The sequence below is a fragment of the Sorex fumeus genome, unplaced genomic scaffold, assembly GCF_029834395.1.
Source record: "Sorex fumeus unplaced genomic scaffold, SorFum_2.1 ptg000037l, whole genome shotgun sequence".
Classification (NCBI taxonomy): domain Eukaryota; kingdom Metazoa; phylum Chordata; class Mammalia; order Eulipotyphla; family Soricidae; genus Sorex; species Sorex fumeus.
The window spans coordinates 216,946-360,538 of NW_026606094.1; the positions used below are offsets into that span (position 1 = coordinate 216,946).

Sequence of the window (143,593 nt, forward strand, 5' to 3'; positions counted from 1 at the left end):
CTGGGTTGAGGCCACATCTTTCAGAAGGCAAAGTTTTCAGTGTCCTTGGGTTACTTTATGGCATGGAATTAAATGACACCAGTCCCACATTGAACAGTTCCATGCCACAACACCCTCAAAATAAAGATTTTTAAACTGGGGTCCATGAATCCCTATTAGGAGGACTTGGTGATTCAAGAAGCTTCTGTAAAATGTGAGACATTTTTGTGTCTCTACAAGCCTAGGAGGTTTATGCATTTCCGGTTCTGAGAGATATCTTATTGTTGCTTTTATTTCTTCCTCTATCTCTACATTCCAACTCCTTCCTTGAAAAATGGAATTCCAAGCATATCCCCTATGAACTTTGATTTAGCTGCTTTTCTCTTTCCTTCTGTTGCTGTAGAATAAAACTGATGTCTTCTCTGCTGAAATATATCTATATACATATATATTTTTTTCAGTTGCATACCTAGGCTAGGGAGATGACCCAAAGGACTGGAACACCTGGTTTGCATGTGGGAGTTCTGAGTTTGATCCTGGCACTGCATAGTCATCTGAGCACCAGCAGGAGAGACCACCCCCATCCCAAGCAATGAGCCAGGTGGGTTGCAGGAAGGGCACATCACGCTCACTCAGCTGCAGTGCTCCAGCGTGGATCTGCTGTGGTGCTCACACATCTTTGGTTGTGGTGCTCACAGAGGACAGTGGGGGATGCACACACATCCTGGCTATGTGCTGGCAATCTTTGAGAAGACTCTGAAGCCCCTGTTTGGCACATGTGGGCAGCTGCAGGGATCAAATTTGCAACTGCACACCTGTCTGGCAGCCACTTTCAGCCACAAAGACACCTCTGGAGCCCCCACTTTGTTCATTGGTTCATTGTTGGTTTGGGGGCCACATGTGGCTCAAGTGCATGGAGTTGGCTCCCAGGGGGTCCTGGGGGTATCCTACTGGGCCTTTGGACTATCTCCCTGGCTCCCATTTTATTCTTAGCCAAGATATGGACATTTTAGGCAGACTTTTCTATGTGTGCTATAATTCACAATGTAGCACTGTAGCACTGTCCTCCAGTTGTTCATTGATTTGCTCGAGCGGGCACCAGTAACATCTCCACTGTGAGACTTGTTGTTACTGTGTTTGGCATATTGAATACACCATGGGAAGCTTGCCAGGCTCTACCATATGTGTGGGATACTCTTACTCTCCGTATCTTGCCGGGCTCTCCGAGAGGGATGAAAGAATCGAACCCAGGTCAACCATGTGGAAGGCAAATGCCCTACCCGCTGTGCTATTGCTCCATCCCTATATTTCACAATAAAACCTAATTTAAAGGAAATATGAGGACCTGGCCATAGCTTGGAGATTGAACACCAGCCTTGCAAATATGGGTTCGGTGAGGCCATGAGCACGATCCCTGCACTATCCCTGCATGGTGGAGGGTGCTCCCAGAAACTCCCAGGGTCCCTAACCAAGCCATTCATCTCCAGCAAGCACCGCCATGGAGTGTGCACAGACCCCAATGATCACTGATCCCACAACGAAGGGATAGGAAGAGGGAACCTTCAAAAAGAGACACAGTGGGGCCCAAGTGATAATGCAGCAGGAGGGCACTTGCCTTTCATGCCTCTGACCTGGGTTCAGTCTCCAGCATCCCCTATGATCCTCTGAGTACAGCCAGGAGTGATTCCTGACTGCAGAGCCAGTGGTAACCGAGGCAGGGGAGTCCATTCTTTCCAGGCTCCGGCTTTCAGTTGAGGACACTGGCAAAATTTTCCATCTTCCACTGTGCATGGTAAGTGCAGAGTGATGAGAACACAGTGACCCTGGCTTTAAAGTGCTTAAAGAGGGACATTTCCTGTTCTATTTCACACAAGCACTAAGGCGACAAAGAAGTATGGCCCCAGGGCTGAGGCAAGAAGCTGCTGACTCTGGCGCCCACTCTAGTCCCTTCTTCGAAAAAAGGTTTTCGTTCCCAGTTTCAATACCAGACCACCCTGAGGGTCTCCAGAGATTGCCTGGGGGTGCTTCGATGTTGGCGAATAAAACTCCCAACTAAATTGCAAATAAAAATCCCACACTTGCCAAAAGTCCCCTTTGGGGGAGGGTTAATGAAGATAAATAGATCATGTGTAATGTTTAAAACAACTACAACAGAAAAAGAAAAAACTAGAGTTTTGGGGTAATGTATTGTATTGTCATTTACATTACAAAAGGATTCTTAGATCAACAAGAGGATTAACCAGTCTCTCAGAGCACCCGGCTTCCCCAGGCTCTCAAAATGTGATTTAATCAACAGCAGCAAAACCAGGCTTAGCTGTCTTCCAGAATTACCCCAAACAGGTGTTTGCAGAGGAAACTGAGCCCTGGAAATCCAAGAAAATAATGAACCCCTGAAAGGTGTCTTAAGCTGCCCTAGATTAGACTGTCTAAACCCAGTTCATCATTTAAAAGCCCACCATGTGCACGCACGCGCGCACACACACACACACACACACACACACACACACACACACACACACACACTCTCCTGGCAGAAACAAGCGCAGACTGCCCACCTTGCTCCAGTTTAGCTCATCCCAGCTTGTGTTTCCAAGTCTAGTTCATGCCTCTGTTCAGCACAAAACCAATCGCATGTGCCAAGTTGTGTCCACCCGCCCCTGGCCCACACTGCACATCCACACTGACCAGGACCATTGATTGACCTCATTCATCTCTTCCTGGATTCACTCATCCATGTGGTCACTAACCTAGCCACAGTTTTCCCCAAAGTGAAGGGGGGTGGACGTGGAGATGACTGAAAGGTGGGGGTGGGGGTGGGGGTGGGGGTGGGGATGGGGTCAGCCTCAGGTGCAATTGAGAACGTGCTTTCTATCCCCATAAAATGGTCAGTTTCCAAGGAGGTGCTGAATGATTTTTTTTTTTTTTCAGAAAAGGAGATGTTAGGCCAAATCAATTTGGAAACCATGTATCCAGAACTAAGAGAGATAAACCCTTTCTTCCAAGCTCTCCGCCCTTGCGGATCCCACCAGCTCAGTTCTGCTCGCCATGTTCAGTGGGGACCTCACTCCCAGCAACCTCCTCCAGAGACTTTATCTGGTGTTCTTGGGGGGCTGGGGTGAGCATGGAGCTACACCTAGCAATGCCAGGGTGAACGTGTCTCTCTCCCTTCACATGTGGAGGACCCATATCCAAGTTCCAGGGGACCATGTGGGGCTGGCAATGGAACCTGGGGCCCCCACATGTGAACTCCAGCCTGCCAAGCATCTTCCGGTCTACCCGGCCCCACCTCCATCCCAGGATCTCGTCTCCCCCTCGCCTCGCTCTCCAAGCCTCCCCATGCAGAGCTGGCTTATCCCAATGGCTCCGTTTTCCTCCCCTGCCCCACCAGTCCTACCACAGTCCTACCACCCTCCCAGGGAACCCAGTGTCAGTTCCCCTCCACCCGTCCCTGCAAGGTAAAGGAGAGTGACACGCCTGGCCCTCAACCATAGCTGACCACACTCTATGGCCAAGAGTCTGGCCAGCCAGATTCTGCTAATGTCCACCAAGGGGTGCTCATGAACCTGCTTCAGGGTCCAGTGATGCTGATGCTGCCACCCATGCAGCCGGTTCCTACTCTTTGGAGGATGCACCCTAAAACCCAAGCAGTGGCTCCAGCCAGGGCTAATCCTTAGCCAAGTCCCCTCTGTGATCCTATAAGGACCAACTTGAAGGTATTACTACTCATCAGCAAGACAGCAGAGACACGGACACTGACCCTGTCCTGCGGCCTCCAAAAAAGGCCACAAAGAGACGAGCGCTTCCTTGAATAGTCACTTGTTCCTAAAATATATATAGTTTTAATTCTGTTTTGTTTGCTTGTTTGGGGGTGGAGGGTCACACCCAGTGGTGCTCTGGACCACTCCAGCTCAGTGCTCCTGGCTGTGCTCGGGGAGCCATGCAGTGCCCAGGATTGAACCCGGGTCTCCTTCATTCACAGCATGCACTCCAGTCCAGCGAGCTCTCTCGCTGGTCCCAGCTAAAAACAAAACCAAAAACACCTTCTGGAGCCAGAGAGATCGTACAGCAGCAGGTCAGGTGCCTGCCTTGCATGCAGCTGACCCAGATTCAATCCCTGGCACACAATGTGGTCCCCTTAGCCCTGCTCGGCGTGATCCCTGAACACAGATCTAGGAGTAAGCCCTGAGTACTGCCAGGTGTCACCAAAATCATTTGAACAACATTCTGAGGGTCGGGGAGATTGCTCAAAGGATTGGAGCACAAGATTGGAATGTGCAAGGTCCTGCACATTCCCCATCCACAACACAATATGATCCCCCACAAGTTCACCCATCCAGCTCCAGCACCACCAGGCAGAGCCCTGGGGACGCCCAGCACCCAGGATCAGTGCGTAATTGCATCCTCACATGTGAGCCGCACCAGGCCCGAACAACCAGGCTAAGTATCACCAGGAGTGACCCTGGAGTCCTCGCTGGGGTGGTTCCCCCAAATAAAGTAAATGTGCTTTTTTTTGAAAAAAAAAAAAAAAAGCCAAACAGGGATCTGGAGTGATAGCACAGTGGGTAGGGCATTTGCCTTGCATGTGGCTGACTCGGGTTCAATTCCCAGCATCCCATATGGTCCCCGGAGCACCGCCAGAAGTAATTCCTGAGTGCAGAGCCAGGAGTAACCCCTGTGCAGCGCCATGTGTGACCCAAAAAACAAAACAAAAAATAATAATAATAACAATGAAAGCCAAACATTCTGAGCATTCAAGCTGGACACACAACACACTTAGACAGAGAAGTGATTTGGTACCAGGGTGGAGTTTGCCCATCCCTGGACTTGTTGAAATAGGAGGATCCCTTCCTGAGATCCTTCAGGGGCTATTTGGAGCTCAAGGGAAATCAGAGCCTGGAGCTGGATGCATTTGTCAATCAAACCCAGAGGTCTCCACAGTGAGACCTTTCCTCATACGGGGTGAAGGAAGAAATTAGGACAACATCTACTGCATATTTTCATCTCATTTGTTCTTATTTTGATTTCATAGCCTGTGTACAGTGGCATTTGCAGAGAATGGATAAAATCTATAATTGCATATGTTGGGAGTGGGGCAAACAGGTGATGTTTTGTTTTTTTGATTTCAAGGTTGCAGGATGGAAAACATCCAAAGAACACTAGCCTCGTGCTTTGGCACCAATTTATTTTGAAAACCCTCCTGCAGCTATCATGGCTTTGCTTCTATAATAGCCTCTTCTCACATGTGGTGTTGGATGGCAAAAATCTGATCTGTTTAATTAAAATGTACTTAAATCACTGTTGACAGAGAGTCAAGACTGTCCCATGCCTAAGTTCCTGTGAGGATAGGAATTGTTCTTGATTGAACTCTTGCTGGCCAGCTCTGCTTGGAACTTGAGGTCAGGCCGGGAGTCCAAATCTCGGCTGCGCCTTCTAAGAGTTAGACATATCGCCGCCCACACACACTAAACCTTTGGAATCAAGAATTTTAAGACTATTTTGGCGGGGGAGGAAGGGTCCATGTCAATTCCAAGCCCTTCAACTGTGCATCTGTGACACAGCAAACCTCCTCCATACTACAGCCTTGTTCCAGTCCACTGCAATGGAAAGAGCCCAGGGATTATTCTTTTTAGTTTTGTGGAGCCTCTCGAGGCTCTTCTGACACTCTCCCTGGTCTAATAAGAATGTAATTACGTCCAGGAGAGATAGTACCAGGGGATTTGGGGACTGTCTTGCATGCATTGACCCAGGTTCCGTCCTCAGTACTGCGGATGGTGCTCTCCTGAGCACTGCCAGGAGTGGCCCCTGAGGACAGCTGGGTGTGCCCATAACTAATAATAATAATAATAATAATAATAATAATAATAATAATGAGTACAATACTATCATGTCTTTTGAAAAAATAGGGCTGGAGCAATGATACAGCAGGTAAAGGGTACTTGCCTTGCACACGGCCAACTGAGTTTAGATATGTGATACCCCAGATTATCGCCCCCCCCCAGGAATGATTTCTGAATACAGAGCTGGAAGCAACCCCTACACAAAGCTGGGTATGGCCCCAAAACAAAACAAAAGAATAAAAATAAAGTAAAAACAGGTTCTGGGCTATTGCTCAGCAGTAGAGCTCATGCCTTGCATGCATGAGGCCCTGAGTTCAATCCCAGATACCAGAGACACAGCAGGGGAAAAAGAGCACCTACCTTGAGTTAAAAAATACTTCATTGATAAAAAGGATGACTCAGACACAGAGTCAGAGCACTTGAGATTGGGGGGGAGGGGCGGAGGGAAAGTGGCACTGATAGAATTGCTAAAGCAAGTGGGTGCCTGAACCTCCCAGATGTAAAAACACAGAGAAAGTTCAGTGTGGCTTCCAACGGAGAAGGCTGGGGGTGGGCTTAGAGGGTCTGCAGCTGACAAACTCCCTGACGCACCCGAATGTTGTCTCTGACTTTGAGTAAAAAGACATTGGTCAAAAAAAAAAAAGACATTGGCCCACTGAAAAGAAACTTCGCCTAATAATCCATGTAATCCACATGTGTCAATGTATGCTGTGTACAATGCCTTCGAGCTGGTCTCCAGCTTTGCTTTCATGTATCCGGCTTTCTGCATGGATGTGATCATGAGTTTATGATGTCTGACTCCACAAGATTGTTTTTGCAATGAGAGAGGCCTCCCCGATCCCAGGGCCTCAAAAATACTCTGCATATTGACACTGTAAGAAACTGAGGCCTGGGAAGATGATAGTACAGCAGGCAGCTAGAGTGCTTGCCTTGCGTATAGCTGACCCAGGTTTGATCCCCGTCACCTCATATGGACCCCCCCCCCCCCGAACCCTTGTCAGGAGTGATCCCTGAATACAGAGCCAGGAGTAAGCCCTGAGCACTGCTGGGTTTGGCCCCCAAATCAAAGAAAGAACAAAGAAACTAAAGACATTTCAAGGTGTTACCAGAGATTTAGAGTCCAGGGTCACGAACTCCTCACAACTTTACTCCGAAGCTTACATTGCTCAAATATGATGACGGTGGCAGCTGGCAAGAGAGCCAACACATTTGAATCCAAGTGTCAGAGAAATAAAAAGTAAAATGCTGATGCTGCTGGAGCAAAACCTGCCTCGAGTTTAAGCAACTCTGAGGAACATCCATCAACAGATATTTTTTTCCTTGAGTGGGAGAAATCTTCCCTAGCTGCCTCCTCCCGGTCTTCTGGTTCTCACTCCCAAAGGTCCAGGCAGCAGGGCAACCCAGCCTGTCCACCCCTCTGGAGCCTGTCTAGGTGGGGGAAACCCTGCTCCCAGGGCTGTCTGCTCACTCCTGAACCTTTCCCAGTGCTGTGATTTGTCTGCCTCGAACAACCACCCCCCCCCCTTTTTTTTGGCTAACCAAGTCCTCTATTTTGTTTTCTAGAAGACTCAGAGGCCTCCTGCCTGGCATCTGGGAGCCCAGAGGAGCCAAAGAGATAAGGCCTGCTCGGTACTGATCCCTTCGATTGCCGTGGTAAAGGTGGGAAGGAGCAAAATGGGCCGTGGCTGTCTGTGACAGGCCTCCTTAACAAACCCCGGGCACTGGGGCCGCCTCTGCCAGAGGCTTCGACATACCGCCTCACGCTGATGAGACAGGTCATCCTTCCTTTCCCACTGGGCCCGATTGCTCTGAGTCTTTTAATACAGCTTTGCCGAAGTGGGAACAGAAGGCGATTGCTTTCTCTGACCTCTGCGTTCCTCATCTCCATCAAAGAAGACGGATGTCAGGCCAAGGTAGTGAGAGCCGAGAAAAGGAGCCGGTTCAGCCAGTCAGCTCAGCGGAAAGGAGACACGAGGGGCCTCTCTGGGCTGCCTGGTGAAGCTGCTTGCGCTGCCGATATTGGTTGTACACGGACGCTATAGGCGCGTGATGGTTAGGGGGCTCCCAAAGCAAGCCAGGCCTGGCTTTGCTCTGGAGAGACCCCTCGGTCCCCAGTCTGGGTGTTCTAAGACTAGGCCAAGTTATTGAAATTACGCAGAGGCTTGTGGAGAGAGGGGGCATGTTGGCAGGCAGCCTCAGAGCTGCAGAGAGGGGGGATGTTTCTCTGGGTTGTCCAGGGTTCAATCCTGGACACCCCATATGGTCCCCTGAGCCCTACCAGAAGTGATTCCTGAAAAAGTGAAAGAGGACCAAGTCCCTAAAGAATGAAAAATAGTGTCTTCGATACATTTTGAAACTGGTGGGGTGGGTGGGGTGGGTGGGGTGGGTGGGGACACATTCTGTGGTGCTCAGGGGTTATTTACTCCTGTGCTCAATAGTGAGCCCTGGTGGTGCCTGGGGGATCATAGTGGTGAGAGATACTTGAGGCATGGTTCAAATATTCCTCGGCCACGAGGTCCAGAACTATAGTATAATGAGTAGTGCCCTTGCCTTGTATTCACTGACCAGGGTTCAATCCTGGACACCCCATACGGTCCCCTGAGCCCTACCAGAAGTGATTCCTGAACACACACACAGAGCACCACTGGAGGTGCCTCCCCAAAACACACACACACACACACACACACACACACACACACACACACACACAGAATCCAAATATCTGCCGGTGCATTACAACTGGTACCATCTCTCTAGTTCCACTCTGGATATTTTATGAGAATCAAAATGTAATGCCCAGATTCTCCCTGAATGACCATCTCTGGAGCTGGCAGAGAGGGGCGAACCCATCAGAACCACACATCATTTCCCTCGCACTGGTGAATGCCAGGGCTGGAGACCAAGCTCTGAGCCCTCCTGAATCTCCCTCCCATCCCTGCAAAACTGGAAGCTGAAAAGTTTCAGAATCAAGTAAAGAGCACAGGACTGGGGGACCAGATCCCCCTGAAGTGAGGCAAACTCTGAACTCTGCATTTCAGAAGCATTGACAGTCGGAGGCTGGAGACTCAATACAGAGGGTAGGGGCTTGCTTTGCACATGGCCAACCTGGAATTGATCCCTGGCTACCCATATGGTCCCCTGAGCTTCACCTGGAGTGGTGATCTTTGAGGACAGAGCCAGGAATAAGCCCTGAGTACTGCTGGGTGTGTCCTCAAAACAAAAATAAATAAAAGCACTTACAGTCAAAAGCAAAGTCAGTGAAAAGGGGCCTCGTGATCTTTCAACAAGCTTTAGAGTGAGTTGGTGCAGAGATTCTGCCACTGGGTCTGCTGGGCAGTGAGGGCATATTCCTTCTCTTCTCTATGTCTCTGAGTCCTCGTCACTAAATCAGGATAACCCTACCCCTTCCGCGCATATCACCAGGTGGCTGTGATCAACTAATTCTCCACTCTCAATAAAAAGCATCTTAAAACTATAAATCAAGACAAAAATGCAAACAATTTCACCCATATCTAATGCTGCCTTATCTCTGAAGGTTTAATTTATGTCTCGCTTCCCTTAGAACTCAAGGACATGCATTCCAATCTATTTTCCAGAATTCCACCGATAATATTTGTTGGGAAAGGGGCTCTTTTCCTGCCGCCCTAACTTGTTGAGGCAACAGATTGTGCAACGGCTACCTGGCTGCCCTGCAGCAAATCAACAAATATTGACTCGCTCAGCTCGGCCTGGTGGGAGATACAACCAACTGGAAGATTCTCTGTCTGCGTTAAAGGAGCAAACGGCCAGCTGTACCACAGTTCCCGACTATTCTAGAGGCAAAAACTGCTGGTTCTTTCTGGATGGCCCCCCCATGCACCTGGAGCGTTACTTCAAATACAAGACACACCTGGTGTTTGTGATTTAAGGCATGATTTAAATAGTCGAGTGAATTTGGTTTACAAGCTGGCTGGGTTGGCGCAACTCCAGAATTCATCAAACAGAAAGATAAGGATGATGACGACGATGATAAGATTGATGCTCCATCATTGGTCTTGATGTAGAGACATAAAAGGAGCATGATCTACATGGGACATTCCAGGGCTCGAACATACCTCCAAAGTCCTCCCAAACAGACCTAGCGCAAGGTCTTCCCCACACCTGTAAAAATCAAAGGTGACCCCGTTTTCTTGACCTGGCTCCGCTTGGAAGCCGGACATTAGGAGCTCTCCGACAACAGTTCTTTGTAGTAAGTCAGTAAAGGGGCCTCACTGTTTACTCAACAGGGACAGTGACCAGAGAAAGAATCAATGGTTCCCAAACTCAAACACTAAGCATGACAAAACCCAACTAGGGGTTTTCTGTGATCCGCCGAGGTCTCTGCCATGAACTCCGTGAAAAAGTTCAAGACAGCCGAAAGTTTCCAATGAGCGCTAATGCCAATGAGTTGACCCAGACCAACTCCCCCCACCCCCCAGCACTGGCAAAACTCAAAATCCTTTTTTTCGTTATCAATGGGTGGTCCCTCTGCCATCCTCACTACCACCCTTGCGAGTGGAAAATTCCACGGAGAAGGATTGCATTAGACTGTGTTCAGCAGGGAGAGGTCCATGGTAGAGTGCCTGCCTCAAGTTCGATGCCCAGAGCCACCCTCATGCCCAGTGCAATTGTTTGGGATTCCAGGTGCCAACACAAAATGTGTGATCTCCAGCGCACCACAAGTGAAAAGGAGGCGAGTGCCACAACTATGTTTGCCAGTGACCCTGCCATCAGAACAACAACAAAGGCAAGGAGAAAAGGGGGGGGGGGGGGGGCAATAAAAGTGTATCTGAAATTTAAGTTATGACATGGCTTTAGGTTTTTGTGCTGTCTACACCCGGAGTGCAAAACATATTATTTGTCTTAAACAAACATGGTGCTCTTGAGGTTTCTATTCATAAAATGTGCAGACTATCTAGCCCACCTTTTTTTTTCCCAAGTAATTTTTTGAGAGAATAAAAAAAAAATACCAGGGGTCAGAGTGATAGTACAGTGGGAAGGGCACTTGCCTTGCACATGGCCAACCCAGGTTCCCAGATGGTCCTCTAAGCCCACCAGGAGTGATCCCTGAGTGCAGAGTCAGGAGTAAACCATGAGTGCCACCAGGTATGACCCAAACCCTGTAAATAAATATACGCAAAGAGGACCGGGAGATAGTATCGTGGTAGCTATGTGACCACCCAGGGTTTCAGTTCCTGGTATCACGTTGACCCCCAGAAGCATCACCAGGTGCAACTCCAGAGACCACCAGCACGGTTGAGGTGACCTGAGCATCCCCAGCCCTGCAGACCCTGGCAGCATCAAATCCTCAGGGCCTCATGCTGAGCCAATGGCCCAGTTGGTCAATGTGGTCCCCAAAACTTCTGAGCACCTTGGGATTCACACACACACACACACACACACACACACACACACACACACACACTACAAAAGAAGGAAGTTAAGAATAAACTTGTGAGCCAGAGAAATGGCTTAATAGGTTGTTGTATGTGTTTGCATGCAGAAGGCCCAGGTTTGATCTCTGGTACCACATGGTCCCCGATCCCCAGCTTTGCAGGGGGCAACCCTGAGCACTGACTGAGCCAGGAGTTGGCCCTGACTATAGCTGGGTGTTGTGCAAACATCAAAAAAGAAAAAAGGAGTAATCTTATACTCCAAGTGCAAGTGCCATCTTCTCTACCACCCCCTGTCACTCTCCTTGCAACTTTATTTTATTTAGAGCCCCTATCATTACCCAAATTAAATTCTTTCATTTAATTGCTAACTTGAGTACTTCCTGCCTCTCCAACTTTAATACAATTCTGCCGAAGAAAGGATTTTTTTCCCCTTCTTGTTTGCAGTTGCATTGTCAGCATCTAAAACCATCCCTGGCACACACCCGACACTCAATAAATACAGATCGAACAGTAAAACCTTTTTTTGTGTTAAACCCTGTAACTCTATAAACATTTTACAAATTGAATTTCAGGCCCACTGAAAAAGATTAATCATAATCCTTGCTTAATGGCATCATCATCGTTGATGCATTCATAGCCTTCTTTTATTATTTATTTTGACCCTTAATGAGCTTATTAATTTTTTTAATCATGTAATAAGTGCCTGAAAAAAAAGTAGATGCTAAAACGATCGAGGGCTCTTCATCTAAGCCAGGACCCTGGGCCCTTCTCTCTGCCCCTCTCCCTATCTGAGGTAATGAATCCCTGCTGCTTCATTTACTGTTATCTCAAGTTCCTTTCCCTCGGAGCAGAGCCTGAAATGGAATTCTTGGATGATTTATTGAGGAAGTGCTGGGAAGGAGGGCAGGCGGGGAGCACAGGCAGGCAGGGTTGGGGGATCAGCTAGACACTCAAACAGAAACGCATGCACCCACGTGGCTGTGTGTCTGCCCCAGAGTGGAAACTTCCCCCGGAGGTAAAGTCTGTACACCCACATTGGCTGGCAGGAAGGGTAGTGATACAGAGGTATGTGACCTACCAAATGAGGGAGCCCCCATTCAGGTAAAGGGCATTAGAGCCTTCCTTGGCAGTCAACACTCCAAATGCTGGATCCTACAGTGAATGAGGAAATGGACTTCTGGGCATTTCTGCTCTGTTTTGTTTCCCTTGCCTCTCTCTCTCTCTCTCTCTCTCTCTCTCTCTCTCTCTCTCTCTCTCTCTTTTCTTGATGGAGGGCGGAGGTGGTGGGTGCACACCAGGCAGTGCTCAAGGACTATTTCTGGCTCTGTGCTCCATAGTAACCTCTGCTGGTGCTTGGGGACTATATTCAGTGCGAAGGACTCCTACCAGGTCAGTGGGGTGCATATATTATGCTGCACCCTTTTTAATCAAAACTTTTATGCTGTCCTAAAAGTCTGATGAGATTTCTTCCTGCATCTACTTTCTAGAAAGGAACTCATCCTGATTTTTGACTGCTGTACAATATTTTAGTATTTGAAAACAACATGCTTTACTCACCTATTCTATCTACCACTGGTGGAATGGGGTTGTGGTAGTGTTGTTTTTGGTTTTGGTTTTTAGGGGGTTTTTTGGGTTTTTTTTTTTTTTTTTTTTTTTTTTGCTTTTTGGGTCACACCTGGCCATGCACAGGAGTTACTCCTGGTTCATGCACTCAGGAATCATTCCTGGCGGTGCTCGGGGGACCATATGGGATGCTGGGAATTGAACCTGGGTCGGCCACGTGCAAGGCAAATGCCCTACCCGCTGTGCTATTGCTCCAGCACCTGGTTTTTAGGTTTTTGCAATTTGTTTATAATTTGTGTCGCTAAGAACATTCTCACTCATGTCTTCTCTTAAATATGTGTAAGAATTTCTTGGGTTTATGCCCAGAGTGGAATAGGTCAATAGGTGTGAAGACAACGCTAAACTATTTTCCAGAAAGAAGGGTTTAATCAGTCGCTAGGGCAATAGTTGAGGTTGCCATTCACCTGCTCTCTCTCCAATGATCTGTTTTCTCTACGTTGAACATCTCACTGCGGTCTTGATTTGCAAATGCTCCATCATGCAGCACCACCTTGTTTAAGTAAAGCATCTCTTTTTTTTTTAAGAGATCTTTCAATTGGGCTGGAGAGATAGTACAGCAGGTAGGAAGTTTGCCAGGAGTGATCCCTGAGTACAGAGCCAGGATAAGCCCTGACTGAACACCCCTGAGTGTGGCTGCAACACCAAAAAGGAAAAAAGAAACTGTTCTATGAAGGAATCTAAAGTTTTTAGTTTAGACCCCAGTCTTGGGGGCCTGGGTTTCTACCCAAGGGACCAGGTTACAGATGGGTCATGGAGGCAAGTGATAATGCCTCCTCTATGTAATCCCAGGCAGCCCAACCAACCAGCACAAGCGACCAGCTGGCTGGTTGGCAGGTGTGTTCTGGTTATAGAATTGGATATATCATGCTATTAGAGCTGGATACCATTAAAAATTCTAATCATAAACTGTAATTAACTTTCCTTGCTCTGACGCCCCGCTCACTAAACAACCTTCTGATTATAATTTGGTTTCTCATGTATCGTGCCTACAGGGAGAGAATGTACTGTTCGGGCCGACGTGAGAATCCAATCCACTCAACAGTTACATGCCACGATGTAAATTAATCAATTCGTATTCTGATTTTATCATCTGTCTCATCTGAGTTCTGTCGGCGTGAGTCAGCATCCCCCAGTCTAATCAACTGGGACACTGAGAATATCAGGTTTCCAGGCTAAAAACAACTGAACAAGGAGACCCAGGAGCAGTGCCACAGCGCCAAGGGAACAGCATCCGGGGTCCCCTCCGGAGGCCTGAGGGAACCGGGCTTCCCACACGTCAGGCAATACAGACAGGGATTAAAATGGACTTTTGACATTCTAACGAGCTGCATATTCAAAACCATGGCTTGATTCCATTCAGGTGAAGGCAAAGAATAGCAGACGATCAGGAGACTCATATTGAATATTTATTGGCTTATGAACACACACCAGATGTGCACAAATCCTAGGCAGAAGGGTAAGATTTACAGACCTGTTTGAAGAGAGAGAGAGAGAGAGAGAGCGAGAGAGAGAGAGAGAGAGAGAGAGAGAGAGAGAGAGAAAGGTGGAGGGCAGATGGTCTGTGCTGAGGAGAAATGGAACAAGAGATGCCCAATGTCTAAATTCTTACTCCACCTTGGTGCTTCCAGGCGCAGATGCAGAAGAAAAGAAAGCAACTTTCGGGGCCACTGAAAAAGAAAAAGAGAGTGAGAGAGAGAGAGAGAGAGAGAGAGAGAGAGAGAGAGAGAGAGCGCGCGCCAGGAGAATAAAAGCCAGGGTAAGGAAGAGCACACGGCGGCAAGTGCCGGACTGGAGATTATCCAGGCCACGGTGGTGATTTAGGGCCTGGATGCTGAGGGCGACATCTTTGAAGTGAGTTCAAAAGGCAGAGTGGAGGTGAATACATCGGGACATGTGGGGGTAATTTAGCAGCCTCGCTCTTCACATCACACTTTTGTGAGCGTTTCGGGGTGCACGAGCCTTAGAGGGGCAGAGTTCTTTCTGGGGTCCTGGTTACACTCCTTCTGGGGTCCTGGTTAAATAATAACAGGAAGCAAGTGACCAAAATGGGGGCTCCCGGGGTCTCTTGGTCCCGAGATGGGAAGCGGTTCTCCATTCTGCAGTGAGACCCAAAAGCAAAAAGAAAAAAAAAACCACAAAACTAACCAAGGACATGACACTCCCCGGCCCTTGCCGCTGTGGACTCTCCAGGATTGATTTTTTTTTTCCACCCTGAGGGAAAATGTGTTTGAGAAAGAATGGGAGGAAATTCTGAGTCTCCTCTGAGAAGAGGCTAAGACAGGAGGGCCAGGATGCCGAGGCTCTTGTGGAGTCTCCCCTGGAAGATACGGATGAGGGGACCATCTCAGTTGTCCTTTGGTTCTAAACAGGAAGTAGAAACACAACACCTAAGAACAGGGCTTAGTACAGCCTATCCAAGCAGCAGGACCTACAACCGGCTCCGCCAGACAGCAGAACCCAGCTGGGAAGGGGTAGCAGACGTGCTCCCACTGAAAGGGATGAGCTTCCGGGAGGGGGACCAGAGAAGGTCCGATCTGAGTTCATGCGAAGTCAGGGCGCTCTGATTCCACGGAAGGAGCATTCTAGAAGAGTGGTCTCCGTGAGCGAGCAGCTCAGGACATAGGGATACCCTCTAATAGAGGTTGTCCCGGACATGTTCCAGGATGACCTTCAGCCCCAGCCAGGTCTCCTCCGCCGTGGGGATGATCTGGTTGGCCGGCAGGAGGAAGCCGTAGTGCCCGGTATCTCGCAATTCAAAAGTGAAGGCATACTTGATGCCCTGATCGTATGCCCAGTCGATGCTGCTGCCGCTCGCAGGATCTGGAAGGCAGCAGAGAGAGTCCTCAGAAGCTTGCTGGCTTTGGGGGTCAGAGGGCCCCGGACTGGGAGCACAGCCTGCCTCTGGGTCTGTGGGAGTCTAGAGCTTGTCCAGTAGCCTCAGGCCAAGCATATAGAACCACAGGCCTGATCCACAGCCAGCATCTCTGCTGGTATCAAAGACTGGGGCTGGAGTGATAGCACAGCAGGTAGGGCGTTTGCCTTGCACGTGGCCAACCAGGGTTCGATTCCCAGCATTCCATATGGTCCCTTGAGCACCACCAGGAGTAATTCCTGAGTGCAGAACCAAAACCAGGAGTAACCCCTGAGCGTCCCCGGTCGTGACCCAAAAAGGAACAAAAAAAAGAGCCTGGAGCATTTGCCTCTCCCGCCCCACCAGCTCAGAACACACAGGTCTCTTACACCCAATCTTCAGAGAGGCTAATGGGAGCCTCCAAGAGAGACCCACTGTTCGCTGTCCCCTGACACCCACGTCCTGGTGTGGCTCCCCCTCCACACAGTACAAAGCGTTGATGTGGGGGTGCCCTCTGGGGCCAGCGGCGAGCAGAGAGGCAATATTGCCCCCTTGCATTTTCTTGCTCTCTCATTCCGGGGAGAGCCGGAGGGCCGGAAGCCAGTTCCAACCCCAGCCCTGCAGTCAGGCCTCTACCCTGGCCCTGGCTCGCTTAGGTCTCCCGGCCCTCGCTCAGAGTGAGCCCCATTAAAAGCAGATCCTCATGCAAGCAGCCTCCCCAGAGGGCTGCCGCCACCCCACTAAGCTGAATTCCTGCCCCACCGAAACAGTGTGAGGAAACAACTGTTTGCTGTTTTAAGCTGCTGGGCTTGAGGCTCCGTTTTGACATTGCAAGAGATAAACGGTTACACAGAGAGAACAAAGAAGCGCCCCTGGGACCTGCCTGTGCCAAAGGGCTGGGGCAAGGCAAGGGGTCTGTCCTGCTTCCCACACTCGCGGCCTGCGGTGGGCTCAGCATTCGAGGCTCAATGGTGCTGCAGAGGAAAAAGGGCGATGTCGGTCTTTATCCTGGAAACTTTACATTTATGATCTCATTTAATTTTTTTTTTAAAGAATCCAGTGAGGTAGAGGATATTGTCTTTGCTTTATGGATGAGAAACACCAGGCTTTGTGGGGGTAAGAGGGATGGGGGTGGAGTATCCAAAAAAAAGAGATGGAAAATGGTTAGGCTGGAAATCTTTTTGTTTTGTTTTGTTTTGTTTTTGAGCATACCCCAGAACAGTTCAGGACTTATTCCTGGTTCTGTGCTCATGGATCAGAATGAACCACATGTGGTGCCAGGGATGGAACCCCGGGCCAGCCGCATGCAAGGCAAGCACCTACCTACTCACTATGCTATCACTTCAATCTGCTTCTGAGTTTTTAATGACACCATTTGTGACTTTTCTTGTGGTCACACTCTCCCCAGGTGCTTGGAACAGGCTCTTCGGAGGTGCCCTGGTACCGAGAAGATGCTCAGGGACAGACACCTTTCTTAGAGGGTGTCTGTCCCTGCCAAGTTCATGTGTTTCAGAAGACATTTTATTTTATTTTATTTTATTTTATTTTTTCGGGTCACACCTGGCGATGCTCAGGGGCTACTCCTGGCTTTGCACTCAGGAATCACTCCTGGCAGTGCTCAGGGGACCATATGGGATGCTGGGAATCAAACCTGGGTCGGCCGCGTGCGAGGCAAATGCTCTACCCGCTGTGCTATCACTCTAGCCCCCTCAGAAGACATTTTAAGTGCAGGAAGGAAGCCAGAAGACCTCCACCGGAATGATCAAAATGAGCCAGTTCTTAAACTTCACCATCTCAGGGTCCCTGCAACAGAGTCAACCTACTCTTTTGAGGAGACCCTCCCCAGAGGTGCTCAGGAGGCCTTGTGGGGCCAGGATTCAAACCTGGGACCTGGTGTGTGGCAGGCACGTGCTCCGGTCCTTAGCACCAGCCCTCTTTCTATTTTAATTTTGCCACACACATGAAAACTACAATGAACACGGTGCTGCTCACTGTAGTGTCCAATTAACATTTGCAGATTGCTCCCAGTTAGCATACAGCTTTCCCTCACTTGAGGCAGGGCTGATGACCTACCGTTTCATGGTACAAATGCATGGGCCGTGTTTTGCACTAACACTCTGCGGATGGACATGGAGGAGTTTACCACACTCTCAGGATTTAAAAAAAAAAAATAGACGCCTTCACAAATACCCTCATGGCTCCTGCTCTAGCTACCCAAAGAACTGGCACACAAGCCCTTCGTAACTCAGCATCCGTGACGAGAAGGAGGAGAAGGGGGTCGCTGGGAGCAGGTGGGGCCGCAGGCCATCCATTCAGAGCGGAGAAACAGACACAGAAATGCTGAAGAGCGAAGCATTTGGGGGGGGGGGGGTGTGCAAACAGGCTGAGACATTGAGAGCGAGGTGGGAGGGTCCGGCACAGCACAGAAGGCCAGCGGGACAGGACAGCTGCCCTCACAAGGCCCGTCCGTCGTCGGGAAGAAAGGCTGTCCTCCATGCTCTGCTTACGAAAGCAGGGGAGTGTGAAATCCGTGTCGGAATCATTTCCATCCAAAAGGGCTAATCTCAGCAAAGGCCCTGCACTCCGAGAGCAGCAAACACAAGCTGTCTGCTGGGCACGTGGGACGAGCAGAGCCCAAGAGCTGATTGTGTTTTCCATAGGCCTGGAAGGCAGGCTCGGAAGACAGAGGATGGACTCTGAAACCAAGCGGGAAATGGATGGGGTTTGCGTGTGTGTGTGTGTGTGTGTGTGTGAAGTTTGGGATCACAGCTGGCAGTGCTGAAGAAGGGAACACGCTACTCCTAGTCCAGTGCTCGGGAGCCAGTTCCAGGAGTGCCGAGAGGACCCTGCAGTGCCAAGGACCCAGCCCAGGGCTCCTGCAATGCAAAGCCTGTGATCCACGGCCCCTAATGCAGGACTTTTTTTTTTTAATATCTCAGGGATACCACACAGGACCTCTCTCCACTTCTATCAGGAGAATAGGATGAGTTCCTCTAAATTCAGAAATGGTTCCCCTGGGGGAGAAAGATGCATTTGGTGTGGGAGGCTAAGGTCATTCTCTGTCGGTGTTTGACCCAAAAGCCAGCACTCTGGTGGCCCGCGAAGACCTTCTCTGAGCCTCCGGCTCCAGGGGCTCCTGGAAAGTCTCACGCGCTCCCTTTGGTCCTGCCTCAGTTCTGACTAATTAAGCAGAGGCGGAAACTCTCTGGGTGTGCGGGTTCTCCCAGGAGTTCCCGTTTAACACAACTAATAATAATAAAGCATGAATAATTAATGGGTTGTTGCTGCAATTAGCAACACAAACACCAACATCACAGCTAACTGCTCCGTGGGGGGAGGGAGGGTAGCTGGGAGAGCAGGCAGAGGGCTGAGATGGGAGAGAAGCCAGAGGCAGAGTCCCCGGAGGAGGACACCAGGGGAGAGTGGAGGCAGTGAAGCAGGAGCCGAGGAAAGAGACTGACAGACGATGGGAGAGGAAGGCGCGCGGGCAGCACATGTGCAGGGGCTCAGACGGACCCGCTGAAGGGAAACTACTCACAGAGGAAACACGTAACGGGGGGAGCAGAGCACTGACTCCAACGCAATTGGACTTATACATCCCCCCGACCCTGTATGTATTTCCCTGCTCTGACTAGACTCATGGAACATGAGCAAACTCTTCTCCATCATCTGGCAATGAAAGGGAATTGGAAGCTTCTCTGAGGGAAGAGAAGGGAGTGTTCAGAGGAGACATTCCCAGATGAGGTTCCCAGGGTCGGAGAGACGTCGCCCTCTCCCCAGTACTACCCGGTCCCTGAACACAGCCCCCCTGAGCCCTGAGTCAGAAAAAAATATCTCCTGTGTGCCATCGGGTATGTGACCCGAAAAACCAACCCAAACCATCTCTAGGTTTGGGATTCTGCCGGATTTGAGGCGGGAGCGCCTGATGAAGTACCCTACTGTGGAGAGGAGCCCCTGACCCAGCTCCCAGAATGCTCTGCACCAGTGCTTCTTCATTTCTGACAGGAAAGGTCGGGGAGTCTCCCCCCGCACCCCCCTTCCCATCCCAGCCCACCAATCCAAAGGCAGAATGATGGGCTTGAGGAATTTTTGATAAATGATGGCAGGATCATTTGGAAGATAAGGAACACAGACTGTACCAGGCCAACAGGGCTTAACTTGTCATGGGCATGTGATAAATAGCCCGATAGCAGCGGGATGTTGACTAAGACTCGGGCCTGCAACAGCCATTATCACGCAGGCGTGACATAAATTCAGCCCATTACTGACAGCAAAAACAATCAGACAACCAGGCCATGGAGGGAGCCCGGCTGCAGCCCCATGCCTCCTCCCTTTCATATCTCCCCTCCAAGTGGCGGCTAAAAGCCCGAGAATCTCGGGGCATACTCACAGACGGTGGTACTGGTGGGCCCCACTTGGTACTCGGTGCCCGACAGGGAAGCTAGGGCTTCAGCTGCATGCTTTGCCACCTTGTCCTGGAAGGGGGTTGGGAGGGGGAGAAAGGAAGATCAGCAGAGTAAGTGGGGGCATCCCGTCTGCCTTCTGTGCCCCCGGGGTTCCATACTGCACTGCACTGCACTGTTCTCCTGCTGTTCCTCGATTTGCTCGAGCGGGCCCAGTAATGTCTCCATGTGAGACTTGTTGTTACTGTGTTTGGCATATCGAATACGTCATGGGTAGCTTGCCGGGCTTTGTCGTGCAGGCAAGATACTCTCGATAGCTTGCCAGGCTCTCTGAGAGGAGCAGAAGAATTGAACCCAGGTCAGCCGCGAGCAAGGCAAACGCCCTACCGATGTGATATTGCTCCAGCCCCATACTGCAATGGTTTAAAATGCCCCCCCGCCCCGATAATGGGCACTGATGGAGGGATGGGTACTCGATCATTGTGTGACTGAAACGTAAGCACGAAAGTTTGTAAGTCTGTAACTGTACCTCACGGTGATTCAAAAAATAAATAAAATAAAATATTTCCGCCCCCTCCCCTGATGTGCATGGCTGAGGTCTTGGTCCTTCCCAGGCATCCTGAGCCGAGGCCAGGCCATCAGAGGGAGGCACACAGCTCGGCTCCCCCCAGAGTCTTCCCCTCAGCTCAGGGAAGGAGGGAAAGGGGTAGGAGAGGAAGCAGAAGAGGTACTGCCAGTTCAGGCTCAAACTGGAGCTGTGTGTTCAAGTCCTCCAAAGATCCGGGGGCTGCCCCAACCCCGTGAGCAATCTAGGAAAGACACCTCCTGAACTTGGCCAAGGTCAAGAGCATGAGAAGACCTTCCATAAGCTAGCTGGTGTGTCCAGGGCAGAAGTAAAGCCAGAGCTGCCCTTTAAGAATGCCCCCACCCCCTCCATGAAGAGCGCCACCGCCCCGACCGTCAGGCCAGACTCCAGGCATAGGAAGCCAGGAGTCCACATCCTCGGGAGGTGTGGGGAGTAACTGAGGCCCTGGGCAGAAGAAAAGACAGGGGTCAGCAGGGGTTCTGGGAAGTCCCCACCAACAATGAAGGAAGGGGGGCCATCAGGGCTGATGGCATAGCTCCAGGGCTGGGAAAGAAGACCTGGGCTTTAATGAGAGAATCCAGGCATCAAAGAATTCCCAGAAAGCCGAAGCACCCCAGGGGAGCGGGTGGGTCCCTCACCAGCTCGTCAGCATCCGAGGCCTTCTTGGCCGTGTAGCCGTATGGATACATCAGCAGCTGGGAGTAGCTATGCAGGTCGATGAAGCATTTGAAGTTCCCGTGCTTCTGGATCAGATCAACCACCGACTTCACTTCCACCTCTGAGTGGGCGTGGGGTCCGTGGTACACTTCCGAACAGGGGTTGTCACTGGCTCCCTTACCTGGGGGAGGCCCGAGCAGAAACATTCACCCACAAGCCAAGAAAACGGAAAAGCGGGATAGTCAACCAGACAAGGGGCAGAAGGAAGGGATCATGGCTAAGCCCACAGGCGAGGACTGCTCCCCACTCCCCAGATGCAATCCACTGTGTGTGTGTGTGTGTGTGTGTGTGTATGTGTGTGTGTGTGTGTGTAGGGGGTAGAGGGCGCCATCCCCAGCAAGACTTAGGGGCTACTCCCGGCTTTGTGCTCAGAGAAACATTAAGTGCCAAGGATCAAACCAGGGTCAGCTGCATGTAAGGCGGGTGCCCCAGCCCTGGACTATCTCTTCAACCAACATAGCACGTGGTGTTTCACGGGAAGGGAAGAGAAGCGGGAGGGCAGGGTTGCCAGGGAAGACACAACCATGCAGGAAAACTGGTGGGATGCCTAAAAGGAAGGCGTCGACCTTGCATTGTATCACTAAGAGTTGGCATAAACAATTAACATCACACTTGACAATGAGTTGTAATTCGTAAGTATTCTAGGTAATTAATATGAATGCCAATTAATAATGAAAATGGCTCCATTTATTCTGCCGTCAACTCATTCTCTTGGTTCAGATGTTAGTGGCCAACCACCTCCAAAAATAATCTATTGTTGTGGCTAAAAGTCGCTTGATTATTTGACAAGGATTTAGAAATATTGCCTCTGTATTCCTTCATAAGCTAGCTCCCTGAGGCCTGCGGAGGAGGGGAGTCATGCCCTCCCCCCATTTGTGAAGATTGCCGGCTTCACTTTGATGTCATCAGCTTCCACAATTGAATCATCTCCTTTCCCACAGTCCTATTATTCCTCCTCCTGCAACTTTTACACAAGTTTAATAAGTCGATTAAAAATGAAACAACAGCACAGCAACGGGGGGTGGGGGGGAGAGAAAGAGAGAGAGAGAGAGAGAGAGAGACATTTGGAACCAGAAGGTGAGTTTAGGCTGTAAGTCATTCACACTTGAGACTGCCTCTGAGCTCCAGGGTTCTTTTCTCAGATACTGAAACTCACCCTCTAGGTCAGACAAATAAATGAGATAATATTGGGGACCTGGCTTCCCATTGACACTCTATCGGGGCTGTTGCGGACTGAAGGTCTTTACTCAGGTCTCCTGATTCCCACTCTCTGCCATCACTTCAAAGGACTGAGTTTCCTAGATCAAAAGTTGGGGCTCATTGGCTAGAGTTTCAGCGTCCCAAGGAAGCAAGCTGCCACCCAGGGCCCCTTCACCCAGTCACTTGCCCGAGACAAGACAGGATCGCCAGTGTGTTCACTGTATAAAGAAGCCTTGTGGGTTAGATGTCTAAGACAAAACCATTTCTAAAAGATGAGCATTCTCTCAGAAGCCAGGGACCCACCGAGTCATTCTTATTCAGAATGACAGTCTCAGGGATCAGAGAAATAGCAGGGGGTAAAGCATTGCACGTGACAGACTCTCGTTCCTAGGTTCCATCCTTGGCACCTCCAGACTCCGAGCATGGAGCCAGGGGTTCACCCCTGAGCACTGCGGGCTATGGCCCCAAACAAAACAAAATAAAAACAGAATGATACCTCCCTCAAATGTATAAAATCCACAAAGGAGACCCAGAAAAGAACACACCCTCCATGGCTTAGAGAGATGAGCGACGGAAGCCCAGTTATGGCATAGAGCTCTGAGAACCCCAAGCTCTGTGACCCCACTCCCCAAGGGAACAGGACTGGAAAGCATTTCCCCACCTACCTGCAAAACTAGCATTCCAGTTCCTATTGGGGTCAACCCCAACACAGGAGCTGCCAGGATTCAGGGAGCGTGTTTTCCTCCACATCCGGTTCTGAAAAATTCAGTGTCGGGGCCGGGGTGGGGGCAGAGGGGAGAGAGAAAAACAATATCAAGAGATGGGTCAGGGTGCCCGAGCAGCAAAGGGCTTTTTTGTTTGTTGTGCTTTGTTTGGGGGCCACACCCAGCAGTGCTCAGGGGTTACTCCTGGCTCTGCACTCAGGAATCACTCCTGGCAGTGCTCAAGGGACCATATGGGACGTGAGCATCGAACCCTGGTAGACCGTGTGCAAAGCTAGTGCTGTCCCCACTGTACTGTCTCTCCAGTCCCACAAAGGTTTTTTTTTAGGTGTTGATAGAGATGAGCTCCTAGGACCAAGGATGGGGTGGGGATACAACCCCTGCTCTGGAGGTTCCTCATGCCTTCTCTTACTGCCCCCCACAAAAGCAACGTAGCCCTTCTAGTTCTAAAAGTGGGTGGGCCCCAAGTGCTCTGACCAGTGCGTAATAATCTAAGAACCAGTACTGACACATCCTAAACCCTGCCTCCTCCTTCAGTCTTTTTTTGCTTTCATGAAAGTGCAACAAGGTGGGCTAAGTGATAGTCCAGCAGGTAGGGAGTTTGCACTGCACACAGTTAACCCAGATTCGATCCCTGGCATCTCATGTGGCCCCTCAAACCTGCCAAGAGTGATCCCTGGGTTCAAGCATATGGGACATGTACCTGGGCACATGCCAGCTGGGTATAGCCTAAAAAACAAAACCTCCCAAAAGTGGGACAAACTGCCCATGGGTTCCACCGTGACTCCTGATGCCCAAGGAAGGGCACAGAAACTGCTGAATTCCTGCCAAAGGAAGCTAGTTGGGTGCTGACAAGTCTTTGCATCTGACCATCACGGAGCATGAAATACCATGGACAAAGGCACAAGGGCACCCGGCAAAGAATTCATCAGTCAACTCAGACTATGAGACATGCCAAAAAACACAAATTATTGGATTTCTCTGACAGATATAGATATAAACAAACACACATAGACACACATTTGTGTATTATATATACACAAGTAGGGCATTTGCCTTGCATGCTCCCAACCTGGGTTCAATCCCTGGCACCCCATGTGGTCCCTTGAGCTCCACTAGGAGTGATCTCTGAACACAGAGCCAGGAAGAAAACTTGAGCACTGCTTGGGTGTATCCCCAAAAATAGCAAAAAAAAATTTTAGGAGACTGGAAATGGAGCTCGGTGGTAGAGCACCTGCTTGGCATTCATGAGGCCTGGAGTTTGATTCCTGTCACTAATCCAAATTGCATTAGCTAATTAAAATATTTCTGAAGAAAAGATTGTGAGATGGAAAGTAATGAGATAAGGATGGGTTAAGTGTTGATAATTATTTGAGATCTATGATGAGGATTTCATCAGATTCTAACCAAACAAGACTCCTTGGTTGATTCTAAAGTTTGAGATAGCCTAGAAAAATGAGACCCACATACCACGCACTTTGGGGGACATTTCTCAGAAGGTCATACAACAATTAGTGGCAGAGCAAGAGCATTCACACACTTAACACCGTGCCCAACCTACAGGGTGCTACTCACTCGGTTCTGTGTATACACATATCCATCAGGATTAGCCACGGGCAACAAGAAAATATCCATTTTCTTCAAAATGGAGGTGATAACCGGGTCTTTGCCATAATCAGACGCAATCTAAGCAAAGACAATGAATTTGTCAGCCCTGCCATGCTGCAGGCCTAAGCCATGGATTTGCCTCAGAGGCCCCACATTCTAGAACCTTCTGTAACCTCCATGCCCCGCCCCCAGACTTGCTTCTCAGAACACTTAAAAAAATCTAGTGAACCTCAAAATTAGCTGCAATAGGTCCTGATTTTCCCATTCTTTCCATCCTAACAGGCATTAGAAATTGAATCACGCCTGCAGGGGGGACCCCTACAGATCTCCCAAGACACCTCCCACCTCTCCCAGAGCGGCTGATTTGTGGGGGGGGAGCATAGACATAGCCAAAGGGGCTATGCCTAGGGTGCTTGAAAGGGGTGAAAGCTTATGTTGAGGTTAGGGAGGAAGAAATAGTACAGCGGGTAGGGCGTTCGATTCCCACCACATCCCATATGGTTCCCCGAGCCAAGGGGTAATTTCTGAGTGCATGAGCCAGGAATAACCCCTGAGCATCACCGGGTGTGACCCAAAAGGCAAAAAAAAAAAAAAAAGAAAGCTTTTGTCGAGGTCACCTCTGCAGCTTACGGGTTTGTCCAGGGGAGCACTGACCATCTGCAGCTCCTCTCTGAAAAAGATCCCCAACCTAGAGTGGCTAGGAGACACCTTCCACCTCAGCCCAGCCTCCTGGGGGACGCTGCAGGGGCCCCAGAGCCCACCAGAAACCTTGGCTAAGAGCAGGCAATATGACCTTCCTTGCAGTCCAGATGGCAGTAGCCTGGGAGATCCACTCCCGGGAATGGATGCCTGCGTTCAGCCACACTGCAGCCCGGCGCCCGCCTCCTCCGGTGCTGAACTGTGGAACAGACGAGAAGCCGGAGATTGACTCTCCGCCCTCCTCCCCGCTGCCCGTCTCGCCCCTATTCATTTCCCCCACTTAAGATCATTCAGAGACCAAATGTTCCTGAGGGCACATCTATTACCGGGCTGCTCCGTGACCAGGACGCTAAATTGGCTGGCCGGTGGCGCCCACACGGCAGCGCCAGGCAGCATGAACCCACTCCAGGATTGCGAGCAAAAACACAGTCAGGCGAAACAACCGCTATTGTCACTGAAAATGCCAGTGAGATCAGAGGTAATATTAGGGCTCTCCAAAGACCTCAGAGGGTAGCCCCGAGAGGGACACCAGAGGGCATGAACTAGCCAGTTCTGGTGGATGCAAAATAGGGAAGGGAAAAAAAAATAAAAGCTTTAAAGTGAGGAAGGGGGGGGGGGGTTGGTTGGTGAGAGCCCTTTGAAGGTGACATAAAATGAATTCTGGCTCCTGCCTTTGAGTGTTGGGTCCCTTGGGTCAGAGTTTGGTGCTAATGAAGTCCGGGCTCCACCAGAGTTGGCAAATAATGTAAACCAGGTGCAACAAGGTTGCAAACTGCTCTTGGAAACAGACAGCCAAGCCGTGAGCCCAGTTCAGCGTTCGGCTCTTCCGGCTGGTCATGCAGCAGCCGTTGCTCTCAGCCTGGGTTCTTCAGGGACGCGGGAAGCTGAGGATCTCACAAATCCTTAACAGCATTCAATGTTCCTGGGTTTGTTTCTCCAAATTCCTTTTTATTTCATTCGGTTGGATTATTTGTGTAACACAGGTCAACTGCCATAAATTTTCTAGCTCCTTTGCCAATGTAGACCTGGGTCTGTTAGAAATTTCTGGAAATGAGGCTTTATACAACCAAGGAGCCTAGACTGGGCTTAAAATGACCTCAACCCTAAAAATGAGTTCTCTTAATCATTATCCCAATAAATACCCTTGAAAGTAGATTATAAATCAGAGGCCTATCCCAACTGGTCCTGCTAAGGACAGAGGGGGAAATAAAGGCAAAAACAAACAAACAAACAAACAAAAAAACGAACTGTGGGGCTGGAGCAATAGCACAGTAGGTAAGGTGTTTGCCTTGCACGTGGCCGACCCGGGTTCGATTCCCAGCATCCCATATGGTCCCCTGAGCACCGCCAGGAGTAATTCCTGAGTGCAGAACCAGGAATAACCCCTGTGCATGGCCAGGTGTGACCCAAAAAGCAAAAAACAAAAAAAAAAAACAAAAAAAACCCAAACTGTGCCCCACCTAAGAACTTTCTGGAATACTAACCACATATCCTCCCCCTCCCCCATACCCCATTATTTTCTGTCATCCAGCTGCTCAGTCAGGACTTATAGAGAGGGCTGGAGAGAGAGCATGTACGGGTAAAGCACCAACCAGGATTCCATCCCAGCGAAAGATACCATCCCATGAGCCCTCCCAGGAGTAATCTGTAAGTGCAGAGACAGGATTAAGTCCTGAGCACCGCCAGGAATGGTTTAAAAGGCAAAAACCAAACCCAAGCAAAAGACTCAGAGAGGGATGTGCTCCTTCTACCTCCTACCACGGCGAGGGAAAACAGGACACATGCTGAAACTCATATCCAGGAAGGTGATTCTCCAAGGGGGTCCGACCAAAGCTGCCTCTCCAGAGACTGAGGGCTGAGCTCTGCACATAAGAATCCAGGAACCTGAACCCCAGGGGGGTCCCTGGCCACGCGTGGCTCCTCACCTTTAGGATGTACATCGACCGGTTTTCAAACGAATGTCCGATTTTCTCCCGGCTAGCCAACTCTGGGAATTCCTCGGCAATGCTGTCCATCTCACGGTAAATCTGAAGCATGGAAAAAAGGGAAGTCAGGGTATGTAAAATGTTCTTGTTCAGGGGCCAGAGCAGGTAGGGCATTTATTTGCCTTGCGCATGGCTGACCCAGGTTTAATCCCTGGCATCCTGGATGGTCCTCTGAACAACACCAGAAATAATGTGTGAGTGCAGAGCCAGGAATAACCCCTGCGCATCACTATGTGTGACCCAAAACAATCAGTCAACCAATAAATCAATAAATACAGAAATAAAATGCTCTAGCCAGATGTCTGTGAACTTTATCTTGTTGATCTTAATGATTTCTTCTAGTCCCCAGCCTTGGGGCCGACATTATGTGGACCTGGAAAATTTAATCTCGAGAAACTGTCTACCTAGTGAGTTCACTACACATTTTGTTTGTCTACAAAATTACGTTCTTCTAACCTAGGAGAAAGGTGGCATACGGGTACTTCAATGGCCTTTTAGTGCCAGGCTGATATAGACCCAATCTCATTGAGAACGTTCTTAACAGCACTGATCTCCAAACTTTCTGATCACTTTCTCCATCCTTGTGTGTGTACATTGCAAGACCCCCGCCCCACCCACCCGCAAACAAAAGGAAATAACTGCAGCTGCATGAATAATAAGTGTCTACATATATTCACCGAAGTACAAATAAAAGGTGTAACCGCTTCTTCCTCCGTCCCATCTTGCTTATTACCCTCCCTACAGTTCAGGCACCTCACTTTGGAAATGATTATTCTAAAAGCTTTGCGAGAACAAGAGCTGAGAGTAGTGGTTACAAATTCTTCCATTTGCTTTCAACAACAACGACGGCCACAGTTTAAATAGCCTCCATCCATCCTAGGAGTTTGAACCTTTTGAGAATCAAAAGAAGGAAAAATATAAACAAATTTATATTTAGACCTGGAAACTGAAAGGAGCTTAGAGAGGAGGAGAAATGTGCAATCAATACAGAATAAAATCAAGCTTAAAGGGACTCATCAGACGTGCAGTTATTAAGGCAAACGGAGCAGAGCGAGGAACCAACCCTGAAGAGAGAGGCCAGCCCGATGGAATACAATAAAAATGATTCACAAGCAAATTGAAGAGTCAAAAAAAAAAGGTGGGGGGCAGGGGAAGCCAGGAATGAAGAGGAGAGGATGGCTAGAGAGAAAAGCCTAGTATCAGAGACTTGCTCTGGGTGCCCAGAAGGAAGGTGGGCAACTGGACTAGGAGGGCAGGCCTGGTACCCAACACTCAGTAAGGAACTGGCACTGGAGAGCTGGGAATTAGCAACTCTAACCACGGGGGGGAGGGCAAAAATATTAAAAGAACTTAGTAACTTTGCCCACTGGCCCTAAAAATAGACCTCTAACACCCAATGCCTTGCCCCCAGACATGGGGGGGAAAAACTACACCGCTGAGAAACGTTCAAATACCATGTGGTGTCCAGACAGACAAGACGGGGGCGGGGGTGGGGGTGGGGGTGGGGGTGGTGGTGTCCAAATTCACACTGCTAACCTCCAGGAGGGAAATTCACCCTCGGAACCAACAAAAATAACAGCCACCATAACCACATACACAAAAGATCTGACACGAGAAACCCTGGCATGAAATTCCCGCCAGACTGACGAGGCCCTAAGGAGTGGTTGGCTTTAAGTTCTTCAAAGCTGAGCTGGACTGAGGCGGGAGGGAGATAGGGCACCCGTCCACAGCACCAGCGGAAGGTCTCTCAGGGAACCGGAGAGAGGTGTCAAGCAGATGGCCATAACACCTCGGAGCCAGAGAACAAAAGCGAGTGGGTGAGAAAGCCAAGCTCCCCACAGCGGGCAGGTAAGGGGAGAGTTTCCGGAGCCTTCGGGTGACATTTGCAACTGGTTAGCTCGGCTTTGGAGGACCCCGTGTTAATGAGGCTCACACCACGGGTTTGATCCCTGTGTGGGCCTGGAGTTCTGCTTTTGTCCCTGGCCCCAGACTGAACTCCTAACTTTATCCAGCTGCTCTGCAGATGTAACTCGTTGGTCACAAGAGGGATCAAGGGGCAGTGCGGTTGGAAGTGCACGCAATAAACAGAGCTACTAACAATCCTGGGAAGAAAACGGAAATAGTTGGTGAACCTTTGAAAGAATCCCTCTTCTCTAAGAAAAACAACTCAAAGACTAGGTCTCATTAAAAAAAAGGAAAAAAAAAAGCCAGTCCTGGAACACCAGGTTTGGGTATAAAGAAACAGCACGTGTTCAAGTAAAAGAACATGAATCCAGCTAGGCAAAGTGTTCCCAGGCTGGCACACTTCCCAGAGGCAAGGAGAGGACACTGAGGAAACGTAGGGGACTATGTCACATGTCTATCGACCCTTTTGATTCCTCTGGGTCCCCGTTTCACATGAAATTGTTCGGCTCCACGTTGTTCATTCGAAGGGTTTGCTGCCCTTGAAAATCTGTCATCTATAGAAAGTGGCTTCTAACTAAACACAGCACCGAAGTGCATGATGGAACAAATGCATAAGTTGCTATGATAAATGAGTGGAAATATTTGGTTAACCTAAAAATAACCGCTTGTCTATTTTGCCTGAAATAAGTACATTTTTAATCTGGAGGAAAGAAATACAGGGATTATGGGGGGAGACGAAGGGGTTGAATTACAAGGATTGGAAATGGTTGCAATTATTGCATAGTTTGGTGCCTCAAGAAAAAAAATGCATGTGGAAGGGAAGTTTGTTTGTGTTTCACTATGCTTTTATTTGATGGTGAGCGTCAAGCTCCCCAAGAATTAGAAACTGGAGTGGGCAAGCATACCACACTTTATTTACAGATTTTGAGCTTTTTCCGTGTTGAAGGCTTTCTACAACCCTGCTGAAGCAAGTCTAGTGGCATTATTTTTCCAACAAATGGTTAGTGTTTCTTATTAGCAATGAAGCATTTTTAAATTAAAATGTGGACATTGTTTTTTGATACCAAATACTATTGCAATGCTTACTAGATAACCTTTCTGTGCAATGGAAAATGAACAACAAAAACAAAAAAAAAAATCAGCGCAAGTCCCTTTTCTGGCAATATCATTGTTGTGATCCAGACCTGAAGCCACAAGTCTCCAAGGTGTGCCTATGCACATTCTAACCCCTCGCTGGAAGGCTCTGGTGCTAAGGACGGTGCCTTCTGGAAGGAAAAAGAATGGTTACAAAACCTAGAAGGCAGATGACCTCGATCTGAAGCATCTCCGAAATACTTACAGCTTCTAGTGAGTGGTAGGCCCCATAGTTGAAATTATTATTGCTTCGTTCTTGCCCTTCATTGTGTTGCATTTCTTCGTCTTCATGATCTAAAAGAGCCTGAAAGCAGACATGGTACAATTAGGAAGCCATCTCCAGGAGAAGAAGGCTTGTGGTACTTCCTTTTGGGTTGCCAAGATGGTGGCCCACGGGCATGCATACCAAGCAGCACAAATGTCAAAGCGAGCGACAAGGTCAGATTTCTCCCACATATCTCTAAAATATGATTTCCTGGAACCCCACATACATCACCCCCTTCAAAAATCCACTTACACCCTGGATTCAGCACATGTACTATTTGGTTATCCTCTACCATGAATTCTCTAGACATCAGCCCGCATCTGGTATCCAGGGCCTCTGAAACACACAGCTTGGGAAACCATTCCGAAACAAAGAAATTCTTATAACCACTCAGACTTTGAAGGTTCCTGGCAGATGTCTGTGACATGTGAGGATGATTAATAAGCTCACAGCTGCTCACACCATCAGGAAACTCCCCGGCCAAATCACCAATTAGTCTCTAACCCACCTCGGTGAAGGAGAACGTGAGTCCAGCATGGTCCTGCTGTTCAGATACAGGTCATGGCTTGAAGAGGGACATTCTGCCTGCTGGGGGCTGTTGGCCACACCCCACCTTTCTAAAGGATGCTTCTTATAGCCTGTCTCTGACACCACCCTCCCACCTCATCTCTTCTTCCCTCCTGACTTCAGAGATAGGAAAAGACAATACTTGTGAGACCGTTAGATATTTAATCACTTAATCTTCCCCACAAGTCATCTGAAGGTGATATCACAATTACCATTTTAGCAATGAAGAGAGGTTCAAAGTGATACTAGATTGTCCAATGTCACACAGCTAGTGGTTGAGCAAACTGGGGTTTGGATCCAGATTTCAGTTCCTAACATTTTTGTGTGTCTCTCTAACTAGTCTTAACATTGACTTCTCTCTTCCTCAGTTTCTTCATCTATAAAACAGTGATGGATATGCAGAATTTGAAAATATCTCAGGTCTACTCTGGCCAAAGGGTCCTGCACAAGAGGAGGGAGAGGCGATGGTCACCCACCTGCAGGTCCTCAATGGTCACGGAGAATTCTAATCCTTGAGATCTCAGGAAGGATTTGACGGGCAACAGACTGACGGATGGCACCAGGATATCTACAGGACGGCCAAAGGTGGAGGGAGACTTCCAGACATTGAGCTGAAGGGAAGAGAAATAACATCAGATTTCAGGACAGTTCAGGTAAAAGACACAATGAGTTCATTCTTCTCCAACAACTGCCAAAGGCCAGCGTAATCCCAAAGAGGCAAGGTTCTCCTGAGGACAGGATTAACCATTTTGCAACTAGATCCAGTCAGGCCAGCCAGCAGGCAGCACCTGACCCCAGCAACAAGTAATAAGCCAACGGCAACTAACGATGGAACTGGAGCCGGAACCTGCCTGGCCGCCTCTCTCTCCCAGGACTTCCTCCTCCCCCCCCCCCCGCCCCCACCAGGTCAAGGCGTGTCGATGAACAGGATTCGACCCAGAAATTCTTCGGGAATAACAGAGCAGGGATTGGTGTTGGGTGAGGGAAGCAGAAGATAATTCTTCTAGAAGATTTCCAAGACCAAGTACCTTTAAATTATCTGAATTCACCAGTTGACTCAGTTTGCTGATTTCGTCTCCATTTCTGGCATTAATCCTAAAAACTTGGTCCCTGGAGTCAAAAAATAAATAAATAAAAGAGAAGAAAAGAGAAAAACAAAAAGTGGTCAGCTTTCAGCTGGTAAATAAATCCAAGTCTCCTATCCCAGACATAACTGGGCCGAACGGGAGGAAATGGTCTAGCCTTTGGTTATAATGTATAGCCATTAAAAATAAGACGACGTGGCAACTATGAAAAAGTGCTTATGGTATAACTTGAAGGGAAATATTAAGTGGAAAAGCAGGACACAAAATTGTATGGATGCCATGATTACAAGTATGGAAAAAGCAGATGCACTGGAAGAAAAACAGACGACGGAAATAGAGCAAACGCTGACAGTGCTTATGTTGGGTCGTGGGGTTATGGATGGCTGACTCCACCCCTTGTATCTGTTTTCTGTCATGTGGCCATTACTTTATAATGAAAAACATATATTTTTTTTCAGAAAGGAATGTTCCTGAGTGACACGCAAAGCTAACTCAAGACATAAAGAAGTGCTTCTTCACTGTCAGGGGCTCAGGCAGAAACAGACCAAACAGAAGGGGGAAAGTGGAGACCAGGTCATCCATCCTTGGAGGGTTAGTTCTTTCCCTCCCTGCAAAGAGACAGGGGGGCTTCCTCAACGCCTCCTCCAGCTCCAGACCGTCCCACACACGGAGAATTGGAGGACCTAGGTGCTGAGGCCAGAGAAGGGATTGAATTGTCCCCCAGGAGGCCCTGGCGGGCCCACCAGGGAGTCGCCAGTCTCGCCGGCTTTGTTGTGATACCGCACTTGTTCCAGAGACACTATTTAGCCGTGCAGCGAGGCAGGGGTAGAGGCCCCCTAAGTCCTGTGTGTGGGTGGGAGAGGCCAGGCCTGAAAAGCTGCCTTTGTGCTCCCAGCCGGCTTGGGGAGCCAGGGGAAGCCATTAGGCCGTTGCTAGGTAACAGCCCAATGAATCCGCACTTGACGCTGTCACATGCGTCATCCCTTTGACACGGGATGAATGCGGGAAGAGCTGCTGGAGAGGGCTGTGGGCTGAAGGACCTGTTGACAGAGAAAATGGTCCTGTCACAAGGAGCTAAACAGACAGCCTCACGTGGCAGCGCCCCATCTCCTCAGCACCAAACCGGCTCTAGCTGGATGGCCTCTCTGAGTTTAACTTTGTTCTGGCAGGTTCCAGGAACTCTCCAGGGACAAGAAGTCCAGCCCTCAGGAAGCAATGTCCATGGCTGGGCAATCCTCACAGCACTGGGGAGGTCTAGAGGCCATGTTAAAGGTGAAAATTGGCCTTTCAGCTCAGCCTGGGGTGGCTGGAGACATCTCACTAGGGGGGTAGCTCTCAGTGTAAACCCAAGCAACTTGCTCAGGAAGGTGGAACTTGAAGCCATTTCTCCAATGGGGGTGCCAAGAGCCTCCCAGAAAAGGGCTGGATTGACAACCAGAAGGACATTCTGACTCCTGGCTGTGTAGACCCTCTGCCAAACCCATTATTCAAAGAAAAAAAGTATGGGGGGGGAGTATCTTAAAAATGGGTGTTCAATAGTCTACTTTCAGCATGCTTCTCTTTTGCAAACAACACCCAAAAGGAGAGAGGGAACAGAGGGGAATGCCCTGCCACAGAGGCAGGGTGGGATGGGGGGGATGGGGGGGTGGGAGAGATACTGGGATCCGTGGTGGTGGGAAATGGGCACTGGTGGAGGGATGGGCATTTGATCATTGTATAATTGAAACCCAAGCACAAAATTTGTAAGTCTATAACTGTACCTCATGGTGTCTCACTAATAAAAAAATAAATAAAGACAAAAAAAATGGGTCTTCTTGGGCTGCAGAGAGAGCTAGAGTACATGCATTGTAAGGAGAAGGCCCAAGCTCCATTCTTAGTACAAAACTATCCCGAACACCACCGCCAGGTGTGACTCAAAAACCACAAGAAGAAAAGAACGTTCTCAAACAATGATTTTTTTTTTTACCCTTTGACAACTGCAACAGGGGGCTAAAAACCATTGCTCTAGAAAGTATCACAGACACAGGGCTGGAGTGATAGCACAGCGGGTAGGGCGTTTGCCTTGCACGTGGCCCGACCCAGGTTCGATTCCCAGCATCCCGTATGGTCCCTCAAGCACGGCCAGGACTAATTCCTGAGTGCATGAACCAGGAGTAACCCCTGTGCATCTGGGTGTGACCCAAAAAGAAAAAAAAAAAAGTATCACAGACACAGATATCTCCACAGGCATCTGTGAAATAAAGCCTTGGCCAGGATACCAGTGACCAGGCAAGGAGGGGAAGGAAAACAAAGATGAAAAGGGAGAGGTGCGAAGCCGGGGGCATCTTCAGGAGCGTGGAAATCATCTGCCACACTCACCAAGGGCAGCATCTGACTTTTCCCAACATGGGGGTGGCTTCTCAACAGAAACTCCAGGTTACCAAGCACATCCTGTGTGCCAACGGGAATGCTGTAAATCCAACTGGTCCTGATGAGGATTAAATCCTGAGCCACCCCAACCTTCCTTAATTGACCCTGCTTTTGAAGATACAGAAGGAGAAGATACAGAAGGCGGGAGTGCAGAGAGGCGGTTCAGAGAGACAGGACAAAGAAGTCAGTTTCTCCTCTCTCTCTCTCTCTCTCTCTCTCTCTCTCTCTCTCCTCCATCTCCCTCTTCTCCATCCTCTTGCCTCCAGCTCCACTGAGATCCCAATGTCACTGTTTGTTCTGTGTCCTGACATATGCTTTACCTTCTGCCTGGCCTTTTCCTTCTCTGCCAGGCTACCTCTCACCCTGGCTTGCAGACCAACTCCCGTCACCTGTAAGGTTCTTCCTAACCTGAGTTGCCCATGTTAGAGGGAGTCTTCATTCACCACTAAGAACTGGGCAGAGAGAGAGAGAGAGAGAGAGAGAGAGAGAGAGAGAGTGTTCTCCGCACTATTCTCAGGAACATAGATCCATCTAGACCTGAAGACAGAGAACACACATCAGCACCAGGTGAAGGAGACCCTTTCCCTTGTCCGCCATGTTCCTGTCTCTATGTGGAAAGGCCCTGCTCAGACCCTCAGAGGATATGCACCTGAACACAACTTCCTGCCCCTCTAGAAATCTACACAGAGACTTGGAGCTCTTTGTGATGCTCAGCTCTGCTCTTCAGCCTGTCACACAGTGACTGGGCAACCCTTCTCAAGCCTGTCACTGGGGGGGGGGGGGGGTACCAGTAGTCACCTGGGTGCTCTCTCTACACCCCCCCCCCCTTGCACCATGCAGAATGTTCTTACACGCTGTACTCTCTCCCTCTGGCCCCAAGTTTCAGAGACTCTTGAAGAGCCACCAACCTCCCCCAAAGCTTCAATCAGTTCTCCACCTGCAATCTCATCTCTGCACTTCCAGGCATCCCAGTCACCACCCCATCTTTGAGATGCTCGACGGAGGGCCAGAGAGATTATACAGCAAATAGGGTAATTGCTTTGTACACGGCTCACCCCTGTTCAATCCCTGGCACCTATCTGGTCCCCTGAGTATGACCAAGAGGGATCCCGGAATGGAGAGCCAGATGTAAGTCTTGAGTACCACTGTGTATGTCCCCCACCCAAACAAACAAACAAAACATAGAGTGAGGGCTAGAGCGATAGCACAGCGGGTAGGGCGTTTGCCTTGCATGCAGCCAACATGGGTTCAATCCCCAGCATCCCGTATGGTCCCCTGAGCACTGCCAGGAGTAATTCTTGGGTGCAGAACCAGGAGTAACCCGTGTATCATCAGGTGTGACCCAAAAAAGAAAAAAAAAGATGGAAGACCAGGACAGATGCCCCCAGCAGTGTGCAAGAGCTAACTTTGGTGGAAGGAATCAAATACCCTCTCTGTCAGTTCTGGGCTCCCCTCTGGATCAGCCTGTGTCCCGGCTTCCCAACTCTTCAAAGACTTGAAGACCAGCTTCCACTTGTAAAAACTGAGGGGCCAGGACCCGAGTAAGGCCCTTGGGCATGATACCCACCTCACATCACCTCTGGGTCAGAACCATCTGCAGTTAACTCAGACACAGCTAAGCTGCCACCAGGACCACACCTGAGCCCAGACCGGCTGTCACCACCCAGGTGTCTGCAGCACGACAGAGAAGTCTACATCCTGAGAAAGATGTCGAGGCACATGCGTCACTGCAGAGGGAGGCTGACAGCGCCATGCATCAGCCCACACCGCGGCGGGCACGGTGATTACACACTCACTGCTGAGCTGCTGGGGAAGAATCTCCGTGCCCAGCCACCTGCTAGGCTCATTCCTTGGAGCAATCTGGCAGGAGAGACCAGGTGTGAACAGAAGTAATCCCCATAAAAATGACTCAATCTCATATAAGTAATTACCTCCATAAACAACCCCAAAGTCCCTGTAGCCAGATAGTGTGATGGAGAGGAAAGCAACAGACATCATTCCGCTGATAGCAGAATCGAGCCGGAAATGAACTGACATCAGACTTCCAGCCCCCTGGTTTCACAGTTCCTCCCAGAGCGGGGACTGTGGCCCGTTCCTTAATCTTCCTAAGATCATTTTTGGTTTGTTTGTTCATGTTTCGATTGAGGAAAAGAATATCCTGGCCCAGGGAAGAGTCGTGTGATCTGAAAGCTGATAAGCAAGTGGCCTAGCGCTGTGCAGCTAAGTGATTCCTGTCCGCTGGCCAGCCCCCCCCCCCCCCCCCCCCCCCGAAGCCTGACTGCTTGGCTATTGCCCGAATGTCCTTTCCTCTTCAAACCTCAGGTCTCGAGTCTGCAGCACATGGAGTGGTTGCATGTGTGAGCACAGGGACACACAAGTGGATCCATTTTCCCAGCTGCAGCTAAAGCAACTTATGGAATCTCTCTCTCACCAAGGTGATTGAGACTAAGCCTTCATCACTCAGAGACAGGTAAAAGATCAAACATAGAAAATCCAGGTTTTCCCTGAAGCGTGGCCAGAAGTCATCATGTTTAGTAAATCTGAAGAACTGGTTGCCTAGGAGTCAGAAAGTAAGAGCTGCCTAGAAAAGACCTTATGCATAAGAACTGGAGAAGAATGAGAACTTCTGGAGAACAGGAGTTCAGGCAGTGGCCTTGTGTGAGGCTGACCTCAGTTTGAATCCCCGACACCACTCTGGTCTTCTAGGCATGTCCGAAAGTGATGTCTGAGTATAAAGCTAGGAGTAAGCTTTATACTTACTGTCCTAAGCACCACCAGCTGGGGTCCAACTACCCACCCCCACCTCCTACCTGACACACACACACACACACACACACACACACACACAGCGAAAAAAAAAAAAGTACTAGCGTTCCAGGAGTTGATGAGGGTCTATGGAGCTTGCCTAAGCTGGATTGCGCAGATAAAATGGCATCTCAACAAGGTTGCTTGTCCAGAACGACACCCTGCCAGAGCCAGGCTAGGAGCCCAGCTCTTCCTTCTCATCACTCCACGCCCCCCCCCCCCCCCAGCTGGAGTTGTGACCAAACCCGTTTCCAAGTCCATTTGCCCACCCTCTGAATTAACCAAGAAATCCTAAACCCAAAGAAACTTACCCAAAAAACTTCTCTCGGCCACAGATGCTGGGCCCAATTAGGGCCCCCAAGAACAGTAGCCACTTCATGTCCCAAGAGTGTCCAGCACACAGGGGCTGAGTCAAGCTGTATTTATAAGGAGGTCAAGGCCGACTCACATCCTCAAAAATGCTAATGAGGTTCCCGAGCACCCCTGCAGCTCTGACAGTGCCCGGGCAGGTGCCTCCCCACTGCCTCTGCCATTCCTTTGGGGTGATAAAGGTCAAGCCTATTGTCTTACGAGATCTGGAACTCGCTCCTCAGGCTGGAAAAGTCTGTGCCAACGGTGCCAGATTGCTCATCAGCTGGCAATTAAAGTGTGTTTTTTGTAGCAAAGAGGCAAACCCCATGGTGCTGGATGGAATTTATGCTGATAGGAGGGACCGGGTTGGGATGGAATTCCCTCAAGAGCAATAAAAAAAAAGTGAAGACAAGCAAAGACACCCAAGTCATCTTCTCTGAGACCACACACTTGACCAGCCTGTGAAAGAGGATTACACCAGAGCTCATCATCAGGAAGAGAGTTTATGGCCTTAGTGATAAATCTAGTGTCTCATTTTTATGACTCCCAAAGGCATAAAAAAAATGAGGCAAATGGTAAAGGAAGAACATCTTAGTCCGGGTGAAGGGTCCGTTTTCCTTGGGGTCTGCAGGTTTAATGGTATTTATAATAAGACTTTCTTACTCTCCGAGATGGGTGCCTTTTCACTGAGTCGCAACAGAGCAAATGGAAGACACTCGTGCTTCATGGTTTCTTCGTGAGTCCAGATGCCTCTGTGTCTGACCCGGGAGCCTCAGATCCCACAAGCCCCCCATCAACTATTATTCCCACGGCCAACTTTTTTCTGGCTCTTGCTCAAGGATAGTAAATACGACTAGGGGTCCTGAGTGGAAAATGTTAAAGACGATTGTTCCAACTATATCACACTGTATCACTGTCATCCTATTGTTCATCAATTTACTGGAGCAGGCACCAGAAACATCTCCATTCATCCCTGCCCTGAGATTTTAGCAGCTTCTCCTTACTCGTCTTTCCCAATGCTGCCATATTGAAGGCTCTTTCAGGGTCAGGGAAATGAGACCTGTTATTGTTACTGTTTTTGGCATATCGAATATGTCACGAGTAGCTTGCCAGGCTCTGCCATGCAGGCAGGATACTCTTGGTAGCTTGCTGGACTCTCAGATATATATATCTGAGAATATATATATTTATATGGGCTGGAGCGATAGCACAGCAGCAGGGCGTTTGCCTTACAAGCGGCCGACATGGCCAACCCGAGTTTGATTCCTCCGCCCCTCTCGGAGAGCCCTGCAAGCTACCAAGAGTATCTCGCCCGCATGGCAGAGCCTGGCAAGCTACCCGTGATGTATTCTATATGCCAAACACAGTAACAACAAGTCTCATGATGGAGACATTACTGGTCCCACTCAAGCAAATCGATGAACAATGGGAGGACCGTGACTGTGATATATATATATATATATATGTATATATATGTATATGTATATATATATATATTTCCCTCTATGATTTGTAGCCTACTGTCTGAACCCCATCAAATATGGTGTGGTAATTATGGAAAATGGGCAGGGAATATCTTATGATTATCATTGTTCCGACACTTTCTAAAATTGAACAGCATTATTTTATTGAATATTTTTACAACAGGACACCAAGGGTATAACTCCACGGTGGGCTCCATGCTTCACATGGATGCGGCCCCAGGGTTGTTCTTTAGTACCAAGCATCAGATGACTGCAACATGGGGGGTGCGGGGCAGGCAATAAGAAATACCTATTATGTTCAACATCAAATACAATAAGACAGGATGACAGTGTGGGTCAGTGGTTGGAAATTTACTGAGAAGACTTTGAGGGCTTTGGCCCCTCATTGCTTAGTTGGCCTAACAGAACTGTTACCAAAGACAGGTCAAGATCTTAGCAATCAAAGATGAAAGAGGAACTTAACCAAATATCAAAGATATCTGGGAGCGATGTAGCAGGAGTCATGATTCAGACATACCTGGGCTAGAGAGATAGTATTGCAGGGAAGGCACTTGCCTTATAGCTGGCTAAGCTGGGTTTGGACTCCAGCACCCTAATTCGGTCCTCTCAACACCATCAGCAGTGATTGCTGAGCACAGAGGCAGGTGTAAGTCCTGAGCACTCTTAAGTGAACTGCAAATACAACAAATAAAGCTTAACTTAAACAAGACCTAATAAATCTTAGTGGAAAAGCAGTTGCCCAAAGACTTGGCTCAAGTTTGTTATACAAAAGACTTTATTTAGTAAGGGGGATATGGGGACCTGTATCAAGGTTCACTGCTCCTTCCACCACTCAAAGTGAACTCCTACCTACCCTTCTCTGTCACCCAGGATGGATACGACGGCACCAAATGGATTTCAGCTCTGAAATGAGCAACAAGAGAGATGGAGACCTGAATCTGGGAGGAATGGGAACCAAAGAATTCAGGATGCAGAATTTGAGGCAAGTTAAAAATTCACTTCCTACCATTTCTCCTAGAGACATTCACTGGGGGTTGGGAGGAGGCATGGAAGAACATCTCAATCTCTAATGGAGTGAATATTTCAGGATAAACCGCATGGCCTGAGGCCCAGATTGGATGGGCAAAGAGGAAAAACATCAGTCCTTTGTTTTGTTTTGTGGGGGCCACAACCAGCAGTGCTCAGGTTTATCCACCGTCCTATCCCTCTAGCTTGGTCTGTTCTTGGCTTGGGTCCCCACCAGTCTTATTAATGCAGTACCCCAAAAACAAGAGCACAAAAGGCAACAGGGAGCCAGACTTTGGAGCATCAAACAGCACTCCAGATGCAACATAGGTGCTTGATTAGTATTTCTCTGGCTCTAGCACAGAGGTAGGGCGTTTGCCTTGCCTGCAGCCAGCCCGGCCGAGCCGGGTTCGATTCCTCCCCCCCTCTCAGAGGGCCTGGCAAGCTACTGAGAGTATTCAATATGCCAAACACAGTAACAAGAAGTGTCACAATGGAGATGTTACCAGGCCTGCTAGAGCAAATCAATGAACAACGGGAGGACAGTGTTTGAAAATAAAAGATTTTATTTAAAATTTATTTACTCTGGGGCTGGAGCGATAGCACAGCGGGTAGGGCATTTGCCTTGCACACAGCCGACCTGGGTTCGATTCCCAGCACCGCATATGGTTCCCTGAGCACCACCAGGAGTAATTCCTGAGTGAAGAGTCAGGAGTAACCCCTGTGCATCACTGGGTGTGACCCAAAAAGAAAAAAAAATATTTCCTCCAATAAATAGAAGTGCTGACCTACATCACAGCACTTGGATGGATGGCTGGATCTTGAAAACTCTGTACTCCAAGAGATTATAGTGGTTTTGCATGTAGCCAGTTCTGGTTTGATCCCTGGTGCCACACAGAATCCCCAAGCCCCTCCAGCAGGATCCCTGAGCACAGAGCCAGGAGTAAGCCCTGAGCACCTCTGGGTGTGACCTCAGCCTCCAATCATCCCCACCCACACACACACACACAAAAAAAAATAAATAACCAAACACTGTGTTCAGCCAAATAAGCTAGACACAAAAAATGCATGATTGCACCTGCCTGTGGTATGGTAGTCACCGTGACAGAAAGTAGAATACAGATTGCCAGAGGCCGGAAGGAGGAAGTAGAAGAGGAGCTACTGCTGGCTAGATAGAGAGCTTCAGTTTGGAATGACAAAAAGGCACGGGAACAGGCACTGACTGTGCCACACACTTAATGCAAACGTATGGAATCCACCAAGTCATGCTCTTAGAATGGTTCATTTTATCACAGGTATATATTTGCCATCGCTGTAAGGGAGTTTGGGAACATTTTGTACATGATGGATAGAAAACATTGACAAGATGGAAAGGGGCCAGGCAGGGCCAGAGCTCAGCAGTAGAGCACTTGCCTTGCATGACTGAGGCCCTGAGTTCAATCCCTGGCACCACAACTACATTTTGGGGTTGGGGCTAGGGGCAGGGGAGCCTCCCAAGTGGTGCTCAGGAGACCTGAGGACCCTTCCCAGTGATTCTCAGCCAACTGAGCCCCCAGATCAACACGATGGCCAGGACACGTGGTGCTGCCAGGCCGTGTGGTGCTGGAGATCACCTGGGCCACCCCAGCAGCAGCAGTTTGGGGCCTCAAGTGCACATGGTGTCTGCCTGAGGTCAAATCAGGCCAGGCCACATGCAATATATACGCCTTCACCCTGAACTCTCCCTCCAATATATTATTAAAGTAAATATATGAAAGAAAGATAAAGGAATTCTCAATGACATGTTCTAGGGCAATATAGATCAAAGAAATGATGTGTCAGTGGGAAAATGGAGATGATGGTGGAGGGAAGGTGACAGTCGTGGCGGGATTGGTGTTGGAAGACTGAATGTCTATAACAAATCATCATGAACAACTTTGTAAACCGTGGTGTTTAAATAAAGTGGAGGGGGCGGTGGGGGGAAATGCTTTCTACACCAGCTTAGAAAAAGGGTTAGGGGTCACAGCAATAGCACAGCGGGCAAGGCACTTGCCTGGTACACGGTGAAACCGGGTTTGATCCCCAGAACTCTATAGGCTCCCTGGAACCCTGCCAGGATGATCCCTGAGCACAGAGACAGGAGTTAGCCCTGAGCACTACTGTTATGACCCAAAAACAAAAAAAAAGGAGGGAGGGAGGGAGGGAAGGAGGGAGGGAGGGAGGGAGGGAGGAAAGAAGGAAGGAAGGAAGGGAGGGAGGGAGGGAGGGAGGGAGGGAGGGAGGGAGGGAGGGAGGGAAAAAAGAAAAGAAAAGAAGCCATGTTTAGGAAAATAAGGATTCACAAAAAGGAATGATCACAATTTAATTTTGCTTCAAAACAGAGCTTTTAATGGTATCTGTCCATTTCCAGACTAATAGGGGTGGTCCCGCACGTACTCCATGATGCTCTGCAGGCCCAGCCAGGTCTCCTGGGCAGTGGGCAGAATCTGTTTGGCAGGCAGGAGGAATCCGTATCTACCAGTGTCTCTCAGCTCAAAGGCAAAAGAGTATTTGATGCCGTAGTCGTAGGCCCAGTCAATGCTTCCTCCGCTGGCCTGATCTGAAGGGCAGAGGAGATGCAAGTGTGATTATGTGGTTCCATAGGCGCCTCACAGCCACAGGACTTCCTCCACCCTCCACGTTCCACACGCTGGGCCACTATCACACACAGACCAACAACCTCCATACACGGTACCATTATCACAGACAAGCCAGGCCTCCATCAGCACGGACCATGCACGCATCAGAGGGGATTCAGCTTATTAAAAAGCAAAATACAGGGCTAGAGTGATAGCACAGTGGGTAGGGTGTTGGCCTTGCACGTGGCCAACCCGGGTTTGATTCTCAGCATCCCATCTGGTTCCCTGCGCACCGCCAGACCTAATTCCTGAGTGCAGAGCCAGAAGTAACTCCTGTGCATCACTGGGTGTGACCCCAAAAGCAAAAAAGTAATAATAATAAGATAAACTAAAAAATAAAATAAAAAGCAAAATACAAGGTGCATCCAAAAGCAAAAGGTATCGTAACATCCTTAGTGCGCTCACAAACATTCTGGGCCCCCCGCTGAGGACACCTTAAGGAACCCCCCCCACCACTGGCCCACCCTTCCTTTTTTAGACCAGGGCGAGGTATAAACGTTGTTTTCTCTAGTGGGAGAAGAGGGATGACAAAAGGAATGAGACTGAGTCGCCGCCCTCAGGGAACTTTCAACAGAAGAGCCCAGCACCCATGCGCTGGCCTCACACAACCTGCCCAACACCTGTGTGGGACGGTCTAAACCAGGAGGGTGACACGCAGCTGCGTGATGTGTGGCCACCTGCGACAGGTGATGAAGGAATGAGCTGGCATGAGCCGGTCCATTCACGTGATGATCACGTCTCAGAGTTGAGCTTCTGGAGCACTGAGGCCCCATCCAAACCCACGCCCAGGGGAGGCACGGACTGAGCACCAGTAGAGGGAGCACTTGTCTGCTCTGGCCTACAAATTGGGGCCAGGAGGGAGGCCCTCTGGAGAAGGGCAGGAGTAGGGGGTTCTTACTACGAGTGAACCCTGGCAATGGCTGCCACTTGGTTTTGCCTCACCCAGAGCAGCTCAGGTGCTCAGGTACCTACCCCCGGGGGTTGATCTAAACCAAACCCACAAAAAGACTTGGGGGGTGACCCCAGCACACAGTCTGTGGCACTGACAGGTGAACAGAGTAAGGATCTCAGATCCAGTCCCAAGCCTACAACTCTCTGGCTGAGGTTGTCTGGGTTTCCCTTTCTGTGCTCTGTCCTGGGGGGCGAGGGATAGGGAAATGCTCTCAACCACCCATTTCACTGATGAAGAAAGCGAGGGAGGAGTGCGCAGGCCCAGGCAGATCAGAAATTAGCCTTAAAAATAGGCACGGTCTTATATATCAGGTCTTCCTATTGTTCATCGATTTGCTCGAGCAGGCCCAGTAACGTCTCCATCGTGAGACTTCTTGTTACTATGTTTGGCATATCGAATACAGCACAGGGAGCTTTCCAGGCTTTGCCGTGCGGGCGAGCTTGCCGGGCTCTCCAAGAGGGGCAGAGGAATCAAACTCGGGTCGGCCATGTTGGCTGCATGCAAAGCAAATGCCCTACGTAGGCACTGTGCTATCGCTCCAGCCCAAAAGTAGGCAATGATTTGCAAAAGAGGCATTGAGTGGCAATCATGTTCGGTCTATAGTCTACTCTCAGCACGCATCTCCCATCCTGGGAGGATCCTCCCAACACCCTTTATTTAGTGCTCCCTTCTCTATCTGAGCTGCCTTTTCCCCTAGCATGTGTGGTGGAGGGATGGGTGTTTGATCATTGCATAACTGAAACCCAAGCACAAAAATTTGTAAGTCTATAACTGTACCTCATGGTGTTTCACTAATAAAAATTTTTAAAAAAATAGGCAACGAGGGCTTGGGAGATGCCCGGTGGCTGGACTCACGCTCCACATGCAGGGGAAGAGGAATTGGTCCCCAGCACCAGTGGACCACCACTGAGCATTCAGTACCCTGAGCACCACCAGGACTTACCCTGAGCACAGCCAAGAGTGCAAGAGTGGCCCTGAGAACCTCTAAGTGTGTGGGGGGTCCCCCAATACACATCAAAATGGGCAACAAGGGGCTGGAGCGATAGTACTGTGGGTAGGACATTTGCCTTGCACACAGCCACCTTGGGTTCAATCCACAGCATCCCATATGGACCCCCAAAGCACCACCAGGAGTAATTCCTGCATGCAAAGCCAGGAGTGACACCTGAGCATCTCTGGGTGTGACCCAAAAGGCAAAAAAAAAAAAAACAAAACAAAAAAAAAATATATGGGCAACAAGAGCTGCAAAGTTGTTCATTTCCCTTCAATTGGTCACCTGGCCTGGGGATGATACACCCAAGAGATCATCACTAAGAAATAGGGTGAGGCCGGAGTGTGGCTCAGAGCACAGACTTAACACATGGAAGGGCCTGGGGTCAAGGCCCAGCAACCACATTTTCAAAACAGAAAAGAAAAAGTGTTTGTACCAACTTAGTCATCATAGCACTAAGAACCAAAAAAAAAAAAAAAAAGTGAAACAATCCAAACGTCCCATAATAAGGATATTGCAGGACAAAGGAATAACACATACCCCAAAAGTGGAACCACAAATGCTCCCAACTACATAAGCAATGATGTTAATTGGGAAAGGGCGGATACAAAATAGAACACAGACACTGATTCAACTGATGTAGCTTTGTGCTCGATGAGGAAAGTCACTCATGAAAAGGGAAATGGTAATAAAATACGATTATTGGATTTTGGTTATGTCAAGTTTTTCTGATGGCTCTTGGGAAGGGAAGGGAGAGGAAAGGAAGGGAAGGGAAAGGAGATGAGAGGAGGGGAGGAGGGGGGAGCTGGGGGAGGCAAGGGGAGAAGGTATGGGTAGAGAGGCAAGCCGAGGAGAGGCTAGGGGTGGGGGTGCTATTTTCATGGCCTCGAAATATCACAAGCCTGAGAGCTTTGGGCTTCTCTGAGGTCCTGTAGACACATGATCACTTCCCAGGGGCTCAGGACTCCCTCTGCAAAAGCCACAAGCCGGGGAGAGAACCCAGTGCAAGAGGACCGGGTTCCACCCCAGCACCCGCAGGAGCACAGGGCCAGGTGTGGCCACACACAAAATGAGACTAAATGAAAGCCATGACCCCCAGTGGCTGCGCCCTAGGACCCCCGAGCCCCCGATCCAGGGGAGCTCTGCTCAGACCCTGCACTTTGCACCCTAAGATTCTGCCTCAGGGGGGCTGGAGCGATAGCACAGCAAGTAGGGCATTTGCCTTGCATATGCGGCCAACTCGGGTTCGATTCCCAGCATCCCATTTGGTCCCCTGAGCACTGTCAGGAGTAATTCCTGAGTGCAGAGCCAAGAGTAACCCCTGTGCATCACCAGGTGTGACCCAAAAAGCAAAATAAAATAAAATAAAAGTAAGATTCTGCCTCAAGTGGCCTCTGAGTGGCCCCACTGTCCCCTCTCTTCCCAGACCTGGCCTGGCCCTGCCTTGGTCATATCTTCCTTCTTCACTGGTTCTTCCACCACAGATGATAAATAAGTCTCAGTTTCTCTGTCTCTCTGTTTTTTTTTTTGTCTCTCTGTCTCTATCTCTCTGTCTCTCTGTCGCTGTCTCTTTCTGTGTCTGTCTCTGTCTCTCTTTCTCTCTCTCTCAGGGGAAGGGGGTCACACTCAGCAGTGCTCAGGGGCTATTCCTGGCTCAGTGCTCAGGAGTAGCTCCGGGCAGTGCTCAGAAACCATGCTGTATCAGACATCAAACCCAAGCCTCCTCCACACAAAGTTTGCACTCAGTCTGTTGAGCTGGCACTCTAACCCAGTAAGGAAGTTTCAGAAGGAGGAAGAAAAGAAGGGAGGGAGGGAAGAAGGAGAGAGGGCAGAGGGAGGAAGGAAGAGAAAGGAAAGAAGAAAGAAAGAAAGAAAGAAAGAAAGAAAGGAAGGAAGGAAGGAAGGAAGGAAGGAAGGAAGGAAGGAAGGAAGAGAGGGAGGGAGGGAGGGAGGGAGGGAAGGAAGGAAGGAAGGAAGGAAGGAAAGAAGGAAGGAAGGAAGGAAAAGAAAACCTTCTTCTGTCCAAGCTCCTCTTAAAAGGACTACATGACCACCGCCCTATCCCCACCCAGCCCCCCTCACCTGGACCCCTCTTGCTAACCGCACCAACTTCTGAAACCGCTCTGTAAAGTCATCAACACTCTACTGAGCCAACTCCAGGAGGGCATGTTTTGTCCTGGTCATGCTTGACCTTTCTGGCCCCTGTCTTTGTTGACCACAGACTCCTCTCCAGATAATGCTCCTTCCCTGGCTTCTGAAGCGCGGGCCACCAGCCTCCTGCTGCAAGTCCCTCTAGGCTGCTGGCGCCTTCTACTGTGCCGCCTCCTCAGCCCCTCTCTGCCCAGCACCCTCACACCACGGTTCCCTGCTCTCTCACGCTCACACCTTCTCTACCTTCACCCCAATCCTCTGTCCACAACAGCCCTTCCTCTCTCCCAGGACTTCCCCCCATGAAAAACCTCGAGCTCAGGGTGCCCAGAGCAGGGTCTCTGCCTCGGTTCTCCACACCATTCAGAAACTTCCCACAGCCAATCAGTGACAGATTCCTGTGGTTTTACTTCCAGACTCCCTTCCACCATCACGGGCCTGGCGCTAGCGTGGGTCACCCTCTGTCCCGCCTCCTCTTTCTGTGTCATGTCCTCTCCCCTCTTCCTCACATATCTCACCTAAAACACGCTTCATCTCTACCCTCACCACTCTACCGAAACCTGTCTGGTGGCTTCCAGAAACCTCTGGGTTAAAATCTAAACTCCTCAATGTGGGATCGCAAAACACCTGGAACCCCGCCCCCCGCCTGGCCCCCACCATTCTCACCACTTTGATCCCAACAGTTTCAAATCTCCCTGCTATATCCAAAGCTGATCAAGCCGCCATGTTTCCATGGAACTAACCAAAGAGGCATCACGCCTTTTCCCTTTCTCTAGTTATTCAGGTGGTCCCCAACTTGTGCCCTCTTCAGCAAAGCTTTTCCTGACTCTCCACTGGGAATCCCTCCAACTTGCTAATCATTCTGTCCCAAGGGCAATGCCCTGTGTCCATATCCTACTAAAGCCCGTCCATCTTCCTGTTCCTCTCCCTTGTGACATGGGGGACCCTGTGGTTCCATTATGTCTCCAGCATCGACTGCATCAGTAGCATGCAGCAGCATATTGTTTAGTACGGGGTATTGAACACAGCAATGCCTATAGGAGGCCTCTGCTTCCAGAAGGCTATTTGGGCCTGGCAGCAGTAGAGAATTCCTGGCAGTTGTGAGTTGTCCCTAGGAAGTTGGAGGATTCCCTGGGCAGTCTGAGAGCTGGCTCCCCGGACTCGATCCTGACACTGTATGTGTTCCCATCTTCCTCTTCATCTCCCCAGACCCTGCACTGCACACACACACACACACACACACACACACACACACACACACAGACCTGCATCCGTGCTATACTTGAACCATCTGGGAGCGCTTCAAGAATTGCAACTTCTGTTCCCCTTCTCTAACCATGAAGTTACTCGGGATATAAACCCACTCTTGTGGGCGGGGGGGGGGGGGGGGGGGACTGGGGGGGGGGGGATTCAGGACTACACCCAGTGAAGCTCAGAGGCTATTTCAGGCTCTGTGATCCAGAAGGAACAGGGGCAATGCTCAGGGGATGCTTTATGGCACCAGGGATTTAAACCTGGACCAGCCACATGCAAGTCCAGCACGCCACTTGTCACTTCCTATTCTCTCTCTCTCTCTCTCTCTCTCTCTCTCTCTCTCTCTCTCTCTCTCTCTCTCTAATATAAGCTCCTCGGAGGCAGCGGCCTTCAGACAAATGCATGCTCTGAGGTCAGATCTTGTAAAAAGCCTGTTTTCTGCCAGAGATTCCCCATCCTGAGAGGGGGCAGTAAGTATCAGGACAGAGAGGGAGAGCACAAAGCCCAAAGAACTAAGAGGTTCTTTTCTTCTGTACGTGATGTGGCTTCTCTCTCATGGAGGGAAATTGGATGAGACTGAGTTCTAGGCATGAAGGTCCACCCCTTTCACATCCAGGCCTTTAAGGGATATGCCCCCTCCACCCCACCCCCACCCCCGCCCCTGCCCCCGCCCCAACATCTTGATGGGTCACTGGCACAACACATCGAATACTTACAGATGACGGTGCAGATAGGTCCCACCCTGTACTTGGTGCCATACAGACTTTCCACGGCCTTGGCAGCCTGTTGAGCCACTTGATTCTAGAGGGAGACAGAAGGAAAAGTGCATGAAGAACACCGTTCTCTGGGGAGAACACAGCCTGATGGCAGAACATGGAATGGGATGGGAGGATGGGGCGGATGCTGGCTTGGTGAGGCTTCCGCATAGCATTCTTTTTTGTCTCAATCACTGCACTGGGAAGGAAGCATGAGTGACTGAAACAATCACTTCGACTGACTTGGAAAATACAGCATGTTGTTCTGAGCCGTTTTTCTGGTCTTTCAGGAGTTTCAGTACCCCAGGGCGTGACTTTACCACCAGGGCTGGAAGTGCAAACAGAAGCAGGGAGGCTGGGAGGGGTGAAAGGGAGCATGTTCTGACCTCAGGATGTACCAAGGAAGTGGACTCACACCCACGCACACAAACACTCATACACACACACACACGCACACGCACACACACACACACACAATCCCTGCCTTGGCGTTTTTCCCCGGGACTGCCTCTTTTTTCCAAGAAGTAGAGCTCAGCAAAAATATTTTCCATGATTTGAGGGTTCCAATTTCCACTGATTGAGGCTTTACTGTCCTTGCGAGGGATAAATGTAAGGTCTTGAACTTGGGTCCAGGGAAACAACTGTACAATTACCAGATGGGAGAAACCTGGCTCGGCAGAACCCTCCGAGAGCCTGGGGGTGTCAGCCGTCAATGAGCCCAACATGAGTCATCAGCATGGGGCTACTGCCAAGGCGTTAACGTGACCCGCAGCTGCACCAGCGCACGTGGATGGGGGTGGCCCCGGTCCCGGCCCCAGTCCTGGTCCCAGTCCCGGCCCCGGTCCCGCTCACTCGGCGCCTATTAGCCCACCAGTTTCACATTCGCCTCTGCTGGCTGCCCTGGCAAAACAGACAAACTAGGCAGGTTCCCAAATGCCTAAGGGGACGGGAGGTATTTGGCAGGGACCTGAGAAAACCTAGGAGTAGTAGGTGACTGGTGTACAGAGAAAGTATCTATCTCTCAAAGGGATTCCACGGTGTTCAGCAGAAGAAGACAAACCAGGGCAAGTGGGTGAACCCCGGGTAGGGCTGCAGATTTTGACTCTACCAGGGAGAATGCAAACAATCAAATCTGCCCAGAACAGATTTCCACACCAGCTTGGGATAAGCTTGGCTTCTCCACATCTGCTCAAAGTGCCTTTTAGGTTGATTTGTTTGTTTGTTTGGGGGTCACACCTGGAGCTGCTCAGGGGAACATATGTGATGCTAGGATTCAAATACAAGGTCAGGTGCATGCAAGGTGTGTGCATAAGCCGGGCCCTACCTCTCCAGCCCCACCTTTCAGGTTCTTGTCAACCCTGATGTCCCCCCCACACACCACCCCCAAACCTCCATTTGACCTTGAGTGGCAATCCTCACCATCAAAAGCCCTGACCACTGCCCTACAGGGCTAACATCCAACTCGGGAGATGAAAGATACACCTGAATTTCAATAATCTATCCCATTTCTGCCAGGGGCTGCAGGCGATAATCTATTTGAAAGTAAATTGACCAAAAGGTTCCATCTCGGGGCTTATCTCTAACATACAGGTTTCCAAACCCAAGCCTAAAAGCCCAATTGGAAATATTTGCACATTTTATTTAGCTGGGGAGAGGGGCGTGCAGGGGATAAGCCTTGCTCAATGATCGGCGGCCCCCTGAGTTGTCACCCTCTGACTTAAGGCTGCCACCAATTTGCTTAGTCCTGAAACCCGAATGAAGGTGGTAGGGATGAACTGATGGAAGTAAATGTGTTCCCCTCAACATCACACACCCGTGCATCACAACGCAGCCAAAGACTCTGGGATGACACTAGCTAAGGAGCTGAAAATCACTGTGTCCTAGCTTAGAGCATCTGACTACGGATGCAGGACTCCCAGGCCCAAATCCAAGCAGTTATTTCCAAAGAAACAGAAAGCACGTCCTGAAGGTTTATGTTCCAATCAGACGCCTGTTCATTTAGACGGCGGCAACATGCACTACACGCAGTCTTTTTTTTTTTTTCCCAAAGATGCTCCATTTAAGAAAATCCCAAAAGCGCCTTCCAAGGAGGCTTCCCGCCTCACCCTTCTCGGAGCAGTTGGACACAATCTGCTTCCCTCCTCTTCGTCTCCCACACCTAGTCCTCTGCCGCCTCAGTCAGTGTCTAACTTGCCTCTAAACCTTGCACATCCTCCCCCACGCATGTTTGTGCTTGAGCTGACAGTGTAGCTGCAGAGACTCACCAGCTCATCGAATGTGTCTGACTTGCTACATTTGTAGCCATAGGGGAACATCAGCAGCTGGGAGTAGCTGTGGATGGTAATGAAGGCCTTGAAGTTTCCGTGGCTCTTGATGAAGTCCACGATGGATTTCACTTCCACTTCAGAGTTGGGGCTGGGTCCATGGTAGGAATCAGAGCAAGGTTTGTTGCTGGCTCCGGGTCCTGATGGGATTCAGAAGTCGTGAGAACAGGAGGCCCTGAACCCAGCGGGCTAGCACACATTCCCTAAGCCCCTCATCTGGAGACCGGAGGAAGACTGTCCTGTGTGAGAACAAACTGCTACCTCAAGGGCATAGCCAGCAAGAGTCGCCGAAATAATCCTGGACACATCTCCCATTGCTTAAAAAATACGGTTCTGCCGTAGAGCAGAAAACGATCAAATTGGATCATCTCCTCTCTGTGGGAATTTGCTGGAAGAAAAGCTACATTTAATATTATAGATGGAATTCCTGCATGGGGTGGGAGTTGAGCAAGCTCTTTTTCTGGGATCTTTTCCAATTCTAAAGAGTCCAAAATTCCCTGCGTCTCTAAGTCACAAAGCCACAAATGCAAGAAGCCTGTGTTAGCCTGCTAACAGCGAGGCAATCACAACTACATTTGACCACCCAGCTGCCTTCGGCCTTGATTTGCCCAGCACTGAGAGGCTCTCTCCATCCCAACCAGAGCTCTCTGAGTGCTGCAGAGACTCGAAGCGACTCCCCAGGGTCTTGCGATGATAGCGACAAAGCGTACATGCTGCCTAGCCTGTCACCTTATTTTTAAGATGATTTAATAAGAATAATTTTTCGGGGAAATTTTTGACATCGAATTTGCTAGGCTCTGTTCAATATTTTGGATTTGATGCTGTGATTTCTCTTCCCCCTGCCCCCCTCCCCCCCACCGCCCCCGACACTGGGGAGGGAGGGAAAGAAAAGCAATTGTAAAAGCGATGAAGGAAGTTGCCACTCATCCATATCCTGCCGCAATTCCCTAGCGTGTCCTTTCTTGGTTCAATGATTTTCATTAATTCATTTGTCTTACAAATATTTCGTGATTGTCTCTCTGTCCCAGACACTGTGCTAGGTGTCAGGAATACGACAGTGAAAAAGACCGATTCTAACCTCACTGCTATTATACCTAATGAGGAAAAACCAAACAGATTTCACTCCGTGATTAGAGAAGCATTAGGGGCTTTAGCTGGTGCCTGAGCGCATAAAGGAGCCAGGCCCCCATCAGCCTGCCACTGAACTCTGAAAAATTAGAGCTGCAAGTCAACAAAGACTGAGCAGAAAGCTAATATTTTCCCTTTGAATCTATTTTGAAAATCAATCTCTTAATCCTATTTGGACTTCTTTTTTGCGTTTTCTTTCTCGAAACATCCACAGATGATGTAATGCTTCTCCTCTGAACAGACCCTGCGGCCCTCTACTGGCGGATTCTGGACATCCTGAGACCCCCCCCCCCCCCCCCCCCATTGCACCCAAGTCTGGTTCTGGAAGCTCGGCGCCCCAGCCGAGGCTCCAACTTGAGGGGAAAAAAAAAAAAAAAAAGATGGGAGCCACAGTGTATGAAATGCTGCAAAGCCTAGCTAAGAGCACGCTCGATCAGAGAACATTCTGAGAATCCTTGCACTTACCGGCAAAGCCTGCGTCCCAGTTGCGGTTAGGGTCAACACCAACACAGGCCCTTCCAGCAGCCTTGGATCGGGTCTTGCGCCACATTCGGTTCTTTAAAAGATCATCGAGAAAGAATAGGAGGATTGGGGAGAAGGAAGAAAGAGAGTCATTGAGCAGGATGAAGCAGGTCCCTTTAGAATTCTGTTCCTCTTCCTTGCAGGTTCCTGGATGGGTTTCTTTGGAATTGTACTCATTTCCCTTGTCCACAGACATGTCAACTTGCCCTCCCACCGGATTCTCCTTGGAGATTCTCACCGAGGTGAGAAGTGAATATTCCCCTCATTACCCCCATAAATACCTGCCAGACCAGAGCTCATAGAACACCAGTTCCATTAAGTGTTAACAACACCCCCCCCCACACACACACACACACACAAAAACAATATGGGGTAGAGCCTGTGGTCAATTCTTGGGTGCAATGAGGGGATGAATAAAATAAATTAAATTGGCTCGTATAGTTCTGAGCTTGTACAGTTTAGGGGTTGTTGATGATTGAGTTTTTTTTTTTTTGGTGGGGGGGAGTTGCCTTATTATTTTTTTTAGGACCCTCCCAAGAGAGGGCTTCAAATGAGCAGTATTTTCCAAACTTGGCTGAGGAACCCTTTCTCCACAGAATTTCTGGTGAAATGAGTCCTAGGATTTTTGTACCTCTTTCCACTGAGCACACATTGAAAAACGCTATCGCAGTCAGCTCACTCCCAAAATAAACCTGCAGCTCTGATTCATGTGGAAAAAAATATACAGGGTCACCGCTGCCACAATGGTGTCTTGTAATGAAATTTTAAAGGGAATAAAAGAAACTGCCTCATTGTAGTGACATGACGGAGAGTTTCTTCCACAGATTGTAAATTAAATGCTGGAAGCAGTGGACTGCCCACCGAAATCCGACTACAATCTAATTGTCAGCAGGTAACATCCGCCTCCGCTTTTCCATCAATCCTACCACAAAAACACAGAGATAATTGGAACAAATCTCCTAGGTGACTCATGGCGAACACTGGGCTTGAACAGCCAGGTCTGAGGGCCAACACGGGCTGTGATGGAGGCAGCAGGTGAAAGACACAGTATATCACAGTAAGAAACCCAGCCTGGCGCCTCCCCTTGGGGCCACCAAGGGATTAAGCATTGCTTACAGTAAATCGAGATAAGAAAGAGTCCCTATTTTGTTTGTTTTTGACATTTTTTGCACATTGCCTAAGAGGCTAGTAGAAGAAAGGGCAGGGGGACAAGCTCAGGCTTACAGTGGTATGAGAGAACACATATCCGTCGGGGTTGGTGACGGGGAGCAGGAAAAGATCCATCTGGTCCAAAAGGGAAGTGATGAAGGCGTCCTTTCCATACTCGGTGGCAATCTGACCAGAGACAAGAAAACAAAAGTGGGTCTCTTCCGTCATTTTGCCAAGGAGATCTAACACAATGTTCTGGCAGTGGGTTTTATTTTCCGAACACAAACTTGGTAACACTGGGTAATAACAATCGTCTTCCAGGTTATAAGTCAATCTTCCATTTTAACTTGTTTAATATGCTAGTAGTGTCCTTATCCTGACTTCGGCTCAGAAGAGTTCATTGATAATAAAAATCAGATCTCACTTAATGCAGCCTTCTGAAAAGCAAGAATTCTTCCTATTCAACCAGCAGAGGCATTCTGCAAAGGTAGACAAATGGTAGATGTGGTGTGTAGGGTTCTTTGAGCCAAAACTAAAATGCTTAAGTTTCCCTGAATCACCCCACAGGGTACCTTTCCAAAAGCAGTCACCACCAATGTCAGGTTTCTTAAATATACAAAGACTTTTCTAAAGATACAGAGGGCCAGTGATATTCCATTTGGGGAATTAAATTTCTACTTGTGATCAATTGCAGTAGAGTTGAAGTTTCTGCTGGATTAAAATTTACTCATTTCCTGTGCTCAGCCATCCTAACGCATTATTATTCAACTGTTAAATATCCATTTCATAATACCCTAAAGGTAACCACATTTTAATTGAAGGGAAAAATGTATCAGTCAGTATGCACGTGGTTGCACATGCTTGAATGACCTGATGTGTATTGATTTCCTTTGCTCATGAATTAACATTCTGATTTATAGCGTGTCATTTTTGAATTACTTAAGAAACACCAGGCGAGGTCACACCCCAGCCCGGTGTCCTAACTCTTCTTGATTCCTACAAACATGTGGAAGAGAAGTATTAGTTCACCCTGACTTCAGAATCAAATTTGGAAAATGTGCAGAACTACCCGCCTCCCTCCAACCTTACCTAATTCCACTTTAGATCAGTAGGGCAAAGGAAGCTCTTCTAAGCGCTCTATTTTTTCCATCTGAACCCTTTTTTTTTTTTTTTTTTTTGCAATTTTACAGATTTCTGGCACATTGTGCCTCGGCGCTTGGAATTCCAAGCCTCAAAGCCAATTGTCTCCAGTCTGCTCTTAACGCTGCAATGGGACTCTAGGATCCCTACCCGCTCTCCATCTCCTGAAGCATGCTGTGTCTTTTAAACACAGTCCACAGCGGCAGGCAGCGGAGACTGCAAAGGCGGGGTGCTGAGTGGGACAATATCAGAAAATTAACTGCCAGGATGCTGAGTGGGGCAGTGTCAGAAAAGGATGAGCCGGGATCCTGCCTGCGTGTTAAGACGGGCTGGGGGCTGGGAGCTGGGAGTCTGCGCCTCCATCACCATGCTGGGATTCTTGGGGCTATTGTGTAGGCGACAGAGGGCTGCCCCCAGCAAGACACCAAGAAAAAATTCGAGGCGTAATGACCTTATTGGCTGTCCACAGTGCAGTGGCCTGGGTAACCCACTCTCGAGCGTGGATCCCGGCGTCGAGCCAGATGGCGGGCTTGTTTCCTCCGGTGCTGAACTGCAAAAACAAGCGTGATGGAGAATGGTCCCCCCGGCCGCCCGCACCCGGCCCTCTGCCCGCCCAGGAGGCTGCCTGCACTCTCCATTCACCACGGAGAGAAAGGAGGTGTGTGGAGGCAGTGACGCTGACAGTGAACGGAGATTTAGGGGGCTAATGTAAGCTTGAATGCAAGCTAATAAGAGCAGCACAGACCTTTTCTTCTTTGCTGTTAGTTAAAAACATGATTTTTTTTTTTTTACAAATTTTGTGGTTGTGGATAATGCAGTGACATGAAACTATGTTCCTCACATGTGACAAATTGAAAAAGGCAGGTTCCAGAATGGCATGACAGCCTTTTTTTTTTCTTTTTAAGGCTAGTGCCTGTGTATGTGTGCAGACATGTGAAAATGGGAGAGAAAGAGACAAGAGAGGTTTTTTTATCCGTTAATAACGGCATAGCTGTAGAATTAGGATTATGGGGATATTTTTCCTGGGGGGGATTATTTCTCGATTTTCCAATTGTAAGCAATGATTGTGTTATTTTTGTAATACAAATTCTGTTGATAACCTTTTGAGTCCTTCATATAAAAAGAGAATGGTGGGCTCTGGAGGTGCTTTCCAGAGTTGAAATTTTACGATCTAAGCGACTCTGTTTTATTTGGAACAGTGGCTCTGCCAATTGGATCCGTAAATGGGGAGGAAAAGATTATTTTTGCACCATCAACTTCCATCTCCGTGCAGCATGCTAAACATAGCAGATAAGGTAAATGAGAAATGCAAATCCTGGCTCAAAATTACATTTCACGGGTTTTAAGAGTTTTCGTTGAAAAGTGTTTCATGTCTTTTCCTCCAAGAGTTCAAATGTAAAAAAATGCAACTCTCCAAAACACCTTAACCATCCTCAACCACAGAACCACCCGAAGAGAAGGGTGTTGGTAAATTCAGGGAGTTGGGAGGAAGAGATGTGTGGGTTTCCTGACCAGGGTGCAGGAGAAAGGGGGGTGGTGGAAATAAGGAGGTAGTAAATATTAGCAAATGGAGCAGGATGTCAAGAAGCAGGAAACCAACCGCCCCTCCACCTGCCTGTTTTGGGGCAAACGCTCTGGAGAAATCCATGTGTCCCAGTAGAGTTCTCTGCTCAGAGCCCTGAACATTCCCAAATGTAGCAGGGAGTTGTGACATTATCTGGTTGTTGTTTTGTGGGGTTTCGTGGGGGGGGGGGGTTATATATACATATATATATATATTTTTTGGTGAGTTTGATTCTTCCGGCACCCCACCCCCACCCCCTCTTTCTAGGAAATCTGGGATAATCATTTTCACTTTTTTTCCCCCCAAACCAAATGAAAAGGCTTTTTTGAGCCGCTCAGCCCAGGCTGGGGTCGGGGTGTAACTCTGCCTTAGCACCCCACCCTCCCAAATCCCCGCGTGTCTGCCTCTGCGGCGTGGCTGCCTGCACGGATCGGCCGACCCGTCTCCTCCCTGGTTTTTGTTTTAATTCAACTCAGGCAGTAACTGGGTGGTGGGCGGTGGGGGGCGGGGGGGGGCTCCCTAGCCCACTCTTTGAATCTCTTAGGTTTAAAAAAACAAAATAGGAAAGAAAGAGAAATGAGGCACAGAATTACCTTGATTAATGGCAGAAAATCCCGCCCCCCCCGCTCACCCCATGGCCCCCCAACTCCGGAGCCCCCCTTCCCCTGTCCCCCTCCACCGGGGTCTGCGCCCCCCGCCCCCTTCCTGTGTTTCTATTGGCGCGTCGGCTCGGGGTCCCGGCGAGCAAATCTATCTCGAGCGGCGCCGTAATTCACTCCTGCAGCCGGGCTTGCACAGGGGAGAGGAAAAGGGGGGGGGGGGGGGGGGAAGCAACCCAAGAAAGGATGGGGGAGGGGTGGTGGCGGGGAGAAACCAGCGAGGACCGGTTCGGAGTGGGGGGGGGGGAGAGGAAGGGAGGACTGGGGGGCAGGGCTGGCGAAAAAGACAGACAGACAGATGGCCCGCCTGGGCGGCACGGGCTTCTCGAAGCTTCGGGGAGAACCAACCTCCTTCACTGCGTTCCTCCCACCCCCACTCCGCCCCCCACCCTCCGGGTACCTTGAGCACGTTCATGGGCCGCTTTTCGAAAGAATGGCCAATATTCACTTTGCTCACTAGACCGGGGTGCTCGGCCACGATGTGGTCCATTTCTTGGTAAATCTGAAATGTGGACGACAAACATTTGCAAATGAATGGGCTTTGCAAAAAATAAAAAGGATTGCTGGGTCGCGCCTCCTGGCGCGTGGCATCTCCCGGGCCTTCCTTTTCCCATTCCCTGGGGTTGCGGGGGGACGCGGGAGAGGGTGGTCCGGCAGATGGGGTGGGATTGTGCAGGGTTTGGGGAAGGCGCGTCCCGGGACAGCTGCAGGGGGCTGGGAAGGAAGAAGCCATTTTGCTGCAGCAGCGGAGCAAAATGGCATTTTCTCTGGCTCTTGGCTCTTTTTTTTTTTTTCTGACTCGCTCAGGGATGCAACTTCTCATACCTGGGAGTATCTCCCGCTTGCAAGCAGAGAGATGCAATAATGGTGGGCACCCCCACCCCCACTCCGGTCCGCCACCACCGGCAGCCCACCCCCCACCCCTATTCTCTGGTCCTCCAAGAAAAGGTGGATTTAGAAGCAGAAAAACAGCCTGGCAAGTGCCAATAGGGGGCCAGCCTCAGATGCACTTTGCTCCCCAGCTACTCGGCTCCTATTTGCAAGGCTGATTGAAATTCTGTGCAGCTGGGGCGTCCCAGCCGTGTCCATTGCTGGGATTGAGACATGCCTGGGTGTGTCTGGAGAGTTAACGGCTTGAAAACAGTTCCTCCAGCTGTTGCCAACATTTGCTCTCCATAGGACACAGACACTAATTTGTGAGGCCCCGGGGAAGGCGACAGCGCGCATCTTGCTCTCTGCGCTCCTTTCTCCCCGCCTGCTACCGGAGCACAAGCCTTTAGCTGCAGCAGCTCTCCGGGGCCGGAACTATTTCCAATTTACAAAGTAGTGACTTTCTTAAGGAAAGATGGTGGGGACAGGCTGAGACAGTGGCTGTTGGTAGGATGCCCGCCAGGCCCGCCTTTCAACACAACCAAACATCTAAAAGAAGGTGTAAACCCCCCTGATGCTCTGCCACCAGGACAATGACAACACAGGGAGGTTGGGGGGGGGGGGAGTGTATTGAGGGGCCACACCCACAGGTGGTCTGTGCTCCAGAGTCACTCCTGGTGGTGCTGGGCGGCCATATGGTGCTGGATTGGACCCCAGTGGGCATGTGCAAGGCAAGTACCTTAACCCCTATACTTCCTCTTGAGCTCCAGGGAATTTTTTTTAAATAAAATAATTACAAAAGGAAAGTAGTAGAGGGAGCATCTAATGTATAGGATCCAGGTGGCATTGCTTCCTAAGACCCCCAATCCTATTTCTGAGAGTGAAACAAAAGACTGCAAGAAGTCGATTGTTGCCATCAAATCAATTAGGGAGAAAAAAATTAGAGTTTTTCATGTTTTCAAATTGCTGATGGAGCTGAAGAGATACTGAAAGGGATTAAGGTGCTTGTCGCCCAGCACTACAGAGGATCCTCAGAGCCTGGCCAGGGGTGACCTCCAAGAACAGAGCCAGGAGCTGCCCCTGAACACCACTGCATGTCACCAAAAAAAAAAAAAAACTTTTTTAATTTTCAAAAATACAATTGCTGGTTGGGGAAGCTGGGGAAGACGTAAAGACGTAATACAGAAGGTAAGGTGCTTGCTTTACATGCACCCAACCCAGGTTCGATCCCTGGCACCACACTCCAAGCCCCACCGGGAGTGATCCCTGAGCACAGAGCCAGGAGTAAGCCCTGCACACCAGCAGGTGAGCACCCCCCCCCAGCAACAAAACAGAACAAAACGATTGCTGATTGGAGGAATACCTATCAGACACTTCCTCCCAGACTTTCCTATTTCACTGCCTCTGCCCTTAATTCCATAACTTCATCCCTTCCACCACCACGTCCAGTCCAAATTAGAGCCAAAAGATCTCTGTGTTCTTCCCCCCCCCCCCCCCTTCAAGAAAAGTGCAGGACTTCCCAGATGGTAGTCGTACCCCGTACTTCAGGGAGGAGGAAAGGGGCATTCTTTGTACCAGCAGCACCCAGAAATGAGCCCAGACTGGCACCACGAGAGAGGCAGGCTTAGCCACCACTAGGTCTAGGAACACTGGCAGGTTTTGAGGGGCTGAATGCTGGTTCCCTGCTCGGCGCCAGCCGTGCGCATGCGCACAGCTCCCCAATGGTTTTGTGGGCAGAGCAGGGGAGATATGACCCAAAGCGATCTGGGGCAGACCCTGGGCAGGAGAGGCGGGCGCTCACTTAGTCCCTCCTAGGTACTTGTAGGTAGTAGCTGCAGCCTGGAGGCAGTCAGCCAGCTCCTGGCAGTCAGATCCTGGGGGAAACCTGAAGGCATGAGCCACTCCTGGGGGCAGGGAAGGGGGAAGCAGAGTTGGGGGGGCAATTGCCAATCAGTACGTGGAAGCAAGGGTGTCATCCAAGGAGACAACGGCCCATTTCCCTGAGACCTCTTCATTTTGCAGCACCTACCTCGTCCAAAGTATGGTAAGTCTCGAAGTTGAAGTTTCCATTTCGCTCCCTTTGGTTAAGCAGCATTTCTTCTTTCTCTTCATCCAGAAGAGCCTAAGACACACAGTCATGTCTAAGATTAGTTTGTGGGATACGTGGGATCTGCAATTGTGTAGGAAAGGGTCAAACTTATTTCCCCAGTTCCAAATATGTTCTATAAACTTGCGGGGGCTTGCCTTGCTTTTACTTGGCAGCACCTTGAAAAGAGATGGAGTATTAACTGGCTTTCTGGTCAACCAGATACTTGACCCTATTGGATGACAATTCATTTTAAATGAATTGGGTTATCTTATAGTTGTCTTCCTTTCAGAGAAACCCAGGGTCTGGGTTCACCTCCAATTAAAAACCAGATCAAAAACGTCTTTCTTTCACCAGCTTTGACTAGATCCTTCAGTGTGTAATGTGTATATTTCATGCAGTTGATTCTCTTGCCCTTTGCTTTCAGTTTTTTTATTGGTACATCTTACTTAGCCTGAATGTGAAAGGAAGAGGGAGAGTGCCTCAATTCTACTCTGCAGAAGTGCCCCAGGCTCCTGAGGAAGGTTCTAGTGGCCCTTAGGTTTCCCCCTTAGCAGAGGGTTCCCAAGCATAGCCGGGAGCAGGCTTCCAGTCCATAGAACAAGCAAGCATCTAGAAGGAGGGTCAGTGGGAGAATTACCTGAACATCTTCGATCATGATGGAATAATCAATTCCCTGAAGCTCCAAGAAAACTTTGACTGCCTGGAGGCTGACAAAGGGAACTCGGACATGGACTGTCTGCCCTGAGGTGGTGGGGGATTTCCAGAAATCAAGCTGAAAGGAATAAAAGACCAAAGTAACAATGGATCATTCCAGGGAAATGGTGAAACCGATAGATTTCAAGAAACCAACTTGTATTTTTTTTAATCTTGATTCGACAAGATTTAGATCACTCAATATTGCCCCCCAAAAAAGACTCATAAATATCCAGGCATCCGCAAATTACATCAAAAAGCATGCTACCTTGATCCTCCTCCTTAGATATTTAAAAATGACAGAAGAGAGCTGGAGATTAAGTATGTGGTTAGGGTGCCTGCCTGGCACTCAGCCAAACTGAGTTTGCTCCTCAGTTCTCCGGGTGATCCTTGAGCCCTGCCAAGAGTGATCCCTGAGTGCAGAGCTGTAGTAAGCCCTGAGCACAACCAAGTGAGGCCCAACCCCTCCCCGCAATTTGTTTTTAATGGCAAAAGGAAAAGATTATTTTAAATTATGACAGTGTTTTTTAAGAGTTGACATTCATATGATTGCATTCATTCTGTAACAGAATGGTAATGCTACAAATCATTTTTAGAAGGGAAATACCACATTAGAGATAGCCAACAATTTGTCAATGTAACTTTCACACTCAATCCCTCTATATAGACTTACAATAAGCTTGTGAGATAGAAGAATGATACCATTATTCTCACTAATCGAAATGGGAAAAAGGAACCCAAGCACAGTAGATGGCTTGCCCAGTGTCACATTATTGGAATTAGATAGCAACTTTCTGCGTCCTAGCTCTATAAATTAGTATTTGTTATTGTGTTGAAGATAGGAAAGTCCAAAGAAAGAGAACTTGATCATTGGATCACTGGGGTCGGAGAGATAGTACAGTGGGTAGGGTATTTGCTTTGCACATGGCCAACCTGGGTTCAATGCCCAGCACCCCACATGGTCCCCCGAGCACCACCAAGAGTAATTCCTGAGTGCAGAGCCAGGAGTAATCCCTAAGCATTGCTGGGTATGGCCCCAAAACAATGGTGTGTGTGTGTGTGTGTGTGTGTGTGTGTGTGTGTGTGAGAGAGAGAGAGAGAGAGAGAGAGAGAGAGAGAGAGTTTGATCATTTAGACCAGAGGTGTACTCAACAGTGGAGCACACGCTTCACATGTGTGAGGCCCTGACTCAATCCCCAGCACCCAAACCACTCATGATCAATCATTTCCACCATCATGTTTAACTGCGGATCAATTTGCCCAGGAAACAGAAGCCCCTCCACCAGCAATACCTCAAGGTGCTCTTCAGCCTCCAGTTCCAACAGATTCTTAATTTGATCCTCATTCTTGGGAGTGACCTCAAGAACTTGGTCTCTAAAGAATGTAAGCACAGACATGACCTTAAGAACAAAACCATGATCTATTTCCTGTTCCTTTCTGCCCCTGTGGGTGTTCACTTGTCACCTGGAGGAGGTTATGGGACAACTGTCACTTTCTGTTGACAATGGAGAAACTCAAGAAAGAGTTGGCTGGTGATCCCGAGCAACAGTACAGTGGGTAGGGCATTTGCCTTGCACGTGGCTGACTGGGTTCCGTCAACAGCATCCCATATAATCCCTGAGCAGAGCCAGGAGTAATTCCTGAGTGCTGAGCCAGGAGTAACCCCTGAGCCCTGCCAGGTGGATAACCCAAAACGAAAACAACATTCGATGATCTCATCACCAGAATGAGAAGTTACTGGAAGAGCCTTTCTTTCCCTCAAGGAAATATTATCTCAGTGATAATTAAGTGGTGCATGGCTCCTAGCAGGAAGCTTGCCACTGAAGTTACCTTTCCTTTAGCTAATGATTATTTATCAAAAAACACCTGCTGCTCATAAAGCCCCAGCTTTTAAAACTTGTCTGTTCCTGTTTTTCAGAAATAAGCTGTTTGTTTGTTTTTAATGTGGAATCATACTTGTAACTACTTATAAGAGGAATTGAATTGACATCTGGGAAAATCTGGGATGGAGGGGTGAGAGTGATGGGGGTAAACTAATAGAGGATCAGAGTTTTTATTTCTAGTGGAATCAAGATGTGGCCTATTTACTTCTGTGACTCAAACTTGGGGCAGGCTAGAGTATTCGATATGCCAGACACAGTAACAACAAAGTCTCCAATGGAGACATTACTGGGCCCGCTCGAGCAAATCGATGATCAACGGGAGGGCCTTTACTTTACTTTAGAGATACTCAGGACCCAGAAAAATCAAAAGAAAGAGAAAGAGTTGGCTGGTGTGTGTGTGTGTGTATGCACACACATTCACACTTGTATAAAAGCTCAAAGATAGTAGGATCAGAAAGATAGAACAGGGAGTAAGGGCCTGGCTTTGCATGACATCTACCCAGGTTTGAACTCCGGCCCCTCCATTTAATGCCCCACACACCACCAGGACTCACTCCCGAGCATAACCTGGTGTGGCAAAAAATAAATAAATAAACAATAATAATAATAATAATCCCCCAAAGTAAAACAAAGTAAAATAATAAAAATATCAAGGAGAGGAGTCGGACTGATAGTACAGCGAGTAGGAAGGAGTTTGCCTTGCATGCAGCCAACCTGCCAACCTGGGTTCAATCCTCTGCATCCCATATGGTTCGCAGAACATCGCCAGGAGTGATCCCTGAGCGCAGAGCCAGGAGTAAGCCCTGAGTATCACCAGGTGTGGCCCCCAAACAAACAGCAAAAATAAAAATAAAACCAAGGAAAGGAACAGAGAGATAGTACGGCAGGTTCAGGCACGAGGCCTGGTTCCATTCCCAGCACCGCCAGGAGTGATCCCTGAGCACAGAGCCAGCAGCAAGACCTCAGTACCACTGGAATGGCCCAAAATCCAAAAAATAAAAACAGAGAGATATAGAGAGAGAGACCAGTTGGGGAAATTACAGCTGGATCCTTGCAGCGATTCCTTCCTAACGAAGGCTCCTCCTGTCCCTTCTTCCAAACAGACTGACTTCCAGAGCCATTGTCCTGCCCACATGTGCAATGACGAGAAAGAAATTGATAAGTGGGGGCTGAAGACATAGCACAACAGGTAGGGCACTTGCCCTGTAGGCAGCCATCTTGGGTTCCACTCCTAACACCACATATGGTCCCTTGAACCCCACCAGGAGTAATCCCTGAGCACAGAGCCAGGAGTGAGCTCTGCTGGATATGACCCCCCCAAAAAAAGAGGGGAGGTTAATTTAAAAAAAAATTATAGGGACTAGAGTGATATCACTGCAGGTAGGGCATTTGCCTTGTACGTGACCGACATGGGTTCAATCCCCAGCATCCCATATGGTTCCCCAAGCAACACCAGGAGCAATTCCTGAGTGCAAAATCAAGAGTAACCCCTGAGCATCACTGAGTATGATCCAAAATAAATACATAAATAAATAAATAAATAGTAAAAGAAAACTGATATAAAAAGTCACATACAAGGACAAGATCCCAGGCCTTTTAGAAGGAAGTGCCATATAATTTCCAGTGAACTCTACAAGAGTATGTGTTAGATTGTGAGCTCTTCAAGACTTTCCTGACTCCAGCTTGAGATTGAAATTCAAGCTAGAGTCTCATTCCTTTCTGCTATTTCATAGAATAGATTTCCAGGACCTCTTCTTTTAAACAGGAAGGTACAGGGACCGGGGAGTGACTTAAAGGGGGGTTGCAGCACATGCCAGGCAAGCAGGAGCCCCGGGTTCCATTCCCAGCACAGCACGGTCCCTTTAGCACTTCCAATAAATGGCCCCCAAACACGACCAGGTGTCATCCAAAATAAAAGACAAACAGAAGCACAAAGATTTGGGGGAAAGTAATGCATGAGACTGGCGTTTCCTAAGTAATGAGAGCCCTTTGGCTTGCTTGGCGAATAGAAAAGGGAGGGAGTAGGAGTCTGATAGTCAAATGTTTGAATAAGGCTAGAGAGATAGTACAGGAACTAAAGTGCTCGCCTTGCATGTGGCTAAACCAGGTTCAGTCCTCTGCCAGGAATGATCCCTGAGCACAGAACTGGGTGTTAGCCCCCAAGTACCACTAGGTATGGCCCCTAAATCCAAGAAAATAATGAATGAATTTAAGTGGCATCCTAGGTCCTCTCTTGTAGCTCTGTATTGAACACTCCATAGTAAAAACGCGTAGACATTCCAGAGCTGGTTTAATCCTCCGATCACCAGATTTATTTGACCACTTGATTATTTCCCTGAATACACTTCAAGGCTGGAGCGATAGCACAGCGGGTAGGGCGTTCGCCTTACAAGCGGCCAACATGGCCGACCCAAGTTCGATTCCTCCGCCCCTCTCGGAGAGCCCGGCAAGCTACCGAGAGTATTCGATATGCCAGACACAGTAACAACAAAGTCTCCAATGGAGACGTTACTGGGCCCGCTCGAGCAAATCGACGATCAACGGGAGGGCCTTTACCTTTACCTTTACACTTCAAGGACTTTGGAGCGAGGATAAAAATTACAAAGCCATAAAGTTGGAGTTGGGCTGAAATCTATAGCCCTAAACAGGACTCCCACTTCAAGAGGATTCCCTGTCCAGGTGCCAGATCTAAACCTGGGTAGGACAAGGGCTGACCTGGGGGCTGAATACCAGAAAGGTAGAGAGGTGGCAGTGGGAGAGGGGCCCCTGACTACTGAGAGGACCCTGAGACAAGGAATCAAACATCTGTGCTTCTTATTTTTTTGCTTTTTGGGTCACACCTGATAATGCACAAGGGTTACTCCTGGCTCTGCACTCAGGAATTACTCCTGGCAGTGCTCAGGGGACCATATGGGATGCTGAGAATCGAACCCCAGTTGACCATGTGCAAGGCAAACGCCCTACCTGCTATACTATAGCTCCAGCCCCCACAAATACCTGTATTTCTACTGATGTCTGTTATCCCTCCTTTCTGATCATCAAAAGGAAACATAAGTAAGGACAGAGAAATAGGGCATTATGTGGTCAGTCTTCACATTTTCCCTATTTAAATGGCCCCCCTCTAGGCTCCCCCCTCCCAGTATTCCCACTCTCCGCTATAAGTCAGATTCTCCAAAAATGCTGACTTTTGCACCAATTATTCTAGCCCTATCTAGTGAGAGACCCCAAGAAGCCCAATTTGAGCAGACACCAGAAATTATAACTTACCCCACGAATGTTTCTCGGCAGTAGACAAGGCCCAAAAGGGCACTCAAAACCAGGATCAACCTCATGGTCAAGAGTTTTCCTGAGTCCAGAGTTCTACGACTCCTCAACTTTATTTATAGGGCCCGCAACTGGGGCGGATGGGTGGATAGTGAATTTCCACATGGTAAAATTCCCACCTGGCTCTAAAACTCTCAAGGTCATATACAGCCACCTGTGTATTCCCACCACTTGGTACATTTTCCAGTTCTGCAGTGAGATAACCAAGCCAAGTGGAAAGAAAACAAAATGGTTGGAGCATATCAAGGGCAAATCATGAAGCTATGATTTAGAACATCAAGTGCCACTAACTGATCAGTGACAAAGACCAGATTGATAGACCTAAGGGTTAAGGTCCCTTCTGAGTCTCTGACCAAAAAATAAGGGGGGGGGGGCACAGCATTTATAGTAATTACTCCAGCATCCTATCACATTCCATTAGTTTGCTCATTTGTTTATTTTTATAATGTTTACCCTGAACCACTGCAATCATTCAGCCCACAGCTGCCAAGTGTCCCTGTAGAGGTGGCCCTTCCTGTCCCCACTTTGAATTAAAACAAAACAGAAGGCCTTTAATATTCAATTTTGGACGGTCTCTACAGTGATCCATCTACATTTGTACCAAATTGATGTCCTTGCTCCTGGGCTCCTCTCTCCCCAAATGAAAATGTCTTTCTGATTATGACAATGAAATTGCATACTATAGAAAGGTTAAAAAAGTTCTCTATGTCATCACAATAATTCCTCAACTCAAAGAAAACCCACTGGAATATGTTTTTCCAAACACCTATGTTTTGAGGGTTTTTTTCCTTAAACTTAGAACCTCTTGTATTTTCTGACTTTTCAAATAAAGTTCTGGGTACTTGGCAAAGGTGATCTTCCTTTATCTGTAAATGATAGATAGTAAAGTAAAAGTAAAGTAAAGGCCCTCCCGTTGATCATCGATTTGCTCGAGCGGGCCCAGTAACGTCTCCATTGGAGACTTTGTTGTTACTGTGTCTGGCATATCGAATACTCTCGGTAGCTTGCCGGGCTCTCCGAGAGGGGCGGAGGAATCGAACTCGGGTCGGCCATGTTGGCTGCGTGCAAGGCAGACGCCCTACCTGCTGTGCTATCACTCCTGACATTCCAATATCTGACTTTGTTTACCTTGCATACAAAGTATATACAGCTATTTTGAGGAATATCATGCATTATGGCATTTTTGTCATTCACACACATTATATTCTACAGAGGAAGCATCACCTACAAACGAACCAAAAACAAAAAAAGAAGAAGAAGAAATCAACCACAAACAGACATAGGACAATTTCATCTGTCCACTAAGTGACAAATTCTTCATCTGCCAACACATTGCATCCCTGGGTTAGAATTCTCAAGTACCTACTTGAAGGGAAAGACAAATGGATGTGTAGTGTTTCTGGTTTAAAAAACCCCTGAGTTAAGTTGTTTTTTATTCTCTTGGGTGTCAGGAAGAAGACAGAAACCAAGAGGCAGAGGCTAGAATTCATCCTAATGTCCTCGGCACCTCTCAAGCAGACAGTGGCAGAGGAATTGAAATCAATGTTCTTGGAGGACCAGTAAAAGCTTGTTTGTGGGGCAAGCAGGGACTGATCTTAGGCAGGTCAGATTTGCAGAGGAGAAGACAACAAAAACTAAGACAATCTGTTGCTGGTGGCTATCAGGTGGGGAACAAGGGAGTGATTCCACCTCCCTGCTTGGCCCACATCTGCCACCTGCTCTCAGGGAAATGCCTCACTGAGTCAGGACTGGTAAAGTCTGCCATGATATGGATATTCACGTACTGCCGGCCCCACAAGCTGTTGGGATCGGGAGTTCCCTAGCCCTGGGAGGCGCGGAGAGATCAGATAGACACAATTCCTGCAGGAGTACAAACGGGGTTTATTTAGGCCAGCATGCTGGGGCTCCACAGCATACCCCAGAGTGGGCAGTGGCTGAGAGCCCCGAGCTTCTTCAAAGGGGATCTTATATAGGCCTTCACTGGCCGTTACAGCAAGGCCCGCACATTTCATAGCCAATAGATTTGTAACAACATATACTTTCTTAACCAATCCATTTAAAAGTACCTCACTCCTTAGCCTGTAGATTCAAAGATAAGCATATACGTACATCGTACATCGATTGTCAGCACAAGCAAGGTTATAGTCGGAATCATTAAGCCTTAGGTAATCTCCCTTGACCATCCACATTTTGAGTTACCCAAGTCTGCAGGGTGCTTTAGTGAGACAATACACTCCAGGAAAGGGCAATTTCCCCCAACCACCGCATCCTGAGTTATCCTTTACCCAAGTCTGCAGGGTGCTTTACTGAGACAATACATTTCAGGAACAGTAAATACACCTGAATCCTGTCACACTTGGTTTAGAAAGAAGTTATGCCCTGTTCACATTCCAAGTCCCCTCTCCCCCAGGTGCAAAGCAGCCAAGCAGTTTTACAGAAAGCAATGTTGCAAGTTAGCTGAAGCACGCAAAAATTTGATGCCCTAATATGGATTCTTTCAAAGCCAGCCGTCAAACTGCACCTAGAGTCCACCTGTTCTGCCTTATGTGGAAGTTCATCCCTGCCACCCTATTTCTTTGGGAGCTGTGGTGAGCTCAGACAAGAGAGAGAAATTGCTCTTTGCCGGAAAGGAAAAATCAGTCCTTGAGGCAGGCATTCTGGGTCCGCTGCCTTTCCCCCACAGAAAAGAATTTTAGAAGGAGACAAAATAGTGACAAAAGATAATTTTTTTTTTTTTTTGCTTTTTGGGTCACACCTAGCGATGCACAAGGGTTACTCCCGGCTCCGCACTCAGGAATTACTCCTGTTGGTGCTCAGGGACCACATGGGATGCTGGGAATCGAACCCAGGTCGGCCGCATGCAAGGCAAATGCCCTACCCGCTGTGCTATTTCTCCAGCCCCGACACACGATAATTTTTATTGAAATTAACTTAGGATGATGTCAGGGGAGAAAAAGTACATGTTAAGAGAGAACACAGACTTCTCTAGAGTAGAAGTTAAACAAAAATACACAGAGACAAGCAAGTTCCTGTTCTCCCTTGAAGAGCAAACACCCCACCCCACCCCCACACTGCACCCCCACTATATGACTCTTGTTTGGGAGGAATTTTTGTATAATTCCTCCAGGTGGATTTTCCCTGGAGTTTTGCATAAATAAAAGTAAATCCAAGTGTTTGTTATAGGAAAAGCCTTGCACTGTTGATAGTCTTATTCCATAAACTGTGGAAAGTCTCTTCATAATCTCATAGAAGCTTCTACAGCATCGCTTTTTCTGAGGGGTCCCCCAGACCCCTTCTCTTGCATTTCTGCATCTCCGTGGTATCTCAGTTTCTCTCCAAAGACCTCAGGATTTGCACATCAGAGGAATGTGGTAATATCCTGCCTTTGGGTTACTTCAAGGTAATCTCTTATCACCTTTTATGTAGCACTGTAGCACTCTCCTCCCGCTGCTCATCTCATCGATTTGCTTGAGCAGGCACCATTAATGTCTCTATTGTGAGACTTCTTACTGTTTTTGGCATATCGAATACGTCATGGGTAGTTTGCCAGGCTTTGCCGTGCGGGTGCGATACTCTCGGTAACTTGCCAGGCTCTCCGAGAGGGGCAGAGGAATTGAAACCGGGTCGGCCCAGGTCGGCCCTGTGCAAGGCAAACACCCTACCCGCTGTGCTATTGCTCCAGCCCATCACCTTTTGTTATTATTTTTTTTAAATAACCCATTACCAAGGCCCCCTATCTATCTGCCTACAGCAAAGCAAAGAACTGAAAAAGCAAGCAGAAGGCACCATGTTATGCGAGGGCAGAAACCTGCCCTGCTGAAGTGGATGTGCTCCTGGGAGGACGTGGGGAGAGACAGGGAAGAATGACAAGATGATGGAGGGCCTGGCAGGCAGAGCTTCCGCCTGCTGCAAGGGGAACTGGGTGCCCCTGAAGTTCTCAGAGATGGCAAGTGATGGGTGAAGGTGGTGGTGTTATTATGGGCTCAGGTTCTTGTCCTCAGGAGGTCAGAATTGAGAAGCAGAGGACCAGAAACGAAATCACAAATTCAATAGAACCTTTATTTGAGCAACGGAAGAGAAGGATGGGGAAACTGAGGCATGGGATTTCCTTAAGCAAGATACCTGGGAAAGGTCAAACAAACAAACATCCTCCCCTTAACTGGAGGGATGGGTGAGAACTCTACTGGGTTTTTTGTTTGTTTGCTTTCTTGTTTGTTTGTTTTTTGGGTTTTGGGCCACACCTGGCAATGTTCCTGGGTTACTCCTGGCTCTGCACTCAGGAATCAGTCCTGGCAGTCTGGGGGAGACTATAAGGTGTCCCGAGGAACAAACCCAGATTGGCAGCATGCAAGGCAAACATCCTACCCAAATATCCTACCCGCTGTAATATCGCTTGGCCCCCTATATTGAGTTTAAGGCATGCGAAATGGTAAGATAAAGGGTCTGGGACAGAGCTGGCTGTTTTAGAATATTATCTTCTGTATATACTTGGCTGTATATATTTAGAATATTATCTTCTGTATAGACTTGGCTGTATATACATTCCTACTTTGGACAAACTGGCAGGCTATCGAAAGTAACCTGCCCACATGGCAGAGTCTGGCAAACTCCCCGTGGAGTACCCAATATGCCAAATACCAGTAACAATGAAAGGTCTCATTCTCCAAACTCTGAAAGAGCCTTGAATATGGCACTTTTTAAAAAAAAAAATCTCGGGGCTAGGACGAAGGAGACGTTACTGGGGCCCGCTCGAGGCAATCGACGAATAACAGGATGGTTGTGATTTGTGTGATTTGTGATACTTGGCTGGACTGGAACAATAGCACAGCAGTTAGGGCATTTGCCATGCACGTGGCCGGGTTGACCAACCCGAGTTCTATTCTTCTGCCTTCGATTCCTCTGCCCCTCTCAGAGAGCTCGGCAAGCTACCAAGAGTATCTCGCCCGCACGGCAAAGGCCTGGCAAGCTACCCATGACATATTCAATAGGCTAAATACAGTAACAACAAGTCTCATAATGTTACTGGGCCCGCTCAAGCAAATTGATGAACAACGGGAGGACAGTGACAGTGATAGTGATATAAGGGCAAGTCATAGAACAGCAGGTAAGGTGTTTGCCTTACAGGAAGCCAGCCCCAGTTCAACCCCTGGCACTGCGTATAGTTCCTTGAGCAACTTGAGGACTGATCCCTGAACACAGAGCCAGGAGTAAGCCCCGAATACTATAATGGCCCTGAATACTATGATGGGGTATGGCCCCAAAACCAAACAAATATATTAAGAGGCCAGTGAGGGCATTTCTGCATAAAAACAGTTTGAATGACAAGTCCAGAGTAGGGTAGAACAGTGAATAGGCCTAAAGAGATGTTTCAATGGAAGAATCACAGGGCCATGATGCCAGGCAGGACAATAAAATCAGGAAAGAGTTTCTCCCATGGGTGACAGCAAGGGCTGAAGGCCCCAGCTGGTCATCACCCCATAAGAAGGTCCAGAGTATGAGTTTGTTTGATGTCCTCTGGAGAACACTTTCAAAAGCGAATGAATGTTGAGAATTCTACCCAACTATCTGAATAAGTCTCTGGAGAAAGAGATGTGGGCCTCTCTTAGTACCCAGAAAAGGACAGAGAGGTTGAGAGTCCCGGGAGAATCTGGGACCCTCACTCCAGAGTACTGGACGCACCTAGAAGGGAGAGGGCTCCCAGGTGAGGCTGGAGACAAGGAAAAAGAACATTCTCAGCAATGGATGTTAGAAAAACAAAACAAAATAAAACAACACACAGATGAAAGAAGTCAGAGGAGAAAGCACAAAACTTAGTAAGTGACGGTAGGGGAAGTTCCACAAACCACTGTTCTTTCTCTCTCACACAGCCACCGAAACAGATCTTTATCAGAACTGAGCAATACCTTTCTACCTCCTCATCATTCCAGAGACTGGGAAAGATCTGGCTGTTTAGATAGCTGTGTAGAGGTGTGTAGATACATAAGAAACTGCGTAGACTTAAAAAACACGCCACTTAATACATGTGATTATAGGTATACACGCAGGACACTATCACATCACAATGTCCATCATAAACACATTTACACACACACACACACACACACACACATCTGTTGTTGAGAATCACTGTCACTGTCACTGTCCTCCCATTGTTCATCGATTTGCTCAAGCGGGCCCAGTAACGCCTCCATTGAAGACTTTGTTGTTAGTGTTTGGCATATCGAATACATCACGGGTAGCTTGCCAGGCTCTGCCGTACGGGCGAGATACTCTCAGGGGTTGAGAATCAGTGAGAAAATATATGGCCAGAAAAAGATTCTGAAGGCTCCTGGTTTTTCAGACAGAAAAAAAAAAAAATGAGGCCGCAAGAGAGGAAGTGACTTACACAAAGCTCCAAGATTGACCAGGCACCAGGAACTCCATCCTCAGACCCTGGGCCACACAACTCTGACACTCTGAACTCTCCAAGTATCCGAGGAAATTCTACTCCTTGGTGCAAGGAAAAGACCATTTTAATCCAAACACTTCCACATCAACCAATCCCAAGGGAAGCTGTCGTTTCAAAAGAGAAAGATGATAGCTCTCTTCAGAAAAGAGCTCTGACAGCATGTTACTTCCCATTACGGATGAAGTTAGGCACACGTCTTCCCTTTGCCCTTTAACCCCAGAAAGCGAGCAGCCTAATAGCAGGCAGACTCAGCCACTCTACGGAACCATTGCGGAAATGATTACAAAATAAGTCCTTCATGGGCAACAGAGCTACCAGATCCAGAGCACTTCAAACTCATAATCTGCAAAACTTTCCCATGTTGACCATTATTGTTCAAAGTGAAATGAGTTACAGTACCCTGTTAGTATAGTATCAGTGAGACATTTTAGAACATTATGGATTGGGGCAGGGGAGATGCTTGAAAGGGCTGGAGTGCATGGTTTGCATGTAAGAGCCCTGTATTTAGTCCCAGATACCACATGGCTCCCCAGACACCTTTGGGAGAGGTCCAAATACTAAACAAAAACTAAACAAACAAATAAACCCAGAATATTTAAAATTAAATAGACTCCTGTGTTTGGGCTGGAAATACACAAAAATCATCACAGAAAGCTAAAGATTAAATCAGAGTTGCTTGAGTCTCTCCTGTACATGAACAAAGCAACATTACAGCTTAATGGGATTGTTCTGCTTTGACAAATACAGTATTGTCACATAATATGTTAAATTAGGCCAGGAGGGATGAAACACATAAAAGACCACAACTCCACTTTTTTCTGTAAAACTCAAATTATACCACTATAATCCAGAATAAAAAGTTTGTTGAACCCAGAAATAAACCCCCACATACATGAACATTTCATTTATGACCAAAGAGTGAAGACCATGCAATGGAGAAGAAAGGAGAGTCTCTTCAACAAACAGTGATGGCAGAATTGGACAGCCATGTACAGAAAAATGAAATGAGATCACTAATCAACACCACACACAAAAATTAACTCTCAGGGAACTCAGCAGCATGGATATAGTTTCATGAAATAAAAAGTATGGAAGAAAACACTCCTGAATTTCAACCTCAGAGATGTATGTGAAAACTCAGCTCAATTGCCAAGGGAAAAAAAAGGCAAAATTTTGAAATGGGATACATCAAATTCTAAAGCTCTTGTATAGTGAGAGAACAGTACCAGAACAACAAAAAAAGGCAGCCTACTAGTTGGGACACTGTATTTGCACATCATACATCCAACAAGGTATTACTACTATCCAAGATAATAATGAGGATCCCCCTCTATCATATTCTCAGCAGGGCACCCCCCACATCTCCTGAACCTCTACTTGCTCTTACAAACACCAAGGTGAGGTTAGCTTCCTGGCTGACAGACACCTCAGGGATGTTTTCTGATCTGGAAATGGATTCCCCTCCCTTCCATTTGGTTCTGGTCACTTCCTTGCATGACCACAGAGGCGGCCTCAGAACATTTTACTAATCACATGGCTCACACTTATACTTCCTGTCACTGGGTGAAGACAGGTAGAGAAGGAACAGAGCAATACACAGTCTAATCCCTCAGAGACTTCCTGGGGGGCTAAATACAAAGATTCACCCTTAGCACAGCGGGAGAATAGCAGATACAACAAGGAATATGCCCACCAAGCCCACCAAGTTTAATGAGTGAAAATAATCACCCAGAAAACTCTCCCAGTATCATCCAGTTCTGCAAACTCTCAGAGAGTGACTTTAGTAAGACTATATTGAGGATGTTAAATGAACTCAAAGAAACAATAGTACAAGCAGTCAGCAAAGCACAGGAATATATGACAGCAGAAAAGATACTACATTCAGAAGTGACTAAAATGATGAACATGGTGAAATTAAAAATGCAATAGTCTCAGCAACAGAATAACAGCAGCTGAGGAAATGATCAGGGAACCACAAGATGAGATGCAAGAAATCTCTAGAAACAACAAAAGATGGGGGCAAAAAAGTGTGAAAAGAAATGTCCAGAACATCAGAGAACTATGGAATGAGTTTAAGAGGAACAATATAAAAACCATCAGAGTGGAGTCAAAGTGATAGTACAGTAGGTAGGGCACTTGCCTTGCATGAGGCCAACCCAGGTTTGATCCCTGGCATCCCCGAGTACCGCCAGGAATAATTCTTGAGAGCCAGTTGAGCACCGGCTAAGTATCACACACACACACACACACACACACACACACACACACACACACACACACCTGAATATTGAAAGCAGCAAGATCTAAAAAGGAACTCACAACAAAAGAAAGTCCATGAAATTCAATAGCAAATCTATCAGATGAGCCAGAAAGAATGGTGAGATCCAGTCAAAAAAAAAAAAAAATGAACCCACCTCAATGAAATGAACAGTCCACTAAGAATTCTCAAGTTGGCAAGACCGTCATTCAGATCTGAAGGAACAATATAGAGCTTCATGGATAGGCAACAGCTTGGGGAATTCATAAACTTGAAACCAGTTATGAAAAATCCTTTGAAAGAACTTCTCTTAGAAGGGTGGAGAGGGATCACACCGGCGATGCTCAGGGGTTACTCCTGGCTCTGCTCTCCACTTAGGAATTACTCCTGGCAGTGCTCAGGAGACCATATGGGATGTTGGGGACTGTCTTACTTGTTGTACTAGCTCCCCAGGCAAGACAAACTTTACAGCACTTTGCCATTGAATATGGCATTCACTTATGGTGCTTATGGTGGCCCCCTATAAGATTAAAAAAAAAATTTGTTTTTTCCAAGCTTGCTAAAGCATTTTATACTTTTTAAATAATGAATTAATGTTTCATTTATTACTAAAAGTTCTACATCTATTCATGTGATTTTTTGATGCTATAGAGATTATTACAACTTTTACTTATTCATGCAGATACTTAAGTATTATCTGTAATGTGATATTTTCTAACATATAACCTATACTCCCTACTCAGGATTAAAAACCTTTTACACTTCTATGGGGCTGGAGAGATAGCACATCGGGTAGGACGTTTGCCTTGCACGCAGCCAACCCGGGTTTGATTCCCAGCATCCCATGTGGTCCCTTGAGCACCGCTAGGAGTAACTCCTGAGTGCAGAGCCAGGAGTAACCCCTGTGCATCGCCAGGTGTGACCCAAAAAGAAAAAAAAAAAAAAAAAAAGCTTTTACACTTCTATACATATTTTTCTTTAAAATTTTCTTAATAGCACAGCGGATAGGGCGTTTGTCTTGCAGGCAGCCGACCCTGGTTCGATTCCCAGCATCCCATATGGTCCCCTGAGCACCGCCAGGGGCAATTCCTGAGTGCAGAACCAGGAGTAACCCCTGTGCATTGCCAGGTGTGACCCAAAAAGCAAAAAAAAAAAAAAAGTAAAATTTTCTTAATTCTCCTCTTCTCACACAAGCTACCAAGAGTATCTAGCTCGCACGGCAGAGCCTGGCAAGCTACCCGTGACATATTCGATATGCCAAACACAGTAACAACAAGACTCTCAATGATGACATTACTGGGCCTGCTCGAGCAAATCGATGAACAACGGGAGGACAGTGATAGTGACTGTGATTTATAGGATTCATTTATTTCTGATTAATTTTAAAATGCATTCACATAGAATTATTCACACTATAATTATTTTTAATTTATATACCTACAAAAATAAATAAAAATTTCAAATTTTTTTGTTTTGTTTTTTGACCACACCTCGTAGTGTTGAGAACTTACTCCTGTCTCTGGTTCTGTGCTCAGGAATAACTCCTGGCTGAGCTTGGGGTATCAGGGTGTCTTGCCTACCGTGTTCTATCTCCAGTCCCTGAAAAAGCATTTACAAAATTTTTTATCATTGATTTACAATTTTGTGGAGTTTCAGAAACAGCTTTTAACTTTTTAGAAATTATTTTTTAAGTTTTATTTTATGATTAACAATATTGATAATGTCAGGGTTCATCCTAAAAGCATTCCAACACCACCCCTTCCAACCCTACACCAGGTCAGCTTCCCCCACCATGTCCCGTGCCCCTCCCCCACCCCATCTTAACCCCCCTCCCCATGTACAATCATGTACTCCTATTAAAGACAGTTCTCAGTCTCTGCTGCCTTTGAGTATCTGTTATCTCTCTAGTATGTTACTTTATATCCCCAAATATGAGGGAGATCATTTTCTGTCTGTCCCTCTCCTGAACAATCTCACTCAGCATGATACTCTCTAAATCCAACCATGTAGCAGCAAATTGCATGACTTTGCCTTCTCGAATAGCCCAGTAGCATTCCTCTGTATATATGTAACAGTTTGTTTATCCAGTCATCTGTTGGTTGACTTTTGGGCTGTTTCCGTATTTTGGCTATTGTGAATAGTGCTGCAATAAACATAGCAGTGGAAATGTCTTTTCCGAAGAGTTTTTGGGCCCTCAGGGTAAATAGCAAAAATGGAATTGCTGGATCATGACAGAGCGATTCCTAAGTTTTGTTTTCTTGTTTGTTTGTTTGTTTTTTGAAAAATGTTCATTTTGCTTGCCCAAAAAGCTGAACCAGTCTACATTCCCAGGAGTAAATCCTGAGCACTGCCAGGTATGATGCCCAAACAAATAAATCAGAACCTTCTGAGAATCCCCCTGCAAAGAGACAACGAAAGGGGGGTCCAGAGAGTAATCCCTGGGCATTGCCTAGTGTAGCCAAAAAACCAAAAATGAAACGAACAGGGGCCAGAGCAATAATAAAGCAGGTAGTGCATTTGCCTTGCACAAGGCTGACCCAGGTTCGATCCCTGGCATTACATAGGTCCCCTGAGCACTGCCAGGGGTAATTCCTGGAGCCAGGAGTAACCCTGAGCATTATCTGGAACTGTGGCATTGTCCTCCCATTGTTCATCGATTTGCTCAAGCGGGCACCAGTAACATCTCCATTGTGAGACTTGTTACTGTTTTTGGCATATCGAATGCGCCTGGAGCTTGCCAGGCTCTGCCGGGCGGGCAGAATACTCTCGGTAGCTTGCCAGGCTCTCTGAGAGGGGCGGAGGAATCGAACCCAGGTCGGCGATGTGCAAGGCAAACACCCTAAAAAACGCCCAATAAAAGGAAGGAAAGAAGGTGAAGGGGGGGTTGGGGAGAAGGAGAGGAGAAAGGATGGAGAGAGAGGACCAGAAAATGGGAGGGAGGACCCTCAGAAATGGGAGGGGAATTCCCAGGCCCTAGACATCTTTCCCCCTACCTGATTCCTGCCTGGTTCGGGGTCCCACTTGATACAGTGATTTCTGCGCACCTTTTCCTTTGGAAACTTGAGTTCCTGATTTGTGCTTAACCCCCACCCCCCCATACCTCGTATTTCCCATCGACCTATCCTTGGGGCTCCACGGAGTTCACAGCCCCGGTGGCTCTCTGCTGCCCCCTTCTGCCACCAGCTGACAGCCACCACAGCAGGCGGGAGGGACCCAATTCACCCTCCTTACAAACATCTTTGCAACGGGAATTCTTTCCTTCTGTGGTTCTGAGGATTGAACCTAGGGCTTCAGGATGCAAGGTAAGCGCTCCGCCACTGAGCTACATTCCCGGCCCACAAATTCTTTTTTATATGAAATCTGCTGGGAAGAAGAAACAGACTTCGTACATCCTTTGCTGTTGTCAATATCAAGCTCACAACCTCCAAATGCAATCACTCTTTGACTGCATCATGCCATGTTGTGAAGGTCTCTCTTCTCACTCCTGCTCCGCACCAGTTTCTCATTCAGATGACACTGATACAGAGCCCATGGATGGAATCCTCATTCCCGGACCAGTTAGTGTGATGGCACTGTAAACTACAGGACTCCAAAAAGGACTAAGACCATATTATCCTCCCAAAGCTCCATGTCTAGACCAAAGCTACCCTGAGGACTTATGGTGATAATGGGAATGTTCTATGTCCACCAGTAGCATTACCAGGAATTACATGTGGCTCACTTGGAATATTACTGATGCAAAACTAACTTTTTAAATTTCACTAACTTTTTAAATTTTACTAATTTTAAATCAGTTTAACTTAAAATTTGAGATGGAAACATTGTAAAATGCTTTTCCTTTAAATTACTTTATTTATTTGATAAGCCATCTTAACTGTCGAAAATTTAGCTTCCAAATGCCTTACAATACACAGCAGATGTCAGAGTATAAAATTAGAATGTTGGGGCTGAAGAGATGGTACAGTGGGAAGGTGCTTGCCTTGCATGTGGCCAACCCAGATTCAGTCCCCAGCATCCCACATGGACCCCAAGCCCCTCCAGGAGTGATTCCTGAGTGCAGAGCCAGGAGTAACCCCTGAACATCACTGGGTTTGGTCCAAAAAAAAAAGAAAGAAAAATAGAATGTAAAATATTTCATTATCAAGAGTTTTTATATCCTTGAAACCAGACTAATAGTAGAACAGGTAGGATGCTTCCCTTGCATGTGACCAACCCATGTTCGATCCCTGGCACCCCATATTGTCCCCTGAGCTCCTCCAGGAGTGATCCCTGAGTGCAGAGCCAGGAAAAAGCCCTGAGCACTAGCAGATGTGCCCACTCGCTCCCCCCCAAAAATTTTTATACTCTTTTTGAGGGCCACACCCTTCAGTACTCAGGATTTGCTCTTGGCTCTGCACTCGGAGCACTACTGGAAGAGTTCAGGAGACCATATAGGGTGCCAGGAATCAATTCCAGGCCGGTCACGTGCAAGACAATAGCCCTGTGTATTATACTATCTCTCTGGTCCCAGTTTTTATACTCTTCATATGTAAAAATGATATTTTGGCTATATTAAATTAATAAACTATATCACTGAAATCATTTTACCTGCTTGTTTAATTTAAATGTAGTTACTAGAATATTGAAGTCACTATGTGATATATGACCTATGACAAAGGAGTCAAGATCATACATTGGAGAAAGAAAGCCTACAAATGGTGCTGAGGAAATAGTATAGAAAAGGAAGAAAGGAAGGGAGGGAGGGAGGGAGGGAGGAAGGAAGGAAGGAAGGAAGGAAGGAAGGAAGGAAGGAAGGAAGGAAGACGATCAAGCCAGGCAGGCACTGCTTAACACCATAAAGAAAAATGAACTTGAAGTAAATTTTAAAAATAACTAATAGACCCAAAATTATATAACACATAGAAGAAAAGAAGTGAAACACTCCAATCCTTCAGCATCAGAAATGCATCTGAAGACTCAGCCACACTGGCAATGGAAACAAAAGCAAGAATAAAAATATAAGACTATACCAAATTATAACATTTTTGCAGTGCCTGGGAATATGGCTCAGTGAGAGAGCTGTGACCACACCAAGCAATGCAGTGATGTCACTGACTTGACCTAGCAGGCTTCAGCAGACCTGGGGACCAGCAGCTTCACTGTATCTGCTCAGTCGTGTTTGAAGAGTCATCTCCTTGTATAAAAAGTGGGGGCTGGAACATCAGTACAGTGGGAAGGACACTTGTCTTGCATACAACCGACATAGGTTCAACCCCAGTACCCTATAGGGTTCAGTCAAGAGTAAGCCCTGAGCATTGTCAGGTGTGGCCCCAAAACAAAAAAAAAGGGTGGAGGGCAGGGGATCTACCTTACTTTTTCTTTGTTTTTCCTTTGTATTTTCTTTTGTGGATCAACCTTATTTTTAAATCTTTCTCCCTATATTAGTAATATTAGGATTTCTAATTTTGTATTCCTACATTTACCCCATTTGTCTTTTTACTTGATTTATGGATTACTTTTCTCTTTACAGAAGTTTAAATACTTTATGCAGTCAAATAATTAGTCTTTTACTTTAAGATTTCTGGAATTTATTTGCATTATGTTTGGGAAAAGTCACCCCTAGTTTGAGATTAGTAAACATTTTACGAGTGCTTTTTTTCCCCCTTACTTTTATGGCTTCCTTGTTTGTATCTTTCAATTTCGTCCCATCTGGAATTAATTTTGCTATAAGGAATTAGTTCACATCACCTTTCACATATATTCTTCAAGAATATGTTTGTCAGTATTTTATGTGTCCTTTAATTTCAACCCCCACCCTCCAACAAACGGCGTCAACAGGCATCACTCCAAATATGTGATTGATTCTGGAACCCACCCCTTCCAGCACAGCTAATGACTTCCAGCTTTGGCTCAACTGGACTAAATTTATAAAATCCAATCTTATCGCTATCATCAACACACTCCTTTTCCCATGTGTGAATGTCAAGGACGAAATCTTCAACGAGATGTACAAGCACTGATACACAAAGAGTTAGATGCCACTGAAACAAAACAATGCAATCATCTGAAATGTTTGTGCATGAGCTCAAACCCAAAAACCCAAGTTCTGGGGGCTGAGGATTGTCAAGTAGAATATCTTGTAGAATAGCACACACCCACACTTCACTCTGCTCACTAAGCTCGGACAAAGATGAAACCAAAAGAAGGGAACCAGAACCAGCGTGTCTGTGTGTCCAGCCTAGTCAAGAGAGTCACTTCCCCCCAGTTTTCCCTAAGAACTCTGGTTTTTGAAAGTCAGATTTGATGTCAAGTTACCTGGTATTTTCCCTAAACTTCCCCCGGGACTCTGACTTACCAATTGTGTTCTTCCTCTTATTAGGTCATTTTTTCCTTTTCACCTTAAACAGCAGCAACAACAACAACAAATTTAACTTTTCTTCTTGTCAGGGCCCCAGACTTTGCCAATGGGGATGCTGGTGGCAGCTTTAATCACTGAGAAAAGACCTTTGGAGAGCTCCGGCACCTTTTTGAGCTACCTGTCTCATCAGGTTGCATTTCCAAGAGCATCTTTGCCCCATAGTTCCAGGAACTGGTACAGTGTGACCTTGCTGCCCTCCCCTTACCCCTTCGCCTCCACTCCAATCCCATCCAGCCTTGATCTCAGAGAATGTGGAACTGGGACCAGGAAAGGGACTTGTTTCTAGGTGATGACTCAGTAGTTTGCTCAGGGGTCACATGCCCCTTTTATAGGCTGGCAACAAGAGAGAAAAGAGCATGAGTGAACAGAGAGCTAATGAGAGACAAAGATGAAACGGAGAATGACAGAGAGAGACAATGGCAAATTTGGCATTTTCAGGCCCCTGGTTCCAGTTCATTTTCAGAGCCATCGGTTTGTCCACTCACAGCGGCTGTGCAGACACTTGTGATCATTTCTCCTTTCTCGTTTAGGCTAGATGAAGTGGTCTGCTATTGCTGAAAGCCAAAAGAATCCATGAGTGTGAGTGTGTGAGTGTTTGTGTGTGAGAGTGTATGTGTGACTGTGTGTGATTGTGGGTGAGTGGGTGAAAGAGTGTGTGTGTAGTGTGTTGTGTGAATGTATGTTTGAGAGTTGTATGACTGTATGTGTGAATGTGTCCGTGGATGGTGTGGTGCTCAGGAGGCTCAGGGGGACACCCTTGGCTATTCTTAGTCAATCGGGGAGGGCTTGAGGATGGGGTGTTACTTTGTCCCTGTGGTGCTAGTTACTTAGATCATCTTGGCAATGACTGAGGGCTTCCAGGGCTGCTCAGGCTACCATGTGGTGCCAGGGTTGGAGTCAGTTGCACGCAACACAGGTTCCATAATCCTTGGACTATCTCTCCAGCCCAGCAAAAGAATCCCAAATGCAGTGATGTGCTGGCCAATAGTTAACATCAGCCCTCATTGTCAGCAGCATGGGTTTGTAGCACTTGGAGGTTTCTGTGATACAATCGCACTCACTATTGCTCTGTTACAAGTTACCAGAGTCTCATTACTGATTATGGAGTAGAAAGAGATGCGTATAATTGGTGCTGGCCAACTTCCTCACATTGCTGCCTAAAGAGTACAGCAGATGACCTGCTTCTCAGAAACTCCCAAGTCCTTCCTATAGGGGGTTCAAAGTTCCAGACTAGATGAGCGCCAATTGGAAGTTCCTGGTGTCCAATTTTTGAATTAACTTCAAGTGGGCAGAATCTTGGGGAACAAAGAATAGAGGATGAAGTTTTTAAAGAAAAAATATGCTATTTATTTTTACTTAAAATTTTCCTTTTAAAAAATTAGACTTTAGGTAGTGTCATTAAAATAGTGTCCAGTGTATGGCATTGATATGCAAAGTTACTGCACCCCAACCACCACTGAAGTGCCCACGAGACTCTACCACTGTTCTTGTCACTTCTGGTCCCATCTTCTCCTGGCCTCTCCCCTCTTTTTCTGTTAATGAGTTTTGTTATTCAGTCTTAACGGTTTGTCATTGTTCTAGGCTGTCTACTCCTTTGTTTTGCCTCTCTCTCTCTCTATTCCACAGACAAGTGAAATCATCTGGGTATTTGTCCCTTTCCCTCTGACTTAGGAAAAATACTTTTAAAAGTCTAACAATGCTGTCACGTGTACAGGAACTCCCTGCTTTGGAGAATTGACATTGCACCTCTGAGCTTTTGTGCCAGACCCAGTACACAGATTCAGCAGTTCCATGAATGAAGCTCTTTTGTTCAGTGTCGTTTCATTATAACCTAGAGCAGAAGGAAGAATCAGTTCCCAATGGGGGTACATCTTCCCCACATCTGTGTGTTCACTCTGGGTCCTTGGCTTTCCACATCCATCCCAAAGACATTCACTGCAGGTGCACTGTTGCCTCTCAGTTGCCCCAACAGGTCAGATGTGACCCGAGAATGGAAGGGCATCCTGTCCAGGAGTTCTCCTTCCTGTACCCAGAGCTGCTGGAAGGGTACATAAATGAGTAAGAAAATGAACCATGAATGGATCCCAGTGATAGTTTAGCTGGAGAAGTGCTGGGCTCTTTGTTTAGAAGGTTGGCAATGTTTTGTGACCAGAAATATGTGATAGGAACTTTATTTTTGTTGCTAATCAATGAATCTGTGTCAAATGGATTTTGTTACAGGAAGTTGTACTCCCAAGACTCCAGTGACGTGAAGGAAAAACTCTGCCTATTTCCTTTTCTTTCTATATTTGGAAAGAGCAGGGGTGAGGGCATTCTCTGTGGTGCTCTGGGCTTCCTCCTGGCTCTGTGTGCAAGGATCCTTCCTGGTGGGGTTCAGGAAGCCATATGGATGCCAGGAAAGCACCTTAATTCCTGTAACTCTTTTCTCTTTGCTCATTTTCACTAACTGAAAGAAACCTGAAGAGGACTTTTGCCCTTACAAGAAAAAGCTGAAAAGTGAAAATAGCCATTGGAATTGATTTGGCACCCTTTGTTCTAGAAGGTTCACATGTACCCCGAGCAGCCAGAGCAAGGCCACCCAGCCTTATCCCTGGGAACCACTTTCTTCAGGTCCTGCATTTACCCTTCCATTCCTAGCACCATGGCAAATGTGTTTTTAGCTTGATGTCTTCTTTTGAATGATTTGGTAAGTTATTTTTCAGTCTTGCGCAGGTCAACATTTCCCCCCTAGAAATAAGTGGACATCCTTAATTCTCAGTCTATATCATACCTGAAGCATCATAGAGCATCGTCTACACAGAAGGAAGCCCAGCCCAGTGCCTCTTGACCTCCCCCTACTTGGGAACACTTCCAAATTGTTTTCTTCCAGTGTTTTTTCTGCCCAACGATTGGACCCCTGCACTCATGATGCGCTCCTCCCATTTACAAGATTTTTTTTTTTTGCTTTTTGGGTCACACCCGGCAATGCACAGGGGTTACTCCTGGCTCTGCGCTCAGGAATTACTCCTGGCGGTGCTCAGGGGACCATATGGGATGCTCGGAATCGAACCCGGGTTGGCCGCATGCAAGGCAAACACCCTACCCGCTGTGCTATTGCTCCAGCCCCAAGATTTTTACATGTATCTACCGTAGAATTTTCCAGTTATGTGGCCTCTGGTTGAGAACCCCTGGTGTGGATCAGAAACTGAGTAAGGGACAGAGAGATAGAACAGGGGTGAAGACTGCACTATCGCTTGTACGTAACCAACCCCAGTTCAATCCTTAGTGCCAGATATAGTACCTAAGCACTACCAGGAGTGTCCCTGAGCACAAAGCCAGGAGTAAGCCCTGAGCAACACCGGGTGTGACCCAATCCCATCCCCCCAACAAAATGAACAAAGAAAATAACTAGGATCCTTTATTGTCCACAAGTAGCAGAGACAACACCTGTGTTTAAGCAAAAAAGGAGAATTTTCTTGTCTACCAAGAAATCCAAAAGGAGGAAGATTCCAGAATGTGTTCATTCCATGGCTCACTCGGACATGTTCAGTCTTCCATAACCCCTTAGAGAGCGCTAGCTGTGTTGACTGGTTGTCACCCACAAAATGAAAAGTGACCCTTTCTGACCGGTGTGGTTCCATGTGAAGATGGAAGAAACTTCTGAGCATTCTTCTCTGTGATTCCCCCCTACTTGCAAACATCCCTTTTCAGTGAGGGGGCCTTTGGATGACAAGGGGAAGGGCCTCATCATGGTTCGACCAATGAGATGCCATCTCTAAGTCCTGTTGAGGAAGAGGAACAATGGAACAAAGAAGGAAAAAGCAAATGAGGCCCTGGCTGCGGAATGTAAGGGAATCCACCATCACGGACCCTTTGTGTGTCTGCAGGAGACAAAGAGCACTCTGGCCCTTAGCAGCGTTTCCCCAAGCTCTTTTGTCTCTCGCTCCCCTCTCTGACCTGCCACTCAGTCTTAGGAACGCTGCTGCTGCCCCTTCCAGTGGGACCTGGTTTTTATCTCCCCCACCTCCCCCTTTTGATTTATACTAATTAGTAGCAGAGCTGGCTTCCCGGCCTGATGGTCTCACGGCTAAATCAAGATTTCGGACCCATGAAATGTCATCATGACCGAGGGCCCCAGTAGACAAAGACAATTACAGCCCCACAGGCCCCTGCAGTAAGATACGTGGAGAAACGGCCTGCCACCGTGCCCAAACTCAGAAGATAAGAAGATCAGGACTGGGAAATTGCCCAAGACTATAGCATCGTTTAAAAAGAATGTTTCGATGACTTCCTTTTGTGCACGGAGAGTTGATCTGCAATGAGAACTTACTTTTAAAAGGTCAGCAAGAACTGGGTTTTGTCATACATCTTTCCTCTGCTGACTTCTCTGGGCCTCTTTTCTATTCCCCCAGTCTGAGCTGGTTCCAGGGGCTATTTTCTTCAGGAACTTTGCTCCATTTAGAGACTGTTGCTCTTTACACAGAAAAGTGCCTCTAGGGGCTGGAGTGATAGCACAGCAGGAAGGGCGTTTGCCTTGCACGTGACCGACCCGGGTTGGATTCCCAGCATCCCATATGGTCCCCCGAGCACCGCCAGGAATAATTCCTGAATGCGTGAGCCAGGAGTGACCCCTGTGTATCACCGGGTGTGACCCCCCCCCCAAAAAAAAGGAAAGTGCCTCTAATTTCTCTCTGATAGAGCAGTAGGTAATAGAAACAAGAAAAAAATGGTTTTCAAGTATTTGGTCGGCCCAGTCCATACCCGACTCACGTCTCTCTCCCCTCCCCTCCCAGCATCTCTCTGGCTCCTTGTTCCTGACAGACAGAGAATATCCAGGTGGCATCGGCCTCTGAAACTTGTCAGGCAGTATTCAAAGCAATAAAGAACACATCATACAAGTCTTGGGTATATTGTTACAGGGAAACCCTGTTTAGAATTCACTAATTGGGAATTTGTGATAATTTGAGGAAGGGCTGGCTGAAGTTAACCTTTGTACTATCTCTGGAAAAGAAAAGGAAAAAAAGAGTTCACTGAAGTTCTGAATCGTGTAAACAAGATTGGAAAGGGAATAATTATCTACTTAAAAGAACCAGTTGTTTTGAAAAGCTTTAGAAGTATCCCTTTACATACAAACAGGGTAATTATGATTTAAACAAAGGCTGGCCTGTTCCTAAGACAGCTTTGAAATGTCAATTACAAATTACTCTTGTCTATTCAACAAGGCAAAAACCCACCCCGTGAACCCCACCCCCAACCCCCATGCAACAGTTGGTTAGCTTGCCTCCACTCACTTTATCTGAAAATAATCAACCTAAAGTTCTTTTAAAGTAGTAAACTTTGATTCAGGCTTTTCACTATCCTAGACAGTTGGATCATCCTATAGTGAAGATGAATTTGCTAATGACCAGTATACAACAATCAGGGATGCCAGGAGTGACAATAGCCTTCACCCATTGAGTGGGCTAAGCCAGCTAAGAGAGAAAACGTACAAAGGAGTCTTCAGAGCAGTGCTTTTTAAATTTTTCTCTTATCACAGTGAGAAACCCAGTGTGCATAGCAGCTACACACACACACACACACACACACACACACACACACACACACACACACCAGAAACAAAGCAACTCTTATCCTTGTTTTGTGCTGGACTGTTATTTTCTGTTTATTTCAATAAATGGTAGTTACACTGATCTCCCACTCTGTACATGGGTCAGTATTTTCACAAACACTACTCAGAAGTCTGATAGCTTATAGGAGTCCTTGGTGAGAGAAAGAGGAGGAGGTGGCAAGGAGCCAAAGCTGAAGGCAAATTCACACTCCTCCCCTTCCTCCCCTCCAATAATAGACCATCTGAAGTTGGCCTACCCCAGAGGGCTTATGTGAGGTGGAGAGGAGAGAGAGGGTCACTTTCTCCCAATCCACCTCCGTTACTCTGGAACTGGCTAGGAAGGCTAGGATGAATAAAGTCTGAGATGAGTCCCTACACAGCACTTACCTCAGTCCCGCCAGCCCCATGAGGTGGTCATCAAGTCACACCTGATGTCCACTTGTTCTTCTCAGCAAGGGTGTAAATCCCTACCACTAGATTTCTCAGGAGGCCTTGGACTCAGGCTGGAGTAAGCCCGGGCCTTACCAAGGGTTTCCAGGTCTTTGTCCTTCTCATAGAAAAGAATTTCAGGAGTAGACATGCAGTGAAGTTAAAACAGATTTTATTGGGAGGTTTTTGAAGCAGCGAGGAGAGACAGAAAGAGAGTTAGAATAACATGCTCCAGAGAGAGCCTCCGTACACATTAAGATTCGAGAGGAGAGGGGAAGAAAGGGGAGATGCGGCCAGCACGTGTCCTCAGGCACCACATGTGCTCGGCCATGTGAGCACGAGCAGCACATGGGCTTGGGCAGCATATGCGTGTGCTTCCTTTGTTTAAGGTGGCTTTTATAGGGTTTCCCCCAAGCTACCACACATGGGGCTTTCTAGCTAGGTAAGAGATCATTGCTAGGGTGGTCACCAAGTGGGGATAGAGTTGGGATGGGCTTCTTTGAAACTCCTTTTCTTGACCTTTGTTCCCGCTGGATCTTCTCTTGAGTGGGTCCAACCTTCTTTGGTTTGGGCTAGCTCCAGGTAAAGGTCTTATCAGGCCTTAGTTGCTGTAGCCACTGGTGGGTCCTGATGGTCTTAGGGCTAACTGGTTTTACTACTCCCCAGGAATTTCATTGCCATGGGGGTCCCTTCTCTAATCTACCTCCCTACACCATATTCAGCCCACTGCTTGAGTCACTTGTCTCTCACTCCTCAGGGTAAAAGCCCCTTCCTCTCTTCACTAACCTTCCAGTTGTTTCCACATCAGCCTTTTCTTTCAGACATTGCCCTAGACGTTGCAGACATTGCAGGCTGTGTTCCTGCCCTATTGCAGAGTCCAGTGCTCCACCCACCTGTAACTATCCAGCAGCTACTTGAAACCTGGGAATGAGAACTCTCTCTCCAGTCAGAGACAAGGGATGTTCAAGATTCACATGCGCACAGCATGGTCAAGACAAAGCCACTCATACAGGCCATAGGCTCATGGTCATATAACCAAGTTTATTAGGACAAGCACTGTCCTCCCGTTGTTCATCGATTTGCTCGAGCAGGCCCAGTAACGTCTCCATTTTGAGACTTGTTGTTACTGTGTTTGGCATATCGAATACGTCACGGGTAACTTGCCAGGCTTTGCCGTGCGGGCGAGATACTCTCGGTAGCTTGCTGGGCTCTCCGAGAGGGGCAGAGGAATTGAACCCGGCTCAGCCAGACTGACTGCATGCAAGGCAAACGCCCTTCCGCTGTGCTATCGCTCCAGCCCATTAGGCTAGTCCAAAAGTAGTGAGTGGTCACAAGGTCAACCTAAAGTCAACCTGCAGCAAACTATAAACTAAACTTCTGGATGTACTTGGATTAGGACAAGCAACAGTTAAAGTAGAGGCTGAAGGAATGTGGCCACATGCACTAACGAACAGGTAGTAGAGGGAAGAAGGGTGCTCTTCTGGCTAGGAAGAATCTGCTAGAGCACAGCCCTTGAGGGTCTAAAGCAGAGGCAAGGCTGAAGTATTGCTGACACCCAAAGATGTAATGCTTCCCATGTCCCAAGCCATTGGCCACTAGCAGTACTAAGGCCAATTTGTCCGTGTTTTTATCTGAAAATATCAGATTTCTCCAGCAACACGTGGATTTCCAGGACCTGGGGCATTCCACTGGGCCCAGCAACCTCTAGTGGTCAAGGGGCTATGCCAGGAAGAACTCCAACACCCACCCACACCTGCTTCCTCTCACATTTAAATGACCCAGCCTCACAACTGGTCTCAGAGAGAAGTCACAGCTGAGCTGACCCTGCAGCCTGAGACGCCATACTGCTGAACCATCCTAGTTCACAGGACTAACAGGACAGATGGGAAAGTTGCGTAGAAGCCCACTTAACTCAGTGAACGAAAACAATAGCACAGAAGGCTCAACTAGCACCTAACAGCTTAGCGAATCCTCAGAAAATGACTTTAGTAACACCATTATGAAATATATGTTGTAACAAGCAATAAAGAGCAAATTGTTTTGTGCCTGCTGAGGGAGTAGGCTGGGGGGATTGGGGGAGTGGGATGCGGAGGGGGGAATGGGAAGATCACGCTGGTGGTGGAATTTGTGTTGGAATATTGAATACGTGAAATGACTGCATTATGAACAACTTTGTAAGTCAGTGTTTAAGTGAAGTTTCAAACAGAAAAATACATAAATATTTCCTATATGTATATTCATCCTTCACCACATCGATCTCAGAATCCCCTAGTTCTCTGTACCACAGATCCTAAAAGTTGCTTCATGTCAGTGGGCATTGTCACAGAGGATTGCTCGGGCCATTTCACAGCATGGGTGGGTCATAAGAGTTCCCAAGAATTTCATGCCTTTCCTCAAGCCAGTCCGTCACATGGGAAACCACCATCTACCAGAAAAACTAAAGATGCTCTCATTTATCATATTCAGCAAGAGGAGACTGGGGAGGGTCATTTCTCAGACCAGGGACCCTATGTGACAGCTCTCACAAGGATCTGGATAAAAGCAACATCCAGCCATAACTAGTACTTGCAGTCCTAGTTTCAGGACATTTCTCCCCCCTTGCCCCCTCTGTACCTCACCCAATAATCCATTACCAACATGACCGACTACACTTTTGCTCCTCATCCTATGATGTCCTTGCTTTATTCCTTTGATTTGGTGCACTGGTCGCTTGGATTATGTATATCCTCCCAATTTTTGGCCAATGTCTTGGGTTTAATACACTCACAAGGATACATCAGTGCATCCCTTCCCTTTGCAGCCCCTAGGTTTCAACTCAACTCTTACTCTTCATTCCTATTAGTGACATTTACCAACTCTGATTTTTTTTTAATGTAGGAGTACTGCTATTTATTCAGCCACTAATTAGCTGATTGAATTGGGCATGAACTCCACCTTACCTTTTTTTTATCATTTTATTTATTGAATCACCGTGAGAGCAGTTATGATAAGTCTCGGTCAAACAATGAAACACCCATACCTTCACCAGTGCCCATTCTCCACCATCAAAAACCCCAGTATACCCCCATCCCACACCCTCCCCCTACCTGTGGAGCAGATGATTTCCACATCACTCTCTCTCTACTTTGATTACATTCAATATTTTGACACCAGACCCACCATTATTATTTGGGATTTTACCCCAACACTCAAATCTGCTGAAAAGACAACAGTAGAAAATTTGTTTTCTATTGCTGGTTATGAATAACATATGGTGTCGTGTGGCTGCAGTAGTGACTCTGATGTGTTTTAACATAGATAGAACCATGAATATTAGCTGTCTTTGATATGACTTTAAATTATAGTATTAGGTTAGAATGTATGTCCATAAACAAAATATTTAGGGCATAGTTCCTTACTGTTGTCTGGGGGTAGAAAAATAGCCATCAGCCTGCTTCTCCTGGTGACAAAATACCTGCTTGAACATCATTTTTGCTGTATGGTTATCATTTTTGCTATATAACTTATCTTGAAATCAGAATCTTTCACTTTTAGTGAAAAATAACTAAGGCCAGAGTCACCAAAATTTGACCTAGGTCTAAATCCTATCTCTACAATTTACTAGTGTATTTTAAACGTGGGGTATGTGTTCATGTGTGTATGTGTGTGTGTGTGTGTGTGTATTTGATCTTGAGATGCTGTTCAGAAACAAGATAACTTAAACATCGTGAGCATATCAAACTAAAAATACCAATCATTCACTAAGTTTTAGATATTGAACCCTACACTGTTCTTTCTGCCTCAGCTCTCCCCACCTCTTCCTTTTGTATTTACGAATCCTATTATATATTGATTCCACTGCATTATTTAACTGTCTTGTGGTCTGGTGCTGGAATGGGTGGCTGCGATACAGAGACAAATCATGAACTTTACCTTTAAAGGTTGATATATGCTATGACAAACTTGTGAGCAAATGCACTCATGAAAATGTTGATAGGACTGAGATAGAAGATTTTTCAAGGTACAACAGAACCTTCAGGAGGGGCTGTAGTGCATTCTGTCTGAGGAAACAATTTGGAGGAGGGTGTCAAGGAGTAAAGGAAGTCTTCATGGAAAGGAATAATGGGGAAGGGGGAGTTGAACCTTGGAATGTGCTTCTTTTCTCTCACAGCCTCAGACCTGCTCCAATCCCGAGGCCATCTCAGCAAGACAGTCTCCTACAAGTGGACACAGAAATGTTATCCTATATTCTGGATTCAGATACCCTAATTTCAAAGTGTGGTGACTCCACAATGCCCCTCAAGCCACCCCCTAACTCCCACATCTCTTTGATGTAGTTGAGGAACATACTGTCAAAAAAGACTCCTGAATCCTAAGACCTTGCTGCATGGTAACTAACTTCGTTTTGGGGGCCAAAAAACTAGTACAGTGGGGTAGGGTGCGTGCAACGTACCAGAGTTTGATCCCAAGCATCCCATATGGTCCCCCTTGTCTGCCAGGAGTGATACCTAAGCACAGAGCCGGGAATAAACCCTAAGCACCACTGGGTGAGACCCAAAAACAAACAATAAAACCTGAAAAGAAAGATTTAGCTCTCAGTATTAAGCTGCAGTCTCCCCCCCCCACACCACCACCACCATTTTATTTAAATACCATGGTTTACAAAGTTGTTCATGATGGTCTGTTACAGGCATTCACTATTCCAATACCAATAACACCACCATGACCACTTTCCCTCCACCATTGTCTCCATTTTCCCAACCACCCCTTGAGCCTGCCTCTAGCACAGGCCCATAATAATTTATTTTATATTGTTTTTTTTTACCACTAAATAGCTAACTAAATGACAAAAAAATATTTCCACAGAAGGAAATTTGTGAAAATTGTTGTATCGAACCATGGGGATATTAAGTCCTTGTCTGAGGGCTTACTAAGTTGTGGTTGCAAGTTAAGCGTTCTGTATTAATGTTTCTGTTAGTCAAGATTGGTTGGTTTCTGTGTTACATCCCATTCGATCTGGTGAGCTCCTACTAGGATGTTAGTATTGTAGAGTTTGGAGGTGTCTGGCCACACACTCCAGAAAATCCAAAATATTTAACTGGGCGGTCAGCCGGAGGCATGGAGGTGCCTTTGGGGTGTGGGAGCTGCTGTTAGGGCTTTGTTTGAGCAGAAGCTGGGCAATCTCTTCTGAGATTGCCCCAGAAATCTCAAAACTGCAGTCTTTATTATATGTTGTAACCTAAATCCTTCCCCAAGACTTAATCCCTTTGAAGTCTGGCCCTGTGGTTTATCTTCCCTTGCCAACCATCTTCTCTGAGATCTGGGCATTATTTTATATCCAAATAGAGTTCTGCTATCTGTCTGGATAATGATCACTACTTGGTGTCTCACCTCCTTTAAGTGGAGAGGTCTCCACTTAACTGGAAAACCCAGACTCAACTATGTCTGAAGTATGACCAGTTTGGAACAGCTCTCCCTATCTGAGCAAACTAGAGTGGGGTTCCTCTGAGTTCTCCTTTCCACTGGTCTTCATCATGGCACCATTGACCTGCCAGTCCAGTTTTATCAAGAAGCCTGCTAAGTAAGTTTAGTGTTTCCCTAACCTTGCATCTGGATCCCCACTTGTCTTTGCTGTATCTGGAGTTGAGTCCAATTTTGTTGCCTTCATGAAAGAATTCAACCCCCTCCACTGTACAATAAACTCAAATGAAGTCTTCCTAGGCATTTTATCAAGTGCTAGAACTCATTTTTGTTTTCTTGCATTTTTTGGGGGTCACACCCAGCGATGCTCAGGGGTTACTCCTGGCTTTGCACTTTAGGAATCACTCCTGGTGCTGCTCAGGAGACCATATGGGATGCTGGGAATCGAACCCGGGTCAGCCACATGCAAGGCAAACGCCCTCCCTGCTGTACTATTGCTCCAGCCCCTCATTTTTGTTTTCTTAACACTAGCCATGCCCTTTGGACAATAACCATGGACTACCCATGGACAAGTTGCCCCTATGCATCATGCTGTGTATCCCTCCCACCCTGCTCTCTTTACTACTCTAGGAATCAGGTCTTATTTCAGTCTCTTGAGCTCTTTTCCTCCCTAACCCCTAGTTGACATGTGTACACCAAGACAGCTCTGGTGGTGACACCTGAAAATTTGAACCTGAAGAATATGGACCAATTCTATTTCATAATTCCATTCACCTAATTCATTCCATCAGGCAGATAATCAAAACATATGAATAAACATAAATGATTTCTGAGTATAAATATATTTTGGAGAGCCTCCTTATTTGTAGTACAGACATAAACAAAATATGTATACTCAAAAGCATAAAATGTCTTGTGCACTTGTGGATAAAAAAAATCAGAATAAATGCTGATCTTTGATGTGGCACTGGTGCCATAAACAAACTCACTGGCCAGTTTGGGATTAAGAATTATCTGAAAATTTACCTCTGAAGCTCCAAGTAAGTATGTTTTTATTGTTTTTCTTGTAAAAGTTTCTTCACCTAGAGCTGTGATGATTTTGGGGGTTCTGTGCGTGTGTTTCATCTCTTTTATTTGACTTCAAGATAAGGACTTAGTAAAATTCAAATTTTGCTTAATTGTGTGCTGATGTCAGGTATAGTATTTTCCTCTTGAATATCTCCCTTCATTTGGGTCTTGGCTGAAGCACTTTGATGGAAATGGCGTGTTAGCCATTCATTGGTTCTCATGGCTTTGCAGTGGAGGCAGGGTCGTTCTTTGATTTGGTAATTTCCCAGATTCCTTCTTCTCTGAGCTAGCTTTCTCTTCTTGAACCCAGAAGGTGATGGGGGGTGCTCACTCTCACTCTCCTTCCATGAAGAGGCTCCTGAGTTAGATATTTCACTGTCACACTGAGTAGTGTCTCTGTCATTCTGGGTTAGATTCACTTGGCTGAACTGAGTCTGGATCCTGGCTCGCCTTTGTTCAAGATAGGCATTGACGAAAGCCATTTCAGAGTCAGTGACAGCAGTAAATTGGCTCAACTTGGATTTTTTCATCATTTCTGAGGCATCACAGGCATCATCGTTGTTTGGCCGCCTTTGGGAACTTTCTTTGCTTCCTATCAAGCAATGAAACAAATCGATAAGTGAGGCATGTCACCAAATAAAGTTCATCACAATGTTGTGCTCTTTCTGATCCCCCTCAAAATCTAGATGGGTTCTCCGGGGTTATACAAATAAAAGCAGATTGATCTGAGGAGAATAGTTTGCAGGATGTATGACAATCCCTGTCTGAAGGCAGGCACATTATTATGTTCTTTTGATTTTGAGCAAACCATGACATTACCTTACACATTTCTTTGTATTGATAAGGACCCCAGACTACAGATTAATAGAACTGGACTGTGCAGTGGAGCATTTCATGACCTATAGCCACTTTTATCCGCAATATCACATTAAAAACACATTCCTGATGCTTCCACTGCTATTTTCTAGAAGAGCATTGTACATTCCTTGACTGTGCCTGCCCAACTCCTTCCCCATCCCTAACTCTTCACAGTTAAGTTTGTTCTTTCCTGAGTGACTTAGAGATATGCATGAGCTGTTACATCAGTCTAACTCAGCATAAAACCAGACCCACACAATTCCTTCATTTAGTTATTTATTTGAGTGGGGGAGCCGTTGGGCCAGTGCTCAGAGATTACTTTTGGCTGTGTGCTCAAGAATCACTCCTGGTGATTCACTCCTGAGACTCAAGGAACCATATGGGGTGCCAGGGATCTAATACGAACTGGCTGTGTGCAAGGCAAATACCCTACCACTGTAATATCATTTCAACCAGCCCCCATACTTTCTTTTGTTTTTTTGTTTGTGGGCCACATCTGGTGGTACTCAGGGGTCATTTCTGGCTCTGTACGCGAGGGACCATATGGGATGTGGGATCAAATCCAGGTCAGTCGTATGCAAGGCCCTAACTTCTATATTATCACTCCACCCCAACACATTTTGTTTTGTTTTGTGAAGCTCACTCAACAGCCTGTATTAGTGACACTATCTTTCCACCATAGGTTGTTTTCTTGCCAAAAAAATCCCTCTTCTCCATTTAGTAGGTCTTGTGATTTTGAGACCACATTAGTTGCTATAACTTCATATTACCTAAGCAAGCCTAGGAATGTGTAGAACTCATCTCAGTTTCCTTCTGAAAAGCTACTCTTATTTGCAAATGTTGGTAACTGACTGAAGTTTTCAGTATCACACAAAACAGCCTAAAGATCAGAAGGGTCAAATGATTAACCTAATACTTTTGAAATTTCATGGACTCCTGACAAAAGGAAAGGTCTTAAAACTTTCTCAGAGATAATTATTATTGTTTTTATTTGACTTGAGATCTTAAAAGAGCTATATATATATATATATGTGTGTGTGTGTGTGTGTGTGTGTATATATATATATATATATATGATGTGGGTAGCAGGGAGCTAAAAATATTCTCTTCTTTATACAACAGTGAACTGGAGTTGGCTCATACAAGTCAGCTCACAAGAACTGATTGTTAAATTTCCAGTAATTTTGCGAAATGATTGTTCAACACAGCCATTAGTAAAAATTAAATTATACAAACTTACCACTGAGTCAATTTATTATGAAGAAACAGAATAATTACTCAAAACCCATCATGTCTTAATTATCTTACTACATTTTATTATGATGAAAGCTCTTAAAACTATTTCTGGCTGTTGCATATGCATACGGAAAACACTCCCATCTCTTCCCAATTTGTCCATCTTTAAGTACATCATGTTGGTAATCTGAAAATGGTTTTGGTGAAATAAAAAACACAAAGGGGCTGGAACAATAGTGCAGCAAGTATGGGCTTGCTTTTTGTGCAGCTGACATGAGTTCAATCCCCAGCACCCCATGTCATCAGGAGTGATGCCTAAGTGCAGAACCAGGAGTCAGCCCTGAAAAACCACTGAATGTGTCCAAAAAAAATTGGGGTCAAAAAACCCCCCCACTGGTCGACATGGCCAACCCAAGTTGAATTCCTCCACCCCTCTCTGAGAGCCTGGCAAGCTACCAAGAGTATCTCGCCCTCACGGCAAAGCCTGGCATATTTGGTGGCCACCTGGCCACCTGTGACATATTTGATATGCCAAATACAGTAACAAGTCTCACAATGTTACTGGGCCTGCTCGAGCAAATCGATGAACAATGGGAGGACAATTATTGTCCTCCCATTGTTCATAGCACAGCGGTAGGGCGTTTGCCTTGCACGCAGCCAACATGGCCGACCCGAGTTCGATTCCTCCGCCCCTCTCGGAGAGCCCGGCAAGCTACCGAGAGTATCTCGCCCGCACGGCAGAGCCTGGCAAGCTCCCCGTGACGTATTCGACATACCAAACACAGTAGCAACAAAGTCTCCAATGGAGACGTTACTGGGCCCGCTCGAGCAAATCGATGATCAACGGGAGGGCCTTTACTTACTTACTTTATATATATATATATATATATATATATATATATATATATATATATATATGAATCCTGTAGTAATACTAAGAATAAAGGTGTGTGAAAAGCAAATGGTGTAAAATTAGAATATTGGGGAATGAGAAGAAAACTTGAACTCTAGCTACCAGTAACTTAAGCCTGCAGCAGCTCTAGTTACACTCAGTCATCTCTAGCTCTAGAGAAAAGAGCTCACCCAAGGGGCCTCTGCAGCACGGAGGGGCTGCACACACTTCCCTGTTCCCCTCTGCTGCTTTCCACTCTCAGCACAGGCTGCTCTCATCCCAGTCCCACACTACACATCACACTGGCTCTCACCTTTACTTACTGAAGTGCTTGACCCCGTGTCTTCATCCTTTCTCCTCTCAGACACCTGTGTCAGAAAGATAGACCCGCAATGAGACTTTCTAGGGTGGTTTTTCTTTTTTTTTTTTTAAACATTCATTTGTTGACAAACAGTATTGACCAAGATCAGAGAGATAGCACAGGGGTAAACATAAGTAATAGCAAACATTAAAATAAAAGTTAGGACTTTTTTTTAAAGGTTGAACTGTCTAGGTTTAAGGTGCTTACCTTGCATGCACTTTCTGGGTACTGTCAACGGCTATTGGTCAATATTATTTTTTTTTGTTTGGGGTTTTTTTGTTTTCTGTTTTTTGTTTGTTTGTTTGTTTGGTTTTTGGTTCTGGGGCTACATCTGGCAGTACTTAGGGGACTATGTAGTGTTGGGAATCAAACCAGGATTAGCCACATGGGTCTTAACTGCTGTACTATCTCTCCAGCCTTGGTTAGCTTTCAACTTTTTAAAGTTCATATTATTGGCAATTCTTTAAGATTTTAACATTTTGAGTGACACCCATGAACCACCTCCAGTACCAAGTAACCTCATTCACTGGTCAGATCCAGAGACTCATAAATAATCAAGTTGCAGGGATTCTTCGGGCCCCCGAGCAAGGCTGAGTCGTTCAGTGTACCCCGGAGACAGAGGGGCAGGTGAGCCCAGCACCTGCCCAAGCAGAACCCCAGCAGCCAAAAGCCTCCACACTCCACAATCGCTGCCATGTGCCCAGCCAAACACCAATACTCAGAACGAGCCTCATCCAGAAATTAATCTGTTGAAAAATCTCAGGTATGTTGGGTTTGTGACTGAAATCTACAGATTTTCACAGTCAGGAATCGGCTACTTCCCCTCCACCTCCCTGTACTTTTAGAAGACCCAACTTGCACATTCCCACAGCCACCATCCTGTTAAATATTTAACTTCCAGCTGTATTACCCCACTAAAAATTTTGGACTTCTTGGAGCACACAGTCGCAAATGCAAGACATACGCATGAAGACATTCCAAATGCCACAGCACTGATAAACCAGGAGTAGCACACCAGATTGGATGGGATGTAATATAAAAGACAACCAATTTCAACAATAACAAAATATAAACCCAAAAGGCTTAACCTGCAACGTTTTAGTCATCTCTTATATAAGGACTTAATGTCTCCATGGTGAGATACAACAATCTTCACTGAATTTCTTCTATGGAAAGATTTTTTGATCATTCTTTTAGCAAATTATTTATAACAATCACTATATCACTGTATCACTGTCACTGTTCATCGATTTCCTCGAGCAGGCACCAGTAATGTCTCCTCCTCGTCCTAGCCCTGAGATTTTAGCAAGTGCCACATTGAATGAAGGCTCTTTCAGGGTCAGGAGAATGAGACCCATCATTGTTACTGGGTTTTGGCATATCATATACACCACGAGGAGCTTGCCAGACTTCATAACAAGCAAAATAAAATAAATTATTGAGGGGCTGCTATGGGGGCAGGCTTTAGGGGTCACTGTCACTGTCACTGTCCTCCCGTTGTTCATCGATTTTCTCGAATGGGCCCAGTAACGTCTCCATCGTGAGACTTGTTACTGTGTTTAGCATATCAAATACGTCACGGGGAGCTTGCCAGGCTTTGCTGTGTTTGGGAAAATTGGAGATAATGGTGGTGGGAAGGTGCACTGGTGGTGGGATTGGTATTGGAATATTGAATGTCTGCAACAAATCATCATGGACAACTTTGTAAATCACAGTGCTTAAATAAAGGGTAAGGGAAAAATAAAATTAGAAAACAAAAACAAAAACCTTTAGGGGCAGGATAAATAATAACATAAGGCGCTTGCCTTGCAACTGACACAGGTTTAATCCCGGCCCACCATACGGTCCCGAGCACCACCAAGAGTAGTTCCTGAATGCAGAGCCAGGAGTAAGCCCTGAACACAGCTGGGTATGGCCCCAAAACAAAACAAACACTTCAATTTTATCATAAATTCTTCTCTAATTCATTTGTAATTAAACAAAACATCATTTCATTCCTAAACATTGCAAGAAACATATACAGAGGGAAAATCAAAAAGAAGTTTAACGGGTCTTCAAGACGACTGATGTTACTAGCAAGATATCAGGACTCTGTATACAGAATACTGAGCGCTATGACTTATTACAGTGATGGGCTATGGAGCAAAATCAAAAGAGGAAAATATACTAATATAATATCCAGAGGAAACCAAGGACCAGCTTCTGAGCTTCCTCTCCTGGTGGAGTGACAGTGACATAATTTCCCGAGCGATGAGCCACAACAACTCAGCATGAAATGTGTGTCAGAGAAACTAATTAGAGATACAGTGCCCAGGAGATTTGTCAGGGGCTTGTCACAGAGAAACTTTGGTCTTACCAAGTACCAAATTCTAACTCCCGAAAGAGAGCTAGCTAATGCTTAAAATAAACCATACTGTTTGCATGATCACTTGAAAGATAATGAATCATTTTAATCAGATGAAACCTTCCCAAATTCAGCACCCTAATTTTCAGACAAGGTAACTTTCAAGAATTTCTGAGAAAAACGATCTTATCAGATAAATCTACTGTGTTATGTTTTTTTACATCTCTTTTCAAAATTTTCTTAAATTGTCTTTATTCACTTTTGTTTTCCTTATGTTACTCTTCTTTCCTAAAGTGACTTTTCTCAAGATGAAGTCATGAAATTTACATACAAGTGGTACTACATGGAAAGTATCACGCTAAGCAAAATGAATCAGAAAGAGAGGGATAGACATAGAAAGATTGCATTCATCTGGGGAACATAAAGTAACAAAATAGGAGACTAACACCCAAGAGGGGCCAGGATTAGTACTAGGAGGTTTGCTCCATGGCTTGGAGGCCAGCCACACATGCTAGGGGAAAAGGGAGCTCAGATAGAGAAGGGAGCACCAAATAAAGGATGTTGGGAGGATCTCCCAGGATGGGAGAAGCATGCTGAAAGTAGACTATAGACCGAACATGATTGCCACTCAATGCCTCTTTTGCAAACCAAAACACTCAAAAGAAGAGAGAGAACAAGGGGGAATGCCCTGCCACAGAGGCAGGGTGGGATGGGGGGGATGGGGGGTGGGAGTGATACTAGGATCCGTGGTGGTGGGAAATGGGCACTGGTGGAGGGATGGGTATTTGACCATTGTATAATTGAAACCCAAGCACAAAAATCTGTAAGTCTACAACTGTACCTCATGGTGTCTCACTAAAAAAAATTTTTTTTAAAGTGACTTTTCTCTAATTTGTAATTATTAAAATAAGATAAAGATAAAGATAAAAGCATTAAAATATCTCGAGCATTAAAATATCTCATTTTTAAAAAACTTTAAATAAATTTTATTTATTTTGGATTTTAACCCACATGGCAGTAATTTGGTGCAGAACTTACTCCTGGTTCTGTGCTCAGGGATCACTCTTGAAGGTGCTTGGGGGACCATATGCAGTGCTGGGGTTCAAACCTGGGTGGACTGCATGCAAGGCAAGTGTTTTATCCACCTTACTATTTCTCCCATCCCAATTCTTTGCAATTTTTTTTTGCTGAATTAATAGATTTAATACCCGCTAAATCCTTCAAAATGCAGCCTATGATGCATTTATAATGGTGCATCCATGATGCATCTACAAATATGGAAACCAGAAGAAATGCATTTCTTTATATAGTTCCATTTTCAGATATTTTACCCCAGTATTCCATTAAGAAAGGAATCCCACTTTCCAATCCATTACTACCCATAGGTACTGAAAGTTTTGTCAAAAGGTATCAATAGAGTGCAACTCTTTCAGAAGATATAAGAAGCTTTAGAAATATTCAGAATAATTTTGATATATCAAAATCTTTTGGGAAAAGGTGGGTGGATGTAGCTCAGCAATAGAGCATAAAGTCTTCATGTGTGAAGTCCTGGGTTTGATATCTAGTCACACACATACACCTACCCACCCCCCCAAAAAAATTGTCTTGGAATCTATTACCAAGAAATAACTCCTTACCTCCCTTTGTGTATAAGAAATGATCGACATGATATCACTGTGATAATATAAAAGATACAATCCAGGGGCCAGAGTACAGTGAGTTGAGTTCTTGCCATGCATGTGGCCTACCTGGGTTCTATCCCCAGCATCCCACATGATCCTCTGAGCCTGCCAGGAGTGACCCCTGAGCTCAGAGCAAGGAGCAAGTTCTGAGCACAGCTGAGCGTGATCCCCAAAAAGATATAATTCAAAAGTAAATTATGGTGCAATTATGCCATCCTATAATTTGTAGTGTTAAAAAATTACTATAGCATTAACACTGCAAAATCATTGCACCCTGCTTTTGGTTTTTATTTTTCTTTTTTTTAAGTAATACCAGCACAATACTTTTAAGCTTCACATAATGATCATGGCCCACATTTTTTTTTTGTCAAAAATAAAATGGACACCTAAGGATAGTAGATACACGAGACAGATAGATTGCTCCATAGCTGGAAGCCTGCCTCATGAGTAAAGGGGAGAAGGCAGCTGGAATAGAGAAGGGATCACTAAGAAAAAGATGGCTAGAGGAATTGGTGGGATGGGAGATGTGTGCAGAAAGTAGATAAAGGACCAAACATGATAACCTCTCAGTGTCTATTGCAAACCATAAAGCCCAAAGGTAGAGAGAGATTATGGGGAATCATGTCTGCCATGGAGGCAGGGGGAGGATGGGAAAGGGGGGATATACCGGGGATATTGGTGGTGGGGAATGTGCACTGGTGGAGGGATGGGTGTTTGATCATTGTGTGATTGTAACCCAAACATGAAAGCTTGTAACTATCTCATGGTGATTCAATAATTTTTTAAATAATAAATAAACAAAAATAAGACGGAATTTTTGTAGAAAGTCAAAATTTGGGGGGGTTGAAAGTATATACTGAGGTATTTGTAAGGTCATCACTTGTCCCATTCATTCCTTTGTAAATATCTGATCTCACAATGTTCAGCAAGTATCTCTCAGCAACTACTATTCCGGGCAGGTGGGGATTTGTTTTAGGACACCCTGTGCTCAGAGCTTACTCCTGGCTCTGTGCTTAAGGATCATTCCTGGCAGTGCTCAGGAGTTCACACAGAGTAACAGGGACTGAACCCAGTTTGGCCACATTTAGGGCAAGCACCTTAACTCCTATACTATCTTTCCCGTTCTCAGGAGTTACTTCTTTGGGGTTATTCCAAGAATTCTCTGAAAACCCTAAGCATGGAATTCTCTTTTAAAAAAAAAAATACACAATTTTTGGGTGGGCCTTAAAATATTTTAAATATAACATGCATGGAAGTTATTATTTAAAAATTAGTTAACTGGAACTTTGGCAATAGCTCAAGAGCTAGATCACATGCCTAGCATGTGCAGTGTCCTAAGTTCAATTCCCAACATCGGACAACCCCCAGAACACTGCCAAGTACAGCTCTGCTTGCCCCCAGAACACCACTGAGCATAGCCCTGGTGACTCCAAAATACAGATATGACCCCTGTAATAAACAAATTATCTATCAATATTAAAGTTAACAATAGTTTGGCTATTTCTACATAATCTGGAGTGTTTTTTCCACCATCTTCCTATAAATTTCAAATTTTCCACAATGCATATTTGTTTGTAATTGAAGTGGGAATGTATTCCAAAACTCTTATTAGGCTTATAGCATTCTTACAGAAAGCTCCTGGATTTGATTTGATGCCAAATCAGAATATAATCACAAAATTAAAAGAAAGATTCTGAACCAAGCTAAGTGGAATCATATGAACTGTGGTTACCAAAGGCATTTTATTAACTGCCTGAGGAAGCAGTGAGTGAAAACAGCAGCAGCGCCTGCCTTGAACAGGGTCACAGAGTGGAGGGGTCTGGCCTTTGACTTTCTGACTCTAATCAACTCTGACCTGAACAGTCACTTCACCCCACTAATGAGGTGTACTCAAGATGAGGAGCTTGGAACGGAACTGTTTGGGGAAATGCTGGCACTGAGAGTCTGAATAAACACTAAGCAAATTTATTAACTATACTATTTATAGTCTCTGAAAGCAATGTGTGCTTCCCGGGGAACCCCATCTAGTGCCCCAAACTCCACCAAGAGTGATTACTAAAGCACAGAGCCAGGAAAACACCCCGAGCATAGCTGGGTACGGTCAAAAATAAAGCAAAAATCCAAATAAAAAATAAAAATAATAGTAGCAAATACACAGGAACTCAGCATGCTTCATGTATGAGAATAATGACCACATTTTGGTCATGCTTTCACTGCAAGGTTTGTTGCATAAGGCTCATAGTTTTGCAGAGAAAGTTTTAAAGTGAAGGGAGGATAAAAATCCATCTTCCTTGACTAGTTCTCAGATGGTTTTCAGATATTAAATCTGGAATTCTTCAGAAGTCAAAATAGTCCAACCATAAGGGTAGGAAAAGAAGTAAAATCTTCTAAGATAATTAAGATATTAATCAGCCCTGAATAGTTTCTGCTTGCTGGCTTACTTTTGGTGGGGAAGAGAGAGGGTTGGGCTCAGGATTTAGTCCTGGGGTATTCTGGGGACCATATGTGGTGTCAGGGATCAAACCAGGGTCAGTTGCATGCAAGGTAAGTGGCTTACGGGCTGTACTAGATTGCTGATATCCCCTGAATTAAAAAAAAAATTGGGGGGTTCACACCCGACAGTGCTCAGGCCTGCTCCTGGCCCTGCACTCAGGCCACTCATGAAGGAGCTCATTGAAGGGATGGAATCCACATTGGCTGTGTGCAGGGCAAGTGTCCTACTGGCTATATTCTCTCCAACCCTCCCCCTGAATCACTTGAATTCAATATTTCAAAATATGGCTTGAAGCAAACAATGAATTAGGGCAAGAAACCTGGGTCTATGCCCCGCCACCACCACCACCACACACACACAACCATCACTAATCACTTGTGTGACAATGAACCAGTCTCTTGATTTCTTTGGGTCTTATCAAATTTTAAAAATTTTTTAAAGGAGAGATCTCGAGCTATTACTTGCTTAAGGTGGTGGAACTGCCGGCTCTCAAAGGCCCTTGCAGCTCAGGGTCCTGTGACTCCAAACAGCTGATGTAAGCAAGCGAGCAGAGAAACAGCTACAAAGTTTTTCGTGGACTTTGTGATGAAATTGCCAGGAATCAATTTCAATTTTTTGTTAATTTTCTAAAGTAGCTTTTCTTGCCAGGTCAGACAAATTCAATATACTTAGGTAGGGAGTGTAAGACATGTGTTTAAGCTATCACTATTCTAAATCTCCTTTTGGCAAAGTATCTACCTTAAGAAGCATTTAAACTTGAGATGAAACTTCTTCTTGCGGGAGCGGAGAGGGGAAGAGTCTTTGATTATTGTAATGGACTATGGCTGGTATCGACATAACAAACCTCCTCTCCATTTAGAGCTGATATAGCATTCAGCCTAGCTGACCACTGCCAGCCCAGAGCTCTGGCTGTAATACTAAATGATGGTGGTTTGATTAATCATCAAACCTGGTATTAATGGCCAGGAAGATTTCTAAGTCAGCAATTTATAAGCGTTCAGTTACTCAAAATATATTGGAGCATCAGGCTCTTGATGAAGTGCCCTATCTCATTCTTAAAAGGATGGTCCTTTCTCCTGCTAGTCAGTGTTGGAGAGTGGTAACTAGTTCTATTTCATTGGGTTTCATTCTGCATCTTCATCTATGCACTTAATTGTCTTATTCTTTAAAAAAAAAAACCTCAGTTCTATATTGTGTCTATAAATAGGACTTTTGTATCTTGATTAGAATCATATAGCAATAAAAGAAATTTGAAGGTCATTAACCAGCAGGAAAGTTTATTCCAAGAATTCTCTGCCATTACATAGCATCTAGACAAACTGCACACAATCTAAATGCCTCAAAATTATAGATTGGTTATGGGGCAACTGCAAAAGAGAAAATTATGCAATCATTAAGACTGCTGCTATGTGACTATAATTTGGGGAAATGTGAAAATATAATTTTCAGTTTAAAAAAGCAGGATAAGGGATGAGAGATAGTACAAAGAGTTAAGGTACATGCCTGGCTTGCAGTTGACCCAGGTTTCTTCCCCAGAAACAAATGGTTCCCTAAAGACAGAACAAAGATTAATCCTGGAGCCCTGCTGTTCCCTCTTACACACACACACACACACACACACACACACACACACACACACAATCCTGATCAAGGACCAGGGAGATGAAATGGATACTTGCATGCTGATCCCCACCTCTCTGTGGTCTCACAGCAGCACTGAGAGTGACCCCAGAGCACCTACCTAGGAGTTGCCCCTAGACACTGCTAGAGATGGCCCCTGAGGCAAAATTAAATTAAAAAGCAGGATGAGAATATATACTATAATGTCAACCATCTAAGATCAAATACAGAAAACAATGCCCCACCTGTATGAGGCCCTAGGATGGATCTCTGGCACCACAAGCACATCTGCCAAATAATAGTAATTCATTGGGGCGAGAGCTCAAGTGACAGAACACGTGCCTAGTACTTCAGTGTCCTGAGTTCAGTGTCTGGTACACAGGAACCCTGTTTGTTGTTTTTTTTAACCAATATAAATATATATTAGGATAGTGTGTGGGGGGAGGGGGGGAAGATATACCACAAAATGAGTGGTTATCTCAAGGAAAAAGGGTTAAAGTTGCTTTAATTCTCTTTATCCCTTTCTACACTCTGTCTGGAAGGAGACTGCCTTGTTTTGAGGATGACAAACCCAACACTTATTTTTACATTTGTGGTGCTTCAGGTCAAACCAGGGTCTCATGCAGGCAAAACAGGGGCTATACCAGGAAGCTGCAGCCCCAGCCAAAATGGACTGCTTAAGAAAGTACTTTTATCAACGTGAATTTATTTTATGGGAAATCCCCTGTACAAACATATTGTTTTAAAATGAAAAGGATATCATCCTACCCAGACAGAAGCCCGAGAGAAGACCATCAGGACCAATATAATGAAAAAATACCAAAGCAGGAAATTCCCTATTGCGCCACAAGAGTCATCCTTCTGGCATTCATAGTCCTGATTAGGGATGGGAAGACTTAAAGGCAGAGAGGGAGGATCCACCTCCCAAAATAAGGAAAAAAGATCTCCCATGATAGTTTCTGGCTTGGAAAATCAAACATGGTCACAGGGATGAAGATGCCTGGAAGTGCCTCACTCCATGTAGATGACAACTTCCTTGGCAACCAATTGTGACATCCCCATCAGCTGTGACAGCAAAGAGTGGTGCTTCCCGTCTTTCAAGATTCTGAAAGACTCATCTCAATGACTTCTGTGAAAGTGTATTTCCTCCATCCCATAATAGAATGCATTCTGCCTATATCTGCTCTACCTAAAACTTGTGCACACTAATTTTCATGGCTTTAAAATTCAGTCTCAGTTATCTGCTTTATTTATTTATTTATTTTTTTGGTTTGGGAGATTACACCTGGCTGTCTTCAGTTCTTATGCCTGACTCTTTGCTCAGGGATCATTCCTAGTGGTGCTTAGGGGAACATATGGGGTACCAGGGATCAAGTCTGGGTCCACTGTGTACAAGACAAGTACCCTATCCTATGTACCTTCTCTCCAGCTCCATGAGGTATTCATTAAAAAACCTTTTTCTTATGTATTATATCATTATAAATTAACATACACACTTGCTGGGGTGAGGGTTAGGGGGACTGAGCCACATTTGACAGTGCTCTAGGGCTACTCCTGGCTCTATGATCAGGCATCACTCCTAGTGGTCCTCAGAGAACCACATGTGCTTCCCAGAATCAAACCAGGTCAGTCACATGCAAGATAATAGTACCCCTGTACTATTAGCCCTTGTACTATTTCTCTGGGCTGGAGCGATAGCACAGCAGTAGAGCATTTGCCTTGCGCGCAGCCTGTCTGAGCCAGGTTCGATTCCTCCACCCCTCTTGGAGAGCCCGGCAAGCTACTGAGAGTATCTCGCCCGCATGGCAAAGCCTGGCAAGCTACCCGTGTTGTATTCAATATGCCAAACACAGTAACAACAAATCTCAAAATGGAGACGTTACTGGGCCTGCTCGAGCAAATCGATGAACAACGGAGGACAGTGTGACAGTGTGACTATTTCTCTGGCCCTAACATACACAGTTCTAATGTATTAAACTGAATTGTGGCTTCCCCACAATTTATGTGTTGAAGCCCAAGCCCCCTTCATCAGGATCTGTTGGATACCTGTTGGGTTGTGCTTGCTTCTCCTGCAGGGAGCTTAGGTTTATTGAGTTACTCCCACAACAGGACTCCTGAGACACAACCAATTCCATCAAGCACTAATAATCCTTTATTGCTTTTCTCTTGCCTTTGTGTCATTTGCATGCTTTTTAAAGCAATGTCTTTTTTGTATAGACCAGGAAGACAGTTGATGCTATGCTTTTGTAACATGGGAGTTAATTGACTCCAAATAATATTTACTCCTGGGCATCCATCATAGTTACCTGACTTAAACCTCAGTTGCCCTTGCTTCCTAACACCCCCAAAAGTAGGGTTGCAACAAAGGGAATGGATGGGCCCAGGGCAAGCTATAAGCTACCCTGATATCGAAAGGGCACAAGTTAAGCACCTAAGCATAAAAAGTTAAGAGCATGGTCATGGAACAAACTCTGTTATGATCCAAAAAGAAGTAACTGAATAAGGACCCTGCTGGGCTTAGAAAAGACTAACCTGGCCTGAGAAGTGTAGTCTGGGATATATAGCAAGATGTCCCCAGGAAGAGCCAACCTTTAAGCTTGATATATCTCTTACTGTATTCATACAAAATGACTATAAATATTAGAAATAAATTTACTATGATTGTTTAGCTGATTACTAGCTGAGGAAAGGACAAAGCAATACACCCTGAATGGAATCCCATCCTTCAGCGGATCTCCTAGAAATCTGAAGTGCTGAGCTCTCAGATGAGATTTTGTCCTTGAGTTAATCCCCTAGGACTTCCCCTGAAAGAATGGCTTTACCTCTATTTGTTGTTATGACAATGTTCAACCCCACCCATGTGTATGCCCATCCTTCATGATTTCTATATAACTGTGCTATAAAGGGGAAAAGGGGAACATAAAGAAGTGGAGGACTACATGAGAGCTAGGACTGTGATCACTGTGATCACTATCCTCCCGTTGTTCATCGATTTGCTCAAGCGGGCCCAGTAACGTCTCCTTTGTGAGACTTTGTTGTTACTGTGTTTGGCATATCAAATAGGTCACGGGGAGCTTGCCAGGCTTTGCCATGCGGGCGAGATACTCTCGGTAGCTTGCCGGGCTCTCCGAGAGGGGCGGAGGAATCGAACTTGGGTTGGCCATGTTGGCTGTGTGCAAGGCAAACTGAGAGCTAGGACTACATAGAGGATTTTGAGGTCAATGAGGAGACTAGGATGATGGAACTATGATGACTGGGACTATGACCAAAACTAGGACTACAATTGTGCTATAGGGGAGAGATCAGATTACACCAGAGGAGAGAGAAATAACTCACTACTGGTAAGTCTGGGGCCCAGTCCCTGTTTCTCCACTGGGGAGGAGTGTGAAATAAAATTATTACCAACCAGCCTGGGACCTTGCTTCTCTGTTCCCCTAGTCCTTCATGGGTCCATCCATCGCCCTGGGCCGGCCAGGAGAACAGTTCTCAACCACCAAACACTCACATCCCATGTGTGCCAATGTGCTTCTCCTTAGAAGCTCACAGGGAACCTCCTTTTGGGGTGCTAGGAACTAAGGGCAACTGAGGCTGAGGTCAGGTAAATATGATGGATGTCCAGGAGTAAATATTATCTGGAGTCAATTAACTCCCATGTTACAAAAGCATAGCATCAACTGTCTTCCTCTGTCTATGCAAAATGGCCATTGCTAAATAAGTCACGCAAATGACACAAGGGCAAGAGAAAAGCAATATAGGATTACTAGAGTTTGATGGAATTGGGTGTGCCTCAGGGGCACTGTTGTGGGAGTAACTCAATAAACCTAAGCTTCCTGAGAGAGGAGCAAGGACAACCCAATGTTATCCAAAAAAATGAGATCCTAAGGATTCACTATGATCAGTGTCGTTGCAAATCATTTCTTCCTTAGGGGTACACCATTAGGTGTTCAGGGACTATATCTGGTGGTGCTCCCTTTGTGGTGTGGGGATTTGAACCATGGCCATGGCCACAGCTGCACGCTAAGCAAGTACCTTCACCTGGTCCCTAATCAGTTTTCTTTGAAGAAGAAGAAAAGACACCCGTGATGGGTGAGCATAGAAATAAAGAGGCCTGTGAGGACACATACCTCAGGAGAATCCAATCCTGACAGCACCCTGATCTCGAATTTCAAACCTCCAGAAGTCTGAAAAAAAAAATTGTTTTATTGTTGAAGTCAACAAGTTTCATGGTATTTTATGGCAATCCTAGCAAACTAACACAAAATGCCAAATTGAGATCAAATTGGGAGAGAGCAGGCTTTTTCTGCTCTGGAGAAGTCTAAAGTTTACTTTTAAAACCTCTCTTTCTCTCTCTCTCTCTCTCTCTCTGTCTCTCTCTCTCTCTCTCATCTCCTTTCTTTTTCTCTCCTCCATCACATCTCTCTAAATTTCTTTCAACAAAAAACTATTTTGAAAAACAGAACAAAACACATTTGGGAATTTGAGGAGTAGTTGTTTTTAGATTTTTTTGCGTGGAGGTGGGGGGGTATATCCAGAAATGCTCAGTGGTTATTGCTGGCTCTGCACTCAGAAATCACTCCTAACAGTGTGCAAGGGACCATATGGGATGATGGGAATTGAACTTGGGTCGGCAGCTTTCAAGGCAAGTGCCCTACCCACTGTACTATCACTCCACCCCAATTGTTTTATTTTTATGATTCTCCCTTCCCCATTTTTTTCTCTAGCACCAAGAATAAAATCTAGGGCCTCATGCATGCAGGCTAGTAGAATTTCTTTCTGGGGATGAGGGAGGGTATTGACCCACACCTAGTTGTTCTTGGGACCATATATGGTGCCAGGGATGGGATTTGAGCCAGTGTAGGCCAGATGCAAAGTAAGTGCCTTATTTCCTGTACTGTTTATTTGACCTAGAATTCCTTTCAAGTACATGACAATCTATAGATTGCATTAAGAAGAGAAATATTAGTGCAGGAGACATAGCTCAGCTAGCTGAATCCCCCGCATGCCTGGTCCCTGAGCACCAACCCCTCATTCTGGCTCCTCCTCCTCCACCAGCACAGCTGGGTATGGCCCAAAAACAAAAGCAAAGGAGACAAATATAGATTTGGCCTGTGAATTACATCATCTGCAAACCATTTCTTCCTAGGAAGAATATATATGGGGTGGTATTACAATTCTTAACAAGACTATGACTACAGTATTCCAATGTTGACTGTCCATTGAACTGTCATTGAACAACTGAACTAGATCATGTATAAATCGAAAACTCAAGCCAAACATCATGATTAAGCAATCTAAATATTATGAACACCATAATTAAACTTTTAAAAATTAGATCTTTAAAAACATATCTGCTTATTTTCAGTAATATGCAATACCAAGAGGAAGCTTCATCTTTGACCTTAAGAACACTTTAAGAAAAGTTTCTGTCATTGAGGTGTACATGATGCAACAATGCAGTAATTTACTGTGATCGGTGACCTGGCCTGATGTTTTGATTTGGGGCACCTTACTATGTCTCTGACAGCAGGACCCTAGGCACTAAGTGTCTTGCGTCTTGGATCTCAGTGGTGGCTCTTTGACCCTCATTACCTGTTCCAGGATGTCATGGAGGATCGGGGATTGAGCCCAGAAAGACTCCTCCAGCTCACCAAACGCCTCTTTACTGTCTCCCATTGCACTGCCTTCAGTGCCTTCAAGCAATATGGACAGCTCTTACTTCTGGTCCCATGGCTCAAAGTGGACGGGGGTTGGGGAGTGGGTTTTGTTTGGTTTTTGGTTTGGGGGTCACACCTGGCAATGCTCAGGGGTTATTCCTGGCTCTGAAGTCAGGAATCACTCCTGGTGGGCTCCAGGAACCTCATGGGAAGCCAGGAATCAAATCCTAGTTGACCGTGTGCAAAGCAAATGCCCTACCAGCTATACTCAAGGCCCAAAGGTTTTTGTATTTTTGTTTGTTGTTTTAATCACGCTCAACTTTAACAACAAATCACATATTGGTATTTCTTGTTATTGCTGTACCCTTTTTTATACAAAAAAAAATTCAAATTTTACATCAAGTCCAAACACTTGATTTTTTTTTTTTTTGGTAACAATTTTTTTTTTTTTTGGTAACAAAATACAATGGCTTTGCTGTTGATGAGGGGGTGTGTTACAACTCCTGTATCCTAACATTAGCCACCGGGGTGAATAAAAATCTGCTTTAAAATACAATTGAAACCCAAGCACAAAAATTTGTAAATCTACGAATGCACCTCATGGTGTTTCACTAACAAAAAATTAAAAAAAAAAAAGTAAATGATGGAGAATGGGCACTGGTGGAGGGATGGGTACTGGATCATTGTATAACTGAAATCCAAGCACAAAAATTTGTAAGTCTACAACTGTACCTCATGATGTTTCACTAATAAAAATTTTTAAAAAATAAAATAAAATACGAGTCCATAAGTGCCACCAGGAAGTTAACACTACATTACTACACAGAAATCCAGCTTGTCACAGCCACTACACTTCCCTGCGGCTCCAGAGCCTGGCCTGAATTCTGACGCTACCCCCCCCCCCCCCCCCCCCCACTCCTCCAGTAAGGGAGCCACTAGTCTGTTTCCCTGGCAACCCTTCTCGCCACCGTCCCGCCTCCCAGACGCTCCTCCTCTCGCGAGATGCGCAGGTCTCGTTCTTCGTTAACGCCGGCGCCTCCCGCCGCTCGCCTTCCCCTTCGCGCTGGGCGCCGCGCATGTGCGGTGGGGAGTGGCGCGAGCCCTCGGTTTCCGGCCCAAGAAAATGGTGCGTTTTCGGGGTCGTCTTTGTGCTTCCTGAACGTGGCGATCCCGCGGGTCGTGGGAGCTCGCGACCCCTGCTCGGCGGAGGGTTCAGAGGGCTTCTACCTCAGTAGAGGGGGCGAGAGCCGACGCGGGAGAGAGGAAAGGAGGCGGCTTGGGATGGCCCCCGACGCCGTCGGTGCTGACAGGGCTGCAGCCCCCGGAGCGGGGTGGCCGGGCGGCGGGACCGGGACCTCCTCGCGGGGTCTAGCGACTCCCTCGAGGCGGGGCAGGTCCGGAGATGCGACTGCGAGAGACGCGACTTAGCCTAGCAACGGGGACGGGAGACCCCGCGGGGAGACCCTGACTGGACCCCGGCCGGATTCCCCCTCACACAGGAGAGCGCGCACGCACACACACACACACCACCCCCACTAATTCCCTCGCACACAGGAGCGCGCACATAAACACACACACACCATCACCACCCTGCCACTTCCCCCTCACACAGGAGCGCATGCACACACACACCATCACCACCTAATTCCCTCACACAGGAGCGCACACACAAACACACACACACGCCACCCTCACCTCAGAGCGCACTCACACACACACCATCTCCACCTAATTCCCTCACACAGGAGCGCACGTACGCAAACACACACACACACACACCCCTAATTCCCTCTTACACAGGAGCGCACGTACATACACACACACCATTACCACCCCTGCCACTTTCCCCTCACCTAAGAGCACACTCACACACGCATCATCCCCACCGAATTTTCTCACAGGAGCGCGTGCGCGCGCACACACACACACACACACACACACACACACACACACCATCCCCACCTAATTTTCTCACACGAGCGCACCCACACACACTCCACCACCACCACCCGTGCCAGTTCCCCCTCACACGTGAACACACAAACACGACAACTACCACAGCTACCTAATTCCCCCTCACACGTGAGCAAACATACACATACACACACACACACATACATCTTTTCCAAAGGTCAGCCCTGGGCGTTTCTTTTTTCAGAAACGACCCTCACGCTTGAACACACACACACACACACACACACACCACCCTTCCCAAAGATCAGCCCTGGGCGTTTCTTTTCCCAGAAACGACCGGGCTCTGCGCCATTGATGGGGATGTGGGGCCATAGTTAATGGGGTGGTGTGGGGGTTTGGAGGGGCCTCCTAGGGTTTCCAACCGTGGGCTCCCAACCCTTGGGTCTCTGTGACCTGGTCGTTGTGACATCGTCCAGTACGTCAGCATCCCAGACACCACCGCCCACCTTTAGCCGACAAAACAAGACATTCTTCGTGATTGAAAACGTTACCCTGTGCCCATGAAGTTGTCACGTAGGGGCCTCTGTGCTTACACCCGTTTTAGATGTAAGGCGTTTTAACCAGAAATTGTAAAGGTGAGGAAACCCAGACCGTTTGGGGTTTTGTTGTTCGTTTGTTTTTGTAGGTTTCTTTAGTTACCTTTAGGAAGGACCCAGGTTGGATTTTTGTTAAGTGGGAAAAGTAAGTTTCTTTTGATTAATCTTTGTGCTTTTTTTTATTATTTATTTATTTTTTTGCTTCTGACTAGATGCAGGGGGAGTCAAGTCCTAGTACTTCCCTTATTGACAGAACCATCAGGATGAGAAAAGAAACAGAAGCTAGGAAAGTGGTGTTAGCCTGGGGACTCCTAAATGTGTCTGTGGCTGGAATGATATATACTGAAATGTAAGTTAAAATAATAGTCTGCCACCGCCCCCAACCTCTCAAAAAATAAAGAAAATTTCAAGCCAGTGGTTGATTCCACGGGTTTGTTAACCATCGTGAGTGATGGCGGTTTTTCTCAGCTAAAGGATTTTAATTTTTTTCAGGACTGGAAAATTGATTAGTTCCTATTATAACGTGACATACTGGCCCCTCTGGTATATTGGTAAGTTTTGCCTAATTTAGAATACCAATAAAAAGCAGCTTTTAAGTATAATTCACTTAAGTGCGTATTACTTCATGTAACCAGCATTTGATCACCCACTCACAAGGGAATTGAGGGGAATCAGATCCTGCTCTCATTAGGAACATTCTGTTAGAGGGGAATAATCATATTAGTAAGACAATTCTTGATAGTCACGAGTCTCCTGATGGAAAGTAAGTTTGGGAATGGTTAGGTTTATATTTGTGACTTCTCCCTAAAATGCTCTACTTATCTACATTTTTTTTGATGTGTTCATTTTTCTTTGTGGAGAGCCCTTCTTTGTGGTCCTGGAGGCCCAGATTTCCTCCCAGCAGGGTTGGCGGACCGTGCTGGGGATGAAACCCAGGGTCTGAAACATGCAGAGCATGTGCTCTTAAATCCCAGCTCTGACCTCTTCCTTTTTTTTTAATCATTCGAGACCAACCAGATATTTAGTCCATTGATGCCTTCCTTGTTTTCTTCATCCTTTCTTCTGCCTGCTTTTTTGTCTTAATTCTTTATTAGTCCTTAGATGTACAGAATCCATAAGGCGGTAAGAACAGATGCTCCCAGAAAGGTTGGATAGGTTAGAGAAGATGAAAAGTCAGGTGCACAATACTCTTATCAGTAACAGTATTCTAGACCACAGTGTTTTAAGAGGGAGAAAGAAATAGTGGCTGCCATATAGGCAGGCTGGAGTCTGAAGGGAAATTAGTGACATAGGAGGAGGGAAGTGGACACTGGTGAAGGGGGGTTGGTATTGGACTATTGTATGCCTAATTTAATCATAAATAACTTTGTAACACACAGTGATGTGAGAAATTTTATAGATGAATAGATGGCTGTAAAAATAGAAGCTATTTTAAATAATGAAGGCAAGGTGATATGGCAAGTGAAAGAAGAGTTTTGGAATCTGTAAGCCTAAATTAGACTCATGACTTAACCGTTTGCTCTGGCAAACTTGATTTCTCTGCAACTGCTGGTTAATCTTTTAAGAAAACAATGAAATGTTTGTTACACATGTTCATACATTGAAACTCAGTTTGCCTTGCATATAAAGGACATTCATGAAGTAGTAGCTATTGGGAATTAAAAGATAACTTTGTTTTGCTGTTGATTTGCTAAAACAGTCATTTCCCCTCTCCCTCACCTTTTAAACATAATTATTTTCTTTCAGAGCTTGCCCTTGCATCTCTCTTCAGCCTAAATGCCTTATTTGATTTTTGGAGATATTTCAAATATACGGTGGCACCAACAAGTCTGGTTGTTAGCCCTGGACAGCAGACACTTTTAGGGTTGAAAACAGCTGGTAAGTGTTTAATATCTTTTGCAAAGGTGGGGAAAGGTTAGCAATAAATCTTTCTCAATTTAATTTTCCCTTTTCATAGACTCAGCTGGAAAGGACTTCTAAGGCCATCTGGTTCAACTATATTAAACAGGTCTACAATAAATTTGTCTTAAGACCAATGCTTATCATTCCTGTTCAAATGAATTGAATGGAATTAACATTCAACTATTTCAGGAGACCTTGTCTGTTGTTTAATTACAATTAAAGCTTAATGACTAACTCTTGCTGCACAAACCAGTTTTTTCATTGAGCTCTCTAGAAATGATAGAGAATGTGTCTTTTAGTAATACTTTATGTAACTTAATAAGTAGCATTCCCTTTTTTTAGAGGAAAGAAGCTCACTCCTTTAATGTTTTCATAGAAAGTTCTTTATAGGCGTACACACTTAATTTGTTTTTTCCTTTTCTTCAATTTTTCTTTCTAGTGGTGCAGACTACTCCTCCACATGAACTGGCTACAACCCAAATGCCCCCCTCTCTGCTGCCTTCACCCTCCATTCAGGGTCAGAGTGTGTTGAGTTACAGCCCGTCACGTTCTCCCAGTGCTAGCCCCAAATTCACCACCAACTGCATAACTGGATACAGCCCTCAGCTTCAAGGCCTGTCATCAGGCAGCAGTGGTTCCTACAGCCCAGGAATGACCTACTCACCCATCAGTGCTTATAATAAGGTAATGGCTCTTTTCTCTTGGCCACTCACATTATTTGAGATTTGGAAGTCATTTAGAGAGCCAGAACTTCTCATTTGCTCAAGAGGAAACAGGAACAGTGGGTAATTGACTTGCCTAAATCATCCATTTAAGAGCTGACAATAAAACCCTGATTTCCTGACACCTAGTTAGAAGTTCTTAAGAAAAAGAATCAGCTTTTGTAAAGACAATGATCTGAGGTCATAAAGTAGAGGGTCTTTATGCAGTCTTTAAAATAAAATTGAACTATAGTGCCCCCCTCCCCCTCCAATGATGCTCGAACTCCTGATGCTGAAGTTGCTGGGCTCAAATCTGGGACTCCTGCCTGCAAAGGCTGCATCAAGCCCTCTGAACAGTCCTCCCAGTTGGAAACTATGTTGACTTGACTTTAGTTGCCTGTGTTTTATTTCTCTGCTATTTTCTGTGAATCTTTTGTGTATCCTTATGAAATGCTTTCATCTTCTTAGAGTATTTTCTGAGCTAGAAACTGGATTATTTGGGCTGAAGCAATAACTCAACAGACTGTGTGCTTTGCATGCTAGAGGCCCCGAGTTCTGACCCTGATACAACGTGGTCCCCTGCATTTAGCTGGGGGCAGCTTTGGAGGACAGCGGGATGTTACCCAAAAAACAAAAAACTGATTGTCATGTAGCTTAACACTCTTAAGCATAAACATTTCCCATGGGATGTTGAACCCATTTCAAGTCCCATAGTGAAGTGAGCGTTTTGTTTGGATTTTTAGGCGTGGTAGGAGCAAAATCGACAGAGATGAAAATGTGACTCTGGTTGCAGAATAAGACGATTTCAGGTGTGTTTCTAGTTAGATTAACAGCTCTATAAATACTAGTTAAATGAGCAATGCTAGAATGTCTAGAAATAAAACTGACACATTAACTGTTCCTACTCTCACATAATTTTTTAATGAGAATCTGTATCTGATACTAATGTTGGCAGGTAGTGGAATTTAGAAATTGTTATATAACTTAAATTAAGAGGAAACATTTACATGTATACATACTGTAGTATTGTGGTGCTTCATACATATAGGTGCATTTGACTTTCATTTGTTTGGGGGCCATACCTGCAATGCACCGGGGCTACTACCAGCTCAGTGCTCGGGAGTTGCTTCTGGGGGTGTCCAGGGGACCATGTGGTGCTAGGGATTGAAACTGGCCCCCTGTATATGAAGCGTGTGCTCTCTTTCTTGCTCGGCCAAGTCTCTGGCCCGTTTTATTTATTCATTTGTGTTTGGGCCACACCCAACAGTACTCAGGGCTTACTCAGGGGTTGCTCCAGATGGGCTCGGGTCACCAAACAGACTACCTGGGATTGAACCTGGGTCGACTGTGGGTGCGGCAGGTGCCCTACCCGCTGTACTGTTGCTTCGGCCCCCACCCCATTTTTACTTTTTAATAGCACTTTAGTTTTCATGAGAAAAATACGCTGATTCCTATAGAAAATTAGAAAAATAAGAGAAAACTCAGAGTCCTAGTGGCCATACATAATCTGTGTAATGGTTTCTTATATTCATCCAGTGGCTACCACGTAGCTGACTCTCGAATATTTATTTCCATTTCCTAAAATCAGTTACTAACCTATGTTAAATTGTTCTGTACACAAAGTGCTTGATAAATTTGAGGGAGTCTCCAACAGAATTGTCACTTAACACCCTTAGAAATGTAGAAGATTCTTTCTACTACACTCAATCATTAAACTAATTGTTTTTCTCGAATCTCTATAAACAAGAGAATAAGATGACTTGTAATTTATCTTACGAAAGGCCGTTTAACCAAAATCGAGAATTTCTCATATTTGGCCAGTACTGAAACGTAGCTTAGGGAATAGCTCTGACATAGCTCTGGCTTTGAGCCCTGAAGAGCCCCTCCACCCTTGGCCCCTACCACCATCCCCTTCCCACCCATCTCCGTGCCCCAGTGTGTGGAGCTCGGAAAACAAAAGGACTTTTCTTATCCTTTACCTATTTGTCTTTCAGATTTGTGTTCTCTCGATATTTTTGTCAGGTGGTTTTTTAATTACAGGATTTAAAAATACATGTAAATTTTGTTCACATTTTTAGTAGTCAAGTTATTTTTCTTATGGTTGTGCTGTCCTATATTTAGAGATTTTCTCACTCACTCTAGAGTTGGTTCCTTCTTCCCGACTCCCCATTGGTTTTCTCATTTTGAGTTTTTGCTAAAATTAGTTGATTAGTTGTCCAAATACTCTACGTTACATATTTATTGTCTTTGATGTGTGATTCCTCCATATTATAGGGTCTTATTCCAAACCATTCTCTATTCCCTTAATGTGTCTGTTTTTGTACTTCATGTTAGGGCAGTTTCAGCTGTAGCCGTGTAAGAAAGTTAACCAAAAAGTCAAATATTATTACTTGTTTTCCTTCAAAACTGAGGAATTTATAGTTTATTTTTATCTATAACTAGTTATACCTACACCAAAATACAAAGTATTTTAAAAGGAACACTCTTTTCTTTCTTCAATTCACTTTTTTTCTAGTCATCTCTTCTGTCTGCCTTGTGCATTGTTGCATTTAGACATTAAATGGAAAAAATAATAAATCACGTTTCACCTTATTAATCTTTCTTGTTTTAAAACCTTAAAAGATATATCAAGAAAACATCAAAAGAAAATGCAGGTGGCCGGGAATGTGGCTCACTTGTAGAGCACATGTCTCCCATATGTGAGGCCTTAGTTGCTGTCCCTTCCCCCAAAAAATGCAGGTAACAAATTTTTGTTAGGAAAACACAAAACTAAAAGAAGTGGCAGAATTAGTACCAATGTATGATTTTAAGGAGAGAGAACCATATGGTACAAAAGGATACTTTTGGTGAGGAAAGAAAAAAATTCATAATGATATTTTATGGTTCTTATACATTGAGTAATTGGCATAAATTATTAAGCAAAAACTTTTAAAACTATAAAGAAAAATTAAAGCAATTATAGTGGAAGACTTTAGCATTATCAATTTCTGTCCAGTATAGTAATTATAAGTATTTACTTGAAAAGTTTATATTTAGTAAAATTATATTGGTCACCAAAGTATTCCTAGAAATAAATATGCATTTCTTTCTATCAAGACACAAAATGAGAGGGCCCGGAACTATAGTACAATGGGTAAGGTGTTTGTCTTGCATGCGGCCAGCCCAGGTTCAATCCCAGCATCCCATGTGGTCTCCCAAGCACCTCCAAGGGTTTCCACTGACCATCGCCAGGTGTGGTCCCTAAACAAAAGAAAAGACATGAAATTAGAAATGAAATCGGACTGGAGAGTGTGTTCAGGGTAAAACACTTGCTTGAATGCCCATAACCCAGGTACCCATCCCCTGTATCCGATTTAATCTTCAGCCACTGCCAGAAGTAATTCTTCAGTACAGAGCCACTGAGCAACATGACCCAAAAATTTTTAAAAAATGATGATAGAAATAAAATTAGAAATCCTATGACTTACAAATATGGTAAAAAAATAAGGATTTAGACATTTTCAGCCTTAGAACATTTTCTTAGATAAAAAGATTTTATTCGGGGTATATAAAATCATAAAGATCTTAATTATGCAATAATACAGCAGGTAGAGCTCTTGCCTTGCGTGCACCTGACCCAGGTTCGATTCCCCAGAATCCCATATAGTCCCCAGAACACCTCGGATGTGGTCCCAAAACAAAATATATTTTCTTCCCTCAGTAATGTATCATGTATATATGTAATTTCAGTCAGTTCAATACACCTATTTTTTTTATCAGCTTATTATGGAGGTTACTCATTGAGTTTAAAGACTGTTTAGAAAAATTAATGAAGCAAGAAAATTTTGAGCAAGAGTTGAGCCCCTTGAGCAATAATAAACCAATTAATGAAACAACAGCCCTGATAATAGTTATATAAGGATTCCATATCTTAATTAAGATAAAAGATAATATGAAACTGCTTCAGCATTTTTATTTTTAATCATTAAATAAAAAATCTGTTACTCCTTTATTTTTTTTTACAAACTAAAAGATAGTGAAACTCTAATAGGAAAAGTACCAATGTAACTAGAGTAAATAATTCATAAAATAGGTAAAACAGTATCTAATAATTGTGTATTTTTAAATATTTCAGTGTAAGTAAGAAAATGAACATTAAGTGTATTTTTTAAATGTTATATCTATCAAGCATTTTAAAGTGAGACTGTCGATAAACGTCAAAATGGGTCTTCTCTATAGTTGTTTTTTTTTTTTCTTTTTGGGTCACACCTGGCAATGCACAGGGGTTACTCCTGGCTCTGCACTCAGGAGTTACTCCTGGCGGTGCTCAGGGGACCATATGGGATGCTGGGAATCGAATCCAGGTCGACCGCGTGCAAGGCAAACGCCCTACCGGCTGTGCTATCTCTCTAGCCCCCCCTATAGTTTTTTCTTATCAGACTATTGAGAATACTAAGTTTTCATGTAACAATGTAGTACTATTTAAAATGTTCATATGCTTTTATAAAAGCATTTCAACTGTAGAAATTTCCCAAGAGAAATTATCAGGAAGTGGGCAGGAGCAATACTACAACTGCTTGCTTTGCATATGGCCAACCTGAGTTTGATCTCTGGCATATGATTCCCTGAGCCTGCCCGGAGTAAACCCTGAGGACTACAGGCTGCGATCCCAAGACAAAAAAAGATTAGAAATTATGGATTTATATATAGACCTAGACATAGCAATTGTAGACAATCCAGATGTGTAGAATAAGAAAATATAAAAATAAATATGGTATATTTGTAAAATGAAATATGTAAAGAGTCACTGTCCTCCCGTTGTTCATTGATTTTCTCGAGCGGGCCCAGTAACGTCTCTATCATGAGACTTTGTTGTTACTTTGGCATATCGAATACGTCACAAGATGCTTGCCAGGCTTTGCCGTGCAGGCAAAATACTCTCAGTAGCTTGCTGGGCTCTCCAAGAGGGGAGGAGGAATCGAACTCGGGTCGGCCGTGTTGGCTGCATGCAAGGCAAACACCCTATCCACTGTGCTATCACTCCAGCCCATATAAAGAGTAATGTTTAGAAAGTTTTTTTTGTTCTTAACCAATAATATGATTAACTTTGGTTGGGGGGGTAGGAGTTGGGCCTACCTGCCTTGGGTTATTCCTGGCAGTGCTCAGGGGAACCATATGTAGTATGGGGGAATCAGACCTTGGCCAACTGCATGCAAGGCAAGTGCCCTGACCCCTGCGCTATCCTGCCCAAAATTTTTTCTTACTGATCTATCTTCCAGTTTTTGTGATGTACAGTACTGTCATAAATCAGAGGGACCCAGATCCTCTTCCAGCCCACCCACGCCCTTGGCAGACTCATTTCTTTAGGCCTAGTGCCGGACACTCCTACCATTAGCTGTTTTCCCTTACTGTATTTCTTTATATTCCATAGATGAGAGAAAATTCTCTCTCTCTCTCTCTCTCTCTCTCTCTCTCTCTCTCTCTCTCTCTCTCTCCCCCCCTCTCCCCATCCACTTGATAGCAAATTGTAGGAGATAGATATATATATGTATATATATATATATATATATAGTATTCCATTGTGTACATATACCACAGTTTCTTGATCTGCTCTCTGTTCTGGAACACAAGTTTTTTTCCAACATGGCTGTTGTGAATAGCACTATAGCACTGTCCCGTTGTTCATCAGTTTGCTCGAGTGGGCCCAGTAGTGTCTCCATTGTGAGACTTCTTGTTACTGTGTTTGGCATATTGAATATGTCACGAGGAGCTTGCCAGGCTTTGCTGTGTGGGCGAGATACTCTCAGTAGCTTGCTGGGCTCTCCAAGAGGGGCAGAGGAATTGAACCCGGCTCTGCTGGGCCGGCCATGTGCAAGGCAAACGCCCTACCACTGTGCTAGCAGTACAATGTATATTGCTATTTTTAATAGTAGACTTTTAGAATAGTATGTTCACAAATTGAGAGTAAGGGCTGAGATTTCACAGTTTTATTCATGATCAAAATACTTTACTACAGTGGTACCATTGTTGGAGTTACTTAACTTATTGTGTTAACACATTATTACATGATTCCAGAGTTTATTTAGGGCTTACTCTCTAACCCCCGGCCCCCCGCTCTCCCTCCCCCCCACACTCACCCTGGCAAAGCTCAGGGGTTACTCCAGGGTCTACAGTCAGGAATTACTCTCTGGGGATGAGGGATCAAACCAGGTCAGCTGCTTGCAAGGAAGCAGTTGTGCTCTACCCTCTGTGTTCTCCTTAGCCCCCAGGGCTTACTCTTTATGCTGAATGATTATCTAAGGATACAGTCTCATGCTATTCTATCACTTGACTGTCCTAAGAACCTTTTGTGTTCCGCCTGTTCATTTTTGCCTGTTCATTTTCCTCCAGCCCAGTCCCTTATCTTTGTAACGAATTTTATAGTCACCCTCTCTAGAATAATAATACAGTTGAACTACCCTTTTCAAATTAGCATTTTTCAGTAATGTTTCCTCTGTTTTTCTGCAACTTGATAATGCATAAAGGTAAAGGCCCTCCTATTGATCGTCGATTTGCTCGAGCGGGCCCAGTAACGTCTCCATTGGAGACTTTGTTGTTACTGTGTCTGGCATATCGAATACTCTGGTAGCTTGCCGGGCTCTCTGAGAGGGGCGGAGGAATCGAACTCGGATCGGCCATGTTGGCCGCTTGTAAGGCGAATGCCCTACCGCTGTGCTATCGCTCTTTTCAGTGTTGTATAATATTTTATTGTCCACATAGACCCCTATTATATTTTCTCATTCTCCTCTGAAAGATATCTTTGTTGCATCCAAGTTTATTTTTCTTTTGTTTTGTTTTAATTTTTATTAGTGAAACACCATGAGGTACAGTTGTAGACTTACAAATTCTTGTGCTTGCGTTTCAATTATACAATGATCAAGTACCCATCCCTCCACCAGTGCCCATTTTCCACCACCACGTATCTCAGTATCCCTCCCACCCCCCATCCCCCCAATCCCACCATGCCTCTGTGGCAGGGCATTCCCTTTTGTTCTCTCTCTCCTTTTGGGTGCTGTGGTTTGCAAAAGAGGCATTGAGTGGCAGTCATGTTCGGTCTAATAGTCTACTTTCAGCATGCTTCTCCCATCCTGGGAGGATCCTCCCAACACCCTTTATTTGGTGCTCCCTTCTCTATCTGAGCTCCCTTTTCTCCTAGCATGTGTGGCTGGCCTCAAAATCCTCCTGGCACTTACCTCGGCTATTCTTGGGTGTTAGTCTCCTATTTTGTTACCTTATGTTCCCCAGATGAAGTTGCATCCAAGTTTTCGTCATCATAACACAGCAGTGTGAGTTCACAGTATGGTTGCACGATGCATTCAGTGCCCGAGAGCCGCCTTCCTAGACCTCCCCAGCAGAGGAATAAAGAGACAGGGGACCATAGACTGATGATTAAAATGGTCCATTTAATAGCAGAGTTCTTAGCATACTTATAGAACTTCTGAGGGGGGGCGGTCAAGGTATAGGACTACGCGTAGGTGTGATTGATCATTTACAGAGGTAAAGCATTTTGACAGATGCAGTTCTCTTGGAATTGACTCAAAGAGATGCTCTATCTCCCAGAGACATCTATATTGCTTTTCTCTTTCTTTTAAATTAAACAAGTTTACTTCTTATTAGCACTTACAGTTATTTGGATAAACACAGTAAGAGATACAGATTTCAAAACTTAGTTCTCTGGGCTCCAAGGGTCTGAGGGCAAGCACAAGTCTTTCCCCCCCCGCCCCCTTTTTGGGTCACACCCAGCGATGCACGGGGGTTACTCCTGGCTCTGCACTCAGGAATCACTCCTGGCGGTGCTCAAGGAACCATATGGGATGCTGGGAATCGAACCCAGGTTGGCCGAGTGCAAGGCAAACACCCTACCTGCTGTGCTATTGCTCCAGCCCCCAAGTCTTTTACCATAAATCCCAGACTAAGTCCTCAATCTGGTTCAGCGTTTCCTTCCCCAGGGGGTCCTGTCTCTTAAGTCATAACGGTTTGCATCAAGACCATGCTTTTTGCCTGCCTTAGAGGCCGGGGGGGGGGGGGGGGGGGCAGGGTCGGTGATGGGAGGGGAAACTGGAGACACTGGTCCTGGGAAATGTGCATTGGTTGAGGGATTGTTGTTGGAACACTGTATGATTGAAACCTAGTCATGTACAACTTTGTTAGGATCTGTCTCACAGTGATTCAACTTTTAAAACATTGAAAAATAAAAAGGACCATGCTTTTATGCCTTCTGAACTGTCCCATTTCGATGCCAGGGGTAGGTTTGGTGCTCGCCTATGTCTATCCAATTTCCCGGCAGGACCACCCTTTTTGGGGTAGTAGGAAGGACAGCAACCGAAACCTCAGTCAAGCCTGAGATGGATATGCTCAGGAATAAGATATATTTCAGAGTTTGACTTATAAGTCAAACCTTGTAAGTAACCAACCTGAACTTGGGAAATGGTGACAATGAGACATAAAGCACAAAGGAAAGGTTAAAGATAAACTTAGGAGATTAGGGCTGCTCATGAGAGCACTATAAGCTTCTCCGAGGGAGGAAAAGGGGCAATTCATTGATGAAATCTAAAACACTTGGGATTAATATCCAACAAGCAGCTACATTCCTCTGCAAGATTTTGATAGAAATAAGCTTATAATTCCCTTGGGCCAATAACCAAGGAGCATGATTGCTGGGCCATATGGGGAGGTAGGTTCTGTTTCCTCAGAACTGCCTGACTTTCTGTGCCCCTTGCTGCATTCCTGCCAACAGTGAATGAGAGTTCCTATTGCTTCACCTGCTCCCCAGCATTTGGTGGGGTCAGTGTTGTGGAATTTGGCCCAATTGTTGTATTACTTTTTAAAAAGATACAATCAGAACCAAAAAAACACTGTGAAAGAAAGCTGCAATCATTTTTGTTTTGTATAGTTGGGAAGCTTTAGCCTCTCTCCTCCTTCTCCGTACCCTGCCACCGTTGGACCTGTGGAGAGCAGCGGCCTGAGATCTCGCTACCGGTCTCCACCCAGTGTGTACAACTCCCCTACCGACAAAGAAGGTTATATGACGGACCTGCGAACGCTGAATTCTTTCCTTAGATGTGAAGAGGAAAAGCAGCATAGAGTTAAGCTGGGTTTGTATGTCTTTTATTTTATTCACATACAGTGTACATTCTTTGGGAATCACTGCGCATTATCCTTAACCTGTAGTTTTCATTACTTTTATACCTTCTATAGGTTTTAAGTGTCTTCTGATTATAATATGTCTTGTTTAGCTTTGGAGAGAGACAGAGTTGTTTAAATGTAATATGATTTATACAGTCAGAATGCAGGTTCGCACAATGGAGGAGAAAAGTGGAGTGAAACAGAACTCGGACTTGTCATCTGCAGTAGAATTGAAAGCTTTTTCAGATGGTACAAGTCATCATTTCTTCCTTACAGTTGAGGTTGCCATAATTTTTGGAAGTACTGCATAGTGAAGCTTGCTGGAATGATAGCTGTCTCTGTCCAGGCCATCCTTTGCCAGGTCGGGTCCAGGAAGCAAGTCCTTACCCTGGGGTGCTGCTGTTTACGACCAGTTTTTAGAACTTTTCTTTAGTTTGTGTTGGAAAACTATGTTAGCAAGTCTTAATCTATTTGGAGTGGATCTGATTATTACAAAGTGAATTATTTCAAACCAAATTACATTATTGAGCAAAGTAATGATTTCTAGCCCACAGGAGCTAAGCAAGGACACATTAGGTGCCCAAGCATTGGTGCCAGGACAAAGCCAGTTACCGGGGCCGTGATTCTTTGTGTCACTTAAAATTTTGCCATTAATTTTTAATTTAATTTTGGCTGAAAGAGCCATAGATGTCAAGGAAACAAATCAGTATTATCTTATTTGTTGATGCAAGCTTTTTCTTTTTTTTCAAATTCTGGGATACTTCAAGTTTGCTGCAATTTTTTTTAAAAAACATCCAGAGTACTTGAAATTTGATATTTTTGTCATAGCTGAGCTTGTTCTTACTTTTATTTTTTGACTTTTAGGGGTTGTTTAGAAGGATTGTCTTTCTTATGTGGAACTGTACAGCTCTTAGTTTTCAAACCTGGAATGAAAGGCATGTTTGTCACTTGGGTTTTTTTTCTAATTGTACGATGGTTAAAGATTTTGATCCGATCCTTATTTTTTGATACCATATTTAGATTCTTAGTATAGGGCTGGGGGTGTCTCTCAGTGATAAAGTGCATTCCTGAGACCTCACAGCCTAACACCTATCACCAAAAAAATAATAAATCTAGTTCTCAGCTTAAAAAAAAAAGAATGCCTTATTTCTAAGTATTGGGCTCCATATTTGTTGACTCAGGCTTTTTGTTGGTGTTCTTAAATTCTTCACCTTACTAATACTTATTTGCTTGTTAGTTACTAAGAATGTTCATTAAAAGCTCCCCTTGTTGTCTTCCATTAAATATTTCTCTTAATTCTATCACAATAGCTAAATATATATAAGATCTTGTTATGTACATGTCAACTTGGAATAATTGATAGTATTGGAGCAGGAGCAGTAGAATAGCAGGTAGGGTGCATGCCTTGCTTCAAGTCCCAACACACCATATGATCCCCGGAGCCCACCAAGAGCCAGGAGTGATCCCTGAGCACAGAGCCAAGAGTAATCCCTGAGTACCTCCAGGTGTAGTCCCCAAAACAAAAAATAGTATCGATAGTGTTACAGCAATTAGTCCTTTATCTCTTAGGCTTTTTGCCTTTGGTTTTATTTTTTCTGACATTAACACATCCATACTAATCTATTGGTTACTGTTTACCTCATATAATTATATCCATCCTGTATATTTTTTTCTTTAACACTTTCCTCTCTACTTAGGTTTTAGGTAGTGAAGTATTTTTCACAAGTTAATCTGTAAATAATATGTGGGAGGGGAGGCTAAATCTATAAATAAACTATTCACCATCAAATTTTGACTTGACTAGTTTTAATCTTTTGTTATTTTTCAGGGGGGGGTGCAGTTACTTAGCTATGCTCAGAGCTTACTCCTGGTTCTGTGCTCAGGGACTTCATTTCTGGTAATATACAGGGGACCTTTTGTGTTGCTGGGATCAAACCCGTGTCGACTGCATGCAGGGCAGGTGCCTAGCTCCTGTGCAAGGCAAGCGCCTGAGCTGCTGTACCATCTCTCAGGCCCCAGTCTAGGGATTTTAAAGAATGACTAAGTTTCTCTGTTCACCTGGTGCCAGTGGAGAGATAACTTTGATACCAACTGAAAAAGTGTCCCAGTCAGTTTTCTAATGGGCCCTCTGCCAGGTGCAGGAAATTGAAATGGTGGAAGAGTCAATCCAGCTCTCTATCTCTTCAACCCATTCTTTTGGTTTTGGTTTTGGTTTTTGGTCACACCCGGCGGTTCTCAGAAGTTATTCTGACTGTGCTCAGAAATTTTCCTTGGTGGTGCTCAAGGGACCATACGGGGTGCCAGGCATCAAATCCAGATCAACCGCATGCTAGACAAATGCCCTACCTACTGGGATATATCTCTTGTCCCCTCCACAACCCATAATATCATTTCATGACAGCGGTTTTATTTTGTTATTTTTGTGTGGTTGTGAAGTATCGATATTTTAGTAATTAAATGCCAATGTCCTGAATAAGTATTCTCTGTCACTGAAGACCTTCCACTTACTCAGTCACTATGCTAGATACTCAAGGGGAAATACCCTCAAAGATCTCAAATTCTTGTTGGGACAAGATACAAACTATAACCTGTAAAGGGTGATTAAAGACTCTGTAGAGGATTCTGTAGGATTAGGTCCCTATATGTAGCTATTTATATGGCAGAGTTAATTTACCGAGTTAAAGGTGTAACCAGTCTGGTTCAGTACAACGAGGAGACACTGCAGGCTATAAATGGAATGCAGTGTATGCTGGGGGAAAGAAAAAAAACAGTTTATTTTGAGGAGGCTATAGTTATCCTGTTCAGAAGGAAATTTGTAAGAATGCAAGCAAGGAACTTCCTTCCACCATTTATTTCCTGAAGATATTTGTCGTTTGTTCATTTCCCACTGAGTCTTTGGAAGTTTTAGAGAATGAAACACAACAAAAACAAAATTTTAACCACTTGTGGTTCTTGTGACTTTTATATTAATGCTGCTCAGGAAATGTTCTTTCTTGTTTTTAGCACAAGCATCTATGTCTTCTGGGAGCTGGGGGAGGGGGCTGGAGAGGACGACGAGAAGGAAATGCCTCTTGAGGCTTGGTCTTCCCTGGGGTTAGGAGTTGAAAGATCCCTGGTGGTGCCGGGGGGACCTTCTGTGTGGCAGAACCGTACCAGATGGGATGCAGGATGCAGAGCAAGCTCCTGAAGAACGGTCTTTCTTGAAGGCCATTGCCATTGCAGGGAACCTAGAGCACACCCTGAGGCCAGCCAGGAGCTAGTTCTCAAATAGCTTCTGCAACTGTCTCCACCTTCATTATTGCAGGGAGTCCAGATTCTACATCACCTTCCACCAGCCCTACTTTCTGGAACTACAGTCGGTCTGTGGGAGATTATGCACAGACTTTAAAGAAGTTTCAGTATCAGCTTGCCTGTAGATCACAGGCCCCATGTGCTAACAAAGATGAAGCTGATCTCAGCTCTAAACAAGCAGCAGAGGAGGTGAGTGTAAAGTAAAAAAGACTTGATATTGGCAGTTTATAAATGGTTAGAAACTTCACCTTGGAGCATTTTTCTCCCTTATCACTTCAACTCTTACTGGTAAGAAACATCATTCTAGCACAAGTTAAACAGGGGAGGTTCCTCTCTCTCTCACTTAGATACCTAAAACTGAACCATACGTTTTACTTGGGGTGGGAGGGAAGGTGGAGGGTTTAGACTACGACTCGGTAGTACTAAGGGCTTACTCCAGACTCTGCTCAGTGATCACTTCTGGCAATTGGGGACCGTATATGGAACCAAGGATCAAACCTGGGTCAGCTGCGCACAAGGCAAATGTCTTAACATGCTGTACTGTTTCTCCAGCCCATATCTCACCCTTATGACACACAGTTCACATTAATGTACTGCAGAAAACATTATCTACATTCATTAGAAAAGTACTCTAAGCTCTATCGTTAAATTTGACACATAAAAGACTCCTGCTTTTCTGTTGTTGGCTTTTGATCTAGACCTGGTAGGATTCAGGGGCATTCCTGGCTCAATGCTGGGTGGGTGGGGGGTCACTCCTGGTAGAACATGGGGAGCATGTGACGCCTGGACGTCCCACCAGCAAAACATGTGTTCTAACCCTATGAGCTATCTCCCCAGCCCAAGATTTTGGTCTTTAAAATATCTTTTAAAGAGCGGTGTGATAGTATATAAAGTAGGGTACTTGCCTGCACATGTCCACATGTCAAACCTGGGTTTGATCACCCAATCTCCCAAATGCCAATTAGGAGTGATCCTTAAGTGCAGAGCCAGGAATAGTCCCTGGAGCACTACTGAGTGTGGCCCCCAAACAAAACAAAATACATTTGGATTAAACATTTGTTTGACAACCTGTAATTCATTGATTTGGTACAGAATTTTTCTTTCATTCTTAAAAACAAATGTTTTTTAAAAAACATCAACATGCGCCAGATAGTACAACAGGTAGGGCATTTGCCTTGCGTGCGATCAACCTGAGTTCAATCCCTGACATTCCGTGTAGTCCCCCAAGTACCACCAGGAGTGATTTCTGAGTGCAGAGCCTGGAGTAACCCCTGAGCATCACTGGATGTGACCCAAAAAGCAAAAAAAAAAGTCAACATAAGTAATTTGGGTGGGGGGTGGGGGGCACATCTGGCAGTGCTCAGGAATTACTCCTGGCTGTGCACTCAGGAATCACTCCTGGCAGATTCAGGGAACCGTATGGGATGCTTGGAATTGAACCCAGGTCAGACGCATGCAAAGCACATGCCCTACTCGCTGTACTATCACTCCAGCCCTATTAAGTAATTTTATATATCTGTAATTTGTATTTGTGCATGGGGCCAGGGAGATGGCTTCATGGGCTGGAGTGCATGCCCGGCTTTCATGAGACCCCAAGTTAATCCCTGGTACTGCAGTGTCCACCCCTCACACCGTACCACTGGGTATGTATGACCCAGGTGGCCCACAGCACCTCTGGGCTCAAGCCAGGCCCCTCTCAGTGAACCTCATAGCTGGGCCCTCACACTGAATCCTCAAGCCTGCACTGCAGGGTTGAGTATCCTAGGGAGGGCCCCTGGACCCCTGAGTACTGCTGAGGAGGCCCCATGTGCAGGGTTAGTACCTGGGGCCAGGAGAGATGGCATAACAGGAAAGCACTTGCCTTTTACTAAACTGACACAAGTTCCATCCCCAGCATCCCATGTGGTCTGTCAAGCACAAAGCCAATGGTAAACCCTGAGCACCACCAGATGTGGCCCAAAAACCAATGTGTGTGTGTGTGTAATATAATATCTGTACATGAATAGTAGCCAAGTAAGCAACAGTATTATTTCATGTATTTGTTTAGGGCAGGGGAAAAATGATTTATGGTATAATTTTTCCTAATTGTACGTTCTAAACTTATTTTTAATAGGTTTGGGCAAGAGTGACTATGAATAGACAACTTACTGAGCATATGGATTCATGGACAGCGAAATTCAGAAATGTAAGTTTTGACACTGTTTTGGGCACAGTTATGCTTGTTAATATCAGGTATGTTGTTAGTATATCCATTAGGGTGGTTAGTTACTAGACTGTCCAAATTATTAGAAGAAGAATGTGGGGGCCAGGGAGATAGCTCTGAGGGCCGGCACACATTCAGGAGCCCCAGGTAAACTCCCCAGTACCCCGAAGCACCACCAAGCATGACCCAAGACAGAAACTGAAACAGAAACTGGAGAGAAAGCACGGCGGGTTGGGCGTTTGCCTTGCACACGGGCCACCCGGGTTTGACTCCCAGCATCCCATATGGTCCCCTGAGCACCGCCAGGAGTAACTCCTGAGTGCAGAGCCAGGAGTAACCCCTGTGCATCTCCAAGTGTGACACAAAAAGAAAAAAAAAAGAAAAAGAAAAAAAAGAAACTGAAACAAATACAAAAGTGGATTGTTGATCATACCTATATCCAAGTTAGCTTGACATTGTTATGTTTTCGTAGATTATTTTTACTCCACACTTAGGAAATGAGTAAACTTCCCAAGGAATGAAAGAATCTTTTCCCTTTTTCCAACATCTCAACTTTCATTTTCACAATTTTTTTTGTCAGAGCTTATTGCATGTCTAGAATTATGACAGAAACAAAAATGAGACCCAACCTTCAGAAAACTTCTGATTTAGGAGCTTGAGAAACAGTACAGAGGGTAGGGCATTTGCCTGGCATGCGGCCGACCCAAGTTTGATCCCTGGCATCCCATACCGTCCCCCAAGCAACTCTAGGAGTAATTCCTGAGTGCAGAGCCAGCAGTAACTTCTGAGCATCACTGGGTGTGACACCCCCTCCACCCCAAGAAAAGAAAACTTGAGAGTTAGAGAAGATAGTGCTGCAGGGAACTAGTGCAAGCTGTCGGTTTCCTCCATTTCTCTCAAGCGGTGACCGGAAAGGGGGCCTATGCTGCATGCAGAGCAAGTGAGATGCTTGTTCAAGGGCTGCTCCTTCCTCCTGCTCCCCACGCCACATTCTTCTCTGTAGAGCTTGCTGTTTCCACTGCATTCTGCCTCAACCACATCCATCCATCCTGCATCGTCTAGGATATTGAGCTCAGCTGTGATCTTGACTCAGCGTCCCTTCAGTAGACTATACCATAGAGAGAGGGCTGACAGTAACGGTTGTGTTATTGTACCAGAAACGTGGAGAGCTTTGGGGTCTACAGCTAGCTCTAGGCTGTGGAGGGGGCGGGGGGGGACACTTTTGTCAGTGCTTAGGAGACAGTGCAGTGCTAGGGGTGGAATCTCAACCCTCGGCTTGCAGAGTATGCACTCCAGCCCTTCGGTTCCTGGGCAGCTGTTTGGTCGGGGTGGTGGTTTTTAGTTTGGATACCACACCCAGGTGTGCTTAGGGTTTAGTCCTAACTGCTCAGATTGTTGGGGATCAAACTGAGGTGAGCCGCATGTAAGGAATCATCTTACCCTGTACTCTCTCTCTCTGCCTGTTGGGCTCCTTCAGAGGATCCCTCCTCCCACCCCAACCACTCCTCCTCCATTTCTGGGCCACATCTGGGGGTGCACAAGACTTGGGGGACCATATCAGGGGGCTGAGGATCAAACTCGGGTTAGCTGTGTTAAAGGGAAGTGCCCTACCTGCTGTTCTATTCCTCTAGCATATTTAGAACTTTTTTTTTTTTAATTAAAAAATTTTAGAGGATATTGTAGATTTGGGTGTGGAGCGATAGCACAGCAGGTAGGGCATTTGCCTTGCACACGGCCAACCCAGGTTCGATTCCTCCGTCCCTCTCAGACAGCCCGGCAAGCTGCCGAGAGTATCCCGCCCGCACATCAGAGCTTGGCAAGTTCCCCGTGGCATATTCAATATGTCAAAAGTAGTAACAGGTCTCACAATGGAGATGTTACTGGTGCCCGCTCGAGCAAATCCATGAACAATGGAAGGACGGTGCAGTGCGCTGCTGTTGTAGATGTGCGCTTCACCTGAAACTTCTCATCCTCCTGTTTTATGGGTGGACATAGTGATAGTTAGACTTGACTTGCCACACACACATAAAATTAAAATGCAAGATTACAGAAGGTGTTTCTTTGGACAGTCATTTCACACACAGATGAGCTTGATGGTAGTTATGCAAAGCAGCATTTGCATCTCCTAGGTCTAAAGATATATTGCAGTATTCACAAACTTTCTTCAAAGACAATCTGTTTTCCACATGATCTGGAAATTGGGTGAACCTGCTAAGAATTATTTACTTGAAAAACTGATCACAAGTCAATATAAACAACATATAAACAAATGTGTGAATAACTACTCTAGAATTGTAGCCTGAAGATTATTCTTTTAGCTAAGTATCATAATCATGAGAAAAGTTCAAGAAGAAAAGATCCAGCTGAAAGTTTTATATTCAGAGAAAAGAGAAGGTGCAGTTTATAAGATGTAGCTAACTTAACCTCTGCTAGCCTTTTACTTAACTCTGGACCCCAGGTAGCTGCCGTTCATTCTGTTGCATTGTTCTCTGTTAAGATTCAGGTGCAAGACAATAAAAGAATTCTTTAAGTTGCATGAAAATAATTTTTTGAGAAATCATTTGAATCGTGTATTTAAGATCTTTCTCATTTTTTTCAGTGGGTCAATGAGACGATATTGGTGCCACTTGTACAAGAGATTGAGTCTGTCAGCACTCAGATGAGACGGATGGGTTGTCCAGAACTGCAAATCGGAGGTCTGTGAAATTAAAGCCCAGCATTTGGTTTACTGCTAATGAATCTGCCAAATGGAAAATCTCTTTTATGAGTTGTCCAATAACTTTCTGTTATCTTGAGGTGAAAAAAGAAATTATAGTATGAGGTTTTTCTCTATAGTATTGGGGGGAGGGATCCAACTAAAATATTTTTATTGAGATACAATTTACCATGCAAGTAAATTGAGATACAATTTACCATGCAAGTAAATTTACCAAGTCTTCAGTCCGAAGGTTTCGATTACACAATCAAATTCAGAACATTTCAACACCCCAAACAAACCCTATACCTGTTGCGGTCGTCTCCTGTTTCACACTGCCGTCCTTCTGCAGCCCTAACACCAAATTCATCTCTGTGGATTAGTGGTCCCAGGTGGATCTGACTGTAGCTTTTGCAGTGTTGTGTCATGTGTAGAATTGTGGAAATGTGGCCACCTTCCCTTAAATGGTAAGCGCCAAATGACGGCTGATGCAAATTGTTACGATGAACTCTTCCGTGCTTTCATTTTTTTCCTTCAACAGTTATTGAGCACCTGCTGTGTACTTGGTCCTATTCTAGGGTTTAGGATTAGCAGTGAGCAGAAAAGCTTTCCAGAGATAGTAAGCAAGATCAGTAAGATTGTGATTAGGGCGCGGAGGGAAGAGGGACTAGTGAAGGGTGTGGTCACTGTCTAGGGGAGTGGGGGTCAGGGAAGATTTCTCTGGCTTGGAGGGAAGACCAGGACTCGATGGGGAAGCACTTCTGGAGTTGTGGAGACGCGTGTGGGTGACCTGTGTGCGCGTGCTCTTCCCCCAGAGGCCAGCATCACGAGCCTGAAGCAGGCTGCTCTAGTCAAAGCCCCGCTCATCCCAACTCTCAACACCATCGTGCAGTACCTCGACCTCACACCCAACCAGGAGTATTTGGTTGAGAGGATCAAAGGTAACTTGATTTGAAGAGGAAAAGAACAAAAGCCTTTGTCAGTCCTTGAAGATTTCATAAGTAAAGATAATGAGGGAAAATTATATCTTAAAAAATTACGAATATCACTTAAGTAGTATGATTTTATAAAATACAAAGATGTTTTAATTGCGGCTTACTTGGACAGCTTTTGACTTTATTATATGCTAGGAATTGTCAAAATAATGTAGTTAGCCCTGAGTGCATAATTAATGGTTTTAATTTATGTATGTAGGGAAACACATGAGCTCACTGGGCTGAAGTGACTCTTCGACTCGTTCTCTCAAAGTGCCATCAGGACATTGTTTTATAATTGCTGCCCAATGATCCTTGTTTCTTTCGATTTTTTAACTTTTAAAATGTTCCTTATTTTTTTATCATTTATTATTATTGGGGAGAAATATAATCTACTGAGAAAACTGATGAGAATTTGCTATTTAGGTTTGCCACAAGTCTTAATTTGAAAATGTTACTCTCTCTAGCTGTGGGCCAGTTGAGACATAAGCATTTGTTGTGACTTTAATAAGAAAACGTGGAGCTGGGGCAATAGCACAGCGGGTAGGACGTTTGCCTTGCACGCGGCCGACCCGAGTTCGATTCCCAGCATTCCATATGGTCCCCTGAGCACCGCCAGGGGTAATTCCTAAGTGCAGAACCAGGAGTAACCCCTGTGCTTCGCCAGGTGTGACCCAAAAAGCAAAAAAAAAAAAAAGTGCGTAATAATTCACATACACAGTAGAAAGAACGTACAGCAGAGATTGCTCACTTTCCTCTCCGCTCTCCTTGCCTTGTCCCAGCCCCCGCTCCTGCCTGGGCTCTCTGCGCCGCCCCAGCCACGTCCTCCCTTGTCTGATTTGAAGCATATTCTCTTGATTCTCATTAGCACACCTGGGAATATCTCTGTATGTATAGCCAAAAGAGAAAATCAACTCTCATAATATATAATGCTTCCAGCTAGTTTATTTGAATTGGCATTCAATTTCTGTGCAAGTTATTAGTTGGTAGATTTGCTTCTTCTAAACTATAGGATTCCCTGTTTGGGAGCTGCGTGGGGTGGGAGTCATGTTACATCACACCGCAGGCTGAGGCTACTCCCAGCACAGTGCCAGGGACTAAGCCCCAGGCTCCAGCCAGCAAAGCCTGAACTCCAGCCTTTGCCCCATCTCCCCAGCCCCAACATTGCCTCAGAGGTAGCAAGGTATTTTACATCAAAAAAAAGGTATAGGTCTGGAGTTGTTTTTGATTTTTGTTTCTTGTTTTGGCAGGGGGTAGGTGTATGCATGCACATTTGAAGTTTTCTATAAAGTATTAATTGTCAGCTATACCAGAGGCTTGGAAGAATACTGCCAGCACCGTGTAGGTCATCTAGAGAGACCAGTTACCAGTATTTTGCCATATTTGATTATCTCTGCATGTATATGCACACGCAGTTACCAACTCTACTGCCAACATCATTACTCTTTCAGATGGAAATTCCTAAAAAGTTTTCTCCCACATAACCACAAGACAGTTATCAGCTATTAAAAAGCTAACGGTAACTCAACAGTAACTGCTCCACAGTCCGTTTCAGGTTCCCCTTAGCCCAGGAGGGAATGCTTTCACCCCAGCAGGGTACAGTCTAGGCTGGCAGCATCATGCTGCGCTTCATTTATGCTTTAGTCTCTGTGTTTTAAGAGTATTTCCTATGCTCTTTTTCTCTCACCTGACACTCCTTTAAGAATTTGTTAAAAAAAAAAATTGTGCTCTACCACTTCTTGGATTTATTGGATTCTTCCTGGTGACATATGAACTGATTTTAAAAAAGAAAAATCCTGTATTTGTGTTTTGTTTTAATCAAGTTAGGGTTTCCTCCCTCATTCTCCTCCCCACAAACCCAAATTTTTTAACAGTCCTTTTATGATATTTCCTTGGTCCTTTTTTTCTCCTCCCTCTTGCATAATCTCTCTTCCCACCCCCCCCCCCCCACCCCTGCCCGCACTTCACCTTTGTTCTGCAGAACTTTCTCAGGGAGGCTGTATGAGTTCATTCCGATGGAATAGAGGTGGAGATTTCAAGGGACGCAAGTGGGACACCGACCTACCCACGGACTCTGCTGTGAGCCTCTCGTTTTTGTTTGCTCGGTTTAAGAATTTTTAATTACTGGATTTATGGAAGGGAGGGTTTGAGGGGAGAGAGAGTTGTTTGCTTTTTCACAATAAAGATAAGTACAAAAGAATGTAGGGGACCAGGAGACAGTGTAGTGATTAGGGCGCAGCCTGCAGTTGCTGGGCCCGGCATCACCTGGCTTCTGGAGCATGGCCAGATGCAGCTCCGAAGGCCCGGAAGCACCACTGAGGGGCCCTGATGGTTCCTGGCACTGCAGGCCCGAGCAGTCCCACCTTAGAGTTCAGTTAGTCAGCCCCTGAGGCCCCCTCAGCACCGCTTGGTAGAACCCAACCAACCCCGCCCCCCCCAAAAAAAAACTTTTGTCATCCTTTGTGTAAAATACCATCTTCCCCACCCCCCACTTTTGAAGTGTTTGAATACATTTTTATTATTACACACTGTCATTTAACCAGTGTTCAGTATCGGTCATTAAAGTTTGATAAATGTGATAAGGAATGAGGTTTTTATTCGTAGTTCTGCCTTAGCATTGCAAGGAATATAATGATGTGCTTTTTTTTTTTTTTTTTTTTTTTTTGCTTTTTGGGTCACACCCAGCAATGCACAGGGGTTACTCCTGGCTCTGCACTCAGGAATCACCCCTGGCGGTGCTCAGGGGACCATATGGGATGCTGGGAATCGAACCCGGGTTGACTGTGTGCAAGGCAAACGCCCTACCTGCAGTGCTATTGCTCCAGCCCCAATGATGTGCTCTTTAAAAAAAAAAAATGCTGGTATTCATCTTTTAGTAGTTCCTTTTTTTTTTCTTTTTTTTTGGTTTGGGGCCATACCCAGGTGTGCTTGGGAACTACTCCCAGCTCTGCTTGGAGGCCCATATGGTGGAAAGGATGGAACTGGGGCCCTGTACTCTCTCTAAATGGCCAAAACTGTATGTGCATTCTATCTTAGTTTTCCTTAGTTTTCCTGTTAAGTATATGGGTGTGAAACATCTCCTTAAATTGAGGGATGTTTTTACTTATAACCACTTGAAAGCTGTTTGGTGAATTTTCTCTTTGCGGTGAGGGAAGGGCATTCCCAGCCATTGTAACCTGGTGGTTCGGGCCAGACCGTTCAGTGCCTGGGCCAGCGCTGTGGTGTTGCTTGGCCCACCAGGATTGATCTCCAGGCCTCCTGCATGCCCAGAATGTGTGCCTGTCCTTTGAGATGTCTCCTGGGGCCAAGGAAATATGTTTAATTGCAGTTCTTATATGGACTTGCAGTGGTAGTGGGAAAGCTAGGGGTTTTTTGTTTGGTTTTGGTTTTTGATTCCGTAGCTGATGCTCAGGGCTTACTCCTGGCAGTAGTCAAGGCACCATAAGTAGTGCTTTGGGTTGAGTCTGGGTTGGCTGCATGCAAGGCAAGAGGTTTACCCATATATTCTCTCTCTCCAGCCTTCAAAGCCAGATATTTTTTAAGGGTTTTCTCTGTGATCTTTCATGCTAACTTTTGATCATTTGTTTCCTCAACTTCAGATCATCATGCATGTGTTTTGCACCTACCTGGATTCCAGACTGCCTCCACATCCTAAGTACCCTGATGGAAAAACATTTACTTCTCAGCACTTTGTTCAGACACCAAATAAACCGGGTACAAACCTCTCCCTGAAGGAGTTAAATTTTTTCACATGTAATATTGATAGTGATTTTGGTTTTTAATGGTGCTTATTTTCTTTACAGATGTGTCAAATGAAAATGTTTTCTGCATCTCTCAGAGTGCTGTCAACCCTCCCCATTATGAGCTGATCTATCAGAGTCATGTCTACAGTCTTCCAAAGGTACAATTATGTGTAGAAGTTGCTATTACAGAATCTCATGGATGACTTGCTCTGATGATGTTTTTAAAATTAGATTCACTTGTTTATGGACTAGATAAACTTTTAAATTAGGGAAAATAAGTTTCTTATATCTTCTTTTTTAAACATAAGAGTAATGCATGCTTAATTTGGAAAAGAAAAGAAGGGGGAAATCATTCATTTTTCTGTTACAGGCAGCTAATGTTAACATTTTAGTGTATTGCCTTTTGGAAAAATTCCTTTTTTTAATGAGTTGAATTCATTTTACATAGTTTTATATCCTTTTAAGAATTAACTATGATACAGTTTTCTGTGCCATTAAAAATCTTCCTAAGAGTTTTTGTTTGTTTGTTTTTTGGGGGGTTTTTGTGGGGGAGTCATACCCGGCGATGCACAGGGGTTACTCCTGGCTCTGCACTCAGGAGTTACTCCTGGCAGTGCTCAGGGGACCATATGGGATGCCGGAAATCGAACCCGGGTCGGCCGCGTGCAAGGCAGACTCCCTACCCGCTGTGCTATCTCTCCAGCCCGAAGAGTTCTTTTTAATAGCTAAAAACTTCCACCAGGGGCCAGAGTGATATATGGTTTCCCCAAGCCTGCCAGGAGCAATTCCTGAGTGCAGAGTTAGGAGTAAGTCCTGTGCAAGGCCACAAGTAGCCCAAAATCAAAACAAAACCCAAAGAAAAAAACCCTTCCATTATCAGATTATTACATAAATTATTCAACCATTCCCTTCTTGTCAAAACTGGGTATTTCCAATTCTTGATTATCATACTTCATCTTTATGCATATACGTATCTGCATCTTAGATAATTTTTTAGCACAAAGTCCAAATGTGGAATTCTAGTGTTCTCAAGGTTTTTGAAATACCTTATCAAATTACTTTATTAAAAATTATTGGGCCAGTTTATACTCTTAGCCAGTTGTTTTAGTCTTTTTCTTATTTTTTGTTGTTTGGCTTTGGAGCTGGTGGTATTCGAGAGCTTCTTCCAGCTCAGTGTTGGGGTTTCTCCCAGCAGTCATGCAGTGCTGAGGATTACAGCTGGTCTCAGCACGCAGAACAAGCACCTGGCCCTTGGAGCCTTCTCCCTGGCCTGGCATTTTACTCTTTGATTGCAAATGTCAATTCTGTTGGTGACCTTTGCAGTTATTTTTGCGACCAGCATCTTTACTATGAATGTATACATTGACTATAAGTTGTGTTCTGTCCAATTCCCAGCAGAGAATATTAATTTCCTTTCATTTGGTTTAAAACATAACTGTGAATATAAGTATTTGGGGCCCATTGGATTTCCTGTGAGTACCCGTGCTTTTTTTTTTTTTTTTTAATTTTTATTAGTGAGACACCATGAGGTACAGTTGTATACTTACAAATTTTTGTGTTTGGGTTTCAATTATACAATGATCAAATACCCATCCCTCCACCAGTGCCCATTTCCCACCACCACAGATCCCAGTGTCCCTCCCACCGCCCTTCCCCCCCATTCCACCCTGCCTCTGTGGCAGGGCATTCCCTTTTGTTCTCTCTCCTTTTGGGTGTTGTGGTCTACAAAAGAGGCATTGAGTGGCAATCATGTTTGGTCTATAGTCTACTATCAGCCGTGCATTTTATTATTATTATTATTATTATTATTATTTAAAGAAACACAGCCAGAAAGATAGTACAAGAGTTTATCAAGATGCTTGTCTTGGGGCTGGAGTGATAGCACAGCGGGTAGGGTGTTTGCCTTGCACGTTGCCAACCCGGGTTTGATTTCCAGCATCCCATATGGTCCCCTGAGCACCACCAGGAGTAATTCCTGAGTGCAGAGCCAGGAGTAACCCCTGTGCATTGCTGGGTGTGACCCAAAAAGCAAATAAATAAATAAAAATAAAGTCTGGGCATTTCTTCATACATAACATATTCAACAAGCAAATTTTCTGATTAAATTTAATTTTTTAAAAAATGCTTGTTTTGCATGTGATCGACCCTGGTTTGATTTCTGGCTCCACATACAGTTCCTGAACACAGAACCAGGAGATTGCCTCTGAGCATTGCTTAGCGTTGCCCAAAATAAACCATCTTTTAAAAGTCATGTATCTTCAGGCCTGTGGCTGTGGCTTAAAGCACATATCTTACCTGTGAGACGCCCTAGATTTGACCTTTGGCACCACAAAAATATATATACATTCTTAGAGCCAGAGAGATAGTACAGGATTTAAGATACTTGCTTTCCCAGCCACCAACCCCGGTTTGTCCCCAGCACCATATATAGTCTCCAAGCACAGAGCCAGAAGTGAGCTCTGAGCACTGACAAGTGTGACCCAGAACACACCCCCTCATCCTGTGCACCCCCCACACACAGAGTGTATCCTCAGATTTTTTAGTTAAAATACACTAAAATTAGAACGAACAAATAAAAATTGATTAATAAATCAAAAGTCTAAATTCAGGAGCCATTTTACAGATCAGAAATTATACTAGTTTGATTTTAGCAAACTGGCAAAATGCTGTCTTATAGTTCCTTAGATAAAATTAATATGTAAAAAAATATTATACTGATATTAAAATATACTCAATGTGTTTTGAAGTATGAGTAAAAGGTTGTGGGTTTTTTTTTTCCTGTTGTGGGGAGGGGGTGTGTATTTCTTTATAGAGCCACACCCAACAGTGCTCAGGGCTTACTCCTTCCTGGCTGCACTCGGATCTTTCCTGCCATGCTCTGGCAATCATAATATGGTACCAGGCATTAAACCCAGGTCGGTCACATTCAAGGCAAGGATCCTACCTGCAGTATTAGCTTTCTGACCCCAAGCTTTTTCATCTGAACCCTTGTTTATACTGTAAGCTTCAGGGCTAGTGTGTTTTGTGGTGGGGAGTAATTCCCTGTGATACCCAACTGGCATGGCTGATGACTTCAGTGTTTGGGCCCGTGGTGCTGGGGACCCCCCGTCAGGACCACACCTGACTGATCCAGGAGTCCTACCCAGCTATAGCCAGTGGAGCCTGAGGGACCGTGCCAAGCTCGGGATCAAATCTGGGGCCTCTCATATAAGGCATATGCTCCAGCTGTTATCTCCCCAGCCCCACAGAGCATTTGTTTCATGTAGTATTAGTTGGGGACCCCATAGATGCTATGGAACCTCCCGCTCTGTTTAGCTTCAAGCCCAGCCCACCCTCCAACCCTATTCCCCAAAGTCCTGCTCTTCTCTTCCCCTGAGGGAAGGATTTCCAGATTGACTATTGTGAGTCAGGTGCCCTCCTGTTTCAGGATGGGCCACACTTGGAACATTCTGCACCCGTCATTGTGAATCTAGGTTTCCTGGGTGTCTTTGCCTCTGGACTCAATTAAGCGAACCTTTTCCATCTTGTTCTCCACAGCATTCCCTTTTCCAGTGCCAAGTAGGCACTGCTGGATGAGTGACTGAGAGTCTGCGTCGGTGCAATGCTGCGTTCATGGGTAGATTTGCATTTTCCTGTCAGATTGAATCTCTTACTTGAACCAGTTTAAATCTTGCCATCTTTTTTGTCTTTGTTCCAGGGCCGAAATAATATGTTTCATACATTGTTAATGTTCCTCTATGTTATTAAGACCAAAGAGTCAGGAATGCTTGGGTAGGTATTTATGTTTGAAAAACATAAGTACTTTGTTTACTGTTTTTCTCTCCTATTCAGAGGGTACCATCATACACCAGTAAGATTTGTGGAGTCAGTAATAGATGTTGCTTCCACTGCTAGTGGCCCCATCACTGCCTAGTTGTGCTATCTTGTGCATGTTCTTTTATTCCTCAGAACCTCCATTTCCCTGTGGGTTTAAAAAGAAAAAAAAAAAGAGTAATCGAATCCCTTCAGTGGACGGTTCTGTGTTCCCCAAGGGATCAAATCTTGGGATCTATAGCAGGCTCTTGCCAAAGACCAGAAACGGTTTTCTGTTTTCAGATACCCTATTTCAGATGCAGATCAAAATATTTCTACTTCCTGAGACAGCTTCTAGTTCATAATATTGTTGACAGGGGGTGGGGAAATTATTTATGGTTGAAATTATTTACATTTGTTCAGTCTAAAGTACATGGTAGTGAAGGTCACTTACTGTTGTACTGAATTAATAATTGCTGTATTGTTATTTCGGTGTTTTGAAAGTTTTTTCTATCAATATTTTAAATCAGTGGACTCCAGATAAAGGTAGGAAGATCAGGTGATACAGGTAGAATCTGGGTACAGCCCTTGGCCACACTTAAGTACCAAGAAAATGATTTGAGAAGAAAGCATCTGGGGTTCACACCAGTTCTTTTCTGCATACCTCCTTCCTGTATTGTTTAGGGGTCTTATGTATATAGAATCTCTCTAGAACTTCTGTGTCTGTGTAGCCAGAGCCACATGCGGCATTGAGGGAATATTTGAAATGGACCTAGTCTGAATTGAAATATATTGTGATACCAAAGAACAGGCATTGAAATCTTAGTGACTTTTATATTGTTGCTCCACTAAAGTTTCAGTGAAGTCCATCATTAAAATTGATCTCACCTGTTTAATAACAGGGTGATAGGATATAACCCAAAAAGAGTCTTATAAAGAAATAAATGCTCAACTTTGTTTTGTTTGGGGGCCAGGCCCAACAGTGCTCAGGGTTTACTCCTGGCAGGCTCAGGGAACCAGATGTGTTACCAGAGATCAACCCGGGGTGAGATGTAGGCAAGGTGAGCACCCTACCCAGTGTCCTCTCTCTCTGACACCAACACTCGAAAATTTTTTGTTTATTAATCAAAATTATTACCCACACTACTAAATGATGTGCTGAGGCTCATGAAGTC

General features: G+C 45.8%; 4 protein-coding genes across 4 annotated transcripts in view; 1 reads left to right on the forward strand and 3 right to left on the reverse strand.

Moving 5' to 3' along the window:
* Positions 1-15,485: 15,485 nt before the first annotated feature.
* Positions 15,486-38,173, reverse strand: CPA4 (carboxypeptidase A4). The gene is made up of 11 exons (XM_056118296.1): positions 38,106-38,173; positions 32,524-32,605; positions 31,972-32,106; positions 30,869-30,967; positions 27,565-27,666; positions 25,734-25,838; positions 24,908-25,018; positions 23,276-23,366; positions 21,332-21,531; positions 20,095-20,179; positions 15,486-15,673 (listed from the first exon to the last, which is right to left on the reverse strand). The coding sequence occupies exons 1-11, from the start codon at positions 38,171-38,173 to the stop codon at positions 15,486-15,488; spliced, it is 1,266 nt and encodes a 421-aa protein (XP_055974271.1).
* Positions 38,174-42,984: 4,811 nt separating this feature from the next.
* CPA2 (carboxypeptidase A2) lies at positions 42,985-66,780 on the reverse strand. Its single transcript, XM_056118292.1, has 11 exons — positions 66,680-66,780; positions 62,822-62,903; positions 61,474-61,608; positions 60,777-60,869; positions 58,278-58,379; positions 56,106-56,204; positions 54,590-54,700; positions 53,309-53,399; positions 51,656-51,855; positions 49,353-49,437; positions 42,985-43,212 (listed from the first exon to the last, which is right to left on the reverse strand). Exons 1-11 carry the CDS (start codon positions 66,742-66,744, stop codon positions 43,025-43,027), a joined length of 1,251 nt encoding a protein of 416 aa, XP_055974267.1. The 5' UTR covers positions 66,745-66,780; the 3' UTR covers positions 42,985-43,024.
* A 27,637-nt stretch (positions 66,781-94,417) lies between these two features.
* SSMEM1 (serine rich single-pass membrane protein 1) lies at positions 94,418-106,760 on the reverse strand. Its single transcript, XM_056118437.1, has 3 exons — positions 106,578-106,760; positions 97,622-97,676; positions 94,418-94,914 (listed from the first exon to the last, which is right to left on the reverse strand). The coding sequence occupies exons 1-3, from the start codon at positions 106,758-106,760 to the stop codon at positions 94,418-94,420; spliced, it is 735 nt and encodes a 244-aa protein (XP_055974412.1).
* Positions 106,761-112,514: 5,754 nt separating this feature from the next.
* Positions 112,515-143,593, forward strand: part of TMEM209 (transmembrane protein 209) — a 33,740-nt gene continuing 2,661 nt past the window's right edge. Inside the window, exons 1-14 of the mRNA XM_056118226.1 lie at positions 112,515-112,589; positions 114,186-114,322; positions 114,466-114,524; positions 115,720-115,851; positions 116,315-116,559; positions 125,488-125,689; positions 129,025-129,200; positions 131,125-131,196; positions 133,814-133,910; positions 134,725-134,850; positions 136,865-136,962; positions 138,483-138,597; positions 138,687-138,784; positions 142,324-142,397. Coding sequence (XP_055974201.1) covers positions 112,587-112,589; positions 114,186-114,322; positions 114,466-114,524; positions 115,720-115,851; positions 116,315-116,559; positions 125,488-125,689; positions 129,025-129,200; positions 131,125-131,196; positions 133,814-133,910; positions 134,725-134,850; positions 136,865-136,962; positions 138,483-138,597; positions 138,687-138,784; positions 142,324-142,397 — 1,634 coding nt within the window. The 5' untranslated portion in view covers positions 112,515-112,586. The remainder of the gene's footprint in view (positions 112,590-114,185; positions 114,323-114,465; positions 114,525-115,719; positions 115,852-116,314; positions 116,560-125,487; positions 125,690-129,024; positions 129,201-131,124; positions 131,197-133,813; positions 133,911-134,724; positions 134,851-136,864; positions 136,963-138,482; positions 138,598-138,686; positions 138,785-142,323; positions 142,398-143,593) is intronic.

Coding starts and splice junctions, on each gene's coding strand:
- CPA4 (XM_056118296.1), bottom strand. CDS start 38,173: ATGAAGTGGCTACTGTTCTTGGGGGCCCTAATTGGGCCCAGCATCTGT. Junction 27,667..30,868: donor CCTACCACTCACTAGAAGCT/GTAAGTATTTCG, acceptor TCCATGCTTCAG/ATTTACCGTGAGATGGACAG. Junction 23,367..24,907: donor ATGTGTATACACAGAACCGA/GTGAGTAGCACC, acceptor TGAATTTTTCAG/AACCGGATGTGGAGGAAAAC.
- CPA2 (XM_056118292.1), bottom strand. CDS start 66,744: ATGAGGTTGATCCTGGTTTTGAGTGCCCTTTTGGGCCTTGTCTACTGC. Junction 56,205..58,277: donor GGCCCATGAACGTGCTCAAG/GTACCCGGAGGG, acceptor TTGTTTTTGCAG/TTCAGCACCGGAGGAAACAA. Junction 53,400..54,589: donor ATGTGTTCTCTCATACCACT/GTAAGCCTGAGC, acceptor GATCTTTTAAAG/AACCGAATGTGGCGCAAGAC.
- SSMEM1 (XM_056118437.1), bottom strand. CDS start 106,760: ATGGGAGATCTTTTTTCCTTATTTTGGGAGGTGGATCCTCCCTCTCTG. Junction 97,677..106,577: donor TCTCTCGGGCTTCTGTCTGG/GTAGGATGATAT, acceptor TTTCTGACACAG/GTGTCTGAGAGGAGAAAGGA. Junction 94,915..97,621: donor AAGCACTTCAGTAAGTAAAG/GTGAGAGCCAGT, acceptor ATTGCTTGATAG/GAAGCAAAGAAAGTTCCCAA.